Source organism: Podarcis muralis, chromosome 3 (genome assembly GCF_964188315.1).
Source record: "Podarcis muralis chromosome 3, rPodMur119.hap1.1, whole genome shotgun sequence".
NCBI classification, from domain to species: domain Eukaryota; kingdom Metazoa; phylum Chordata; class Lepidosauria; order Squamata; family Lacertidae; genus Podarcis; species Podarcis muralis.
Window position 1 is genome coordinate 65,542,827 of NC_135657.1, and position 144,179 is coordinate 65,687,005.

Here is a 144,179-nt window from a genome sequence, read left to right on the forward strand (position 1 = left end):
AGCCAGGACTGCATTTTCTATTTACTGACGGGCACTGGTTTCATCTTGCTGGCAACCAGGTGTCTATCAAGATTTCAACCCGGCTGCTTTCTGGTCCCAGGCTTTGACTCCTTTTCATAACCACTGTGAAAGAGAACTGCTTTCTTACCTATGAGTGTCTGTCATAGCAGGTGGTTAACTTATTTATTATAATTTATTAAATTTCTATCCAGCTCTTTATCTGAGGATCACAGGGTAGTTTACTTTTTTTATATAAAAAAAAACCCATAGTAACAAACAAAAGCAATACCCCTTCACAGTTTGAAAGGCCACAGATTACTTAATTAGGTAAAGATATGTAACAAAGGGGCCAGACCAGCTTCCCTGGGGAGAACGTTCCACAAATGGGGAGCCACCACAGAAAAGGCCCGTTCTCTTACTGCCACCACCCACCCACCCACTTCTCATGGAGGAGGCGCACGAAGAAGGGCCTCATTTCAAAGAGCTGCATCTCTGAGAGAAAGCAGGATCTAGCGCAGTGTCATAGATGGGGCTGGTCCACCTGCAAGGCACGGTACGGTGACTACTTCCTACAACAACATCCACAGGGGCAGCAAATCCCGATGTAAGTCTTTATGGGATGTCGCTCCCGTGGTTGTGCAGACAGTAGAGATCCACCTTGGTCATCTTGATCAGCAGGCAATCCCCCCCCCCCCCCGTTTTTGATGTAGACGTCAGTGGTTACAGCAGCAACGAGGCTCTGTGAAGGACCTCAGTATCTACAGGAGCGCTTCCATGTGGGACGATGACCTGGTAGAAGTTAACCAGTCCTTACAGTAAAGCGGGCACTGCATACACTTGTTCCCTGTTCCCCACCTACTGCTGTTCAGCCCTCCCCGTTCCCCTTCTGCTCAGTGCCCCTGTCCTCTGCCTCCTTGTGGGCATCTGCACCAGCGGCAAACGGGAGAAGGAGGAACAGCAGCAGCAAATATCCCAGAGTGTGTGAGAGAAGGAGGCTGAGCCACTTTTACTTCATCACCTCCTGCCTCTAGGTGAGGTTTGGGCCCAGACGGTAGAGAGAAGAAGCCAGAGGAAGGCACAGCAGTGTGATGTAGTGGTTAGAGTGCGGGTCTCCAGGACATGAGAGAGACCAGGGTTCAAATCCCCTCTGGGCTATGAAGCTCACTGGGGTGACCTTGGGGCGGGAACTGCCTCTCAGCCTATGCCTACCTCACAGGGCTGTTGTGGGGATTGAACCAGGAGAGGATCATGGAGCCACCTTGAGCTCCTTGGAGATGAAGGTGGGATATGTATGCAATAAATAATAACGAGAGGGGCGGGAGATAACACAAAGGGAAGAATTCTCTGGGAAAGCCAAGCCTCACCCTTGACAGCCCTAACTGCTGGCTGCCACCCCACATCCTCCGCACCCCACGTGCAAGGCCTTGCCTTGGGCTCTGCTGTTGACCAGCAGCAGGAGAGACAGACCGGATCAGGCAGCAGAGGCAGCCCAGTAGGGCCTCCAGGGAGGTGGTTTTTTTTTGGGGGGGGGGGGGCTCCAGGGAACAAAACGGGAGAAAACGGGGCTTCAAGGCAGCGCAGCACAGCTGACTGCTCCCCCTGTGGACATCGGTGGGGAAAAAACCACCGAGTCAAAAATGACTCAGTTGCTCCACTAGGCGGCAGCGGCAGGAAGGACTGGCAGCCAACACCTCCCCCCGGGGCTGGGCGATGGGTGGGTTGTTAAGGAGCTTTCCTGCATTTCAGAAAGGGTTGCACAGGTTTGGAGGGGATCCCAATTGGGGGCGGTGTTCGTAGTTAATCATCCTTTTCAGCATCAGATGTCGGTTGCATGGTAGTCCGGTTTTGCTGTAAGAACCGCAAACTTCTGGGCAGGTCGCGAACCCTACATGCACAAGTGCTAAGGACATCCTCCACACTCCCCTGCTTTTGCTGCAGTTATTGATGACTGTTTTTGCAGTTTGCTATCTTGTAAAAATGCAATGTAAAAATGCATCCGAACTCTCTGCATATTCGATTTTGTTCGTCAGGCTAAAATGCAAAAAAAAACAAAAAAAAGAAAGAAAGAAAGAAAGAAAGAAAGAAAGAAAGAAAGAAAGAAAGAAAGAAAGAAAGTACTAAGAGTGGTGTTGTGCGCTCAGGTAATTCCTAATTCACGTAATGCTACATACATTATTGTATGTGTATTTTAATGCACAGTAAGATTATGTTCTACCATGTTGCTGTTATTTGTTTGTAAGCCGCTTTGGGATCTTTTGAATGAAAAGTCGCATAGAAATAAAATCCATCTATCCAAACCCTTTGCATATTTTATATAGTCTTCTAAGCGTGCATTGGCTTACAACACGGGTGGGTGTGTTTTTTTAAAGGGGCTTGAATTGAGCTTGTTTCCTAATTAAATGTTCTTATACTTGGCGTGCTATTAACATTACTTTGCAAGAAGTTGGTGGGAAAAACTCGCTGAAGACAAAGGGACTTAAATATGCCACAGAACCAGCTTTTCTCGCGTAATACACTGTGGCTTCGTTGCAGTGCGCATGTAGTCGTCCATTTGCTAAGCAGAAACAGCTCCGGTCTGTATTTGGATGGGTGCCTACATGGGAGTGCAATGTGTCGCATAAATATTCTCCCTTTTGCGGCAACTTTTTCTTCCTCTTTTGTCTATTTTATACAATTGGCGTTTTAAACACAGCGCTGGCAATCCAATATTTATATCAGGCTAAAATGCAAAAATTAAAATACTTTTTCCTCTTTTTACCGAGAGTGTGACGTGGTGCCTTCGGGCAGTTCCTTTTTTAACACAGTAGGAGGCGCTGTGCCAATGTAAGAAATAATGACTAACGGTAAAAGTCCTTTTTTGTATGTCGTTACAGTATAGTGAAGCCTCCCTTCCCAGCTGAGGGCTCCCCGCCCCCTCCTGCTTGCAGGCAAGTATGAATGGGATTGGAGCTGTTCCGATGGGAAGGGAGGCATGCACCGCCCACTCTCGGCCCTTCTTCTCGCCTGACCCACCGCGCACCTCTTCCCCCCACCACCAAAGAACCAACAACTCAGGGGCTGCCCAGGCTCATGGAGATAAGACGCTTTGGAGGAAAGGAAACCGTGGCGGTTGAGGTCGAGGCTGCAGCCACCCCACTGCCATCGCTGCAGAATTAACGTCCGGAATGTGTAGCAATTAATTAAGTAATTAAAGCGTTCCCGGATTCATTGAAAAAAATCTGGTAACCTTAGTCAAAACAAAAAAAATTCCTTCCAGTAGCACCTTACAGACCAACTAAGTTAGTTCTTGGTATGAGCTTTCGTGTGCATGCACACTTCTTCAGATACATGAGTGTAGTGTATCTGAAGAAGTGTGCATGCACACGAAAGCTCATACCAAGAACTAACTTAGTTGGTCTTTAAGGTGCTACTGGAAGGATTTTTTTTTGTTTTGACTATGGCAGACCAACACGGCTACCTATCTGTAACTGGTAACCTTAGGTTATACGCGCCAAGAACCTTGGCCGAAACAACACGACTTTTCCCCCTCCAGAGCAGCTTCACCTGGAACTTCAGCAAACACTTCAATGGGTGTTTTGGCTGTGCACTCGCAAGGGTTTAGCCACGTGCTACGAAATATCTACAGAAACCAGGAGGAGGAGGAAGGAAAGTGGGGGCGGCTGCGTCGGACTCCGCTTTGCTTCCCACCCTCGAGAGGAAGGAGGGGAAGCGAAGCTCCTGCTTTTGAAAACAACGTCCTATATCCTTAGAGAGGAGAAGCCAAAGAGACCTCCGAAGGCTCGGGCTGGCAGAACCGGTGCAGAGGACGCCTCAGGCGCATCCCCACGACCAAGGCTTTCACGCGTGCGTGTCCATAGGCTAGCCGGCGTTCGGGGCCGTAATGCGTCGCCGACTTGCGCCGCTGGCCAATGAGCAGCCGCGTGGCGCAGGAACCGAGGAGCCGAGCCTGTGGTGTCGTCACTTCCTCCCCACCCGCTCTTGGGCAGGCAGGCGGGAGGCCGCAGCTCCTGCCGCTTCCAGGCTCCTGCGCTGGTAGCCAGCACCATGGGCAGCTTGCTGCAGTTTCTGAAGTTGGTGGGGCAGCTGAAGGTGAGCAGAGACCCTGACTGGCTGGTCGGGAGCAAATGTGGGGGAGGGGGGCGTCAATGCACCAGTTTTGCCCATCTTCGCAGTATGCGTCCCCAAAGGTGCTGCAGCACAAAACCCCCATGCATCTCCTCACCCTCCCTTTTTAGCATCGATTAAGACTGCAGTCCAAACCCCACTTACCTGGGAGTGAGCCCCATTGAATGCGGCGGGACCTACCTCTGAATAATAATAATAATAATAATTTATTTAAGACTGCAGTCCAAACCCCACTTACCTGGGAGTGAGCCCCATTGAATGCGGCGGGACCTACCTCTGAATAATAATAATAATAATAATTTATTTATTTATACCCCGCCCATCAGGCTGGGTTTCCCCAGCCACTCTGGGCTGCTTCCAACAAAATATTTAAAATACAGTAGAATATCAAACATTAAAAACTTCCCTAAACAGGGCTGCCTTCTGTTGTCTTCTAAAAGCCAGGTAGTATTTTATTTCCTTGACATCTGGTGGGAGGGTGTTCCGCAGGGAGGGCGCCACTACCGAGAAGGCCCTCTGCCTGGTTCCCTTAACTTCACTTCTCGCAGTGAGGGAACCAGGCAGAAGGCCCTCGGCGCTGGACCTCAGTGTCCAGGCTGAATGATGGGGGTGGAGACATACCTTCAGGTATACTGGGCCGAGGCAGGGTTAGGACTGCAGTTTGCAGATTTTTCCTGCGGCAAATCCTGTTGAGCTCAGTGGGATGTACAGTTAGACCTGCGTAGGATAAGGCTGCAATCCTAAACACGTGCTTCTGCTTAGATTAGACTTGCTTAGTACAAAGGTGCATACGATGCTTGCGCCTGGTCACCTTCTTATCCGGCTGAAGGACTTCTGTGTTCTGACTCTGCTTTAGGAACCTGGAGACCGGATAACGTAGAAATAATAAGGAATCTGTTGCAAAAGGGGATGGTGGTAAATCCAAGGGACACTGGAGGAAAAGTTGGCCGGCAATGAAAGTGAGGTAGTTTACAAGTAATAGAAGGCCGAAGAGCGGAGAGGGCTTATTAAGGAAGCAAGGGGAAATGGCAGTTTGTGGATTGCCTAATAAATTGCCTCTGTTGCCTTGCAGAACCTAAAGACTGCAGTTAGTAGTTCAGCTTTGCAGTAAGCTTAGTAAGATAGGATACAGGCAGGATTCTCAAAGTTCAACATTTCACACCCAGTATACAAAACTATCCACCTGGGGAACTAGGAAGTAAATATTTTATTTCTGGGGCACAGGTGCTTATAGGAATAATGTCTTGGAATTACTTGGGGTTTTTTTTTTTTTTTGTCTTTTAACAATATTTATAATCAGTAAGCATGACTAACAAACAGTCTGTTAAATATGGCAGCTTGCGTTTCTACATGGCTGGGTATAAAAAAAGAAGATGCATGCAAGCTCCCCCCCCTTTGACAGTATTGCTTAAACTCTTTTTGACTAGAGAGTCCCACGGACTGGCTGGGTATACAGAAATGTAGCAAATCCAGAGAGCGTTTCAGACCATATGTACAGGATGGCAATCATGGCTATGGTAACTGAAGATAAAGCACTTAATAAAGACAGGTATGTATACTGATTGCAGTGGGTATCTTTAATGGATGTGGGGGACTGCACATTGTGGGTTCACTTTAGTGAAAAGTAGCTGCACTGAAGTTCCATTCTTGATGGGATCAAGTTCGTTGCAACTGTCTTATTTTACTTTCATTAGATCCAGGTTTGTTTATTTATTTGCAACACGGAACCGTCAGTATTGTACACTGCCAAACCACACAATTAATAGAAAAATAGAAGTGCTGTTTTAATTCTGCTTGATTGCATCAACTCCTGTAACTATTATTTAGGTGCGTCAAAAAGGGTTGACAATATTTGATAATTGTGGCTTAATAGGAGGAATTCAGTGTTGTGATGTTAAAAATGCTCCATCATCACAAGTATATCTGATTGCTTGATGGAACAATCTCTTCTCCCTGACACACCCCCCCCCCCCGTTCTGGGGGTTCTGCAGATACACACACCTTGAGCCAATCTGAGGGCAGCACAGGGAGAAGAGGGAAGAAAAGCCCTTTTGCACTAGCAGAAGTCCTTGTGTGGGCTTCTGCTAGCTGGGCCAGCTAGCTGAATTCAGGCCAATGTTAAAATACCATAATGTGAAATTTAGGTCATTCTTTAATTTTCAAAAATGAATGTGTATGAATTTGAGTGCCTTGCCCAAGATAAAGGAGAGCTGTAGCCCAGGTCTAAGCCCAAGGGTGTATTCCTCTCCCCTCTCATTGTCAACTTTCCAATATGTGTTTCTTTCTTGGTGGAATGTGGAATTCACATTCACCAATATGATTGAAGAACTTCTGCTGGGTAAATTAATATGTAATGTAAAGCTGTGCAATATTGTGATTGTAACATCAAATAAGTAAATCCAGGCAGGTTTAAAAACAGAATAAAATCAAAAGTTAAATCTCGATTTAACTGGTGATAGCAATTATTTTGCCAGGCTTAGTACTGAAATTGTCAGGTTGGTATATTACTTACATTGAATACCTTTTTATCATGACCTATTAAAACATCAGAAAGTAGTGAGCAAGCTTTTGATTCAGATAACTCTTCTTCAGGCTAGACATTTTATTATTGTTGCTGTTGAAGGAAGTCAATAAAAATGTTTCAGAACCTGAACCTGATTAAAACATTTGTAGCTCTAAAACATCTTTTCCTCTTTATTTTGAACTACATCTAGCTTGAAGAGGTAAAGGTAAAGGGACCCCTGACAGTATTTGGAAGCTTTGTCCAATGGTTGCCATCAATTTGATTTGAATTAATTTTATAATGAAATGATTTTAGAATGTTGTATTATTTTATTGTTGTTAGCCGCCCTGAGCCCAGCTTCGCCTGGGGAGGGCGGGATATAAATAAAATTTATTATTATTATTATTGTCTTAAAGTGACATTTTAATTGATATTTGGTCCTAATAGGATGTTACACTGCTGTTATTTTTGATTTTTATTGGAACCAAACTTAAGGTTAACATAGATATTTAAGGAAATAAATATAATTGCACTAACCAAAATGAATTGCAGAATAAGTTGACAGGATGCAGAGATTGTTATACAATACTATCTTTTGTAGTTGCCTTTTAGTAATAACGTCTTTAAATATTTTCTGCTTCCCAGATGCATCCGCTTAGCTCTGGTTCATGATATGGCTGAATGCATAGTTGGTGACATTGCTCCTGCTGACAACGTTTCCAAAGAGGAGAAACACAGACGAGAGGAGGTCAGTATGGTGGCACATGTAGCTTGATGGTCTACTCCTAGAAAAGAAAGGACCAAGATTAGTCTGTAAAGTCTGAAAGATCCTCAGAACAAAAGAGTCTTGCGGAAACTTAAAGACTAACAAAAATATTAAGCCGTAAACTTCCATGGATAGCTTACAGCCCACTTCATCAGATGTATGAAGTGTTATCCTGCGTTGTAGGAATATCTATACTGTACAGGCAAGAGATTGTTAGCAGTGAGATCAGAAGGAAAGGAAATACAGAAAAGTACAGACGTCAGTTACATTATTAACAGAAGCTAGTCACAAAAAACACACATCACTGGTAAGTTAGTCAGCACACGTAGTGTTGTAAAAATCTGTCGTCCCAGTTCGGTCCACAAGTGATAACACTGAATTGCTTCATAATGGTAATTTGGCAGTTTCTGTTTGCTGTTTCCTTTTGAAGTTCCTTTGTTCCAGTATGACCACCTTAAGGTCAGTGATGGCACATCCAGGGAGGTTAAAATGTCCCCCGCTAACACTTAGATACTGCCATTTCTGTAATCTGAATTGTGGCGTCCGTTTTCTTGAAAAGAGGCTGGCTTGTAGAATGCAGTTGGAAAGACACACGGGGCTCAGCCTCATGATACAAAGCTTCCATGGGATTTCTGTTATTTGAATTTGCACCTTTTAAAACTTCATTGATGTTTCCTGTCAACCCAGTTGAAGACAAAATTGTTTTTGTGAAGAGGCTCTAATAATGAAATTGAACAGATTCAGGGTGAGTAGTGTAGAATACTAGAGGGCACAATCTTGTATTTTACAAGAAAAGATTTCTTACAGGAGAAGCAGTCTAGTTTGTGGGATTCCATAGTGCCTTTCTTTCTAGAAGGGAAGATTCAAACATAGAGGCTCTGTCATCAGCTGACATTCAGTTGTCTTCTCTATCAAGAGAAAAGTAGGTAGAAAGTGACTTATTTGAAAACTTCCTGCCTCTCATGAAAACTGATCAGCATTCTGTGCCAGTAGCTGACTTGTCAAAGGACAGTAAAGACTAGAAGGCTCTGAGATATAAACTTGTTATGTGTGAAATATTTAAAGGAAGGGGCACCACACACAATCTGTGGCAGTGCAATTCTGTGAAAATGGCAGGCGTTTCAATCATTTGCATAGTAGACCCCTCTCATTCATATCCATTGGGGCTTTTTGATGATCTCCAGAGGTCATCCTTTGCTCCTTCCTTTACCCCTTTATAAATTATACACAGGCTGAAAACAAGCAGTCTGCTGGGCAAGACTGTGTTCCTGTTTGCTATAGTGAGCAATGAGCATTGGAGAATGAACAAGGAGCCTGTAGTAGCTGCCTCCTCTCCCACTGCTTCAGGGCTTTTAAAGTAGGGCTGGGGGAATTCAGGCTGGGAAGGGGGCAAATGCAGTTCTTCAGGCCTCCCTGACTGGCCCTCTCCCCCAGGGCACCCCTACCTGGCCGTGCTCCCTCTCCCCCAAACACTTGAGTATTTTTGCCTGGCTGCAATGTGCCCTTGAATTCTGATCATGCCTATTGTTTGCCTGGATGGTGAGTAGGGAGGGGTGTGTGAATGGGTGTAGAAACCAGCCTACAGTGCAAAAATAAAATTCACATTTGGCTTTGGCCCAACACACCACCGGCATGTAGCTTTCATAAGAGTGTCTAGCCTGGGCTGAAAAGGGGACAGTCAGGATGTCCATGTTAGCAACCAACAACCTTATGGACTCTTTCCCAGGGGCGGTCTTTGGAAATCTTTCGTAATATGGCTTCCTGAGTGAGGCCAGAATTTGGCACCCATAAGTGGATATTCTCAATTTTGCACCCTCTCGGCTCTGCTCCCTGTACAGGGAAACCACCTGCACCACCCTAAATCTGATGCTGCTCTTCCCATATCAGCTTTGTTGTTGCGTAGGAGCTGCTGCAGCATCCCATCCCAAATTGCCAAGAAAACTTTGAGTCTATGTGGGAAGGGAGGGCTCCATTGTGTAGCTTATGCATCTACCAGTGTTAAGTTACATCAGTTTCCAAGAAAGGCAGTACTCACATGGGAACTTCTTCCACAGAACTGAAGCTTTTGATGTTCCTTTAGTTGCACAGGAAGAAGCTGACAAGAGGGTATCCTGCATAGTGCTTGGATTTCCAGATTATTGCTCTGAAACACATCTCACTTGCTTTATTGTGGGAAGCACCAGATTGCTTAATAGCTTGCATAATTTTCTTCTTTTGGTTAGTACTTAAGATGATGAGGGATGAACTGTGTTATGGAGGGAAGTTTGGGTGTGTGTGTGTGTGTGTGTGTGCGTGCGTGCATGTGCTCACATTCTTTTTACATTCGCCAAGACCATCTGGCCAATCCTTGCAGGTTTTCACTGCCAAGGTGTGTGAGAGCGCAAGAGGGCAGCTCATCTCTGCCAAAAGCAGGGAAACAATATTCGGAGTGACACCAAATAAAATGCAGGATTCTGTTTTTCTAGGAAGCTATGAAACATTTGACCCAGGTGCTGTCTGAAGAGCTGAGAAAAGAAATTTATGAACTCTGGGAAGTAAGTTTTAAAGATCTAAAATTGCTTAAATATTAAAATTCATTTTTCCCCTAAATAGGTATTTCTCTCTACTAAACATCAAGTATAGATCTAAATAATGACTGTTTTTTGGAAGCATTCATGGTGTAAAGCAGGCTACCAAGCTAAATATGGATATGTTACAGGGAGACTATCAGCTTTCTGAGTTTGCTGCCTGCCTGTCTTTATTAAATCCAGTGGGGCTGTCATGGAACTGAAGCTGCATTGGACTTGGGAGTGGTTTGGAGTAAGGTTTGCCTGAGGAGACTTAACATATTTTGTACTATTGCATTGACTTCTGCCATAGGATAAACTCTAAGCAACTGAGCTATCCAGGGTGTCAGTTGTTAGGAAAAAAAGGGTTGTAACCATGTAGTTTTGATTTCAAAGTAGAAACTGGTGTGTGCTTAACAGTAAAAACTCAAAACTGGAAGCGGATGGATCACCACAGGAAACCGGCATATTAGAAAGCAAGAACCGGTTTGAAAAAGAAAGTATTTGACAAGCATGTCTAACCAGTGGGAAACTCCTGTGTTCTGCAGCGAATGCATTTCATTATTCAGGTGTTATGAGATACCTGTTGGCAAGGTATTGGTTTGGTTGATGCTCTCTTCAGCAGCAACTGATGAGAATTGCTTCTGGTCTCATGAACATGTAGTACTGGTTCTCAATATTTGGCTAGAAATCCTTTACATGGGTTAGACCAGGGGGCCCAGAAATGAACTGCTTCCCTTGTACAGCAGTGCATACAGCTGCATTTTCTGTGATTTTTTCCTTCTCAGTAAAGTGGGTTACCACCTTGCACACCCCTATTAGGAATATGAACACCAGTCAACTGCAGAAGCAAAATTTGTAAAAGAGCTGGACCAGTGTGAGATGATACTTCAAGCCTTGGAGTATGAAGAGTTAGAGAAAAAACCCGGAAGACTTCAAGACTTCTATGATACAACGGCAGGTAAGACATCCCCCTCCTTTTTTTCTAAACACTCATTGTGTAGCTTGGTATTATTTTTATAATGGAACCTGCAACAAACATTTGCAGAGTAAATGGAAAATGGTGTTCCAAACAGCCAGACATGCCACCTTAATCCCTCCCCCCAACTAATCTTTTCAACCTTGGTGCTCTTTTTTCTAGTAGCACTGTTTTGGCTACATAGCTGCCTGAAGTCAGTACCCGAGTTTGCTATTAATATATATTAGGGGTGTGCAGTGACTCTGTATTAAGGGCTGAATAATGAGGCAAAGTGGGGTGATTTGGGATGCTTTCCCCCTCCCTGCATTGAAGCACAATGCTAGTAACTGCCCCCCCCCCCCAAAGTTGGATCAGGGTTCCCTCAAGGGCACCCTTGTTTTTGAGTATTGTAGCTCTGTGTTTTCCTGCATCTCTGTTTCTCTCGGCCAAAATGTTGCCTGTAGAGCACTGAAAAACGCCACGTTTTACTTTATTTCTATTAAAGCACAGCAGTGGAGGATTCTTAGAAACAAGTTAGAAGCTTCTTCTTCTTTTTTTTTTTTAATTCTACATTGCTCTGCTTTAGTGGGAAAATAAACACAGCTCTTCAGGGAACTAAACCGCCTCACATTGCAGGGCCTTATTGGAGGACATAAACAAGCACCAGAAAGGAAGGTGTGGAGTTCTTAACAAACGGAATATACAAGGAAGAACACATGCCAGTTGCCCTCCTCTTACTTACGTCTCTCAAAATTTTTCTACTTAGGAATTTTGGGCTTTTATCTGGCCTAATAAAGGTTTTCTTCAATTCTGATGAGCACCTCTGGGTTCTGGTTTTTGTGGGAAGAATTGCAGTTCAGTGGAGGAAATAAAATCCCTTTTGCTTCCCCAATGAAAAGCCTCTATACCTGTTTGTCTGCAATGTGGCAAACATAGTCTATCCTGGAGGCTTGCCTGTTGTCTGTACATTTCAACTGCTTTTTTCGAGACGGGGGAGTTAAGAGTCCTTTTTAGAGCATAGAGTGACTGAGTTAACAGACTGGAATTTTTAAAAAGATAGAGATGCAGTGCAAATTTAAGAGGCCAGTGCACACTCCTAACATATATAATGGTATATAACTATAATGGTAGAAAAGTTTTGAAGAGAGATCCAGTATAAAACAATACTAAGCCCTTGTTCTCAAACACCCTTTCATTTGCCACTTGCTTTGAAGATCACAATCATGCAAAGCACCCCAATATAATATGGTTTTGACTAGTATTGGCTTCACCGGCTTATTCACTTGGTGGGCAAGTGGGTTAAGCACGTATACTTCAGCTATGGTTGAATTACACCTTGTCCTTCTGGGAATGATGAAATTCCTCCTTGTGATGGACGCTCTCACACAGGGAACTGGCAGGTGCCACTTCTATGATGGCAGTTGGATGCATTCCATTGTTTTATTTGAGCTGCTTCGAGACTTGTGTTACAGGAGAGGCAGGAATAATTTGAGCATCTGAACCACCTTGGGACCTTATCAACACAATGAACTCAAAGTGTCTGTGAGCCAGAACAATGACTAGGAAGTTCCATTATTTCCCCCCAGTTATGACTCCTGGGGAAGTCCTCCATCAAAAAGCAGATTAGATAGAAATTGATATAGAATGAAACTTGGGGTGAGTCCATTTAGATAGTGAGCTTGCCCCTTCTCACTTGGAGTGCAGGTCCACATTAGAATCACTAACTGCTTTTGATTCTCTTGTAGGTTTTTGGTAATGCTCAGCCTACCTAACACTTTCACAGGACACCCCCCAAGTTTCCTGAACCATTGATGGTCCCCAAATCCTGCTTTGAAAGGCAGGAAGAATGTCACACACTGCTGCTTCATGCTGCCACCTGGTGATGCCCTGATGCTTCAAGGATTAAGGAAATCACAGGGCATGAGCATCAGGAATTTTCCATACTTTGAAATGTCCCTTCCTAAAACTATAATAGGGTAAGAGCAGCTCAGTATAAAACATGAGAGGCTATCCAACATAACAAGAACAAGCATTTCTTGTTGAGGAAGGTGCTTTTATCTCACTGCTATATTCTTGGTACATAGCAGAATGAGAAAACATGTTAACGGTGATCTCTTGATCTACAGGAAAATTTAGTCACCCTGAAATAGTCCAGCTTGTGTCTTCCATAAATACAGAAAGAAATACAAAAATAGATGCAGCAAACAAAGATCGTCCATCTTGAGTCACCTTTCAAATGTTTTCAGCTGTATCTATAATAAATTATTTTAAAATCTCTACTGTGTGTTTGGTTTTGCAGTATACTACCACTGGAATACTATTCGTTTACTAAATACATTATAGAAAAATAATAAAAAGTAGGGCTATATGATGTTGATAGTAGTTTTATAGGAGTCTGCTGGGCCCTTCACACTGTTCAGTAACATGTGTAAATTCAGGTAAGTAGCCATGTTGGTCTGACACAGTAGAAATATATAAGAATTTATTATTATTTTTAAAAATTGTCTAGTAGCACTAAGTTTGTTCTTGGTATGAGCTTTCGTGTGCATATCTGAAGAAGAAGCAAACTTAGTTGGTCTCTAATGTGCTACTAGACAATTTTTTATATATTCATATGTGTAAATTGGATACAAAAAGGTTTCTATGGTTGCTTCTGAGATAGGCCCAGTGTACATGCTAAAAGAGAGCTCCTTGTGAGAAGACAGTGCTGCCTTGCTAGATATTCACTGCACCTCCTAAAAAGTCAAGCAAGCTTGGACATGAAAACCCAAAATATCAAGATTTGATGTAGCTGTTCATGGGGTCTACTTTATTGAAACATGTACAAATCAAAAAAGCCTACAGCAATGTCCACCCTCCATTGAATCAAACACAGCAAATCTAGAATAAAAGGAGGAGGTTTTAGTAAATGAGGCAAACCAATACTAGACGTCCCCTCCCCCAATGTCCAGTTCATGGGTGTGAAAGCCAGAAAAAGCCCCAAGAGTTCAGACCAGAAATCACTGAATTTGGTTTAAGCATTACCTTTCACTATGCTGCGAACTGCCCTGAGATCTTTGGATGAAGGGTGGTATACAAATTTAAATAATACTAGAGGCTTAGCTATTGTGGCAGTTTGAAGAATATATAGCTTACATGATATTCTAGAATTAGGGTAAAATTTGAAAGTTGTCAAAAATTTGAAAGTCAAGAACAAAGTTAACTTATGCTGTAGTTCAAAGAAACCAGTTGATTTAGCTTACTTTTTCCTCTTAGGCACTTGTTTGTGCACGGGCCTGAGGTGCATGCGAGGTTTCCTGCACCAAGTAGTGGGGAGATTTCCAGCACCACCTCCCACTCTGCTCCAGAAAGTCTCCCAATCCCCTAAAAGAGCAGGAGAAGGGTAATTTTTGCCTCTTCATCTGTTCCTCCAAGAGTGGTATCCTGTGAATGGCATTCCACTCACAGCCACTGCTTTTCCCCACATACACAGTCCTCAAGGATGCAGCTGTCCTGTTATTGTGGAAGTCAGCAAAAAGTGTCATTGTACTTTTTGTAGACAGTAGCTAAGAGCTGCTTAATATATATAAATCCTCCAACTCTTTCACACCCATATATGCTTTTTGATGCTGAAAAATCAAGTTTGCAGACTCCTTAACTAGAGGAAAAGCAAACCATTTATTAGAAACATAAGTACTTTTGCTGTGGCAGTGAAAACAGATAGAAAGGGAAGAACAGTCTCTGTGGAACAGTGGTGGGTGGGTAGGCTGGTGCCTCGGGACAAAATGGCATGTCTCATGAAATAGCTGACCTTTAAAATAAAGCTAGCCGAAGACAGAAGCAGGTAGAAGGAAGAGAAACCATAAGATTTGAAGAGTATTTAAGCAATATATTATTTGAACAGAATGTTCAAAAATTCAGTATATAACATATATACACATATGGACAAATCTCTAAGAGTACAACATTGGTAGAAGCCATTTTCAAAAGTGACACAACTTTCTTATAGTAGCTGGATGTGTAAAAGCATTTATGAAGTTAAGACTCCAAGCTTGTTCCCCCAGAATAGGACTTGCTTATTTTTTCCCATGCAATCATGTATGTAGGCAAGTGACCACACAAAGAAGTGCTTAGAGTTAACTGGATAGTATATGGCAACAGATAGTGATCATTTCTGGCTTATCACAAGAATCACTGTGGTTCACTCTGGGTACTGCCTGCTTTATGCTAATGTTTCAGCATACAGTCATACTCAATCCTGAAGCAAAAATAAACAGGGCTTCATGTGTGAATTGGACCCAATACATGGGATGGAGAGAATGATTAGCAGCCCTTCAGTCTAGCATTGAAGCTCCTCTTCTGTTTCTGGGAGTCGAGTGCTCACAGCGGAACTCTGAGCACTGGCATGGGCAGCAGAATTGAGAACCTCCTCAAAACTTCCTCCGGTATGGCTTGCACCTCCAACTTTTGTCTGAAAGGAATGAGCAAGGGCAGTCAGTAACTAACATTCTGCTAAACAATTTGCCTCAATTTTCTTTTTCATTCTCAAGCCAAATAAATGCTTAGGACTATTATAACTCAAGGGGCTCTGTAACCTCAGTTGCAAAGAATGTTAATTCCATGTTGTCTTTTGTTTCCTCAGCTCTCGAGGTAGCAGATTATAACTACAGTGTTAACTAAAGGCAAGGGTGGTAATGAATGTTTAAAATGGTTCCCTTTGTACTAGATGCTAGAAGTCAGTGCCAGATTGAGAATAATGTATTGATATGTACTGACTTCCACAAAAAAGGTAAGAGGCAAGCTTAAAATAAAATGTTGAATATGAAACAGCAGCAATTTGCCCAAGGTTAACTTCCAAATATACATTCTGTTCTGTGTAATTTGACTCAAACCATAATAAATCTATATTGTTCTTTACATGTGGGAAATCGTTCAGTTTATGAGTAAACTAAATGCCATGCCAGTTTGGAATTATCAGTTATCAGTAACATGAGAGAAGACAGCAAAGCTAGTTGGTTAGGTGCTCAGATAAAATAAAAGTTAGTATATGACGCTGTGGTTTCCGAGCACGATTCAAAGTGTTGATGCTGACCTTTAAAGCCCTAAACGGCCTCGGTCCTGTATACCTGAAGGAGCGTCTCCACCCCCATCGTTCAGCCCGGACACTGAGATCCAGCGCTGAGGGCCTTCTGGCGGTTCCCTCATTGCGAGAAGTGAGGCTACAGGGAACCAGACAGAGGGCCTTCTCGGTAGTGGCGCCCGCCCTGTGGAACGCCCTCCCATCAGATGTCAAAGAGATAAATAATTACCTGACATTCAGAAGACATCTTAAGGCAGCCCTGTTCAGGGAAGTTTTTAGTATGTAACGCTGTACTGTTTTAACACTGATTGGGAGCCGCCCAGAGTGGCTGGGGAAACTCAGCCAGATGGGTGGGGTATAAATAAATTATTATTATTATTATTATTATTATTATTATTATTATTATTATTATGAGCACTATTAAGTATTTGATTCTGATAAAGGCCAGATGAACTCTTGACAGCTTGACAAGTTGTATTGAAAAAGCAAGGGGACTTCAGAGCATGAACTTAGTGCAGTCCATCTTGCCTTTGGCACAAGTGCTAGCGGTGATCAAGCTGGCATTTTTTTTTTTTATTCTCTTAGGCTGTATCTGCACCATATTTGTCACATTTAATTAGATTTAATCTTGTCCCCCTATCTCCCAGATGACATTTCATGATCACAGACACTTACTCTTAAATATGTTTAACTTCTCAACTCAGGCCAGTATCTTTTATAAGCCTGCTTAATTTTTAAAAGTTATTTTGCTTAAAATAATCTTTTCAATTAGGAAAAATATTTCCTGAGTAGAATCTTTATTTTTAGTAAGCATAAAATGTGGGTTATTAGCAAATGGCGACTGCTGTGGAAATTCCTTCATCTTCCTTGGTGGTCTTATCATTGTTTGGTTTTACACCTTTTTACAGATAAATAATCACAACTGACAAAGAACAAACATGCTCTACCAAGCCAATGCTCATATTATATGTGAACAAACTATGTTGAGAAGTATGGGAGGCCCAAGTATATATACTCATAGAAATTAGATTAATCTATGCCTCCTTAGCCTTGACTGATAAACATGAGCCCAAACAGGAAAGTCTTAGAGCTTCTGGAATGAGTTTTGGCTTGACCCTTCAGGAGAAGAGGGCTTCACAATGTGACACAGCTAACAATGATAGGTTTTGGCCGTGTTGCCGTGGTACAATCATGAAGCTGCTCTACTGATCTTAAAGCTCATGATGGAACAAAGAATAGGAAGTTATTTCTTAGGTACACAGGGCTTAAAGGGAACACTGGTTTCTGCTGCACTGATGATGTACAATGTGCACAGAAAATTCCTTGGAAGTGTAGGAACAATCACGGGTTCATTTTAGGATAAGGTTTGGACTACTCTGGCTTCAGTTATTTTCAGTGACACGCCACAAAAATTAGCTAGTCTGGTCATAACCCTTCCCTCAATTCTAATCCATACCTTAAGGCTTGTGACAGTGGTCTCAACCTTTTCTTCAAAGGATTTGAATGTAGGAGAATTCCTAGGATAAGGTATAACAAAGAATAACATGATAGTCTTACACTTGTCCTTAAATGCTTCTGGATGTTTGCAGGATTGGGTTCTGATAACAATGGCTTTTGTCCCCATCTCTGGCTTCTAATTACCACCAAGCTAAGGGTCAAACCAGCTGCAACATTATTTGGTCATGTGTGTTTAACGAATAGCCATTGTGTGGATACTTGAGCCATATTGGGGTCACAGTTTAAAGCTTCAAGTCTTAGGTCATGCTATGATCCAACGGAAATCAGGTACAAGAAGGCTTGATCCGGATTAGGATGCCTTGGGGGGAAAGGGTTAAAGCAACCCATGTTCTTAATCTGGTCAAAAAACAGCCAGGATAGGAGGCCTTAAACAGCCACCATACAAGACCATGTGACATTTGGCCCTAGGGAGGTGTTCTTTAAAACTACAGACAGTTGGGAATGGATCATATGCCCTTCATATTACTTCACATTAACTAATGTGACACCTGTTTACCTTTCTGATAAGCTACAAAGTCCTTTCTTTGACAGGGCTTTCTAGGGAGCACAACAATTACTCCAACTTGCCTCCCAGCCAAGGAGAAAGGACTCTGGTTAGGAAGGAGAAGGTAGACCTTGCCCTCCATTTCCTACCATCCAAGCAAAGTGGCTCATAGCCATAACTGTCTGCCAGCTGGGGCAATTCACAAATGAAAACGGTGGCAAAGCTTATTTTGAAATATATTTCAGTGAAATCTATGAGAATGTGGATTGGGAATCTGACTACACACACGTGAACAACAGAGAATGGTCATTGGAATTTCCTACTTTCTCTATGAAGAACACTTGAACTAGAAGGCTGATCCCAAAGGGTTACGACAATTTAAATTCAGTACTAAAAACAAATTACTGTCACAGTCATAGTGCGAAGCCTGAAAACACACATTCAAAGGTCAGGATAAGAAGGTGATGTGGAACTTTTACCTCATAGCAGGCATACTTATGGAATGGCGAATAGAGTAACTGCAATTGAAAAACATGGAAGAGAGAAAACATAAAACTTTATAAAATGACAAATACAAATAAAATCACAATTGCTGGCTAATTTAGTTTTTAAGTAAGAATTTCTGGCACTCTTACATCCTGGAAAAAAGCAATCCTGAAACTTACTAGGGGAAACTTAGGGGTCTTAGGGCAGTTCACAGATCAAACTTTGGGATTCAAACAATTGATGAAATTATTGTTCTATGATAATGCCCACTCTCAGAGAAACAATCAAAAAACAATTTTACTGAATGTTTAGTCCTTATGTTTCAATCTTGAGTGGTGAAGGGAGGATTGTTGTTTGGTAGAAATGCATTTTGAAAGCCTCCATTATGGGAAATTTGGTCTAATCTAATCAGGAGCGCATTAACAACATTCTGAATTCTATCCAAGGTTTTCTTCAGGATCTTCAGCAATTTTTTCACTGCCTAATTAAACTATAAAATCAAGATGTCCCAGTTGAAATAATTCAAGTTTCTAATCTTGGACCACAAATGGAGGAAATCATGCTGTGTCCTTTTCCATAAAACAGACTATGCCAAATGCAGCAGCAACATGCGTTTATCTTACCCAAGTGAATGTGACCTGGAACAGCAGCATAAGGAAAAAATTAAGAAGAGTTAAGCACTGGTATAATTACAGATCTCACCCCCACCCCCAAAATCCTGAACATGGAACACATTTTAAATGTTTAAATTTAGCTAAGTTGCTAACTGTTCATGCTCTCTTTGGAAACCTGTGAAGTTGTAAATGTTGAGCTTGCTTCCACAACAAGTCACCAGCTGCAATTTCAAATTGGTTTGAAGATAAGCACATAATCCAGTTTGAAAACTAGCCCACCAAAGAGCTGTGTCAATTAAGCATGAGATTCTAAGCAATCTGTGTTTGTTACTGAAGCCTTCGTTTCAGGCACAATGGCATTCAGGCAGAACAACATAACATGAATAGCCCTGACTCACAACTGCCTTAAGAGCACTGGATAGAATATCTATGTTTTATCCATTCAAACTAAATTAATACCAAAAGAAGAGTGGTCAGAAGGCCAAATAATTTTTTTTAAAATAAATAATGCAAGTGGGAAGAGGGAGTAGAAGCTTCAAATAATTACAACCCCTGGACTTCTGCATTTCAGCTCTATCAAATCAATTGTAACAGATGCAACTTAATGGTAGTGGGACCAGTTACTTGCAGCTGATAAAATCGGATTACAGAGCAAAATTAAACACAAGGGTCAGTTAGAAACACTGGGAATTGTTTATTGTATGAAGAGCAATTGATCAAGTACTGGTGCTGTGAAACAGATAAGAGAATCTCTCTTTTTTTGTAAATAATTTTTTATTAGTTTTCAATAAAATCCTCCAATTAAGGTAAGAGAATCTCAAGCAAACTCCATTTTAATAAACTGAAGTTCAGTAGCAGCCCCTGGTGGACCACAAGCCTGGCAAATGTAATACAACTGAATGTGCTAACTGGAGAAACACAACCCAAAAGGCAAAACCTTGCTAATTTAAATTAGATCAACTGAATTCTCTGATCATGCAAGCTTGGTCAAGTCCTGAACTTGCTACGTAAATATCGTGCCATAAAATCTTGTAAATTGTCTTCCACTTTTACTGTTGATTTTTTATATGTCATTAAAAAGCATATTCCTTTTCTAGACTACAACTTTATAGAGCTGTTCTCTTGATACCTTTATTCAGTACTGTAATGAAACAGAGACATGGAAGGTACAGATGACATTTGGCAAGTGGCAGCTTACCATGGCAAGCATAAAACTGGTTGGTCTTCATTAACCTGTCTAGTGATTAGAATTCTACCACACATCAGGGGCATTGTAAAATATAAACTATAACCACCCAATGAATTCTGCACTCCCATTTTTCAGCTGTAGTGGGAACTACACATGCAAAGAGGGACTGTGTAACTCCCAGTGCTGGAGCTCCGCATCTAGCACTCATAGTTGTATATGCTATTCCAGATACTGATTTTATAAAATTCTAGATACGGATTATTGCGAAGAGAAGGCGGCTGTTTTGGTTTTAATAATATATGTACTTCCTGAGCATTCAGATCTATGAGTTGCCATGTCCCAGGCCTGATTAGCACTCTTCATCAGGTTTTATAACAAGATGCTCCAATGGATGAAGACCCCAGCCTGAGGGCTTGGCATGAAATAAAATGTACACCCTGTATAATTCACATACACATAACTGCAATTCTGTGCACATTTGTTTGGCAGTAAGCCCCACTGAACTGAGTTAACATGCAGAGCACTGCACTACAGAATATTAAGCAATTGTTTGCTTCTACATTTTAAGTACTATAGATAGTATTTAGCACCTCTTTTTACTTCAAATATTAGTGAGCAATTATCTGAATGTTTGTACGTGTGGCACAGCCCAAACTTAAAGACACAGCATTGCTCTGTAGGACCACAGCATCTAAACACTTAACGAAGTTAAGAAAGTTAAGAAACACTAATCAATTCAACATAATAAGAAATAGCTTCTGCCCTGAATTTATCTTTTAATTCCCAGCCTGATAACCAAGCTGCAATCAGCCCTCCAGCTTTCCTGCAGAATGAGGCTGGCACACAAATTCCTTCCAAACTACTGTGGACATTTCCCTTACAGGAAACAGAAAATAATCCCCTTTAAAAAGCAAGTGTTATGCCTAAATCAGTAACTGTTACTGTCAAGAAGCTCTTCAGTGATCAAGCAACTTATTAATGCAGTACGCTTAGACAATACAACATTTCTGATCTAGCCGTGTTTGCAATTTCTTCCTATTTTATTACTGCAAGGGGTATTCAAACATGAAATAGAAGAAGAAGAAGAAGAAGAAGAAGAGGAGGAGGAGGAGGAGGAGGAGGAGGAGGAGGAGGAGGAGGAGGAGGAGTTTGGATTTGATATCCCGCCTTTCACTCCCTTTAAGGAGTCTCAAAGCGCCTAACATTCTCCTTTCCCTTCCTCCCCCACAACAAACACTCTGTGAGGTGAGTGGGGCTGAGAGACTTCAGAGAAGTGTGACTGGCCCAAGGTCACCCAGCAGCTGCATGTGGAGGAGCGGAGACGCGAACCTGGTTTCCCGGATTACGAGACTACCGCTCTTAACCACTACACCACACTGGCTCTTTAAGCTATTCGTACAAGAGAAAAATGATTCATATAAAAATGTTACACTCTAGCTTTTAGTCTATAGGGAAAAATAAATATCCTAACATCACATTCCTGGGTTTTTTGCTTATGTGCATGGGTGTGTGTTTGTGGTGGTATTGAATAGACAAAAGATTCTCTGTAGTACCTACCAAGTACCAAAGATTTGTGCTAACCAAAGTAAAACTTAAAATGACATGGAAGCAAAGGGTATTTCGTCAATGTACACACTGTGTACAAACAGCATCTCAGCATCTTATTCATTCATTATTTATATGGCAGCATCAGTACACATTATTATGCATTACAGCAGTAGTCTTCAACCTTGGGTCCTCAAATGAGTTTGGACTACAACTCCCATCATCTCCGACCACGGGCTAAGCTGGTCTATTGGGGATGATGGGAGTAAGTCCAATAACATCTAGGGACCCTATGTCGAAGAAGAGTATACACAGATAAATTATCTATACCCCAAAGAGCAAGCAGTCAGAAGAGAAAGGAGGAAAAGGGGACAAGGCTAGGACAAGGACAGCAAGGGACAACACAAGCAAATGTAGTTCATAACTGGTTTTCCTTCAGTTGAGGATGAAGGTGTTAGAAATGGCAACACACTATTCAATTAAATAGAAGACTCAGTCACTTGCACCTGTAATTACAGAAACCCTAGGAATGCTCTCCAAAATCCTTGAAAGTCACAACGAGGCTTTCCAGTGAAGTCAGTGAAAAGAGGCCAAACTAGATGTAACTTAAATCGGGATTAGAATTTGCTATTTTTTCTTTTCTTAGCTAATGACCCCAAGGCATTCAGAAGATTGGTGGTTCTGTGGAAAAATGTGTTTAACCTTTTATCCTGTACCCTCCTACCCTCTTTCCCAATGTAAATCCCTCTATACCACAGATTTGCTGTTAGTTCCAACAAGTGAGGAAGCAGACACAGTTGCCTTGCTCCCCTGCAAGCAGGGAGACCTTTGCTACCCTACAAAGGGAATAATCAGCAATTGCTTCTTCCTCCAGAAGATTACATTTTGGGAATGAATACTTTGAATCTCTGAACTAATCTACCTTTCCTTGTGTAGAGCAATCTTTTGAGTCAATGAAGGGAGATACGGATGGTTTTACAAAAGTCTTTATTAATGTTCCTTGGGAAATTGATAGAACAGTAAAGTTGCTTTATTTGTGTTTCAAGAATAGCTTCGAGGCATGCTTCACTCTTCAAAACAATTAGGGGGATGCAGTTGTTGTATCCCTGCTGATGTATTTTATGGCATTATTTAGAAGATGGAATTCCAACATGTAATCTCCCTGGTTTCTCTGGTAATGTGCCAGGATTTAAATCAGGAATACAGCTTAATAAGCTATCATTTAGTTCCTTTGTGATAAACAGGAAAAAGTCGCCTTAGCCAGGATTCAATGTAAATCTTGCAATGCTGGGAATTAAAGAACTGTGGGAGGATGGGATTTAATTTTCTCCCAGAAATTAAATCAAAACGTCTGTACCTCATATCTCCAAACTTCTTGCTGATGACTGTTCCAACATTGCTGAAAGCTGCTGTTGCCTTTTGACCTGCTTGACTCAGAGTCTCTTGTGTCTTCTTGTATCTAAGAATTAACAGTTATTACAGTGTAAGCAAGTACCCTTTAAGTTCAAGGCATTTGCTTCTCATACTGTTCAAATCAGAAATCCATTAGAACTGTGACTGCTGTACATTAAACTCATTTGCAGGAACAGCACAAGAGAAGGGAGCTCTACCTCTCCTTTAAATCAGAACCAGTGAAGGCAGTGAAGGTCCTGTGTGAGTGCCTGGAGGCGGTTGGAGGATGGATGGCGGCTAACAGATTGAGGCTGAATCCTGACAAGACAGAAGTACTGTTTTTGGGGGACAGGGGGCGGGCAGGTGTGGGGGATTCCCTGGTCCTGAATGGGGTAACTGTGCCCCTGAAGGACCAGGTGCGCAGCCTGGGAGTCATTTTGGACTCACAGCTGTCCATGGAGGCACAGGTTAATTCTGTGTCCAGGGCAGCTGTCTACCAGCTCCACCTGGTACGCAGGCTAAGACCCTACCTGCCCGCAGACTGTCTTGCCAGAGTGGTGCATGCTCTAGTTATCTCCCGCTTGGACTACTGCAACGCGCTCTACGTGGGGCTACCTTTGAAGGTGACCCGGAAACTGCAATTAATCCAGAATGCGGCCGCTAGACTGGTGACTGGGAGTGGCCGCCGGGACCACATAACACCAGTTCTGAGAGATCTGCATTGGCTCCCAGTACGTTTCCGAGCACAATTCAAAGTGTTGGTGCTGACCTTTAAAGCCCTAAACGGCCTCGGTCCAGTATATCTGAAGGAGCGTCTCCACCCCCATCGTTCAGCCCGGACACTGAGATCCAGCGCCGAGGGCCTTCTGGCGGTTCCCTCATTGCGAGAAGTAAGGTTACAGGGAACCAGGCAGAGGGCCTTCTCGGTAGTGGCTCCTGCCCTGTGGAACGCCCTCCCAGCAGATGTCAAAGCAATAAACAACTATTTTACTTTTAGAAGTCATCTGAAGGCAGCCCTCTTTAGGGAAGTTTTTAATGTTTGATGCTGTACTGTTTTTAATATTCAGTTGGAAGCCGCCCAGAGTGGCTGGGGAAACCCAGCCAGATGGGCGGGGTATAAATAATAAATTATTATTATTATTAAAATAGCTTACCAAATGCTAATATTCATATATGGGAGTTAACTGTATTTTATATGGGCCAAACACAAACTACTTTACCCATAGCAGAGAAATTGGTAGAAATAAAATAATAATGATGTCAGGATGTACCCAGAATTGCCAGGGCATATACAACAGGAAAAGACAAGTGTCCAACATTAAAAGTACTTTGCTGCATATTTCTCTCTAAAGTTTGTTCCTATTATAGTTAATACATTTTTATACTGTAAGCCACCCTGGGACCTTATGGTAAAGGGCAAGCAATAAATAATAATCATAATCGCTACTACTACTATTAAACCTGTATGTGAAGAAGCATTCAAAATATTTTTACCCTTCTACAGTCTGATGAGCAAGAATGTTGAGAAAAATTCTACTACTGCATTTTGCATAATATTTAGGATGGCTCCAAGATACACAAAACAGAAGTGAACAGCAAGGTGCATAACCGGGACAGAGTCCTTGGTCACCAAATTTCATGTTTTTTCTTCCTGGTTAGAACTGCAAAGCACACCAGTACAGGCATTGTCAAGCCAATGGCAGACCACCAGTGCTGGCTGGTGGGAGGCATTGAGCCTGATGGATCACAAGTTGTGCAGAGTGTTGGAATTTTGATCAAGGAAACCCGGTTCAAATCCTCACAAAGCCATTACACTCAATGGATGGTCACTGGCAAACTGCTATCTCACAGCCTTACCTACTTCAGAGTTGCAGGGATAAAATGTACCAGAGCTCCTTGGAGGAAGGTGGGGACACAACCGTAATATGTAGGCAAATAATGATAAGCCATTTCAGTAATTTTGCAACACTGCAATTATTATTCTAGGGTTCCTTGATAGTGTCTAGACCACAGGTGCATATCCAAAATGGTTTTGCTGCTTCTAACAGTCAGATAATGCAAAGAATGCTTCAACCACAATCCTCTTAAATATGCACATGGCTGATTTACGCAACATGCTTTGACTTGCTATGCTTGCATTCTTCATCAGGGTTGCTAAGCTTTTTAAAATTCAGAGGCTACCTATTCAGCTACTAATCTATTTGCTGAGTGTGCATTTTCACAGTTCACCTTCTTTTCTGCCTGGAGATATATATTTAAGGTACTAGCCTTTAAAAGATGCCATTAATAATATATTGCTCATATTTTCATTACTACTACGAAATAATAAATAAACAGAATGACATTCAAAAAATAACTATTCAGATTTGCACATGCAGCTGGTACAACCATCACAGTAGAAACCAATGAAAAAACGTTACTGCTTATTTTCTTTAAGCCAGTTTAGGAATTTTTTCTATTGTTAGAATGAAGATGACTGCAACTAAAGTTCTCTCTCTGTTGAGTTCTTTTCCTTGTGCAAAATAGTCAGCTGAATTTTATTCAGGTTAGATGCAATGAAATCAATGGACATAATTGTGTTCTTTAATTCCAATGGGTCCACACTGCATAAAACTTAGTTGAATGCTGTACCATGCATAGTTTACATCCTTGGAAGGGCTCCAGTGTGCTGTGACCAATATATATGTCTGTTGTGAATAGAAAGAATGCCAGCTCCATCATGTCAGCAGTGACCATCATTAACGCTGGATTTATGGTAGCATGGGCAGTTCCTCTGCATAGAGCACCCAACTGAGGAGACACTAATTGTTATAGTAACAACAACAACGTCATTTATGTGGTGTGTGTGCGCGCACCAAATTTTGTCCTCACTCAGGGTGCCATATTAGCAAAGTCTGCCCCTGCCATCATCCACACAAAGTAGTTCAACAACAATGGCCACCATGTTAACATGGTGGTGTCCTACTGTTTACATGCTGCTACTGCAGTTATTTTAGAAAAGAGCCACTTCCACTTGTCATAAGCATACAAAGCATGGTGGCTGCAGAGTCCATTGCACATCAGGATACCTTCACACAGCCCACTTCTCTGTGTTGACTGCAAAAAAAAAAAAAAAAAAAAAAAGGCACCTGAACCATTCATAAAAAAGCAAAGGAAGTCAGGTGGCAAGAAAATAAAAATCATGTATGCTACCTGTAGAATAAAGCATGCAAAGTGACCCCTTGAAGGTGCATTTAAATAGAGTTCAAATTACTGGAGACAGCAATGGCAGTAACAAAATGGCTTTTGACTAAATGTACTGAATTATTTGCCATGTGTGTATTCCATATCATCTCCAAAGAGTTCAGGGTGGCACATTAACTGGCTTTCAGTTTTATCTTCAGCAAGGATGGGGACAAAGGCAATGCAGTGAGCTTCAAAGCCCAATGGGAGTTGGAACATAGGTCACTTTAAACAAAGTCCAATACATTAGCCATTGCACCATGCTGCTTTCATAATGAGAGAAGTACAAAGGAAAAGGGTGTGCAGAAGGTTTTTACTTACGCAGTTGTAGTTTGCACATCATGCCAGCCCTTGCTGAAGTTCTGTTTCAGTTCATTCATCAGGTTGATGCCAAGCTTTTGTTTTATTTCCACAAGATGCTTCTCTTTTGCTGCCAACACTTGTCGCAAAGTTGCAATTTCATCTTCAAGCTTAATAGAATTAACAGACGAAAAGTCTGCATTATTCCTCTTCATGATAAACGTAAAATGGTTTTAGGTGAAACAACTTCTTCAAGTACAAAAATGCCATGGTATTTGAATCTTTAGACCTAATAAAGTGGCGTCAAAATAATCTCACATGTATTTCATTGCTTTTCTCATTGACCTATGGACTACCAAAATCGACAAATATAATAAAAGACAGAAATGGCCAGGCCAGAAAACAAGTTAGGAGCAATGTGTTTGCCTGCTCATTTCTGGATTTATTAGCCATAATGGCTCAAACTAAAAGTTTGTCAGGCAATGAGCTGCACAATGTCATGCACAAGGATCTGTATGTACATATGTACTGAACAGATGGTTAGGAAGTAATTTGTGCCTTTAAGGAGAGGCAGTGTATGTAAAATAAAAATGGCTCCCATCAGTATAACCCAGAAGAGACAGAAAAAGCAGCCTAGTTAAAAAACATGCTGGCAAAGAGAAAGCTATTTTCTTTGTGTCATTATAATAAAACCAATTAAGTTAAATATAGCCTTACATTTCATCTGATTATGTAAAGCAGAATAGTCAGGTTGTAAATTGGGAGGAGTACAACACAGATGGGCTTGGGTGGGTACAACAGTCACTTCACGTTGTTTTTACTGGACTTGGAAAAACTGATTAGTCCCAGTTTAAAGAAATAAACATCTTCAGCTACTTTTCTATTATTGCAAATGTCTCATTAAATGAAACATTGCGGTGGATTATACAACGTTTAGTTTCATTGTCAAATTGTAATTCTCCAAGGTAGTCTCTTCAGAGACATATTTATCTTATGATGTGAAAAATATTAATTCCATACACAGATAGGCCTTTCTGGACTGGGCTATTTTTAACAGAATTAAGATGAGCAACTTTGCTGTCATTTGGGCATTAAGTGCAATTTATACATATGAATATTAAGTTGCAGAACCTACGTTTTCATGGAGAACTAACTGCACAGAAGGTATCAGCTATATACACAGCAATAAGTTATAAATTATCTCCCCTCAGAAGCTACTACATTTTGAATTATATGAATTATATGTTGAATTATATGTTCCTTAACATCCATGAAAATCTTCACATTCACTGTACACTTTGTGGATTATTCAAGAAACAATACAATTGGGAAAATGCAGTTGGGAACTGCAATACAATTGGGAAGTGGGGAATCATGGCTTTGGGGAAAATCTTAAAATGGGAATGTGACAGTTCTAAGGCAATGATACAGGGAAATATTTTCAAAGGCACTGAAAACCAGTAGGCAAACTACTCCCATTGGAAGTACAGCAGCCACTCCAAATAGAATGATTTCATTAGAGCTCCAGAAACTTAGTAAATTCTGAAAAATTCCAAGCATTTCAAAATGCAAATCCCCAATGCATTTCCTTTGGACAATGTAATTATATACCATTTGAATGCTGTGAACAATTTAGGACAGTCTTGTGATCTGAGCTGACCTAGATTCCATTAACTGCTGTGACTACAAACAATACGTATTGTGGGATGTGCCTGGAGGATGAAGGCCTTAACCTCTGCTCACATCACTGAAAAGGAAAGACTGGGGGACAAAGACTTACAAAAGTGAAACACAAAATAATTTATGCCTGCTTTTATGACTCCAAAAGGGGTGGTGGAGACATAAAAATGAAAGAACAAATACATTATTTTCAAAGTATTACTGTATATTAATCAAAGAAACCTCATTTGTATATTTTTAACTGATGAGTTTAATGTTATTTTATTGATCACATTTATATCCAAGCTCTTTCTTCAAATAACTCGAGTGACATACGTGGAAACACGGAAACACTCCATTTTATTCTATTACACAAACTGTATGACAGAAAAAACTGATACATGAAAGTTGCCCAAAGCACTTCATGGCTGGACGGGGCACCCCAAATTTTGGCACACTATCCATTCTATTGCATTGGTTACGTTCTCAATGAATCCATATGCAAGAATGTTCCTGTTTAAGGTAAAGAACTACCTGGCTAGTTATTGCCCTGCCTCCAATTACATTTTATTAGAAAAAGTTTGAACTCTGCTCAATCCATGCAGGAACCACTTCACACATATGGTGGTAAGGCATACAGTCATGGTATTGGTAAGAAATTCATGCAATTGCTTTTATAGCAATGTGCCCAAGGAGAATTGCATGGGGAAAGATTGGCATCAGCTGTGATTTCCAAAACCAGCCCTTAGTTTAAGATGACAGATTCCGGAGACAAATAATGTTACCTTGACAAGTTCAGCTTTTAATTCTTCTTGCTCTTCTTCAGAAATCATGTTGGTAAAATCAACATCGGTGACCATGTCTTCATCTACTTCATGTAATACTTGCCTTTCCAACAGACCTTTGAAAGTAAGATGACAAGTTTCAGGGATTTTTTTTCCTAGATAGGAAATGCAAACTTGTTAAAACAAAACAAAACGCCTTATGCTTGTTCAAATCTCCTTTAAATCTTTTTTCTGAATTAGTAAGGATCTTAACAAGGAGGGACCATCATGTAGAAGAATAGCAAATGCTTTGTGTGCAGAATGAGTCAGATTTGATAGCTAATTAACAGGTGATTAGGTTCCAGAGGTGGAAAAGACCTCTCCTTGACAATTTGGAAATCCATTGCTAGCTTCAGCACCACTACTGCCATTTTCAGCAAGCGACTCAGCACCAAATCATAAAACAAAGCAAAAGAACAGAAGCAAAACAAACAAAAAACCCAGAGCAGCCAACGTCTAAATATTTAACAACCTGAAATAATGTATATGAGATACACACACACTCAAACAGCAACAAAAACATCAGTTTATGTCAATTGTACTGAAAAGATGTAAAATTAGGTCTGATTATCAAAATATCTTTGGGGACTTCTTTATTTGATCCACAATGACTCTTTATTCCCACTTTAGAATATGTACAAGGGAAAACAGTTATGTACATCAGATGACATATGAATGCCAAATCCCAACTTGCAGAATATGAGAGTGCAATTGCCCTCCTGTCCCACTTGCAGGCTTCTGCTAGGCATCTGTTAGGGCACTGTAAGAACAGAATGCTGGACTAGATAGGCTCTTCTTTTGAGCCAAGTGGATTATCACACATAGCTCACGGCATGTGCACACCAGTCTTTTGTTTCCAGAAAGGCCATTTCAAGTCACAGCACAATCCATTTGCACCCTGTCCTCCACGCTCCATGGACAAGACCTAAAAGCTGCAATCTATTTTCTTTTGTACATAAAATATACTTGAATGATGTACCTAGCCTCTTAGCTTCACGTGGCGTTTCCATTTACAACTTGTCATAAGAAGGAATATTCTCTTTAAACAGACCTGTGTAAACTGAACATAGAATTTGTTCTATACTCATATTCTTACTCTCCCTTCAAAATATGCTGCTAAGCAACAAGCAGCCCAGTTCCCAAATGTTGCCATCTGCGTGTATATTTATTGTCTTGACCTAACAGAAATAAGAGTGTCATAAGGACACCATAGCACCAATTTAGATGTATTGGTATTCCTAATATCCATAAAATGCAGTCCTAACACACAAAATATGATTCTTTTTATCCTTGTAGCAATCTATACCTTCCGTTTCCATTTAAGATTTCTGCAATTTCACCACCTTGAAAGTAAATACAGCCACTATTCCCTGTTGTTATTCTATCAGTACCAGCAAGCTGAAATCCATTTTCTGTCAAATGGACCAATGATCATGTCCAGCTGGAAACTGAGCCAAATATTTTTAGTTATTTGTTCCTTGTAAAAATGAACCAATAAGACAGATGAGGCGCATCCCCAACTGATTCACCCCTACAAATAAATAATCTCTAGACATTCCTATATAAACCCTTGAAAACTGCAGATGACATTTGTTCAAACCCAATGAAGGTGTATTATTATTATTCTTTGTGTACTGCCCTTCATCCATAGATCTTAGGGCAGTTGACAACATAAAAATGCAAGATAAAACATATGGAATACATAATAAAAACAAAAAACCAATTATCGCCTTCCCACAAATACATTTAAAAGGCCACAGAATGCAAATTAGTCAAAGGCCTGGTTATAGAGAAACATTTTTGCCTGGCGCCAAAATATATGCAATGAAGACACCAGATAAGCCTCCTTGGGGGCATTTCACAAATGGGGAGCTACTGCGGAAAACACTCATTCTCATGTTGCCACCCCCGGATCTCTCGTAGGAGAGGCACACGAGGAAGGGCATCAGATGATGATCACAGGGTCCAAATCAATTCATATGATGAAAGACAGTCCTTGAGGTATTGTGGCCCTGAGTCATTTAGGGCTTTATAGGTCAAAACCAGCACTTTGAACTGGGCCCAGAAAGTAATTGGCAGCCAGTGCAGTCGGGTCAGGATCGGTGAAACCGTCTTGCCTCGATGAGCAACCTGGCCACCAAATTCTGCACCAGCTGAAGTTTCCGAACTGGCTTCAAAGGGAGCCCCAAGCACAGTGCATTACAGCAATCTAACCTAGAGGTTACCAGAGCCTAGATGACAGAAGTTATGCTGTCCCTGTCCAGATATGAGCACAGCTGATGGAAGGCCATGGAGCCTCAAGTAACAACAAAGGATCCAGAAGTACTCCCAAGCTATGTACTGGCTTCTTCAGAGGGAGCTGTCCCATCAAGAACAACACTCTGGATATACCCTTGATAGCTCCCAGAAATCAAATGAGCCATAATACAATATTCCCCGAATTTGAAAGTCTTCTTTTATGAAGTCATCTTTTGTCCCCCAAATCCCCAGAATTGTCTTCAGTAGAACATAAATATGCTTCTCTGCAGCTTTATACCAAGGCAGCTCTTCTGTTGCTCAGTTTCAGAAAACTTAATAATAAAAGGCATCCATATGTCACACTGCAAACCTTTCTAACCTTCCTCTTGCAAGCAACAGATCAGAATACTATTCAAGCATTCTTTGAAATGCATGACATTATGCCTAAATAGCTTTTTATGCAGCTATTTATTTCATAATGATTAGATTCCAGTAGGAAGTACAATATGTAAATGGATGGCAAACAGGAAGCACTTAGTACAAAACACTACATTCATTTCACACTTACTAAGACATATGGTATTTACTGGAATCTAATGCTCACCTTTTTTGGCCAAATTATGTTGTGAAAATTAAGGTGCGCATTAGATTCAATGGCAAATTTACATTCGCCAGCAAATACATTTTTTGGTTTCAAGGTTCTGAAAATTGAGGTGTGCGTTAGATTTGATGGCGAATTAGACTCGAGTAAATACAGTATTTCTAGGATCTAGGACTGGCTACATGTTTCAAAGCCTAGATGCTAGGCCCAGATATCTATGCACCTGATCAATTGAGGGCTCAAGATTTTTCAAGTTCTACTGTTATGATATTGCTTCATTAATGTATTTTAATACAATGATGACATATGGATAACCAAATTGTCACTTCTCAAAGCCAGCCACTTTCAGACCAGCTGCCACTAGCCTTTTCCCCACTCCACACATCCACTTTTAAGACATAGAGCCACCAGGAAACCTGAACAGAAATTCAAAAGGGGTGGAGTTGAAATCAGCACACCCAAGTCACTTGAACTATTCGTTTCTATTGTACTAAACTGATCAGCACTGTGACTGCGTCAATAGCCTAGACCCTCTAGATCCGCTGCAGTGTTGATTCTAAAGAACATAGCTGCCACAGAAGGAAAGGAGATGCCTGGACTGAGTATAACAGATCATCATCAACATCATCATCATCATCCCTATGATGACAACAAAACTCCTTCTAAAGCCGACAACACTGTGAGGGGCAAAATAGAATCAATACCCTTGCTGATCACAGCAGACAGTGCCACAGTACTTCTAAAGCCAACATGGCTCCCATCAGGTGGAATGGATCTCTGAGTGGCACAATCCTTCTAAAAGGGTATCAGTACAGTTACAGCATTGTTTCAATGGTGCTGCTAATATTCCCCTTAACAGATGACCATATTCTAAATGGCACAAGACTTCAATCCTTTTAAATACCTTGGAGTATGACAATAGAGTTTACCCATTACCGTGACAATGTAATTGGAGGGGGGATCTCTCCAGAGCTCCAAAAATGCCAGCAAGAAAACCTGTCTAGGTTTGAAACAATATGTCAAGCACAAGTACTGTGCTGCCACTTTTCATTATCCAGTATTTTCAAGCCCATAAATAATTCTGTGCCTCCCAATAATCATGCCTGCACCAGCCGCAACTTGCAAGACCTCAGACTTGATCCCAATCTGAAGAAACTCAATTCATATCACCACATGTCAATCTTTTTATCTGGACTATTTGGGAAGGTAAACGAAACAACGAAACAGGCAGGCTCTTCCTTTCTCAGCAGCAAGCTAACTTTTGGAGAGTGTAGATATGGAGAAAAGATCCTCCTACCCCCCCTTAATCACATATACTGGAAAATAAGCAAGTGGAATAGATTCCTTCTTTGGTATGCCTTTTCGCAAACCACCATCATAACTGGAAGATGTGATAAGCAAAAATAGAAAATAAATTTCAGTGACTCAGCCTTGGAAACACCAATGAGAGTGGCAAGCCCACCTCCCAGGAAAAGAAATTGCACATGTGTGGAATCAGTGATTTATGGATTGTGACCCTCCTGATTACAGAAAACTGTTTGCTAGGAAATCCTTTATCGTTGAACTTATTTCTTGCTTTCCTATTTAGTTGTAACTGAGGGGGAAAGGACTGCCATCCAGCCTTTTACCTTGACATTTGTATTCTGTTCTTCTCCAAAGAGTTAAAGTTTGCATAGATCTAAGGTAATTTTTATCTTCACACCAACCCTGTGAGACAGGTGTGGCTGAGTGCATATTTAGCCCTAGGATTTCTACAGCTAAGCACCACACTGGCTTTCAACTCACATTAACTCATATTACTTTAGATTGATGAAACTATGGAAAGATATTTGCACAATTAATTAGTTATGCTAGAAATTTCCCTCTCTTGAATGTAGTCATAAAAAACAACAACTGGTCCAATGATCTTAACTGGTGCTTACAGGCATTGCCCAACTATGTCACAAACATAAAGGATTTTAATAGACATGTTGTATATATTTTAGAAAATACAGTGAGAAGTTCTGGGGTGCATGGGGTAGCTCAATTAGAGACATACTGTAAAATGTCAGGTTCAAATTATCCATGAAGTACAGCACATGCTGACCCAGCTAACATATGTTTCTCTGTTGCTGCCTGATCTACATTTCTATTTCTCTCCATCACATGTACAACCTTCTTTATCATCAGCTTGTGCACCTAATTAATTCAGACCTTATGACAACTTAAATGGCACATCAAGTGCGTTCAAAAGAAACAACACAGAAAGAAACTTTGGAAATTACAGGAGTTCTCTGCTTCCTCCCAAACAGCTGCTTGATTATGGGTAGTTGCCAAATGCTCTCACATTTGCTTAATTATTTTAGTTAAAATGCCACCCTTCAGCAATATGTACTCAAGCCAACTGAACAATATCATTTCTTTACAGGCAGTGCATAGACTTATTATACTTCTTTCCTGATGCTTAAACTAATATTTGAAGTCAATAGTTCTTTAAAAGCAAATTGCCATAGCTTTGTTGATTAACTGCTAGAGTGGTGTCGCGCAAATTGGGGGAAGTAATGCTACTGAAAATATTCTATTTCAGGACAACGCCATTAATCTAGGGCCCTGAATGATACAGAGGTTCTAGTCTGAACAATGGTTCCATTAGGCCTAGAGATGTTAACTGTACCGTAGTTAACAGACGTTAAGAGGAACAGATGAACTTAGAAAGGAATACTGGACTCATTGTCATAATTCACACTTTTTCAGAGATTGAGGACACTTTCCATTAGGCTGCTTCTGCTCTCACTTCTAGGATAGGGCCAATAAAATGTTAGCAAATGCGACATTCTCCCTGACAGTGGAAGAACTCTTACCCAAACCCGCAGATGAGAGGAAACATGAAAGTATCCATAAAACACAGGTACTGGAATCTTCACATCAACTCTATAAAAAGAGGAAAGAAAGGCCGATGGCAGAGAATGACAATCTTTATGACTCTCAATAAAGGAAAACAATTTTCTCCTTTTGGATTTGTCAAAACACTTGTTCAATTCTTGTCCTTTCCCTTTTTGGTTGCAGGGCTAACTGGCATTCCTAATACTTATCCAGTGTGCTTGATTCATATTTTGTGGTTTTACTATTCTATATTGTTTTGGTTGAGTTATTGTGTTTTATTATACCTTTTTATATACCGTATTTTTCGCTCTATAAAACGCACCAGACCATAAGACGAACCTAGTTTTTGGAGGAGGAAAACAAGGAAAAAAATATTCTGAATCTCAGAAGCCAGAACAACAAGAGGGATCGCTGCGCAGCGAAAGCAGCGATCCCTCTTGCTGTTCTGGATTCTGGGATAGCTGCGCAGCCTGCATTCGCTCCATAAGACGCACACACATTTCCCCTTACTTTTTAGGAGGGAAAAAGTGAGTCTTATAGAGCACAAAATACGGTAATTCTTTTGTATTAGGAAGTGCTGTTTGTTAATACTTATTGTTGAGCGACTTTGAGCTGAACTTGGCCGTTGGAAAAGCAGCATACAAATATTAACAACCATTACAATTAACTCTACTCTAAAAATTAAAAAAGAGCAGCAAGTCATAGACTACCCTGTCAACCAAGGGAAAAGTCAGCTCTCCAAGTTGAGAAAGGGAATGGAGATAGAGGGAAAGCTCCAGCTAAAACCTTACTACTTGATAAATGAGACTCACAAAGTGCTTTAAATATAAGCTGCATAACAACAAATACAAGAAAGCAAGTATCTAAACCCTCAAGGTTTTGTCCTACATTTGCTGGCATATCAGAATGCCTGGGAAATATTTCTATTCTCTATGTTATAGAAAATGTGGAACAAAGAACAAAACTCTTGGTTCAAACTGATTTTTAAGTAAAGTATATGCTGACATAATTAATAATGCACAAGGTGGTTCAACATTTCTTCCGCAAAATGACTGTTTGATTTGGGACAATCAAATTTTGGCTGAATAAACTAGGAAGTGCCCAAGCCGCATGCACCCGCACCACTTCACTCTGCATGCTCCTTTATCCTTCACTTCTTTTTTCATGCAAGTGACAAAATAAACTTGCAAGTACCAATTAAACAGAGCTTCCTGTTCATGTCCAAACTGTGAACTACAATTAACAGCTTCCAAACAAGCCTTAAAGTTGGCTTCTGATTTTAGCTTGTTTGGATGCAATTAATCAGGATTCCTGGCAGGGCCGTCTTAAGCACATCCAGCGCTGTGATGCAAAGATCCCTCTGGCGCCCCCCCCCCCCTTTCCAGGAGTTGTCGACCTTTTTTTAGGAGCAGAACTCCAAAGTTTTTGACTTTTTGATCATTGCAGTGGGCTGGACTAGATAAACCTTGGGTCCCTTTCAACTTTACAATTCTAAGATTTAATAAAAGGTCCTTACAGCATAATGCAGTTTAGTCCCATATGATTAAGCAATTAAAAATAAATGTGTCCCCCAACCCTGAAAATAATGCACTCAGATAAACTGTTTTGTGCAGATCTTTTTGGGTAAGATACTTCGGTCATAATAACAGGCTACATCCAGCTAAAACCTACTTAGGGCAGACCATTTGAAATTAATGTTTGGATTTTTAATTCATTTCAGTAAGTCTACTCTGAGTAGGACTAGCATCTGAGGCAAAAATATTATACAGTGGAACCTCAGGTTGCGAACATGATCCGTGTGGGAGGCATGTTCGCAACCCACAGTGCCGCGTATGCGCACACGCGGGTCATGACTTGGCGTTTCTGCGCATGTGCAAGTGCCGAAACCTGGAAGTAACCTGTTCTGGTACTTCTGGGTTTGGCGCGGTGCACAACCTGAAAACGCGTAACCTGAAGCATCTGTAACCCGAGGTACTACTGTATAACCAACAGAAGCATTCTCGGCACTGTAAAAATATATAAGCTTACAAATTGAGCACAGATTCTTCCCAAAGTTACATAAATGGTTAATGACCATGTTAAAAATAATCATAAGGGGATATATAGTATTGGGGGGGGGGGAATGACAGTTAGTCCAGCCAAGTCAATGGAGGGAGCCTCCCTCAGACTCTAGAGCTAGACAGTATGGCCACAGATGCAGATTGTTCTAGTTTGGGTCCAAGTACAACAGGCTTATCAAATATGACATGGCGATAACTAGGATATTTGTGAGATTGAGATATGAACGAATTCAAATTACATGCTGCAGCTCATCAGCTCTTAATATATTCCCAGTTGTCTTTTGTGGTGAAGAATTTAATTCTTCAGAATATTATTGATGAATTCCATTTGCAAAATGGGAAGCAAGCCAAAAATGGGGGGAAACGCATTATGCTGCAATCCAAGCTAGAATTATTAGACAAGCCAAGAACTGCAGTTCAAACCCTTTCATTTTGTTTAATCAGCTTCTTTAAACCACTAAACAAAGGGTTCAAGGAGCATGCCTGTTACTTGAAAATGCTTGTTCCCTGTGTGGGTACCAAACAATACACCAACCTTTTCCTCCCCTCATAACCTTTTCACAACAACAAAAAATTAAATACCCCTTTACAGGCCCCACAGAATAAATAATAATATGTAGAAAGCATGTAAGCAGCACAGGCACTACATGTATTCTGGGTAATCCCTCAAAATAAGGTTTAACTGCTAAGTCATTTCGCCAACACTATAAGGGAGGTGAACAGAGAGTGCTCTGGCCTTTGATGCCCATTTAGATCTACAATTAATAATTAAATGCCACACACTGAGTAAAACTGCAGATAAGAGTGTGCTGTGCGGTCAGTCAAAAGCTTCTCCCAGGCTCACATCTGTTAAATAGGAAAGCAAGTTATAGCACAGCATTTATACACTAATCTGACAATATTTGAGGGAAGGCTGTGCATGAAGCGATCACAGGGCAGGAATGTAGAAAATGGCTCTTGGGGCTAGGGGCTAAAGGGTTTGAACTGGTGCACGCAGTTACGGTTTTGTAGCGATCATCCGTAAGTTGCTGCCCATCTGCCACTTTTCTTATGTTTGAATTCCATCTTATGGTATGAAAGTGTGCGTGCTTAGGCTACAATCCTATGTACATAAAACTCACTTACTACACACAGGAAGGTGCTGGGGCAACGTTGTGCTTGTGTAGATGCACGTAACTGGGATTTACAATTGACGGTGGCTCTACGTGCTGACCATTTCTTCAACTATACATACATCTATACACCATGTACAGATTATTGCTCAATTCATTGTACTCAGCTGAGTGCAATGGAGCTTAGACAGCAATCCTAACCAGTGAAGATATGAAGGGACAACTCTCCTGTGTAAGACAAGTTGCAACCTAACTGCATCTAGTGGGGGTGGGGGAGTGACAATATAATTCATTTGCTGCCTGTCTTATGAGATGAATTTCGTTACTCCTGCATTTTTGATATTGTAAGTTTATTTTATGTATTTGTTGATGTATTACTTAACACCTTAGTCTCTAAGTGCTGCACAGTAACATTGAAATGACAACAACAAAAATCAGTTAAAAACAAAAACCATAAAATGCCTGCGGAAATAAAAAAGGTCTTCCTTAGGCATTACACCAAGATCTGTGGATGAAACTCACAAATGAGTTAGGATACAGTTTGCCCTCTATACCAGCATAACTTGCACTGGAGAGTTGCCCCCTAGCCAGCAGGAACAGATATGCCAGGGTGGCAAGGCAAATCAGACCTGTTTGACCTGAGCTGGCAGGGGTGTGTGTTAGAATGGCCAAAGCTGTACTGATGCCCAGCCCTGATGGCCTCCCACTGCCTACAGAATGATGCAAGCATCTCCCTGCTGGCACACATCCTTACTCTTCTGTCCACAAGTAGAGCCCAAAAGTGGGGGGGGGGCAGTGAAGGGACAGGGCTAAGCTAGCTTGGTATCTGAGCCGGGCCTGTTGGCTGAACCAGCTGCAAGCTAGTGCAACCATCTGTCTGTCCCTCCCCTTCTGCCTAGGCTGCTGTGAGCACAGGGTGAGAGATGCCAAGGCAGCCCCACCTCCACACTGTTTTAAAGTCATTTATACTGGGTTCAGGCCAACTGAGCTGTGGGGCGGTGGGGATTTGTCACATCCTGACCTAACCTATCCCAATTGGCCTATCTGGGAGTTAAGATTCCATCAATACTCCTAGAAAAATAAACATAGAATTGAGGTGTGGAACAGAGCCCAATTACATTCAGATCAGTGTTTGAAACTCCCATTGTTCTAGGCGCATTTTGCGACGGGGAATGTCATTAGTGCGGTCAGTTTCTGAATTCTGGGAGCAGTACAGTGGTACCTCGGGTTAAGAACTTAATTCATTCTGGAGGTCTGTTCTTAACCTGAAACTGTTCTTAACCTGAGGTACCACTTTAGCTAATGGGGCCTCCTGCCGCCACTGCACGATTTCTGTTCTCATCCTGAAGCAAAGTTCTTAACCCGAGGTACTATTTCTGGGTTAGCAGAGTCTGTAACCTGAAGCGTCTGTAACCCGAGGTACCACTGTACTTTAATTTCAGATTAAAACTGCAGAATGGAAGGAAAGTAGGACCATTTTCTGCCACCCCAATTCCAGCTACTCTGAAGATTGGAGAAGAGACCTTCTTAAGAATATTAGGGGAAGGACTAGACCATGTGAAAAATAAACATAATATTTTACAGTAGTTGCAGTTCATTCATTTCCAGCTTTGTATTCTTTTTATAAAAATGTGCACCTAGACATTCCGTTGTTGCGCCCATAATCTTAAATGGGTTATTATGCGCCCATAAATGGCTTAAGGTGCCATTTAGCTCCTAGCTTTCATAGCTCAGTTTCTAACACTGATTCAGATGATTAACAAAGACAAGTAATGGTCAATTTTAAAGAACACCACTTGCATTGTTCTTGAGACAAATTACTAGCATATATATTTAATCAACAAGGAGGCTCTAAAATTTTATTCCTGTGATAAAGCAGTTGGAAGAGGTTTATGCACATTTCTCCCTCAAGAAAATGAAATCAAACATTTTCAGATATGTTAATGAGATGGAAGAGTGCTTCTTTTCACTTAAAAATACAAGGTAGAGAACATTCTGCTGTGATTACTAGGCCTAGAAACAACTCAGCAGTGTGCATGCGACTGACCGAGTCATAAGAAGAGGATTATACTTTCCACTGTGAGGACAGAGGTCATTAAGAAGCAAATGCTGCATGGAAAAGCTCTAATTTTACTAGATATTCCTTTAATAGCAAACATTTTAATGCTACCCATATCGAGCTGAAATGCATGAAATCTGCCATAAATCTGATGTGTACATAGACACAGCAAACAGAGAAAACTATTGGTTAGGAATAAGGTTTATGGAGCAGTAGATATTTAGGCAGTATTACAACAGTATATTTGCTTTGAATTGCCAAGCTTGTTATGCTGCAATCCAAGCAAAACCCTAGGGAGATAATACTGCAATAACCCTCATGGAAAGATGGTTTATATATCAACCAGATGATCATTAGCAAAATAAAATTTCAGAAGGTATTGTGAAAGCTGTTTCATCCTCAAAGCCCATGAGAGCCTTTAATTAAACTAAATATTTATTGCTTTCACTACATTCGGAGTCAACAAAGAAACTTTCGTTCTGTGAGCGACAGGTAACCAGCACTCCTATCCCAGGAAGAGGACAAAAAAATGTTAGTGGAAAATGCAAGTGTGGAGTTGTTGCTGTTGTTGCTGTTTTAGTGTACAAAAAGGGTGCGTTTTAAAAACACATTACTGAAACATTATACACTAAGTGCAAGGAGGAGGAGAAAGAATGACAATAGAATTATTACTGGCTCAGGGTGGTGGCGAATGGATCTTGCTTGGAAAGTAACTGGGATGGCAGCTTAAACAATGCATGCTTACATGGGAATGTATTCTACTGAACACAATGGGACTCAACTTCAGGATTGTGCTCCACAGCTGTTACTATGCACACAACATGCAAGCATGTCACACACTAAAACACTCCAGTTATTTGGCTTATCAGATTGCACTTTATGAGAAAGAAGTGGAGTGGAGGGGGGCGGGCGATTTTACTGGTTTCTCTAAAGGTTCAAAAGTGGCAGTTTGTTAAGGGACAAGAAGAGAACCGGCCATTCAAGGTGGTCAGCTGTGTTTTGATTCTCAGGAAACAGCTCCGACTGCAGCGAATCACAGCAGAGCAAGACACCTTTGCTCGAAGCACTCAAAAATGTACCTTGAGAATATATATATATATAGCCATCCATAACTCTACCGATCCACAGGAAAGAAATAACAGTGGGCCTCCCACTTTCCACAGAAAATTCATCAAATTTTGCCATGCAGGTCTCTTCAAAACTTTTTCTACCTCCTATCATGCAGAATGAGGGTGGGGTGTGGATACTAAAACATTCCCCCCCCCCCACTCCAATATATAGATATAGATACAGTATAGATACATCACCGAGCGCGAAGCTGAGAGGAGAAAGGAGAGCGGCGTGCGCGCCTTTCCGAACCGCTTGGCCGCCGAAGGAACTGACCTTCCTCCGCCTGCGCTTCCATTTCCCCCTTCAGGGCCCTCTGGGATCCGCTTCTTCGGCTGGGGAGAGACTCGCTTCGGCCCCTCGAGCGCTGCGCCGCTTCCCGCGCTTCGCGACTGTTGCTCCCGCTAATCGCCAGCCGCTACCGGCTCGCGCTCGCTCGGCTCCCTTCCCTCTCGCTCGCGCGCGGGGAGGCGCTTCGATACAGCGCCACCTGCAGGCCCGCTTCCCGCCCAGCACCCACGCGCGCCCGCCCGCCCTCGGGGCCGCTTTTTATACACGTGACAAGCTGCGCGGTGGTCAACGTTTCTCTTCGCCGCGGCGGGCAGGTGGCGTGGAGGCGCGCGCGACCTTCAGCTGGGAGACGTACGTTTAAAATGCCTCAGATGTACTATCGCCTAATGGTTTTGCATGTAGTACCCACTACTGAAATGTGAAAAAGGACTCAACAGCCTGGCTCATAGATTCCCCATTTTTCTAGTTAAAGTGTTTTTTCTAAGAATGGCTTTTTAAAACCCAGGTCAAGGGAGAGATTGTTTTTGCTCCTGCAGGTCCTGCACTTCATACTCCCCTCCCCGCCTCAAGTTCTCTGAGGGAGTCCATGCTAGCAAGGAGCTGCAGTTCCTTTTCTGAAGAGGCACACCAAATCCCCTCAGTTTTTACTTTTAGAAAGTTAGTGAAGGTAATTTTGCTCCAGTAGATCTTCCTTCTTGATTAGTTCCGAGAGTCATTGTTGCTGCTTATGTCTGGAATCGGCTGGGCAGTTTCTTCTGTTTTCTACTGCTGCTTCAGTATGTTTTTATAACGATGTTGTTACTGTTAAGACTGCAAAGTGGCTGTGTTAGTTTAAATGCAAATACATAAGTGCACAGATGAGGAAACTTCAGTGATTGGTCTGTTTAGGGAAGTTTTTAATGTTTAACATGTTTTTAATATTCTATTGTGAGCTGCCCAGAGTGGCTGGGGAAAGCCAGATGGGCAGGGTGCAAATTGTTTGTTTCTTATTATTGTTGTTGTTGGTGGTGTGGCCAGAGAGCCGGGTTTGAATCTGGGACAGACTCAGCTGTGATCCTCACTTGCATGAGCAGCTATCCCTTTAACCACTCTGTCTCATTGTAAGGATAACTACAGCTTTGTGTTCCTTGTATTTTTATGCTGTGAAGTGCCCTGAGCTCTACAGATGAAGGACAGTATACAAATTTAATTAATAATAGTAATAATAATCCATGTAGTAAATCAGTAAAGGATAGCACACAACTTTTCTCATTCTCTGATTATTTCTGTAAATTCCCAAAGCCTAACCAAACCTTATCCATGTGTAAAGCAAACATATGAACATACATGTTATACCCATTTTTTCCTAACTGTTAAAGGACTCAACCAAATCCTAAATCAGCTTCAGGCGAACTGAGTACCGTATTTTTCGCCCTATAGGACGCACTTTTCCCCCTCCAAAAATGAAGGGGAAATGTGTGTGCGTCCTATGGGGCGAATGCAGGCTTTCGCTGAAGCCTGGAGAGCGAGAGGGGTCGGTGCGCACGGACCCCTCACGCTCTCCAGGCTTCGCACACCTCTCCGCAAGCAGCGGGAACCCAGCGCTGGGCTCCCGCTGCTTGCGGAGAGTTGCCTGCATGCCGAAGCCTGTGCGCGCTCAGCTCAGTGCGTCCAGGCTTCGCGGACCTCTCCGCAAGCAGCGGGAGCACTCCCACAGTTTGCAGAGAGCTGCCTGTTTGGGGGCTGGGGTCGGGGGAAGCTCGAGCTTCCCCTGCCCCAGCCCCGCGCCTGGGGGGAAAATAATTTGTTTCCCTTTATTTCCCCCCCAAAAAACTAGGTGCACCTTATGGGACGGTGCGTCCTATAGGGCGAAAAATACGGTAACTTTGAGCAAGCACATTCCAACTGTAATTTCTCATATATGATGAAATGGGAAAAATAACAATAAAGCTCAGAATATAATAACAATGAACCTGCTATGAAGAAAAGCAGAGAAAACTAGTATTATATCTCCAAAGGCTCACAACTAGTTTCACGTGTAAAGCTGGACTCTCCACTTGTGATAGTGGCATTTTAAAAACATGTTTTGTATTGTGTATGGTTTTTTTCCCCCCAAGGGAAACAAGCCATATGTCCCACTTAGGTTCATATCAAGTCACTGTCTGGATTGTGGCATTTACATGGACATACACATAAGAGGATGAATATCAATAGCATAACTGCAGATTCCCCTTGGGACAAATAGTTAAGACCTTTTCCTTGAAAGGGTTTAGACATGGGTAGGCAAACTAAGGCCTGGGGGCTGGATCTGGCCCAGTCACCTTCTAAATCCGGCTCGCGGGCGGTCCGGGAATCAGCATATTTTTACATGAGTAGAATGTGTCCTTTTATTTCAAATGCATCTCTGGGTTATTTGTGGGGCATAGGAATTCGTTCATCCCCCCCCCCCCCAATATAGTTCGGCCCCCACAAGGTCTGAGGGACAGTGTACCGGCCCCCTGCTGAAAAAGTTTGCTGACGCTTGGTGACATGAGTTTTCTTGATTTAAAGGAGGGAAAAGGCATAACATTACTTAGGTGGGGGGGGGGGTCTAAAATGAGCAACTGCCTAAAGCAGTCTGTAACACTGCACATTGCAAACTTCATATTGCATCTTAATTTTGTTTCTTACAGATAAAAGTGTGAAAGATCATATAGCTGCCTAGGGCATCCTTCAATTTATACATGTGTAATGATCTTCCTGAAATCTGCCTGTGAACTGGTTTTGAATCAGAATTATTGTGGAATATAAATTTTTAATTGCTTTCTTGGGCAAGTTGGCTCCTTTGCAATTTGCATTTCTACCTGGGATAAAGTAGAGATTTGTTATTTATGTGGGAATAGGAAGATGCATTTGAGAACCATAGATGTGGGGTTTTGGGGTTTTTTAACATATTTTTAAACAGACACATTTAAACATAAACATAGAAGGGTCATAGAAGCCAGTGGATTTTCATCTACAGATTACCAAAACTTTTTGCTGGCAAGGTATCAGTGCTTAAACTTTATATATAAATTATAAAGATCAATGTATTACCATATAAAACAACCAGCCAAGGAAATGCTTAAGTTGGACCATATCAACTAAGATATGCTAAGACTACCATCAGAAGGTGCTCTAATATGATGCACTGAAGAGCAAGTCACACACAACCACACACACACACTATATACATATAAGAGGACATACAAAATGTTCAATTATATGATGGTCTACAAAAACAGATGAAAAACCCTAAACATTGTAGGTGAAACCCAGGTGTGCCACTCTGCTTGTGGAAAGAACTTTTGATCCAGCAGACACCTCTAACAGTAGAAATGTAGGGGAGCCAATTTCTACTATTAATTGTCTAGGTCACATGACACCATATAAATGTTTTAAATTCATCAGTGTTCAAAATTCTAAGACATCAAAACCCATCTACAATACCAGATTCCTATTTTCCCATTTTGACTACAACATCTGTCATTGACTTGTTGAGTTTCTTCATGGAATTCGCCATTTTGGAGATTTTATCCCATTTTTCTGATTCAAGAGACTGATGTAACACATGCCTTGTTTTTAACGCTGATATTGCTTCATCCAGCTGCAGCATCTTATTGGAAGTATGTAGAAGACTGCTTTCTTTATCAATGAGCTAAAGAAAGAAAATTGTGAAAGAAAAGATGTTCCTTAGGAACAAATATTAAGCAAACATTTTTTAAAAAATACACTGAATACCTGTTTCTTCTCTTTCCTGACAAGGAAAAAGGAAGTGCTTGGGAAATGGCACAGTGAATCTGGGCTGCAGCAACTGGAGGATGCTTAACCCATTCCTCTTTCCTGAAAATCACCTCTCAAGCAACCTTTTGCCCAAAAGGTGCTGCAAACAGACATACTGTATCAGGTGGTGAATGGCTGCAGTGGTTTTTCGAATGGATGGTGTGACTAATATTGTGGGAAAGGCTTGTGAATAGTGAGCTTTATGTTGATTGGGAATTCGTACCATGCTGCCTAGAAATTTTCTCCAATTTTAGTTATATAGATATAGTTATTATAGATATGGATAGTGTGTCTATGTATTTGGATTTTTCAATGTAAATCATCTGAAATTGGGCTTATGGTACATCTGTATATTTTAATCATGTATCTGGGTTTTCCTTATTGTAAACTGCTTAGAAATTCATTAATAGTAAGAAGCCTACTTACAAAGAAAAAAGTAAGAGGTCTACAAATGGATGAAACTAATGGATAGCAAGGTCAGTTAAGTATATTGGGAAAATGTTAATTCCCTTACGTTGTGGTCGCAATCCAGACTGGGTTGCCTGCAGCTGCTTTTTTTAAAAGAGGAAAGACTGGTGCTAATCACATTTTTAAGCATCATGATATGCATAAGCATAATATGTAGTTTGGCCCTAGGCTTACAAGCAAAAGCAAATTAGGTTTGCAGTTATATTTGTGTTTTATAATAAGACTGCAAACCTATGCATGCTTTCTTGGGAATACTTCCACAGAATTCAATAGTATTTACTTCCAAATAAACATACATAAGAGTACAATGTAAGGATTACTCAGACTTCATAAAGTATGTACAAATTATATAAATGCATATTTCCCTCACTTACACCTGCTTCCACTTCCTTCCCTTCCCTTTGTTATTTTATTTATGTCAAGTATTACATTCTAAGCCACCTTGGGGGTATGGTCCTTTGGTACTCCATACACAATGATAGTGCTATATAAATAATGATGATGCATTGTCCACCACATACATCATCAAATAAAGTAGGGTTTGTCAAGGGAAGCTCATAATGGCAAATGTACCCAAATTATCAGTAAATAACATGTTTACATATTTGTCATGACTATATTACTTCTGGTAACAAGCAGTACACTTCTGAATACTAATCGCTGGGGATGTCAAGCAAGCATTAATATGTTCATGTTCTGTTTGTGGGATTCACAGAGGTATCTGCTTTTCTTATGTTCTTATATATACATAGCAATTATCTATTTGGGCTCCAACTGAGCCCAAAATGGCTTTGTTTGCAGATCCGCAGCTTCATTATAGACTGTATAAAAGAGTTTACCTGGTTCTGTAGATTAGATGCAAGATCGACCAGCAGAACTTTGTCTCTTTTTAGTTCAACATTGTCCTGCTCCTCTCTGTCCAACAAGGCTCTTGCTTCAGTTACTTGACTGCTCATTGTTGCAATGCTTAACTTAAAAGATGTGTTTCCTTTTTCCAAAATTCTAATCTGTTAGAAACCACAAACAATAAATAAACCAGAAAGTTTATTTCTAGACTAAAGTATCAAAATAAAAATGTTTCAGAAATGTTTTGTCTCTGAAACTAATGTCAGTGTACTGGAAAAAGAAAATGTCACCAGTGTTGAAGCAATGATTCTTTAACATCAACTTGGCTGGACTGGTCATGTGGTTCGGATGTCTGCCAAAGCAACTACTCTATTCCCAACTTAAGAATTGAAAGCAAAATACTGGTGGACAATAGGTAAAGGGGCCCCTGACCATTAGGTCCAGTCATGGAGGACTCTGAGGTTGCGGCACTCATCTCGCTTTACTGGCCAAGGGAGCTGGCGTTTGTCTGCAGACAGCTTCTGGGTTATGTGGCCAGCATGACTAAGCTGCTTCTGGCGAACCAGAGCAGTGCACGGAAATGCCGTTTACCTTCCCATCGGAGCAGTGCCTATTTATCTACTTGCACTTTGACATGCTTTTGAACTGCTAGGTTGGCAGGAGCAGGGACCAAGCAACGAGAGCTCACCCCGTTGTGGGGATTTGAACCGCCGACCTTCTGATCGGCAAGCCCTAGGTTCTGTGGTTTAGACCACAGCGCCACCGTAAAAGAGGTTTAAAGATGTTCTTGAGGCAAATCTTTTAAAATGCAGTATAAGCATAGATAATTGGGAAACACTGGCCTGCGAGCACTCCAATTGGATAATAGCCTTTACCAAAGGCGTAATAGAATTGAAGAAGCATGAACATGGGACAAAATGAGCTAAGAGGAAGGCACGTTTGGCAAATCCTCACCGTGATCAACTCCCGGCCAGAAACCTATATCTGCACTGTGAAAGAATGTGTGGATCCAGAATTGGCCACCACAGTCACTTAAGAACACACCGTTAAGACCATGTTTATGGAAGAAAATCTTACTTGGCCACAAGTGGTTCCCAAAGAAAGAAAGAAGAAGACAGTTTGACCCAGTCAGGAAAAATCCTTCAGTATCCCTTTATGCCTAGATTAGTGTTCTAATGAACCTGCTAAGAAATTAGTCCTATTGCTCATTTTCAGAATTATAAAGCACTAAGAGAATCTCTGGGACGCGGGTGGCGCTGTGGGTAAAACCTCAGCGCCTAGGACTTGCCGATCGCATGGTCGGCGGTTCGAATCCCCGCGGTGGGGTGCGCTCCCGTCGTTCGGTCCCAGCGCCTGCCAACCTAGCAGTTCGAAAGCACCCCCGGGTGCAAGTAGATAAATAGGGACCGCTTACCAGCGGGAAGGTAAACGGCATTTCCGTGTGCTGCGCTGGCTCGCCAGATGCAGCTTGTCACGCTGGCCACGTGACCCGGAAGTGTCTGCGGACAGCGCTGGCCCCTGGCCTCTTGAGTGAGATGAGCGCACAACCCTAGAGTCTGTCAAGACTGGCCCGTACGGGCAGGGGTACCTTTACCTTTAAGAGAATCTCTAGCATCATACAACCTTATCCTCAAAATCCTGGAAGATGTTATTTTCCTGTTTCAGGAGTTCTTGGTGCCTCTTGATCTCTTGATGCAGATGTTCTTCACGATCTTTCAAAGTAAGAAACTGAGCAATGCTGGCAGAGTGTGTATAGCTCTCCTCCTTGAGTGCTTTCTCCTGTAGCAAGTTATACAAGGAAGGGTGAACTAAGCATGAAATTACATATCTTGTACAGTTCTTGAAAGCACAGCAGTTGATCAATGGCATTTGGAGTAATAACCAAATAATTCAGTTGTGTAGCTGGACCCTTTCCTATGTCTGCCTACACAGGCTTTAACTTCCTACAGCTCCTAGTTAATTGGCCTCCTTAATGAAAGCTCCCAGCAAAAGGTTTGGAAAAGCATGCACTTATAACAAAGGACAGCTCAGGAGGCACATGCTTTTAGTACCTAACCAGTTGTACAAATGAAATTGGTTAAAACAGGTAATAGGAAAAATATAGAGCACAAGTCTTCTACATGACTGTTTTTTTGGCAAGCACAACTCACAATGGATACACATCCATATTTGTCTACTAGGAAGATAAATGAAGAATCAGTTTCAAATCCAAACAAGTTCTGTGTGTCTTTAATCTGTTTGGAATCGGGAGAATCAGGTGCAGTGAATAAATGTATCCAGCTCTTCCTATGCAATACCCTTGAAAACACACTCAGGTCACTCAGATTTTCTTTTCCTTGTTTCTTGGTGTCTGAATTGTCCTAACCTTATGCTTTTGCTCAACACTCAAGGGATATTATATAATTATTATTATTTTCCCAGAGTGTTATTTAAACACTGAAGGAAATTATTTATACCAAGATCTCACAATCTAATTTGCATGACATAGATGTATTTTAAAAGTAGTAACATTTTCACCCCTGGAGAGATAGAGGAAGAATGAATATTCAGTTGGCCTACTTCTATCAGTGGCTTTCAGGAATTTACAGATTCTTTATTCGTCAACTATTTACTGGTTTATGCAAATGAACTATAAAAAATAATTATTTGGCAACTTCCAAGCACAAATGTGTTGAAAAACAGGAACTCTCCTATGTACAATCCTCTGCAAATAGTTTATATCAGTTGGTTAGATTGTTTCTTTTCTTACAATGTTTGTTTGTCTGGTAAGTTCCAAGAGCCTGGACCGCAGTGCAGAATTTTCCTTGTTCAGTGCTGTATAATCACCCACCATTTTACTTCTTAAGAAACGATCCTGTTCTGCTAGTAGCTCTCTCTCACGTATTTGTTGATGAAGGAGAGATATCTCATTCCTAACCAGAAAATGTATGCACATTTTAATTATCCAATCATTTATATCCTGCTTTTTGATTCAAGGAACACCTAACTTCCTAAGACAGCTTCACAACAATTAAAACCCACAGTAAAATAAGTCGCCACAATAAAAAAAATAAAAAAATCAAATCAAAGAAACACTTGAACAGATAAAGGAATGGGTTATAATAGAAGAGCAATAATCAACTGATAAGCATGCTCTCCAAACACATGGATGAAGCCTGGTCCCTTGTGTGCTGGGGTACCCAATTCCAGGCTACGAAATGAAGTTCTGCAAAGACAAAACTTTCTCTTTCCTGCAGCAGAAACTGTATTACTAAATCACAGCAGTTTCAAAACTGTAAGGCAGGTCCTCCATATGGGAGACAATATGTTTCATGACTGGGTCAAGAGCTGGAAGTGAATTGGCTCTTATTTCTTTTAGGCTACTTGGATGCAACCGATTATGAATAAAGGCATGAGTGGGCAGATAGTCATGTAACTTTTGTGGATATTTGCTGAGTTTAAAACAATGCTACCTCTACTAGCCTTCACAATCTGCCAGATTCATTTGTTGATACCGTAGTTCGTGAGTGATTTGTTCTTGCATCGCTGCTGTTTTCTTAAAGATCTTATCTTCCATTTCATTCACAGCAGATTGAACTTTCAATAACTCCTGCCTCTTTTCAGAAAGCTGCAACTCCACCGCCTTCTGCTGTTCTGACCGTTGCTTAACCTTGATTTAATTTCAACAGGTGAAAGAAGGTAAGTATAGGTTATCACAGCTCAAACCTGGTTGCATGAATATGTGTCAATATTTGGGGCTTACAAATGGTTGCCATTCTGCAGTTTCCCAGATAACAACATCATGTGTGCAGATGAAGTTTCTGGATCCTTTCACCAAAAAGAGTCCAAAGATATAGCATGAGTAAAACACACACACAAGCAACTGAAGGCTTTATACAGGGGGATTCTTGCTTTATTGAGTTTGTATGAACACAGCCAAACAGATGGCCTGCTCTATCAACACCAGTCATCTGTTTTTATATGGTGATGACTAATTCTAGGCACCAACAACATCATAAGATGCCTAAGCTGGCCTTCTTTTCAGCAACGAGACTGAAATAGTATCTCCATAACTGTGGTGTAATATCCCCCAAACCAGATTGGGTAACAGTCTTGAGGCTTTGACCTCCCCTTGTAGCCGGTTGCTTGGTTGACTCATTTAAGACATTTTGGGTCACTTTTCCTAAACTCTGGTCTGAATCATATAGGCACCTCTGGTGTGAGATATCTAACTGCTGTCCTCCTCTGCCAGACTACAATGATAATCATATTGGTATTTGCAGTAATTGCTAGAAACAAAGTAATCAGATTACCTTTGCTTGTAGTACAAGGATAGTATGTTCTGTGTTACTCAGGTTCATCTGTTGCTGCTCTAGTTCCTGTTGAGCACGCAGTATCTCTACCTCTTTTGCAGACATCTGTCTGTCATTTTGTTCCTTCTTTCTCTTTGGTGCTATGATTTCTTCTACCAAAGCCTGTTTCTCTTTCGAATGACACTCTAAAGGAGGAAGGGAGGAGAATGTAAAATTCCAATTCCAATTGCTAGCATCAATAGGAATTTATTTCTAAAGCCTAAAATAGAACACTTAAAAAAAGAAGTCCAACTATTGTTCCATAGTCAAATTAATTGACACACCATTTGAGGAAGCACTAACTGAAATGTAACCAAATCAAAAAGTTTCATTGCTGCTTTCTTTTAAGCATATCATTAGAGCTGGATTTAGAAGAGCTCAGAATGAGAAGTGGGGACCCCCAATTTCTTTGCATGGCAAGGTCCCAAATCCTCCCGGGATGTTGGAATAAAGACACATGAAACAGTATTTTGGGTTAATGGATGAAAAAGGCCACAACTTTATTGGTTACAGAATATGAGTGATGTTGGCTTGGGCATTGGAAACCACACAACTATATCCGACTCCTGCCTTTTCACAGGAAGTCTTGGGAGGGTTAACCACCAGTAGGGTGAGCCCTGCTGACACACATCAACTAGGAACTCCCTCAGGGTCACCGCTAGGGGTCGTGCCATGGCCTTAGCCCCCTGTCTGGGGCTTCGGACAGAGACCATGCCCCCCGGATTCCTTTAACGGAATAACCTTGAATTAGGAGGGGTAGGTGATGGCCACTACCTCCCCTCCCCTTCAACCAAATACTCCAATGCCTAGCCGCCAAACCTTACAGAGTTGTGACAATTTGCTACGAGGTAGGCGAAAAACCAAATGGCTGGTTCCAATTTGCCAAGTGGAAAAAATTCCTACCAGACCCCTTCAACAGGCGACCAACCAAGGTCCATAGTAAAGTCAAGAGATAATGAGCCTAACCTTAGGGAGGGAGGGCGGGAGAACTGAGCGAGCAGGAAGAAAAGGGCGAGAGTCCTCAGTTGCGGGCAGTTTAAATAGCCCGCACCATGCCCCCAGGATGACATCATGGCCGAGGACCCCCCAGTGGCGCTGGGGCTATCCCGCCCTGTGCACATGGGTAGGGCTTGCTCCCAGCCCGCAACGTCATTTCCCCAGGAATGGGAAATGGCTTTCTCATGTGTTGTTTTTTATTTTTGTGAATAATCTGCCCGATCTACTCATGGCAAACATTCATTAAATGTATTGTGTGTTACCATATGTGCTCCTTAGGGAGACCTTAAAAGCTTCTCTTTCTGTCACAGAATGCAGATCTACATTACTATAATGTCCAGGGTAGAGATGGTTACGAAATTCATTAAAAGTGAGCAAAAAAGTGACATCTGTCGAAGCTTGCATGCTTGCACAAATTGAAGTTCAAAGCGTGATACAAAGCTTGCAGTCAAGTAACTATATTTTCATGAATCGTAACTTGTATAATTCTCGAGATACTGTTCCCAAAGCCCACATCATTGAAAAAAATCACACCACTCTATTCCTGCTCCCCTTTTTATTGGCCTACTTCTCAAAAAAGTCTTCATCATTGAACCATTATCATACAGATATTCCTTGTTAAAGAAAGGCTGAATGCATACAGGTGTGACCAGTATTACAAAAAAACAGAACAGAAGAGCAAAGGCAGCCAGCTAAAGCCAGCCACTGACACAGTTTAATAAAATATATTTTACAGAAATGATCCAAACTCAGGTAAATACAACAACAGTTAAGAGATTAAGTGAAGGGGTAGATGGTGTATCAGCAATGCACGGGGCTAGTAGTTTTGTCAAAGGAGAAAAAGCGAAGCTGGGAAAAAAATTAAGTTGTTTGTTTAGGTGTCTGCCCTGCAGGCAAAAAAAGAAAACAGGGCCAACAAGGGGGCTGCTTGGAAGCAGGAGACCAGTGGTGGAGGATTGTAAATAATAATACAGAATGTCAACTGCATATAATATTATAGATCGCAGAAATAAGTTAAAAAACCACACCATTCTTCTGTGTTACTTTTGTGTTTCCAGGGGGACGATAATTTGCATCAAAGTCAACATCAGTCATGACATTTTTGAGCTAGAGACCTACTTTTCCAGCTCAAAGATATAAATCTCAAAAGCAGAGGAATTTCAAGGTTGATATTCAAACTAAGGGCTGAATTGAATTACTGGACAGTTAGAACACAGCATTTTGCATTCATATTCTAAATGTGAGGCTTCAGAAAGAAAAGCCATTTATCCGAAACTGCCTTTGGATAGGGATGATTTCAAGAAAGGAGATACAATGAAGAAATGTATACATCACCAAAATAGTGTGACACTTAAAATCATACAAAGTGATGTGCTCAACTGGATAATGGATGTAAAGTGAAAAGGTCAAAAGAAGTGCCTTAGGCAGGAGGAGCTGCAGGAACCACTCAAACATGTATCAAAGTTAATAGTGCAGAAGGTGGGGAGAAGGGAAAGTAAACCAAAAGGAAAATGTAATAAATAAAACTATGGTTTTGAGCAGTGCTTTTTTTGGGGGGGGGGCGCAGGAGTATGCATACACCTAAACATTTTGTGAATCTAAGTTTGGCCTCATTGAGGGGCAGTATTTCAATATGAATAGGAAAATGAGAGTGCCCCTAACCATTTTTTAAGAAAAACACTAGTTTTGAGTGTGTAAAAAGATCTTTGAACAAGCAGTAAGATGATATTAAAACTAGAATATTAAACAGTATTAAAAATGGAAAACAAGAAGAAACCCCAAGACTTCTTGAGCAAAAGTAAAGATACATGCTGCTTTTTAGAAAGAGAAATAAAAAACAAAGATAGTATTTAAAAGGCAGATAAATTCAGAATTACACATTAAATTCAAGAATGCAAACATATCCTAGTTCATGAAATTCTTGTGTTTGTGGAGACTACTTGTTTCTCAATCAAGGCTTGAAATATAGTTTAACAGTAGTCAAAGCATGCTCATTGTAAGTCATGATGCTGTATGCTTATGGAGAGGCCTACAGCACTTCTGCAGGGACCAATGTTGTGCTTTTCTATGCTGCCAAGCTTATGCTGAAAATTAAGAAAATGCTCTTGTGTAATAGTTGATCTCGGATTTTGGAAATTTATACATTTTTTTACTGTATGATTTCATGTATAATTGTCGTAAACCACTCTGATTACACTTACACACACACACACACACACACACACCCCATATAGCCATATATAAATATGTTTTATAAATAAATAAACTTTACTATCTCAGTGAATTTGAGAAAGAGACAACTTTTAAAGCAAAATTGTCAAAGGGAAGGTAATATTCATGGAAACTGTAACTAGGGAAGGAAAGGCTACCTCTTCCCTCTCCAGCTGCATTCTTTACAAAGATCCCGTCCTCCAAGCTACAATTAGGCATGAAAACAGCCTTCCATTGGCAGCAATACAGAATTAAAGAAAGCAAAAATACAATTACATTACAGAAAGGATAATCAATAAACTCCATCACTGGAAACAAACTATACTTATCCTGAAGGCATAATTTGAAGTAGTGATACACACTTTCACCACGTGGTGGTGGTATTCTTTTTTAAAAGAATAGCACGGGGTGGGAGGGAGTCGGAACCCTGAACCTCACTCTTCAAAAATGCAGCATTTCTATCTATATTTACACATGCTCCCTATTAAATATTTTGCTTCTTTCACCTTCTGTGTAATGATTTATCAATATAAAGCACCACTTGGCTCTTCAGAACTAGTAAAGGTCCAGTGGTTTAAAAAGGTTTGGTTTAACAAGGAAATTATGTATCCAGCATAGTTCCAGATTACCCGAAACTCAGTCGGTTTTGTGTTTATGCCCATGTTCCATTCTTCCTCTGCCAAGGTAATAGTCATTTAAATAGGAAAAGTACTAGTTTGTCTTCATCAAAATTGCAACCTTTCTTCAATGATATTAGCTATTTGGATTATTTACGTTTTAACATCATATTTCTCTTTTATCTTAAATGTTACCTAAATAAATAATAAGAATAATAATTTTATTATTTATACCCCACCCATCTGGCTGGGTTTCCCATGCCACTCTGGGTGGCTTTCAGAATATATAAAATATCTGATACAGGGCTGCCTTCAGAGATGTCTTCGCTTCATGCAGTGAGGGAACCAGCGGAAGACCCTCAGAGGAGGACCTCAGTGTCTGGGCTGAGCGATGGGGGTGGAGACACTCCTTCAGGTATACTGGACCAAAGCCATTTAAGACTTGGTCAGCACCGACACTTTGAATTGTGTTCGGAAACGCACTGGGAGATGCTCTGGAAAATGAATTTAGGCTTGCTCTGTTTATAGAATATGTATCTAGGTGTTATGTCTACCAACAGACCTTTCTCCCACAATTGCCAACTCATTAAGCCAAGGGTTTTCCTTACTCATAGTGTTCAGAAGCTAAAAGCCTCCAGAATTTCCCACTGTTTACTGTATAAAAAATAAAAAATTTGAGGGCTGTGGTGAAAGAAGACAGCAAGACTGCATGTCAGACACAGGCAGTGTTTTTTTTTTTCTAGATAAAAGGGTGCCAGTACTCACCATGAAGTTCTTACAGTAAGTGCCACACTTTTAACCAGAGCTTTTTTTCTAGGAAAAAAGAGTGTTGGTACTGTGTACCCTTGAGTAACACCCCACCCACCCAGAAAAGCTCTGGTCACAGGAATAACACCAAATTAAATATTACCATCAGCCATGTTGATCTGGTTACTAAGTTGTTCCCTCTCTGTCTTCAGTATGTTCAAACCACTTTCTTTTCTCTTTAGCTCCAGCTGAAGGCCATCAGAATAAGACTGTAATTCCTGTGAACAATATTTATTATTATTATTACTACTACTACAGTACATTGATAGCCTAACTAAGGGAGCAAGATTTACATGTTCAACTGGAAAATACTGGTTATGCCACTAGAGAGATAATAAAGAAAAACCACCTGTAGCTTTTGCAGCATTTGTTCTTTTTCAGATGCAATGAGAGGTTGCAGTTTGGTGTGTTTTTTAGCCTGATCACGAGTGATGACAGCAAGTTAAGGATAAAATGCAATTTGAAATTAATGTTAAAAAAGAAAACTGTCGAATTTTAAAATAGAAAACTGTCAAGCTGCTTTCATTCAGCTACCATAAAAATGAAATAATTCATTCCAATGTTCCTTTTCAAGTATTTATTTTCAATACAGGCACCCCACCACGACTTATATGAATTCTGTACACCCGCAACTAGGTTTGTGTGTGTCACCACAAACTAAACAAATAAATGATTTGAAGCAGGAAATAGGCAAAAATGGCACAGAAAAAGTGAGAGAGTTGAAGAGTGGGCAAATACAGTTTGCATGGCTACTTCGAGTGTGTCGCTGCCCCAACTCACGTACGCTCCTTAGCTTTCTTCCTCTGGGCCAGCACCACTCTGCACCTCTACCCACCTGCCCTTCCCTCTCTCCCTTGTTTGTGTCAATTTTGTTCCTTGGGCAGGATCCAAGAGTTGCCTGTCCTCCAATCATCATCGCCGTCGCCCTCACCACCCCACAAGCAGGCAGCAACATTATTTCTTGGGGATGGGGGACAAAATAGATAAAAAGAAACCATCTCCAGCAACTTTCAAGACTAACAGGGAGAGCACCAACAGGCCCCACAGTGGCTCTGGGCACTTGGAGCCACCCAGTCACTGATTCCCAGCTCAACTTTCTGGTCACCAGAAGCAGGCAGGGCATGCATGTGCAAAGGCACATCGCCACCTGAGGAAGGCATGTGGGGACCTGCTGAGGGAGACCCGCTTTCCACCCTCTCTATATAGTGCCCTCCCTATTTTACATGATTTAATGTATTCATGTGGAGTCCAGGAACGTAACTCTTGTGTATGTGGTGGGGGGTGGGGACTCCTGTATTCCATTCCTGTGATTATTTAATAGATTGGCTTTTAGTTAATGGTACAGGATATAGAAAATTAGCTTCCAGTTCAAGGAAGTAAATTTGCTGTTGGAGGTTCTTGATGTATTCAGATTCTATGCTTGAAGATGAATTCTCCATTTCTAAAACCAAACAAAATAATTTTCATTTCGTAGAACATTTAATTATCAAGCAGAATAAAATCATTATTATGCATATTTTTTAAAAAATATTATTATGAAACAATCTGCTTTCAACAGTCATATTTAACATTTTATGCCTGACTTCTCCAACAACTACTTTGATGAAATGACGAACATGACCTATGATGCATTCTGCTAAGTTTCCCTTTTATTCCCTTTGACCTCTGTTTAAATCAATGAGAAAATTCTCACAAAGAGGAGAACTTTGTGCACATCAGAGCACACACTGCCTCAAGAAATTAACTGATCCACTTTTCCAACTCCTTCATCTCATACTATTGCAGTTCAAGTTATCAAGACTGAGAGATATGTCCTCATTGTTCAAAAACACTGTGCACTGTATGTAAAGGATATAAATGATACCTGACAGATTAACTAGACAGGTTCCAGTGGCAGTATTTCAAGAAAATATTTGAACTATTCTCCAAATATCCTGTAGTGTTCTACAATGAATATACTAACAAAGCCCAGCTAAATTAAGTTGAAGTATTTAGATGTAATCTGATTTTATTGCTTTGAATATAAATCATCTAAATATTTCACAAACAGGTTTTAAAGGAACCTAGCTACAAACTGAGAATGTGCACTACTGCATATCTTGACATAAGGCCCTGAGTGATCTAAAAGTGTATGATAATCCTCCTTATATTTCACTTCTACATGAAAAAATAATATAATCAATAAGCTTTACACCAATGTAGTGTTTATAGGTTCAAAGACACCAGCAAATATGTATGCTGATAGCTATCCTTCCATAGTTCTTTTTACCTCAAAGCTGGAAATGAAGCAGAACAGCACATTAGGGGTTAAGTCAGAATAAAGTCAATGCAGAGTATTAAACAACAAAGTGTTACAGAGGGAGTCTATAAAAGCATAGCTGTTCTATGGGTATATAAGGTACTCTTTGTTCAGGTTATTACAGAATTGGAGGGGAGGGAGGGAAAGGGAACAACAGAAATACTTTAATACGTTAGACAGTTGGCCTTATTGGAAAGCTGCACTGAATTAGTGGTTGTTTCAGAAAGCAGTTTCCAGCACCACCTGGCCTCCTTATTACTACAGATCCTCTCACCTCATAAAAGCAAGCTGAAATTAGTGTGAAGCCAACCACCCCCCAAATCATTTTAGTAATAATAATAAAAAAACAAAAACTGAAGAAAGAGTGAAACACCTTCCACATTATCTCAAATTATCTGAAAGTAGAAGGGAAGTACTCTCTGGCTTCTGCCACCAGCTAATGGACACAGAGCCACTAGAAAGTTGCACCAAGGCAAGGGGAAGATCAACCTGGTCCCATCTATTTGCCAGAGAAAGAGCAGCTGAAGGAAGATTGTTCTTTCAGGAAGGAAGGAATGTAGGAAGCAAGCAAGCACTTTGCTTCAGCTGACAGCTGCCCTGGGATGGCAGAAGCAAAGGAAATGACACTTTGGCTCCAACCATTGGCCAAGGAACAAGAGTCAATGGGCCAGATTCACCTAAGTTGTTGAGCTAGTGGAAGCCAGTCCCCCAAGTTCAACCTGACTCCCACACCTTGCCCAAATCTGCTCAGGAGAACCCCCAGAACAGCACAAGGGGGAAGGGGAAATGCTTGCATGATGATGAATTTCACCAGCTGTTCAGGCAAGTACACCAGCAAGGGGAGATCAGCCTGGCATGAACTGAGTATAAATGATTGTAGCTCACTGCTTCGTCCCTTGTCTTCCTTTTTCCACCACTCCTCTTTCCTTGGGTGTCTTGACTTTTTAAATTGTAAGTCCGATGACAGGGTCTGTTTCTCCTTTGTATTGATGAAAGCCACTATGGGAGGCAATAATGGTCTGAAAAGCAGGATAAAAATTCAGCAAATAATAAAATAAAAATTGCAACACCAAAAGCTTTTGATTCCCCAAAAATGTGTCTACATTAGCTGAAAAGGTATTAAGGAAAATAGCATAATTTATTATGACATCCTGGCCTCCTCTGAGCAGACTGGCAGGATATAAAATTACAATAATAATGAGTACATTTATAGCTCATCTTTCTACAAAGGAGCTAAAGGCAGTGTACACAACCCTTCTCAATTTTTATTCTCACACGGCCCAGTGACCATGGCTAAGTGGGGTTTTGAATCTGTCTCCCAGATTCTACTCAGTCACTCCTGCCAACCACGTTACATTAGCACAATGGTGTCATTTCTCAATGGAAAACAGAAAATACTATGATACCTTTAAACATGGTGGTTGAAACGAATCCATGCTAGCTAGCAAGGTACACTAAAAGACTTACAAGTGCAATCCTGTACAAGGCTACTGAGCAAGTTCCACTGGCTTACACCCAGGAAACTGATAACAGAATTGCGCAGTACATAGTTTTCCATTGGTCAAGTCCAGGGTGGGGAAATGACCCGACCTAGAGGCCACATTTCTTCATAGGCAACGTTCTGGGGGTCCAATGCTAGTGATAAAACTGTGCCCTTGTGGGATTTAGCCTGGGGATAGGAGCTGTGGTCTGAGAAGGGGTGTGGCTTGGGAAGAGTCCCAGGGACCAGATAAAGAGATCTGGAAGGCTGTATTTATTAGATCCCAGGTCCCAAAGTGCTGCTGATTGGATAAAAGTCTTCCCTTCCCTTCCCTATCGGTGTGTCTCTGAGTGTTCATCTCACAGCAAGTCTTCCATTAGTGGAGCAGGAAAGGCAGCGATTTTTTGAGAGTCACCCCTCGAAGTCCTCATCTTGTCTAGAGGGTTAAGATTCCCTCCAGAGCAAAGTGGGGCGGGGGTGCAGACGGAGATACAGTGGGGAGGGATAATCACTGAAAATTGCTTCCTTTTCCATTCTACATTTTAAAAACTAGCATACACATACACACACACGCGCGCGCGCTTTTTAAAACACTTTTATATTTTAATCATAATTACAGCAAGGATAATCACAAGGATGTATTTGGTGGGGTGGTGTAATTAAAAAAACACAGAGGAAAATATTAAGATTGCTAATATAACCGGGCAGTTTTATAACCGTTAGAAGCACAGTTGTATTTTACCATGGCGATTCCTGTCCTAAATATCCGTTACCCTTTTCAGGCAGGTGGCATCAAGGAGTTCACGGCGCAGCTGCTTATTCCAGCACTGCAAGAAGAGTAACAAGCGAGTTTGTGCAAAAGCGGGTTGCAACGTGAAACAAGAACTAAACAAAAAACCCACTTCCCTCGGCGCACCAAATTCCGGGTTTCAAGGGAGAGCAGAATCTGCCCCCGCCCCCACCGGCTGCCTATCAAACAGCGAAGGGCTTTTCCTTCCCTTCAGCCGAGGGCTCCCCATAGAGGAAAGCGCCCCGGGAGGAACCGCCTCGCCTCACCTCGCCGGAGCGGCGGTCCCGGTAGCCATGGCGACCCAAGCTCCGGAAACAGCTCCGCCAAGCGGCGCTTCCTAGGGGCGGGCTCGTATTTGGGAAGCAGCGGCGCTGATTGGAGGATTGCGACGCACCTGATTGGCGCGTCTTGCTCCGAGCAGCTGCGAGCCATGGGAACGCCAGCTGCGAGGCTTTTCCCTTTCGCTTCTTGCAGGCGATAGGCCAACTGGTGGGTTTGCTCCGAGCCTGCCTGGAAATCGCTCCCTTCCATCTGCAAGGCTTTCCAACGCCCAAGCCCTGCCTTAAGCGAAGCCCTGCTCCGAGTCCCAAGCTTTCCCTTTTCAGAGCAAACGTGGAAATTCTCCAAACGAAAAGGTTTCTTAGGAAAAGTTAAAGGAAGCTGGCCGCGGAAAAGCGAGGGCTGCACATCTCACCAAGTCATTCCTTCTATAGGTGGACAAGTGCAGATTGCAACGTGCCCTGGGGGGGTCTCCTGGCGGGATGGAAAATAACTAAGAATTATTATTAACCCGTAGGCGATGCTTACTTGGTGCTGCAGAAAAAGGATCAGAACAGTGCTTGGTTAAGGGCAGGAGATCTAAGCAGACCTGGGAATATTTACACCTGCCTTCGAGTACTACTTAGCTAGGATGACATTATAATTCTACAGCCAGGCTCATATTTATATGCTGTTTTTTTCCAGGCAAGTCCATCAGGTGGCTTACAATATATAGAGTAATACTGCTATAATAAAATAAACCCAATGAAAAGTCAAGGCAATATCTGTTTTTTCTTCAAAACTTTATTAGCTCAACGTTTTCTAGGAGATACCTTAATCCAATAGCGTGCAAATTAAAAAAAATCCACTATAAATATATTTGCAAACTCTAGACACTAAACACCCGGAAGATTACAGTTTTGGGGTCAAATTCATATTTATTTATTTTTACACAATTTCTAGTGTCATTATGGTCCCATTTCCTTTCATCTTTATCACAAACCACCGTTAATAAAAACAGTAAATGGAATGCATTCTCAAGCAATTGGATTATCAATCAGCAGATTCTGGTCTTCATGTGGCAACACTTTATTCTGAAACTGCTTATCATAAAGAGGTTTTCAGAGTGGAAATGTAGTACATAACAATCATAAATTATCAGCAGCAAAGTAACCAATTTTCAAAACAGTTGAAACTTTATTTAATTTCAAAAGGTCCTGTCCAGCAGGACATACGGCAAGAGAATGCTATTCCTTGTGTTCTAAGTTTTGTATACATGTGCACATACAACCCGTGTATTACCTAATGACGATATTAGATCCATGTGCCAGGACATATTTAAACAGTACTAGTACATTCTGCACCAACAAAAGACAACAAAAGACAGTGTTTAGGCCATCTTGAAACAAAAGGCACTCGCTTAACAAGGCCAGGCATATGTTACAAAGTGTTTTTGATGCAAGTTAAAGCCAACATGATGTACAAAATGAACATTAGCAGCCTAGTTGCTTAGGAAGTTGCTGGGAAAATATTGCCTTGAGTATGCTACTGGATTTTTTGTTGTTGTTTGCCAAGCTCCTACACAGATATAACGTGTATAAGAAACATATTGCTACTTAAGTACTTTGAAACTTTAATCTAAACCACCACAAACAAAACATTGTTTTCAAATGGCTGTTCCACTGATAGCAACCATAAATAGGTAAATGGAACCTCCATTTACAAATGTTGTATTACCTGGGACAACCAACAAGAAATGACCATGATGTTCAAGCCCTGCCTGTGAGCTTGCAAAGCTAAATGCTGTTGGAGACCAGACTAGATGGACCTATCATGCAATCCAGAAAGGTATTTCTTATGAAAATGGAGAGGAACCGAATATTTTTTTAAACTGAGCCGTGTATTATTATATACAGTGGCACCTCTGGTTACGTACTTAATTCGTTCCCGAGGTCCGTTCTTAACCTGAAACTGTTCTTAACCTGAAGCACCACTTTGGCTAATGGGGCCTCCTGCTGCCGCCGCGCCACCGGAGCACGATTTCTGTTCTCATCCTGAAGCCAAGTTCTTAACCCGAGGTAATATTTCTGGCTTAGCAGAGTCTGTAACCTGAAGCGTCTGTAACCTGAAGCGTATGTAACCCGAGGTACCACTGTAGGAAGAAGACTGCTAGTACAATGGTTCATGGCCACACCATTGCTACAAGGAGCAGTTTGTGTTTTGTAATGCCAGAATCCTCACTTTGGATTGTATGAACAATTGCCTCAGTGAAAGAAGCTTGGTGAGAGGACTGGTGTATACTTTGTACTAAAAAAATTAGATATCGAATACTAAGTTGTAGATCTGTTTGCTTGAAGTCTCATACAGAGGTAAAAAAATTAGTTTGGAATATTGAAATGGTTATTTAGGTAGAGGGAATGACTTTGCGTAACAGCTTTATGTTATGAAGTGTCATAGTGCTACAAGAATTACAGATCAATTGTATAAAAGTAAAAAAATAACAAGACTAAAGCAGTGCAGTAAAAAGCAGTTTTAAATCCATTCAATTGACTGTTTAATCTGAGAATGTACTTTTCAATTTAAAAGCTACATTTTAAAACTTAGTATCATATTCACATTGGAAATGAAATGTAGCTCTGGAAGGGAGGGGAATTAATATTTTATTTATCACAACCATCCCGTGCCATACCTTATTTTACTCTTCCCCTTTCTGAGCAAATAATTGCTTCCTATTTAAATGAGCAAAACTTATTTTCACATATTTAGTTTTGGTCCTTTACCAGGATGGATGGAAAAGTCAAATTAATACAAAATTCTACACAGATGCTCAATTGAGCTGATGTGCAAGGCATGAACATATTTTTTAATGTATGTGTGTCATGCTATAAAACATTTAATTGAAGTAGGAAGCAAACACTGACTAAGCAGGTGTACCCACTTATTTGGCTTTTTGTGGAGTGTTTTCAAGTAACAGCTACTGGCATAACCATTTAGCAACTTCTCTTTTTACTATATGGCTGGCTCACATCTCCTCTACATTGAAAACTGTCCCTGCCCACCATTCTTGAAAACCAAAATGCTAATGTGTGAAACAGCTATAATTCTTGGGAAAGTGCCCCCACAATGGCAAACCTGACATTCACACACGATGTTTCCACGTATTAACCAGGTCATATATGCCATTTACATACATAAACACAGGCATATGCATGTCAGAAGATTACTCACATGTAAGAGAAAAATATTTTTCAGCGGGCTTAAATTTTGAATTCTAATCAACTTGATTATTTAACTAACATGATTCTTCCGTTCATAACTTTATATGCACTCTAGCAGAGTTCTGTATTTGTGGATGGCTTTTCTGCAAATCTAAATCCAAGTTATATGTTTATTTTGAGAAGAATATTTACATTATGCCCCCCCAACAGGTTACTGGCTGAAGTGCATCAGGGTTTTCCTGCCTTCATACCTCAGAATAAGCTACTCCTGAGTTTGGGAACACTGCAGGAGAGCTTTTAAGGTAATACAAGGTGCTGCACTGTTGTAGGGAAAGGACAGGCTGCAGTCAGCCTCCACTGGTTTCTGTGCATTGAGCACTTTGGATCCAAGTCACTGAAATTAATTCTGTAACACAGAATTTCCAAACTGGTCTGCCACCCACAGGTGGTCCATGGCACATCTGTGAATTTGTGGTTGAATATGGGAGATGGTACATCCATCACATTAAATATTCCTATTGATTTCTAACTGCATTTTATTGCTTCTTTTGTTTTGTATACTGTATTACATTGTATTACAATTCTGTGGAATTCAAATTGTAAATACAATGCACAAGGAATAAAAATAATGGGAATACAAATAAAAACCATACAGCATCTAGCACAGTGCACGTGCAGAAAATTAAATTTTCAAATGGTGGAAAATGTTTGGGAACCACAGCTGTAATACAAGCTGATACAGGTGATAGCACAAGAAAAATGAAGGCATTGATGCCAAAACAAAGAAAAGCCAGTGTTTTTTATTTATTTAGCTTTTACCACAGGAATTATACCATTTGATCTTCATTTTTGCATCAATCAGTCTACCAAACTGAAAGACCAGTCTCTCAGAAGTAACTTCTATTGTCCTTATTCTATTATATAATCCAATAAATCCCATGGAAAACTCAAAAGTACAACAGTTGCAGCTGAAGTTTTACCATGTCCCAATATATTTTAATTTTAAAAAAAATCCTTCACACATAATCAAGGGTTATGTACAGTTTCTTTAAAAAATTTACAGAAACAGAAAACTGAGATTGTGAGGGCACCACATACAATTGGCAATACATTAAATCATTTTATGAAGGATGGCACACAAAATAGCACACAAGTTCACTTCTTTGTTCTCGAAACTTCTGGCTATGACTGCAATTGCAGGTTAACATTCAAGATTTTCAGTAAATATTAAGTATCCTACACTTTATGAAACTCTAGCCCTAGCTCTAGCCCTGAACCAAAGATCTCACTGCAACACAAAAAGGTGTCCTTCAAGATCTTCCCAGAGACATATAGTTAGCAATGACAGCTTCTAATCACCTGTTGTTATGAAAGGGTGTCCAGAATTAAATACATACAAAAACTTAAACAGTACTGGCTAACCTGCCAGAATGCACATGTGTGGTTTAATCCAGAACTTTGTCTCCACACACAGCATTTTTTGACAGTATGGGGTCCCATCCAGCCATAAATAGAAGCATTATTTCAGGCATGAATCTTCCTTGCTAGACTGGAATGTCTGGGATGCGAGGAAAAGTGGCCAACATAAAAGTATATCATTTAAAACAGAAGGTCACCTCACTTGTACTCACAGAATTACTTTAACAATTTTGGGGCAGCTTTGTGTAAAAATTGTTCTTTTAAAAAAGAAGATGAGAAATATTGGCTCAGCTAAGATGAGTTTTCTTTTGCCCTGGGATAGATATTGTATTATATTTCTTGTAAATAAATTCATGGCATGTCTTGGCAAAGATTTTACCACAGTGAGAAACAGCATTCTTAAAGTGATTACAACCACCCATTATTAAAGCAGCCAATGCATAAAAAAATATTACCCTGAAAGGATTTAGAAAAATTGCGCTAATAGTAAGAATCAATATCTAAGCATTTTTCCTGTGCCCATTTCCAAAAGGATTGCACAAATTTCTTACAACCAAAGAACCGCTACCTATTTACTGAAATTAATTCCAGGCTGAATGTCAGTAGTCAAGACCAAAATGGCAATCTATTGCAACCTATAGTTTACACCTACTTGCATTGCAAATACAACTATCTTTACTTGGCAATGTCTGAATACACTGAAAAATTGTCAACCTTCTGAAACTGGAATATGCAGTGTGCAGCAATCTGGATAATAAAATACTTTATAGATGCTCTACTTTAGAACAAATCATCCAGTCTTGTATTTACTGTTAAACTAATAAAAGCAATGGAGGTTCTGTCCCCCAAACAGACAATTTCAATTCTTTTTCATTCTGATAAGGTATATTATACTTTTTTTTCTTTTAAAGCATTGGAGAGAGAGAAAATAGGCAATATTCCCTTACTGTGAGTGAGCTATGGTCAGAGGCATAGGGACATATTTCACTGTAACTGAGATCAAGTTACTCCAATTTAAAAGCAACAGATAATAATCACAGAGCAGGATACAAATTGCATAAAAGAAATCAAAGAATGTCTTGAACAGTTTTACCACAGAAGTCTTTCTGAAACTGTTCAGCAAAACAGATTTTTAAACAATATGATTTCACCCAAGTTTTACGACATAGTGAATCAGCAGTCATTCCAATGGTTGCTAAATGAGTATGTTTGTTTATGTATTGTTAAAGGAAATTAAAAAATAACCCTTTGGGATAATTATTCAAGAAAATAGCCTTACAAAAGGGGTCAGCAAACCAGTATTTTGATGCCCCTCTTCCTTTCTTGTATGATAACTGCTAATGCTCCATTTTTGAAAAAGGCAAGTTAATATAGAACTGAATATAAAATCTACATCTTGATGTTACACTTAAATACTCAGTGAACTAAATCTGCATAACCATAGGGTTTTATTGATATACGTTTCATCTAAGTATTAAAATGTCATGCCTTTGTGTCCGTGAAGCTATTTTTGTATCTTTGTGGGAAAGAGTTGCTTCTATAAATAACTTTAAATTACCCTTATATAGATAACATATACACATGCCTTTCACTTTCACTTATCTTAGTATTATAAACCATTTCAAGACAAGATATATCAGCAGTGGAGGAGGAACTGCCTCCCTCCCCATTCTGCTGAAGCGTGCCTTCTGTCAATGGAACAACACCTATGGGATTACACCCACTTACAAAAGTAAGCTTTCATGAGCAAGAGTGCTTCAGAATGTGGTCCTATGTGGACACAAAAGTATTGTCTAGACAAGACAAGCACCCACCCAGAAATATCATGTGGCATTCCTGTATCCTTCACAAGCTAATGAAATAATAGTTGGCCAGGGTGGTTCAAATCCCTTGCTGATCACGTGTATGTATATATGTGTGTGAGAGAGACCAGTCATTTCCAAGCAAGTGACCATCTCTGTCAAGACTTGAGAGCACTTCCTGTCTCTAGAGCCAATAGTTGTAGCAGAAAGATTCTTGCACAGAACTTGCTGCTGCACATGAAAATTCCCGGATCATGTAAGGGCTATATTTCAAACGAGTAGAGAACAAAAATCAAACACAGAAGAAAGCTCAAGTAGTACATGAATTATGTTAAAATCAAACAGAGGCCTCAAGATTGCTTTAATGCATCCTCTACTACAAACACCAAATCTCATTATATAATTAATATGTTTGAATGTTTTCTAAATATTAGAAAAGCTTTTTTTCATAAGAGTATTTGACATTTTAATGAAGGACTGAAATCCCTGAGTAAACCAAAGAAAATGCACAAGTTTGGCCTGAGAAAATGCAATTTGGGGCTAGGTAAACATATACAATCTTTTAAAAAGTTTAAGGCAGCAGTCAACTCTGAGACAACACAAAAAAGGAGAAACATTAAGCAAGCTCAAAATATTTGAAACAGCATAGTGTATATTAATTTACCAAAAATAATTTCTCTTTGAAATGTTTGCATTCTAATTCATTTCTCTAGTAAGCCAGGTTTCATAATCCACTAAAATCAATCTAATTTTAGTGGATGAAAAGGTGGTAAATTTGGATATTGTTAAAGACTTTCAGTTGCAAGATGACTGATGCTAGCACATGAAAATGAAACATAAGGCAGAGACATATTGCCAGATAAGTAGCATCTACTACCAATTTCAGATGAGGCTTTATGGTCCAGCAATTAATACATATTCACTGGGTTGCATTTTGTACTATCACCAAACTCCTAAAGCAATGAAGTGCTGTAATATTTTAATGCACAATGTGCTCTAAATAACTGTATGTTGCCTTTTTATATATTTTGTGGAGTCTATTGCCCTTACAACAGAACATAGGACTTTCAAATACTTCACTACTCTGTTGAGTAACAGAACCTTGAAGATAACAAGAAACTTCAGCAGATTATAATTCTGTGTCTAGGTTGGATCCTAGGATTCTATAAGCAGCCTCCAGAACAGCATGGCAGATAGTGAGAGGGACTGCAGAGACAGGAAGGTAAAAGCAAAATTCACTTTCTCCCTCCTGTTAATGGGAACTTTTGCTGAATCAAAGCGCCCTTCCATTCCCCAAAGGACTTCTTCTGAGCTTAGAAAGGCACCTTACGATACAGTCCATCGTTATATAATGGATTGTTTGCATGGTTTTCCTTTCTCTGATATTCTCTTTTGCTAACGTAACAGGACAGTATAATTTCTTTAAGCCCTTCCTTAATTATCCTTATTCTCAACTTTAAAATCAATGGGCTGCACGTCCCTCACATGTTGAGTTCAACAAAAAGTATCAAGTTAAAAAAAAAAAAGAACATATAAATAAGACTGTCAGGTACCTGATCCTGAACTAAAAAAAAAAAAGCACTAGTTTTTACTGAATTTATTCATTGTTTAAAACACATAACACTTCACAGGTGACATTTTAATTTAACTGCTAATGTGCAATACAAATGGGACAATTCATAAATTCAGTAATGACCTTTCTCTTAGTAGGCAAGAAGGCCTGGACCTTTGGAAATATACATGTCGAACTCCACACAAATGATTTAATGTGTGGGTTGGATTAATACACCTACAAATTGGTGTGTGGTTCACCTAATATTGATAATACTCCCAAACCTTTGGGGAAGAACTATGGAAATCAGGCAAACCAGGACAGACATATAATTTACATTGGCGCACTGCTCCAGACCTGAGCCTAACAATAAGAAGGACACAAACAGATCCTGTGTCTTAAGTGACCTTGTGTTATGAAGCTGTCCTGAATGTATCTTCCTAGGAAAAACCTAGAAAATGCCTACTCACTTTAGGCATGTATTGGTGCAGGCTAGAAAAACAGTGTACTTCTGGACTGCTTCAGAACAAATTGCTATTTCCCCAGCTAGATAGTGCTAAGCATTCTGAAATATGCTCCAGTAGTTACATTTTTTGTTTCTTTTCTTGCATTTGCCTTGGTTTTGGCCACATTCTTAGTTGCTGTTGCATATTCAGATATGAACATGCTTCTGGTCTGTAGTGTGTATATGTGCCACAATGCCTTTAGTCAGACTCCAGAAACAACCATAAAAGGCAGGCTTTTACACCTAACTTAATTCAGTGTATTTGATGGAAGTTAATGGCGTGAACATTTTAAGCCTTGCTAAACAACTTGCACAGGTCAAAAACACTGAAAATGACACAATGCTCTCCCAAATAACCAAGACAAATCTCTCTGTTGTTTTACTTGGACTAGATACTGTTCCAATAATTCCCCACTAAATTCCCTATAAGGTTCTACAGTAGCTATTAGCACACACATGATTCAGTATTTAGGGCAAAGTTGCATATACAAAATAAGGAGCTACTGAATTCAGCACCTGTTATTATGCCAATGATGTTAGACAGAATAACCACTTCTACGTATGAAGCCAGCCTCTGAAACAAACAAGTCCACTGAAAACAGCATCTGGAAGGCCACCTGAGAGTTACGCCAGTGACTTGGGGTGGAGAAGAGGTTGCCAAATTAAATACTCTTTTCGTGGGCCAATCAGTAGATGTGTAGCTACAGTGCAGATGTAGGCTGTCCAACAAAGTAAACTTGATTTTTTGGGAGAGTGATTAAAAAAAACACCTTTAAAAATTGAGAGGCCTCCATTTTGTCTGAAGTAGCAGAGCAGGGAAGCAATCTGGTCTGTCTTTAGTAGTGTACAGTGCAGACAAAATATGGCAGTTGCCCCTGGATTTTCTGCCAGGATAGTTAACTAGCACAGCGTGCTGCACATGTTTTCCATAATTCTTGCAGGACTGCCTCCTTTCAGATATATAATGGCTCACTCATACCAGGGCATTTCTGTTCGTGGCCTTTTCCTCTTCTTTTTACAAAGGCAATAGATAGGGAACACAAATAAACCTGCCAAAACCAAAGGAAAATATAGAATGTTAATATATATATATATATATATATCAACTGTACACAGTTCACTGAATAGAAACAAATGCATCCTGGGTTTCTATCAGCCAAGTGGAGAGAAGAAGCCTACTGTAAGGCAGAAAACATAGAATTTGCCTTATTTCCAATGATATTGTTAGTGCTAACTTTTTTTCAGAATGCCCATTCAAATTGGATATAAGAAGCAGTCACTCTGCATCAAAAGCAGCCATATAATTTGAAGTAGTTGAGATTTTAGTTGGTTTATCAATAATAACAAAAATCGAATTAATTATGTTATACAAAATATGTGAAAATACAGTTCTGAAAAATATTTTAAAACAAAAGAGTTTGTGAATGTAAGCTAAAACTTTAATGTTCTAAGCTGTCTGGATGTTCCTGCATCTCACATAGTACTTGCTCTTTTCTTGCAAGCCTAACTCAAAGCAATTAAAAAAACCTAGCTGATCTTTTAATTCCAGCATATATGAAACTCTACAAACACAAAACATAAGGACACAGGAAGCTACCTTATGCTGACTCAGACTGTTTGGCTCACTGGTGTCTACATTTATTGGCGGCAGGTCTCCAGGCTCTCTGAAAGAAGATTTTCCACCCCTATCTCGAGATGCTGGGACTGAATCTAGGATGTTTTACATGAAAAACAGATGCTCTGTGACTAGATAACTTGTCCTAAAGCACTACAGTGGTGCCTCGCAAGACGAACGCCTCGCAAGACGGAAAACCCGCTAGACGAAAGGGTTTTCCGTTTTGGAGGCGCTTCGCAAAACGAATTTCCCTATGGGCTTGCTTCGCAAGACGACAGCCCATAGGGAAATCTCCGGGACAGCGGGGAAGCGCAGCGCGTCTTCCCCACTGTCCTCGGACCTCCTCCGAAGCCGGGCGGCGGGGAGGGAACACCTCCTCCCGCCACCCGGCTTCGGAACGATGCTCCGAAGCCGGGCGGCGGGGAGGGAACACCTTCTGAAGGCTGGCGGGGGGCGAAAGTCTTTGTTCCCCCCTGCCTGCCTTCCCGGGAGAGCGGAGAAACGCAGCTTTTGAAGGTCGGCGGGGGGGAGCAAAGACTTCAGAAGAGGTCTTCAGAAGAGAAGAAGTCTTTGTCCCCCCTGCCTGCCTTCCCAGGGGCTTTTAAATCGCCCCGGACAGCGGAGAAGTCCTCCGCTGTCCCGGGGCGATTTTAAAATGCCGCCCGCCATTTTTTAAAATGCTGGGGGTGGGAAGAAAAGCCCTTGTCCCCCCCCCCCCAGCCTTCAGAAGAGGTCGGGGGACAGACTGTCCCCGGACCTGGTCTGAAGGCGGTTTCCATAGGAACGCATTAATTGATTTTCAATGCATTCCTATGGGAAACCGTGCATTGCAAGACGAAAAACTCGCAAGACGAAGAGACTTGCAGAACGAATTAATTTCGTCTTGCGAGGCACCACTGTACTTCCCTCTGACTGGGAATAGAACATGGGCTGCAGCTGTGAGAGCAATGAATTCTTTTCACTAGACCACCAGGAAATCAAGAGGCTTAATATAATTTTATGCTTTCAGAGGCATAACACCACAGGCGTGTTTAGGGCAGCACGACCAGTTCTGCCACACTGGGTCACAACTATGATGCAGTGAAATGAGCAGAACCAAAAATGAGAGGCGGGGAGGCTGCTGAATTGTGGCCTCAAAAAGGTCAAAATTTGAAGGAGCAAATCTGCCTCTGATATCACACATGTCTACGTTATGTTACGCCAATCACTGGCAGAGGTACCTGGAAGGAAGTAGGATTGGATATTTTGGGGCACATCTGCACCACGGTTATTTAGGGAATTCCACTTTTGAAGTGGATTGTTGTAACCATAATTGTAAGGCATTGACTAGAGATGTGGGAGTAGTGTGCACATTTCAGGCATATTAAGGTATCTAATCAGCAAAACCTCACCCATCTGTCTATACTCAGTTAAATGTACGGAACCATTTGTTCTCACACAAACCTGCTTCAGGGCATGCTTACTGTTCTATCCATACATGAGGCAGGCAAGCACAAAACAGGGCCTTCTGCAGACCAGCCAGTTGTCTTCTGGTTTTCTGATGCTTAGTAAATAATAATAATGCTTGTTTTTGTTTGTAATTATGGTATGTATTTTTTATATTGTAAACTGCTCTGTTATCTTTGGATGGAGGGTGCTTTAATAAATAATAATAAATATCTTCTAAAATTCCTACCAGCTTTTAAAACTCTGTTATCTGTGGTGTGGAAATTTATTTTAAACATTATGCTCTTCTGAAATTTTTAGTTTGGATTGTTGCTGAATTGTTTTAACCGCTGCTGGTGGTTTCATTATGCACAATGTATTTAATTGTGATGGAACCAGAGATCTGCCTGCAGAAGGTGTTGGGTGGAGGGTGACTTCCTCACCCTCTTGTCTCCCTGATCTTCTCTCCAAAAAGGATCAGAGGTTTAGAGGTGAGCTATTTAATGAGGTGAGCTATGGTGGGAACGATGAGGTAAGAAGAAAAATATAAAAGTGGATCCTATGAGCGGGAGCTCCACGTACACAAGTTACCTGCAAACAGTTTTCCACAAATTGCCCCATTTCTGCTCATTGCCCCTCTGACAACAGTTATCATTGAAATGGATATATTCCTTACTTCAAAATGCTACCTCATACTATTTATAGCATTTTGTTCTTACCTATGATAACAGCTATGGCTCCTATTACCAGTCCCAGAACCAGTATCAGTGGTGCAATAAGCAACTTCCCACCTAAAAAGGAAAGAAAAAAAATTGTTAACATGAGATTTCAAGTAACATCACTCTGTTCCCTATAGGCACAAAATCAATGTATACAGCCTCTGATAGCATATTATGAGAACATTGGTTGGTTGGTTGGTTGGTTGGTTGGTTACTTACCTACATTGGTTACTAATGCTAAACGTTTGGTTTTGACTATCCAAAAGTTAAAGTGTCCCCAACCCCCCGAGTGACAGAGAACAATTTAAAATTTCCATTTATGAAAATATGCTGATGTTTATAACTGCTTCCAGTTTAAGAGCAAGGATATTGGTTCTTTAGAGGGGTTTACTTAGCCACTTACATGTGTTGTACTGAGACCATCTCATGAATGCCATTAAGTCCCCAACTGGCCCATTTGAGGCAGCCTCAGCATAGATATTGAAGGCATCTCTTTGCTCACTAAATATATAGTGATATACAGACGCCTATGAATCAGTCTCTCCAGAAAGACACACCTGGTGCCTTCTTTATGATCTTTTTGGTGCCCTGTTAAAACCTTTATATCCATCCAATCTTTATAGCTGGGTGTTGTTGTTGTTTTAAAAAAATCTGAATTGCTGCTTCTATGCAATTGTCTATTTTTAATTATTATTGCATATTGTGTTTTCAATTTTTTTTGTAAGCTACCCAGGAAATCTTTTTATCGATGGGCACCTTTGTGAATCTAATAAATAATAATACATTACAACTCTAGCCATGCTAAATCTCTTAGCAGTGAAAGCAACAGTTAAATTAGTTATATGCCAAGGGAGAAAAAATCCCTATAAATATGGGGAAATGTATTCCATGGCTTGTTATGAAGTGCACAATTAGTAATGCAGCATGTGAGTGATTACTTAATTCACTTAATTGGATTCAGATGCTGCTTTAACAACTTAATACAATTAAAAGAGCTGTATTTTGCCTGTTTCCAGGGAATCTATGGGATTTGCAATCCCTGCCAAAATGTCCAAATTTGGAACAGCCCCTTACCTCCCCAAGCAGCTGGGTAGATGCTGGCTAAATTAAGAGTTTTGCCCCACCATTTGTCTGATGCCTTTTGAAAACATTGTTTTCCTGTGTTGTGTTCACTGGTGACAGGGGATCATAGTTTACAGAAGAGGGACCACAGAGTAAAAATATTTTTTTTGTTTGATAACCTTCCAATAAACTCCTCTATTCCTACAAAAGGAGTAGCGTTGTGTCCATGAATGGTAGCTTCCATCAGTAATTTTGTTAACCTATCAGTAATTGTGTAATGCAGCAGTCAGTACACTCATTATATGTTTTATTGAGTTAACATTTCCAAGAGCTGCTGTGTCAGCTTATTGAAAAGCCAATGTAATTACCATTGCTGCAGCTACTAGTATTGTTATTTGCAAAGATAATCCAACCTCTACACACTGCACCCTAAAAAGCTTGCTGACTACATACAATGATGCTCTTGCTGTCTCATAATGACAGGGAGCATTCCCCGGTACCAGGAAAAACATACATGGTGGCCACAACACATATGCTTTTTTAAAAAAAGCAAAGTCATTATAACATTTTCACAATACACAACTCACTCACTTTCCTGTGCACATGTACACACTTCATGGCATACACCTTCCTCTGATAAGCCCTTTACACAGGGCAGCCTCTTAGCCTAGTGCAGCCACAAACTCCCTTCTTCTGACCTGCACCAGCAAAGTTAACATGCCAGAGTGAATAAATTAATATTCAGGCCTCAACTGTTCATTTGTCTTCAGCTTTCTCTGGGCTTTGCCTCATACCTTCCTCATCCAACTATTTTTAACTGCCCATTCTTCACTGACTTAGAACTCAAGTCAATTAGTCTTTTTCTTTCTGTGACCAATCACAATGAATTTACCTGATTCACATCCTGTTGATAAATATTAAACTCAATAGTTTCTCCCTCCCTTTTCTGCACCTCTCACCAAGCAGCAACAGGCGGGGACTATTTTGTGCACATCCAATGGACGTGCAACTGCTTATGGGTCCTTTGGGATTTGGAAGAGGGCAGAATGGGGGTGGAACAGGGTGGAGGAGGAACACACGTGCGAGCCAGGAACGTAAAACCCACACAATATGGTCGCCATCTGTACAAGCCTGCAACACAAGGCCTTTGAATCTTGACAGTTACACTCTGACATCAGCAGAGCTTGCATAAGTTTTCAAAGCAAAAATACAGACAGAAATATACACAGCATTTCTCCACACCTGAGTTATCCAGAGCAAGGATGGCATCCATCTGAATTTTTGAGGTGGGTGGAGGGAGAAGGAAGTAAAACAACGAAAGGATAGTTTGTCATCCCCATCTACCCCGAAGAAGACCACCTGCACAATTTGCTTCATATCTCAGGATCTACAAATTCTAGAAACTTACTGTTCCTAAAAAATGAAACCTTGGAATATGTGGATTGTAGTGCATGAGGAGGGAGAACTTCCTCCACAGCGGACACCCATGACGACACCTATTAAATTGTTTTCTAGCATCCAGAAGGGAAAAATGTTGTTTTGCAATATGGCTTCAAACAGCTGAGATTACTGTGAAAGGGTAGCGCAAAAAAACCCAATCCGGAATTTAAGGCTGTTTAAAAAAAAGCTTATAATCTCAGAAGTTTAGCAACCATGAACAAATTTTTTTCTGGTGCTCCGTAGGACTGCCAAGAGAAAAATATTTTGTTAATAATATCAAAGGAACAGTGCCTTCCTCTTCCCTCCCTCCCAATAGGTTTTCCTCCCCCATCACTTACGACAAACTAACCCCTATTTACAGTAAGTGTTGAAAGTAAGGTTTTACAGAACTGACATTTCCAGGTACCCATATCCTCTTATCTTGCAGAGATCGAAATCAGTATTTAGTATCAAGTAACAGAGTGACTTTGACATGGCTTAAATTGTAGACAAATGAAGATAAAAATAATCCTTAACACAAAACTTAGTCACCCAAAAACATTGTCCAGGAAAATGTGTTAAATGTGTTTTTAAAAAGGTTCAGAATTTTTATTACAGTAAATTAACGATCACATAAATACTTCAACAATAAATCCCTAGTAAGTCAAATAACTGCAATATATTGCAACATAAGCCAAACACATTCTGACACAGAGCTTATTCATGCTTACCCTAAGCTTTGATACCGTAGAAAGGTGGTTATATTTCTTGGCCTGGAAACATTGATGACTATTTTGATGAATAATTGTTTGTCCATGTTGATTGCTAATAAACTCAATTTGAAGTTAATTATCTCTGTCCTCCTCCTTTGAAGTCCCATATGCAAGAGCCAAGGTCTATTGGACTGTTATGCTTAGTTTCCCCCCGTTGTATTATGCCACTATTAAAGATATCTGTGTCAAAATCCATTTAGGATATGTTGTAATATATTGCAATAATTTGGCATGTTAAAGATTTATTTTTGAAAAACATCTTTATCTGATAATATTTGTAATATAATTAAACATTCTATACTTTCCCACATATTTTTCCATAACTGTGTTTTTGGTCGAGTACTTAATTTGTGCCAGGATGCAGTCTCTTCTCAGTACTAGAACTATGTAAAGAATGGTATTTTTAGAACTTGTGCAGAGAGCATTGCCAACAGAACAGAGTTAAGGATCGGGGTTAGCAGGACAGATAGCAGCCAGTCAGGTTAGCAACTTTTAGGAACCAAGCACAAGTCCCTGAGCATATGCAGGAAACTCTTCACACATCACAAAGTAATCCTAACCAATCCACATTATTCTGCAAATCGGTGGGAGGTTTTGCTTATTTTAAAAATCACTTTCTAAATATTGAGAGTTTAACTAAAAAACAGTGTCACACCCTTATCCAGATAAGAAATGCAGTCGAGAGATACAAGAAGTCACAAAGCTCAAAGGATGGCAAGCTAGCTAACTTGTGATTCCATTTAGATTAGGCACAATTCGAATTTGAGAAACAATATAGAGATTTTCCCACTCACTAAGGAAACTATGTAGTGCTTACAGTGATCTTAACTGAGCACGCTCAGTTCTGATGTTTCTTTTTTGATGTAATATACTTGCACAGAAAAACGAGATCCAAAACAGACTTGATTGCAGTTATTAGCATAGCACATTTCCTTGAAATCATTCCATGTACACTGCCTATCATGTATGAACACACTATATCGAAATCAGTCCATTTGCATGTAGTTAGCATGCCAGCCGTGCAACCACTGCAGCACCAGTCATTGGGCTGCTAATGCTACACATAAAACAATAAACAGGGTGGTGATACAATGGCTACTGCAATCGACACAAGGTAATATCACCATGGTAACTATCTGTAAACAAACAATAAACGGCCATAAAAATGGCAAAAATAGTTTCGCCCCCCAAATAGGTTTTATCTTAAACAACTGCAAACGCAGTACATAAAGAGTTCACTTGTAATATATCAGTGGTTCAGTGCTCATTTCTTCTCTTTCCACAATAGATTTTATCTGAACAATTGCAAATGCAGTAATAAATAGTCCACTTGTGCTATACCAGTGGTTCAGTGCTCGGACATCATTCCGGTAATCAGACGTTTCGTCACTAAAGAGCTTAGTCATTGAGCTTTGTAGTAAGTGATATACAAGAGAAGACAAGTCTGTAAACGACTTAAAACAGGGGTATGTCTGTCCCCATCTGCATGTTTCCATTGGGAGGAGCATAGAAAGAGGATGATATCCTTCAGTTTGATAAACCTCCTGCTACACATAAGCAGGACAATTCAATGTAATAGTCTACTTCAATAATAATGGACACCTGGTTTGCTCCCATTGTAAGCTAAGAGGCCTTGAAGCAAATTCTAGATACAAAGTACAAATCATCGTTACACAATTGACTGTGTGTGCTCTAGGTACAGAAAATTATGAAGTTTGTGAACAACAAATACATTTTGGTATGTAATTTTCACTGTTACAGATTTCACATGCTGTCTGCCACAATATACAATATTGTTTTCTATTTTTCTATTTTGTCTTCTCTAACAACTCAATTTCATCCCAAGAAGCTACACCACTCACTAGACTTCATTTGTTACATGTTTATTTTTTAAAAAGGATTTCTTACTGGTTTAGCCATATGTATTCATCAAGCATTTCTTTGCAAAGTGTCATCATCCACTCACCACAGACAGAGCCTCTCACTAATCTCCTTAAATGTGGTCGCTCGGGGAGGTAGCGGTATTTGCATCCAAATATACTGAGGTTTGATGTATGGTCTCCAAAGAAACGGAGTTGGCGGTATCTCTCCCCGCAGCGGTAACAGAAATTAGTGTTACACTGTGAGCAAGTCATATGGTCACACCCTTCTGTTCTCTGGATATGGATCTTTACAGGCAAAACACAAAAAGAAAGAGAGAAAAGGTTATAAAAAAAATATTAAACAAGTTGGTTCTTAGTCAATTCAATTGTCTTACGAAGAATCATACAAGGTGGAACTCTGAAAAAAAGTTTACTGCCTTATTGTTAACGGACTTAGTAGAACCTCTTCAAATTGCAAAACAGCCTGATTTTCAGAAACTGTGACAGTGGCATTTAAGAAGCTCAAGTAATCTGCTTTTAATACACAAACAAATACAACAATTTAAAAGAAACTAAATAACCTGAGACTACATTTGGTACTGTTAATCTTTGCTTCCATAATTTAAGAGTTGTTGGGATTCTTCAGGAGTTCTGTTATTTCCCAGAAAAACCCTACCCAAGTGAACAGGGTAGCTGCACCATTTTTCAAGAGAGGGACGCAGCTCACTGGAGAGCCTGGTTCAGTCCAAAGCATCTCCAGTAGAGAAGATCTGGTAGCATGTGTCTACTTCCTTGGAGAGTCACTGCCAGTAAGAGTAGACAAGACTGCTCAAGATGGACCATTGGCTAAGTAGAAGTAATCTTTGTGTGTTTATATTTGTATAACACCACTGATTTATCTTACAACATAACAACAAAAAGACGATCTCTGCCCTAAATTTGAACAGAATGGGAGACAAAGGAGATGTGAGGACAGACAGAGAAAACAGGAGAGGAATTTGTGTGGATTTTGCAGGGGGTTAGATATTATGAGTAAGAAATTGATGAGACTACACATTGGCAGGATCTGCCTTGAGGCTACAGGAATTAAGGGTACATTTTACAAATTCATTGTTTGTATGCTACAGTCTTTTGCATTGCTGTTCAAAATTAAGTCCCTTCAAGTTCCGTAGGATCTACTCTCTGTTAAGTGTAGGATTGCAGCAGAAAATGAGTAGCATTCTACAGCTTTAATTCCCTTCATGTTCATGAACCTACTTTAAGATCCATGTACATTTGCGTTCATCAATACATTTCCATTATACATTATATACTGCCTTTAAAATTCTATTCCATCATTCAACAGCATCAACAGAAGCCCATGGAATTTCTCTTAAAATTGTTTTCATTGCATCTTCAGCTCATATTACTGCATTTTTATTGTAGTGTTATCCAGTACTTAAAAACAATTCTCTGAATAAGTTTGAGAACATTGCAACACATTACTGTAATTTTTTTTAAAAAACCCCCTCGTACTGCATACTTCTTGTCTTATGCCCTGTGATCCAATACTATTTATATATGACATGCCTTCTCTCTACCTGCAAGCATTTGTTCTGTTACAAATGCATTAATAAACAGTCCATTTATTAGGGCACGAGTAGTGCTGTCACAAGGGCAAGCAGAGGGTACTATAAGAATGAGTCTTCCTTTCCACCAATTCTTTGTCACCTGGATGTTTTCTTAGTCCCAAGAGTCACCATGATATCTGGCTCACCTCCACAATAGTTTCACCAAAGTTATCACACCATGCATAAGACTGAATACATGAAAACTAAAGCTGCAAATATAATCTTGATTTATTTAAAAATGTGTATCATGCATTTCCATAAAATTAAAGACAGTGTATAGCAACACAAAACATATGCTACATTTTATATTTAACTTTTTTCTGTATTACATGTATGTCTTCCTAGTTTTTTTAACCTTCAGCAAATTCCATGTGTATCTCTAGTTCATATGCAGAAACTCTCAAGACTTTTCAGTATCCTCTGCATTTTATTTTTACTTTAATGAATATTCTGTGCATTTTATTTTTACTTTAATGAGTAGATCAAAAATCTGAAGCATGTATTTTTTTAATAAAAAAATCACAATCAATGTATCATGCACTATGGCAGGTTCTGTTTCGCTTGTGATGATTGGAAATGCTGAAAGCTAATGGAAGAACTCTTCATCTTTTCTGGGGTGCTTTCTGTCTTGTTTTGGTCCCCATGTGGTACAAGCCCAGCATCTTGCTGAAACTAAGCAAGTTTGGGTCTGGCCTGTGCTTGAAAGGCACTTTCTAGCCCATTTAGAAAATTGTTACTCTAGAGAAAAGCCCCAGAAGAACTGCCTGAGGTTTAGGGCAGGAGATCAGAAGATCACTTAAGTATTTATACAGGCAGCGATCGTTAGTCACATCTGATATGTGCATGATCGCGACAGTGCACATCACGCCAAATCCAGAAGTGACCCAAAAACATCCCAAAAAGGGGCAGAATGGGGCAGGGGTGGAATGGGGTGTTTGCAGGCTTTTTCAATTGTGTTTCAGATATATGCTATATCACTGAAACGTGTGGTGCCTTAGAATGTAACCCCCATGTAAATTGGGAGTGGCCTGTATAAGCTTCGATTTGCCTAATAAGATGAAAACTTGGGGACTGTTTCCCCCCCTCATTGATGTGAAAGAGCTGGACGTGACATAGAAGTGGGGGAAAGATAGTTTAAAATATGCCAACAATTAAAAAGATAGGAGCACAAAGAGAGCAACTGTCAGTTCCTAGGCCAAATCCAACTCTTAGGCATATTATCTGCAGCCCACCTCCAGTTGCTACTAAGAGATAAAAGGTTCACGTGGAAAGAACAGATTTGGACAATAAGGAACTTGCTGGAAATTTGAGTAAGGGGAGGCAGCCGCCACTTATCTCAGCTTTTCACACTGGCCTAATAAAGTTCATTGGCAACCAGAAAACATGACTCCAAAGAAGCAAGTAACCATAGTCCGTTTAGATGATACAATTAACAGCCTGATCCAGGAACATAACAACCATCTCTTTCTGCTCAAGTTAACAGATCCTTCGTTCCCTTGGGATAGCCACAAAATCTTAAGATCTCAAAAGTACTTTGTCAGAATCTGGTATTAAAATCTGAAGCAGAGTTGAGCAATCCACTGAACAGCAGGGTGTAGTAAAGATGCTTATTTGTCAGATCTCAAATGAAGAAACCACATAAAAACAGACACGGAATTCGTTTTGCCTCCTGCACTGCTTTGCATAGTGTGTGTTATGGTAGAAGAAAAAGAAGAGGAGGAGGAGTTTGGATTTGATATCCCGCTTTATCACTACCCGAAGGAGTCTCAAAGCGGCTAACATTCTCCTTTCCCTTCCTCCCCCACAACAAACACTCTGTGAGGTGAGTGGGGCTGAGAGACTTCAGAGAAGTGTGACTAACCCAAGGTCACCCAGCAGCTGCATGTGGAGGAGCGGGGAAGCGAACCCAGTTCCCCAGATTACGAGTCCATCACTCTTAACCACTACACCACACTGGCTCTCATAGAAGCTGGCTTCTCAAAGAAGAGCATCTTGGTAATAAAAAGGTAAAATTGCACTTGAGACTCACAGAACTGTATGAGCAGAATGAACAGTAAAAAGCAAATCAGCCAAGGCTAATATAATGAGGACAAGATTTACAGTTTGCATTAACGAACTAGATAATCGTCTGCCATAAATCATCCTGAACTTCCTTTGCCTCCCATTTAATATCCTACAATTCAGAAGTATGAAGCCAGGCCCTGAGATGGGGGTAAACCGCACAAAAGTTGCCTTGCAAATAAAAAAATATGTTCCCTTGGTATTATACAAGCACTAGGCAAGTAGTTAGCTAAGTAAATATAAGTGGTATAGTAATTTAGGACAGCTGTTCCCAAGGAGAGATTTATAATCTCTCATCTTTGGGAATCACAATAGCCTTGAAGATTTGCATACTCACAGTAAACACAAGGAATGTACATGAAAGCAATGCTGCAAATCCAAAACGTCAGTTTCATATCAGAACAAAGTGTTCCAAAACATACCCTACTTCCTTTTTGAACAGTGAGAATGCAGTTTTGTGAAAACAAGCAGAACCAGTTGGTAGAAATATTCACCATTCCTCACTACCCTAGCATTTTATAACCCTTAGTGTACAAGTCTGATATAAATTCATGTACTGCACATAAAGCTCAATTATTTAATGCAATTTACAGTGTTATTATATAAAATATTCCTCATTCCTCCAGAGGGATTCTGGACTCCATTCAAAGTGACTATCAACAGCCGTTTGACTCCTTTGCTTGCTTCTTCAGAGTGCGGAGCAATCAGGTGCTCACCATTTTAGTGCTATTATTTGGTTAAAAAGACATTTAAATCTATTTTCTCAATTAGCTGCTCCAAATACTATTCACATAGCCACCTCCTTTTCAAAATTATCTACCCTAACTTTAACAACATTAATTTAATAAACCTCTTAGCTTCAGGGATTTGCACAAATTCCTCAAAACAAACTAGAAGTGCGGCAATAAAACTACTAGCACATTTGCAAAGCTATGAAGGGAGTGGTATGAGTATTAACTCATTTTATTTTTTTATGTAAAGTATCCAGAAACAAAAATGTGGAGTGGTTGATCTATCAGCATGAAAATAATACAGTTGTTTCAGTTGACTAGTTTTGAAACATAGTTAATGAGATGCAACACAATTCCTCTTGTGGAAGTAGGGCATGATCCTGCTTTCTTTCCCATGCAGCCTCTGCACCTGCTCTTTAGGATTGGAGGGTCCTCTGGAGAAGACTGTGGCAAACAGGGAGCTGCAGAGCAGAGGAGATGAAGGGAGAATTCCTACTACATCTGCTGGCATGATGTTAGATCTCACCCAAAGAGAATTTGACAGCAAAGTAGATAAAGCTGTGATCAAACAAAAATTCCATTCACCATTATTGACTAGCACTTCGAAAGTCCTCAGTGCAGATTTTTCTCAGGCTTGCTATCAAGCTCTCTTAATCAGATATTTGCCACAAGCTTTTAAACACGAGAAATGAACTGGAAAATGTCTCACTGTAAACCATTATTCTTTTCTGTGTAAGTTGTCACAAGTTTACTATTTACTAAGTGGCAGGAAAAAATAAAGTTGTAAAAACAACACGCAGGCATCAGCACATGAAAGAGATTTGTGAACACCGATATGAAAAAGGTACTTCAAGATCTTTGCAGGCTATCCTTTTAGAGAAATACAATAATACTGTTTCAGCTGTTATGTCACATCATTTGCCATAATGCCACTGCTGAGCTATGCAACCTGTCTAATAGGAATCACATAGTACAAAGGAAGAGTTAATGCTGTAGCATTAACATAAAACAAAAGTTGGCATTTGTCCACAGCAGCTGTCATTCCTTTCTATGCGTATTCCACATTGTTCATATAGCTTCATCTACCACAGAATTGGAACTGCAAGGGACCAAAAGCCTTTCTATCTACTACAGGCATAATCCATCCAAGCACCCTTGTGCAGTTTCCATTCATTTCAACAGGGCTTACACAAGACAACTTCTAGATATCATCCTGCCCCATACCTTCAAGGGGCAAGCCAATTTGGTCTTTTTGCTTTCTCCTTAATATAGAAAAGTTCAGCCAAGTAAGGGCAAGGAGGTAAAGGAAATCTGTATTACTTAAAAACATGAGCACCAAGAGAAACAAACAAAAACCAACCCAAAACCAGTTACATCCTGTATGTCAATCTGCCAAATAAATTCTTATCTGAAATGTGTCAAAGGTAAATGAGATCTGGTTTAGAGTAATGACTAAGAGAAAGGCTTTATCAATCTTATACACCATGCATGCCATCAAAAGTGTAGCGTTCCCCCTCTGGCAGGCATATTAAGCTTTTCTCCAAACTTTAAAGCTCAAGAGATGTGTAGGAATCAAACTGGCAGTGATCCCTGACCCTTCCCCAACTCCAAGCTTGGGATGAAGGCTGTGGTCACAACCATTCAGCATCAGCTGAAGCCCATAGTAACACAAGGGCGGCCCTGCTGGATCAGACTAAAGGCCTAGCTAGTTCAATATTTGGTTCCCACACTGGCCAGCTAGATGCCTCTGGAAAAACCACCAACAGGACACAGGTCTAAGTGTACTCCAGGCTGTGCTCCCCAGCAACTGGAACATAGAGACATATTGCCTCCAATACCTGAGGCAATATAACCATCATGAGTAATAGCCACTGATAGCCTTTTTATTGTCTTGCCCTCTTTTAAAGTGGCCTGAATGGTTGGACATCACTACATCCTGTGGTAGTGAATTCTGTAGCTGCTGCTTGAAAAAGTACTTCCTTTTGTGTATCCTATCATTCACCTTCATTGGATGAGCCATTTTGGAAAAAAAGAAAACAAAACAAAACACTATTAACTATTTATTATTGCTTAAGGTAAAATGATAAGATGTTTAGAATTAAGAGTTGTACTATGATTAAATACTTCAGCCTGAAATGAAACATGAGGTAAAGCTGTACCTGATGAGGCCTGACTTAAACCTCTGCAAATGGAGGCCTGGCAGCTAACAAAAGCCTTGGTTACATTTGCTAAGGGTGGATGCATATTTGGCAGTTAGCAGAACTAGAAGTAATTGGTATCTATACTGATCAGGAGCATTAGAATGGTAATCTGAGGGTCACTTTAAAAACATACTCAATAGAAGGGAGTATCTGTGACCAGAAGACCAAAACACCAGGCAAAGAACTATCAAGAGGGTCAGTTGGAGCTCAAATCAGGCAGAAAAGAGCCTGAGAAAGGAAGCGCAAGCTAAAGAATGCAGGGAGAGCAGGCAGAGAAGAATCAATGTCGAAGGGGAAAAGGCTAAGCCTGAGAGGAAGATTCATAGCCTGAAGAAACTCTTGAAGGGGAAGTAACAGAAGACAGCAGCTGGTTATAGACAGTTTGAGAAGTTTTGTGCTTAAGGAATGTGAAAGACTTCAGCAAGCAAGCAAGCAACTGGCAACCTAAAGCCACAGTGGTGTTCCTGGCCCATAAATAAATCCTTATTGCAGCTGAAAATCCATCAAGTCAATAAGTAAAAGAGTGAGGGCTGGATCTGTGTGAAGACTTCAATCCAAAAAACAACACTTTTAAATGACAGAGATAACTAGACCCTGGATTTAAGCAGGGATTTATTTAACAAAAGTGAATCCTGGATTCCTTAGTAACAATATCAACAATATCAACTTTATGGCAGAAATAACATTCATACTTGTAACCTCACATTATATTGTGACGTTTAAATTAATCTCATTTGTACACATATTAATTCCTATAATAAATGTTATTATGTTACTTTTTAAAATGTTGTCTCAATTGTTGGTCAATCTCACACCTGCGCTATATCAAACAGGCTACTATGAAAGAAAGATACAAACTTTATTGATTTCATATTTTTAAGGTATATATATTGGCATTATATATTAGACCAGGTTTTATGTTAGAGATGGGATTTAAGAGTCTACTCACAACACTCCAGGTTCCAGTGTTATATAGAAGAGAGAGATTTCACCTTTTCTCCACACTGCATAATGTGACATACCTCTATCATGTCTCCCCTTACTTACATGCCTACCCCTTGACTCATTAAAAAGCCTCACACAATGTAATCTTTTCTCAAAGAAGAGCTGTTCCTTGATCACTTTGGTTGTCTTTTCCTGCACCTTTTGCAGCTGAAAAATATTCTTTCTTTCTTTCTTTTTTTGGTGCAGTGACCACAACTGTATTACAAATGTATTATTATATTGGCAGTTTTATTTTTAATTCCTTTCCTAATAATCCCAATAACAGCTTCATACCAGGTTGACATTTTCATTGAGCTATCCACCCCATCCCCAGGATCCCTTTCCAGGTCAGTCATTGCCAGGTTAAACTGCATCAGCATAATGTTCACTTGTTCCTTTTCTCCAATTCTGCACTATTAGTTCCTTGTGCAGAATGGTGCAACAGATTTCCTGGAATCTTGCTTCTTGTGAAAATGCCATTCCATAAATATCAAACACATTCATTAACTTGTATTGAAAGGCTTGAGTTCTTTCTTTCTTTTTCTGCAGACCAGCAATGTTAAGCGCTCCGAAACTCAGCAGTTCAGCTACCACAAACATAAATAGGGTGACAGATAAGCACTTTTGTAAAAGAGCAGCAATGTCAGCAGATGACAGGGATCAAGTTATTCTGAATCCAGCAGAACTGATGACACTTAACTTGACGAGCATGAATTTCACTAAGGCATCTCAGTTTGGAAAACTTCACAGAATATCCGTGCACCAAACAGAAACGTAACTTAGTATGCACTCTCTTACCTTGCACTTTGGACACTTCTGAGCATTTCTTTGCCCATGTTCAATTTCATTGGCCCAGTGACGTAACAGCTTGTCTCCCTTTTTATACTCTTTGCAGTTGACACCTTCATGCCAGGGAGAGTGGCACTTAAAACACCACACCAATTGGCAGGTTGGGCACTGTATCTGTAGAAATAAGAGCACAAAACAACGAAACAGTTTTGAAGATTGCCCAATAAATGTGATTAGGAAGCCACAGCTCAGATTGCACAAGCATTTTCCCAAAATAACCTATGTTAGTTGACTAAGTAATGGGGGATGGCGAAGAATGCCACACTAATGGCTTTGATAATTTTGCAGCTTCTAAGCCAAACCAGCAGTGCATTCATAGAGAAATGCAGCATAAGAGGCATCAACTGTTTGCTGGTTACTGAACTTATTGGGAGGCCAGTCTGCAGAAAAGGTTTGGAAACTAGGGTGTGGGCACTGCATGCTAAATTTCCAATATGGATGATTTACCCCCCCCCCCCCAATAATCCTGCTACATCCCTTTTACTTTCTTTGAAATGTCTCTAAACAACAGTAAGGCAACTATAAGGCACTTAGCTCAGGAAAGCTAGTCTAATACAAACTTAAGAAGGAAGCTGTGTTCAACTAACAGCGCCACATTAAAAAATAATAATAAACTAAAATCCCCAGCTGCTTATCGGGAGGGCCAGCATTTCAACATTCCTTACACTGGGCATTATCATGAAGCTCTGAATTTAAGATTAAGGGCAATAACAAGACATTGCAGATTCTCCCCACCTCATGAAAGGAAAAATATCATTTTCAAGGCTCCATCCTGAAACAGGATCCTTGGAGTTCTGTTGAGGCTTCATGGATGGAGAGAAGAGTTTTAGGAGCAGCGGAAGGACAGGAGGAACATTCCCCCCCCCCACCTGAATGAGGCCTTCCCATGCTGTGCTATATGGTACTGCATTGCACATTAAAAGCTGTAAAATGGGGAAAGGGACACTACTGAAATTTAGCTCTATTTCTCCATAATATCTGAATTGGGAGAAGCTGTACTGCTCCTGGACTAGAGCCTGGATGCAGTATTGGGATAAATGAGGGGAAACGAACTGAGCTTGAATCTTGTCAAAACAGAGGCTCTGTGGGTGAGTGGTTCTCATGTCTGGGAAGCTGAATGATTGCTACTGTAGACATGGTTGTGCTCCCTCTGAAAGAGCCACTATGACAACTGGGGTGCTGCTGGATCCAGCTTTGTCACTGAAGGTCCAAGTGGTTTTTGGTAGCTAGGATCACCTTTCACTGGCTCTGGCTGCTACAACAGCTGTGACTGTTCCTGGATTGGAATAGCATGAGCCCAGAACTCCCAAGCATTTGTAACCTGAAGACTGAATTACTTCAACACACTCTTATCTGGGGCTTCCCTTGCACTTGGTCCTGAAACTCCAGGTAGTGCAAAATTCTACAACGTGATTGCTAATAGGAGCAGAAGTCTGTCGGCATATTACATCTGTGCTCAAAAATGTGCACTGGCTGCCGATTCATTACTGGGCAAAGCACAAGCTGTTACTATTGGTATATAAAGTCCTTAATGGCTTAGGATCAGTTTGCTTATGGAACTACCTCACCCTGTATGTGCCTATTCAACCACCACAGTCTGTGGAGCTTGCATTCTTATAAGTGCTACACAATGTTTGTTGAACATTTGCAAGGAATTGCTCCTTTAGCGTGGCAGCCCCTGGGGCTCTGGAACTCCTTGCCTATTGACATCAGGTGAGGCGCCTTCACAACACTGTTTTAGACACTGTTTCTGTTTGAGCGGACTTATCAAGACACATGAGTTGGTTACATTTGTTGCAAATGTTTTACTGACGTTTATGTATGTTTTCAAATTATATTTATGCATATTTGTTTTTAACCAATTTGTGCATTTTAGTCTACTTTTAAATATAACTGTATACAACTAGGAGAACTTTTTTTTTAAGCAAATTGTTTATACATTTCCAAAACAAAATAAATAAATAAGATTATTTGGATGACTAAAGATGATTTGCCAACCTCTAATAAGTATTATAAAAGTACTGAATATATCTGATTCCATACATCTCCTTCCCGCTACAGTGGTGCCTCGGGTTACATACGCTTCAGGTTACATACGCTTCAGGTTACAGACTCTGCTAACCCAGAAATAGTGCTTCAGGTTAAGAACTTTGCTTCAGGATGAGAACAGAAATCGGGCTCCGGCGGCGCGGCAGCAGCAGGAGGCCCCATTAGCTAAAGTGGTGCTTCAGGTTAAGAACAGTTTCAGGTTAAGTACAGATCTCCGGAACGAATTAAGTACTTAACCCGAGATACCACTGTAATGCCGGGATGCGGGTGGCACTGTGGGTAAAAGCCTCAGCGCCTAGGGCTTGCCGATCGAAAGGTCGGCGGTTCGAATCCCCGCGGCGGGGTGCGCTCCTGTTGTTCGGTCCCAGCGCCTGCCAACCTAGCAGTTCGAAAGCACTCTTAAGTGCAAGTAGATAAATAGGGACCGCTTACTAGCGGGAAGGTAAATGGCGTTTCCGTGTGCGGCTCTGGCTTGCCAGAGCAGCGATGTCACGCTGGCCACGTGACCCGGAAGTGTCTCCGGACAGCGCTGGCCCCCGGCCTCTTGAGTGAGATGGGCGCACAACCCCAGAGTCTGTCAAGACTGGCCTGTACGGGCAGGGGTACCTTTACCTTTACCTTTACCACTGTAATATTATTTATTTGAGCCTCTGTAGCTAATGAGAAACAGATAATTTTTTCATTTCTCATCTACAGGATATACTTCCTACAATAATTCAGTGGCAGGCTTCAAGAAAAGAAGGAATCCGAGCTTCCATTGTTCAGCATCTACCAAGTACAATGAGAAAGTTCTCCCTGCCCTTCTATATTGACTTTTCCTCTGACGAAAGAGAATCCCACAGAGTTCATAACAGAGCCTGTCTGCTGGATACTTCAGCAGGCATCCTTGGTGTTCTATTTCTAAAAGCATGCAAGCACACCAAGCCTTCACTTCATCTGTCACCTGCCTTCGTGGTATAGGTTGCAAAAAGGCAGAAATGTACAAAGATAGAATACAAATAAGAATTAAAATTAAACTTATGGGCTAGGCAGAAACGGAATACACCCCCCCCCCAAATCTGCCTACACAAGAAATTACTGCAATACAAGTCCATTTTTAGTTTGTGCAGTATAATAAAATATGGAACGCGATTGTTGTTCCGACTCCCACTGTTGCTCTGCTGGTTTTATATATGGCAGGTAAAGGGTATATGCAGCCCTCCAGCATGACCAATGGCCAGGGATGATGGGCACATGTCCTACACTCTGCTGTCTGGGGACTTTTTGTCTTCTAGTTGCTACCAGCAGCTCTCATGCACTGTGGGACAAAGAGGGTTTCACTTGAGTTATGACTAAGAAAAATGCTCACCATAGTAAATACAGGGAATTCTCTAAGGCAAAACTGGATCAAAAGCAAGCCAGGATATTTACAACTTCTGAATCTTATTTTAGAAATAAATATGAACAGTGATATTACTACAGCAGACATTTAATCTAACTTTCTCATCACACCTCATCACAGCTTACCAGAGGACATGGGAGTCACAAAAAGCATGACATTCTGATTGTGGATGGAGAGCAATTTGAAAAAGCATTATCAGGATTCTGACACAGCACCTCCACTGTCTCCCAAAGGATACAGATAGTGCATACATTATTTAATGTTACAATTATATTTATATATAACGAAAAAGAAGACCATAACATATATCCTACCTAAAGACAGTTGCATAGTTCAGACTTCATAAAACAATCCTCTGAAAGATGGTTTCAAGGCTCAGGTACATAATGTGGCTCAATGTGCTCTCTCTTCCACTTTTGTTTGAGTGTTCTGTTCTCTACTTCCTGGTTTTCTTAAAACACAGTTCGTCATAATGTCCAAATTGGCAAACTCTAGCTTGTAAATGTGTATGCCCTGACAATCTGTGGCTAGAGAAAGTCAGGATATAGAGAAGGGAACCGTAAGCTGGGAGGAGGAGGAGAAAGCACACAAACCTTTGGCACACTTCCAAGTTCCTAAATTTAATTAACTCTCCAGGTTTGAGGGAAGACCTGCTACTTTATATTTAATTACTTTATTCAGATCCCCCTTTTCAATTTCCACAGCAGTCTCCAGATAATAAATTATAGTAATAAAGCACAAAGATAGACAGAACATAAAACAATTATAAAACACAGCAACCTTAAAAGCAGTCTTTTGAAATGGCACAAAATTGTCATAAAATGCCTTCAGGAGTCAAAAAATGTATGCAACACCCCCCATGAGAAATGGAAAGAGAGCAAGAGAGCTCCCTGGGGAGAAAATTCCACAGCTGTACTGCCTCTCACTTGAAGTCCAGTCCCTGGCAATCACCCAATCAAATATTTGTAAATGATAGGCCTATCATTTTTAAAGCTATAAATAGTTCTAACACAGCAACTGACTTCATTAATATCCACACAGAAATATGAACCCAAGACCCACACACAACCTGCAAGGTTGGGCGGCAATGTTTCCTGCCAGTCACACCTGAAAGCTCCAGACCAGGCACCCCCAACCTTCGGCCCTCCAGATGTTTTGGACTACAATTCCCATCATCCTTGACCACTGGTCCTGTTAACTAGGGCTCATGGGAGTTGTAGGCCAAAACATCTGGAAGGCCGAAGGTTGGGGATGTCTGCTCCAGACACACAGGCACATTGCTGCTATGCAAGATCTGGCAAGGCTAAGTACACTCCATTGCTAGTTGATCAAGCATTCTAGGTATCTATTCTATGTGCAGGTGTGTACAGAATGCAGATTCTAACTTCTAAGACTATGTATGCCATCTCCAGTCTGTGCTTGAAAGGGTAGAGTGTAAGTCATATAAATAAATGGAAAGAATGACTCACACATTGTTTCTGGTTTAAACCATACAAAAGTAAAGAAAGGGATGGATCCAGGCTTAGTTATGTTTTCCATTGAAATCAACCAGAGTTAAAATCAATGGGACACACGTTAAACAGTACTAAGTCACATTGGTATCAATGGGTCTGCTCTAATCATGATCAAATCTGGATTCAACCCATGGAAGATGGCAGCAATAAACACTGGAATGCATTTAGATACCTTTAAGCTATCCAGTTATACAATGCACTTTAATCTTATTACATCAGTCCCCAATCTCGCATTATGCTGCTCTTTACATTGACATAACTTAATGGAACAAGTAAAGCAGCAGAATGTAATTTGAAATAGGGACCAGGAGCAAAAATTCAAAAGGAGTTAGAATCGAATCACTGTCATTCACCAAATCAATATGGAAATGCAGAACTCAAATCTGCTCAGCCATGCATTTGTTGGGTGACTTACTGCAGCCTCAGTTCCCTATCTGCCAATGATAAGGAGAACAAAAGTGTTTTATATGAGCACCTTACAACAGCAACAACAAAAAGAAAGGTAAAGGACCCCTGGACAGCTAAGTCCAGTCAAAAGTGACTATGGGGTTGTGGCGCACATCTCGCTTTCAGGCCAAGGGAGCCGGTGTTTGTCCACAGACAGCTTTCCGGGTCATGTGGCCAACATGACCAAACCGCTTCTGGCATGACGGAACACTGTGACAAGTGCCAGAGAATATGGAAACACCGTTTACTTTCCTGCCACAGCAGTACCGATTTATCTACTTGCACTGGCATGCTTTCGAACTGCTATGCTGACAGGAGCTGGGACAGAGCAATGGGAGCTCACCCTGTCACAGGTATTTAAACCGCCAACCTTCTGATCAGTAAGCCCAAGAGACTCAGTGGTTTAGACCACAGCGCCACCCGCTAAAAGCATTTGCTAGGGTTTTACTTGCAAATAAAAACATTCCATATCATTGGAAAACCTTGGCAAAGAGCTTGCACGTATTCTTCTTAGCTTTATGGTACTTGTGCCACAAAGATTTTCTTACCAACTGCTTTCAAAGCCAAGCATTCTACAACATTTACTCACATTGTTCATGTAAAACTCACCTACATACCAGTAATCTGAACAGGATTTATGCAAATATTATTCTTGCCCAAGATTCTACACCAGTGATTCCCAAACTTTCCTCCTTACAGACCACTTGCAAATGCCTGAGGGTCTTTGTGGACCACTTAATAGTTTTTCTACCTGTTGTAGCCATTGTAATACACTTCAGTAGATGCAGTATGGTTTTTAATTGCATTTTAATTGCTTTTTTCATTTATTATATATTATATTTTATCATATTGCAATTGGAATTCATAGCAATAAAAATACAATCGAAAATCAATATGAGTATTTAATGTGATGGATGTGCCATCTCCCATCTTCAAACACAAATTGACAGACATGCCACAGACCACCTAAATGAAGCTCACCAACCACTGATGGTCTACAGGCCACAATTTGAACTCAACTATATAGCTGCAAATAAATAAATAAAAAAGTCCAGTAGCACCTTAGAGACCAACTAAATTTGTTCTAGGTATAAGCTTTCATTTTATTTTATTTTGTTTATTTCGAATGCGTCAGACCAACACGGCTACCTATCTGAAGCTGCAAATAAAAAGTTTTAAATGTGTTGTAAAGTGCAATATAAATATATGACACGAGATGGCGACAGTGAGCTATGCCAAATTCAATGTGTTTTTCAAAACTTTTTTTTTAAAAAGCATTTTCACATTTTTTATATGTTTGTAGATTCCACCTTTGAGAATCCCTGTTCTACACCAATGTCTACATATTAACGGGAGAAAGATGGGAATACAGACTAGCTATATAAACAGTAATAATAGGTAATATTCCATTGTGGAACCTGCACAGTAGACTTGCACTTGCACGAATGGGGCTTATCCTTCCTGTGTCCCCCAAATTTTCTCTGAAGGCGTGAGGAACCCTCTGGAAAAGATGGGGGCCTAGGGAACTACAACAAGAAGTAGATGAAGGGTGAGACCTCTTGTGTTCATTGGCATGACATTGGATCTCAACCAATACAACAGACTTTTGGTCAGTCAACAAAAGAGTTTTACAAGTCTTGAACACTGTATTTACACAGACAGGGCCCCTCAATACAGACTTATTTCAGTACTCCTATTTAATTACTGAGAACCAGGGCACATAAGAGAAGGTGGCCCATAATTAAGAGCCAATCAACAAGTGCTTGGCCTTAAGAATTTCTAAGTTAGCTTCCACTGCAGTTATCAAACGGCATAGCTAAAACCTACAGAAAGTTCAACCATGGATACATGTAACTTAATACTTACTGAAAAGTATGGTGGTATTCGCCTAATGCTTGGTGGAATGTAGGAACTGCCAGACTTCGTGAAATATTTCAGGCAGCATGGTTAATTCAAAATAAACAACAATGCGGTACAATAAAGAAAGGAATTAATAGGTTAACTGGCCAGCTACTCTGGAAAGCTGACTAGTAAGGGGTATGAAACTACAGATTTGTATTCTAAAAGCACATCTTACATTAGGTTCCAGTAAGAGAAGAAAGCCCATTTAATGCCCACCATATCCTGGCCTACTTTTGCGGCTCACAGCTGTGCCATCTAATCCATAGCTTTGGTGAGCATGCTCACTTTGTACTTGTTCTCCATTTTGGTAGGGGTTGGAATGTGGCCTCTCCTCCTGAAGGTTGTAAAGTGCTTGCATTGAGGGCATGGCTTGGTGCTCGAGCCAATACGGCCAAGTTCCAGGAAGTACTTATATTTGATGATGTCATCGTGTGGCAAGTTGTAGAGGACAGTTGTTTCATCCAGGTGTTCGCTACACTCTGTTATGGGACATTGGATGTCTGCTTGCCCCACCTGCACCTGCAAAGAAACACAAGAGCTGTGATCAAACAGGTGTGGACACACAAATAATAACTGGACACCCAATTCCACACCAAGTTCCAGTACTTAACTTGTAAATAGATAACAAACATGAATATAGCATGGCTTTACACTTAACTGCACACAATGCAGTTGTGAAATTACTTCATTTTTAACTTTTATAGGAAATATGAAAGCCCAAATAACAATTTTTATTTTGAAGAAAGAAACTGATGTTCTTATAATTCATCTGTTTTCAAGGGATTTTAAGTTAATACTGGTTCAGAGCAAATGTTCTCTCATCAATGCATACCAGCATTTTCAACCTATAACAGCACATCTTCATAAACACCTTTTAGGTTATCAGCTGATTAAGATCCAAGAGAAGGAAGCCTCTCTGTAGTTCAAGCGCTTTATCTTAAATGATCTCAGAATGAACTTTTTAGCTCCCTAAAAATTACCGTGTTTTTCGCTCTATAACACGCATCCGACCATAACACGCACGTAGTTTTTAGAGGAGGAAAATCCGTAGGCATGCCACCCGTAGGCATGTCCTCCATAACACGCACAGACATTTCCCCTTACTTTCTAGGAGGAAAAAAGTGAATGTTATGGTGCAAAAAATACAGTAATTAATTCTTAATCATACACAACTTCAAAGTATATGAAATCTAGAGTTTGATCCAATTTTCTTTTCTTTGGTGCTGTGTGGTGGATCAGCAGCTTAGCATTTCTCATTTGGCACAATCAGTAATAGTAATTTCCATAGCCTATAATGCCTCTTAGCAGCGCATCTGTGATTCTGTACTGCATCAGAACATCAAAGATACACCCCTGATACTGCTTGTTATGCTGCAGTTACACTGAACGAAGATGCAAATCTAAAGTAAATCCAGGAATTCAAAGTTTGTGAAATAAGGCTAATCTTCTGTACAACCTTTACTCTAACTGTAGTAGAATGAAGGCACAATGTGCATGAAGGTACAAGCATCTTATGAAAAAGCTGCTCATATACAAGTTGTTTAAGCACAGGAATTTAATTTCTGAAATGTGTATCTAAAATTAAACACCTACAGCTTTAGCACCTGTATGGTTGGGAATTCCCCCAAAAGCAAGTATTCATCCAACCACTTTAAGCAACTGCAGGCTGCTTGCCAAGCACAATATTTAAATCCTAAATGTTTATGCCAAGGGAAATTGTCTTCTACAGCCAATGCTTAACACAGGTACAGTCCCCCTTGTTAGGACTGCAATTTCCCTTTCAGTCGTCTTTCCATTTTGACGACACATTTCCACAACAACATTTGCTTCCCAGGACTTCCAAGTTCTTTCCACCTATAATCCAACTATACAGCCAGTCAGTAACTCTGGAAAAGAGCCAACAACTAGTGGGACACAATAAGACAACCAAATACAAAGCCATGCCAAATTCAAGCTGCAAACATTCCTTTGCAGCTATGGCTTGAATTCAGTGCAATTTGAAGCTTTTCCTGTCTCATGCCTGATGTCATATGGATGGACAGGTGAGCAGGGTTGGGTAAAATGAGCAAGCAGAACAAAGGTACACATAATTAGGCTGTGGGCCAGAGGTTCCCCACTGCTGCAAATGAGGATCCAGTCCCCCCACTGTATTAACGTCACAAGTTTCAAGCTCTATATAGAGATCTAACTATAACTAACGCACAAAATGCTCCCCTGTGTATCACTGTATACCTTGAGTGTTGGGCTTAGTAAGCTCGTTGCCTAGGAGTTGCTATCCTGCCCAAATAAATGACTAACTTCAATCCTGAAATAGTTTGCTCCTGTTATTTTTTTATACTCAAAGCCAGTGATTTTGAACACGAATCTTTGAATATGGCACTCAGTGCCAGTGGGAACTAGCACCCAACCTCTCTCAAACATGGAGAACAAGACCAACATGAAAATCACGAAACAGCTTATTTAAGGCAGCAGTCACATAATGCCCCAGAAGTGTTTCTAAATTTAGCAGTGTACCAATACACCAAACTGCACGGCACTTTGTTAGCACCTAAGACTATCATGGTCTCAGAACTTCATAAAATTTAAAAGTAGCTTATTTTCTATTATAACATCAGATATTATCTTTGAGTTAGACAGTCACTGTAGGTCCTTTTTCAGCTAGACTGCAATTGCACATTAACAGATGTCTAGCTAATAAATTGACAATATTTAGCCAAAATATTCCAACACAAAAGAATAACATCTGTAATATGGAACTCTGGTTATATCTGGGGAGTCTTTATGGAGATGTTGGAAGACTAACATGTTAAGGAAAGAAAGCAGACAACAGCGGGGGAGAGCAACAGGGGAAAATAGCATAATAACTTAGGATGATTTAACATTAATGTGTAGTAGATGGGTACAACCATAAATTAAGTGTAAATACTATTTACACCGCAGGTTTTTCCCCTAGCTAGCATGAAATCATATGGTAGAAATTGAAGTGAGTATTAAGCAACGACAGTACCTTGACCCTCGTGGTCAGAGGAGCTCTACCAGTTTTTCTGTTGTGGTGCCTAGCTATTTTTCTACCAGCTGATATTCACTAGACCCTCTTTATTGTTTCAGGAGACCAGTAAAAACATCACCCTATTAATTTCAGTGGGTCTACTCTAAGTGTGATTAAGTTGGCTACTTCTTTGGTTAGTTAAGAAGGCCTCTGGCTGAGCACTTTGTTTGACTGAAAGCTTTTGAGGTTTTTGTTATTGCTGTCACTAGTTGCTACTGTTGTTAACATCAACAAACTAATATGATGGCTTTTATTATACCTTTTAGCTTTTCTTGATTTGTCAGCATCATGGACTTTTAAAAGAAAGATAAGATAGATAGATAGATAGATAGATAGATAGATAGATAGATAGATGATAGATACAGTGGTACCTCGGGTTACATACACTTCAGGTTACATACACTTCAGGTACCTCGGGTTACATACGCTTCAGGTTACATACGCTCCACTAACCCAGAAATAGTACCTCGGATTAAGAACTTTGCTTCAGGATGAGAACAGAAATCGTGCTCTGGCGGCACGGCGGCAGCAGGAGGCCCCATTAGCTAAAGTGGTGCTTCAGGTTAAGAACAGTTTCAGGTTAAGAACGGACCTCCGGAACAAATTAAGTACGTAACCAGAGGTACCACTGTAGATAGATAGAATATATATATAGAGAGAGATAGACCCTTAATGTGTATCTGTATGTGGAAGACTGCCACCAGGAAAAACTGAAAACATAGAAGCACAGGATGCTAACTTTTACAGAGTCAGGCTATTGGCCCATCTAGATCAGCTCACCAGGATTTTGGGATGGGTTGTCTCCCAGTCCTACCCTGATATGAGAGGGATTGAACCTGGAACCTTCTGAATGCAAAGCAGATGCTATACCACTGAGCTATTGCCCTTCCCCAAAAGGGAAAGGCGGGGTGAACTCCTTTCATCAAACCACTTTCATAGGGAATCATAGAATCATAGAGTTGGAATAGACCACAAGGGCCATCGAGTCCAACCCCCTGCCAAGCAGGAAACACCATCAGAGCACTCCTGACATATGGTTGTCAAGCCTCTGCTTAAAGACCTCCAAAGAAGGAGACTCCACCACACTCCTTGGCAGCAAATTCCACTGTCGAACAGCTCTTACTGTCAGGAAGTTCTTCCTAATGTTTAGGTGGAATCTTCTTTCTTGTAGTTTGGATCCATTGCTCCATGTCCGCTTCTCTGGAGCAGCAGAAAACAACTTTCTCCCTCCTCTATATGACATCCTTTTATATATTTGAACATGGCTATCATATCACCCCTTAACCTCCTCTTCTCCAGGCTAAACATGCCCAGTTCCCTTAGTCGTTCCTCATAAGGCATCGTTTCCAGGCCTTTGACCATTTTGGTTGCCCTCCTCTGGACACGTTCCAGTTTGTCAGTGTCCTTCTTGAACTGTGGTGCCCAGAACTGGACACAGTACTCCAGGTGAGGTCTGACCAGAGCAGAATACAGTGGCACTATTACTTCCCTTGGTCTAGATCAGGGGTCTGCAACCCGCGGCTCTGGAGCTGCATGTGGCTCTTTTACACCTTTGCCGCGGCTCCGGGGCTGATACTAGCGAGGGGAGGAGGCGCATTGTGCGCCCCGACACTCCCCACTGTGGCGGGCGCGGTACTGGCTGTGACGTTGCATGGGGGCGGTGCGTGCGTTAGTCAAGCACCGTCCCGACGTCACCTTCCTGCCCGCTACATTGTAAGGGGCATGTACGCTGGTCACTGTTTTGAAGGGGAGTGAAGAACAAACACACACAAAAAGGTAACTTGTTAATTTAACGTTTATTTCTATGAGGAGGAGTAATTCTGAGGGGTCAAACAAAGAAATAATAAAAAAGTGACAAAAAAGTTATTTTTATAATGACGAATTTTGCGGCTCCCAGTTTTTTTTTTCCTTCGGAAACGGGTCCAAGTGGCTCTTTTTGTCTTAAAGGTTGCAGACCCCTGGTCTAGATGCTATATCTAGATCAAGAAATCCGACACCTTTTTCTGTGGAAGGAGTTCTCTCTAGTGGGGTAGGATTACCATCACCAAGGGAAAGAAACCCATATCCATGGTCATCTGTTGAGATTCCTGCATTGCTGGGAGTTGGATGAGATGACCCTCAGGGTCCCTTCCAAATCTACAATTCTATGATTCCACCTAAATCCTCATACTTGTCCAAACCCCTTCTCACTACACAGTACCTTCCTTCCTGGAGAGTTTCTAAGGTAACTTTGCTCCCTAGTTCTGAAAGGAACAGGGCTGCTAACAGCATGAAATCAGACAAGATAATGCAATACTATTCCAGTATACATCCTTGCGCTATTTCGGTCATCAAACTCCACATTAAAATATTCTGAAAATTGGTTGTGCATGTAGCAGGAAAACCCCAGCAAGTTAGATTTCTGTTAATAGCAATCCTTGAAAAGTACACGTTGCAAATACCATCTGGATGTGACTAAGACATATGAAATAGTATCCAGATCTACTCTCTACAGGAACAAGTGAATTTAGTGCACTAGACTGAGCTCTGGAAAAACAATCCTGAATCCAGTAAAGTCCCAAGCTGTGAGCCTGGATTAAAAACAAACAAAAAACCTCACACACTTCCAAAACAGCACTTATGCCTTATTTGGTTTAAGTAATTGCCCAAGAACGTGTAAAAAATAAGAGGTGTCAGGGAGGAAACAGAATATACAGACTAGATACAATGTTCATTTTTTTGTTATTGGAAAAACAATGTACTCCATAGGCACATAAAACCATATTGCTAAGTGCACTCTTTACACAATGATATTTTAGGCATCTGATCGTATACACAGAGGCAACTAATTCTTGACAAGTTGAGATGACATACAGAAGTTTTGTCTGGAGAGGCTGATAAGATTATTTGTTTTCCATCCCCAGTCACATGGATTCTAGACCTGAAGATTCCTGGGCAGGCAAACAAATTCCTCCAGATGTTCAACTGGAAAACAGTTCTTTCTGAATGCCAAAACAATGTATCTGATGTTGGAGAAATGTTTCCTGTGGTTTGGGTGTTCTGGTAAATAGGATTTGTCTGCGTTCATTGACATTTCCTAGGCCACTAGAAGGATGACACATATGGACATTACAAAACATTCTGTTGATGGAATTGTAGGAATGTTGTACCATCCAGGAAAGGAAAGCTGTTGTCTTAAAATAATATCTGTGTCCTCCACACAGTTTTTCTTTCCAACGCCTGCCTGAGATGAAAGATACTATATCACATCCTGCAAAGGCACGGAGGAAGAGAAGCAGGCCAGCCATATCGGCTGGAAGGGGTGAATGTACACAGAGGATAGGCAGATATTAAACCAGGGGTAGGCAACTTCTGGTACTCAACTAGCATGGCCAATGGTCAGGGACGATGAGGGTTATAGACCAGCAAAATCTGGAAGGCCAGAGGTTCCCCAACCCTGTACTAAAGTATCTCCCAGCTCCACTTTCAACCACAGCTAAAACACAATCAGTTCAGTTTACTATCAACTTCCTTGTGGTCATCAGTCAATCTGTAAGAAAAACCTTACATCAGATTCCTCATACAATGAGAATGAGATGGGGAGTAGGAATTACTTCACATGACGTATAACTGACATGAAATTCACTTGCATAATCTTTATGAACACAAATGTAGTTTAAGAAGACTTTCCTATGGTATCATGAGGCTTGCTATCAAATTGTGCCTTTCATGAAGCTTTAGTTTTGAGTTTTGGGTTTTTCTCTTCTTATATTAAAGTGGCGGGGGACGGACTTCCCATTGTGAGGAACAGAGAACACGAGGTTTTGGAGGCAAGCAGGATGCCACATGCATTCATTTCCTGACCCACGAGACCTCAGCAATTGCACAATCTGCACTACACATCCACTGTCAAAATGAAGCAATGTCTGAAGTTCTCGGGGATGGCATCTAAATTGTCTCCTGCAATTACTGCATCTGTCTGGGTGTCTATAGAAAGTCTGGTAGCTCTGATGTTATTAGTTTACATTACAGCAATTATCTTCTCAGCCACAAACTTCAAAAAAAATAATCAAAAACAATTCATGTAATTTTATAAAGGAAAAATCTGTCAGTGTAATACTGCTGCCAAGTTTTAGTTTTCCTTAGAAAGCTAGCACTGAGATTTCAAGGTATTAAAGCAAGACCTGGATCATGTGAAAACCAGGCAACCTATTTAACAGGAAACCTATTAAAAAGATATTTAGAATCCAAATATTTCTTACTGGGTTGGATCAAGACCTTAATTATTCTTAGAACAGACCCACGAAAATCAATGGGACTTGACTGACTAAAGCTCTACTGATTTCAGCACATCTACTCCAAGCATAGCCAAATACAGAGTCAGCCCACTACGTGTCTCCACGCACTCAAATATGTAGCATTCATACTCAGTGCTAGTGGCCCTCAGGAAAATGGACACATGCATAGTAAAAAGGTTCAGATGCTTCTGCAAGGAAAAGATTTTGGACAGTTTTTGAGTGGAAATATCACTGTTAGAACCACTCTTAGCAGAAGGCAACAGCACACTTGAGCTTTTCTCTCCCCCCTTGTGCAAATTAATTGAAACAAACAATGTAGTTTATTGTACAAAGCTCACATATACATGTAGAAAACTCACATATACGTACATTAGTAACAGATATGACCTCCACTATTTCTAAGCAGTATTTGAACACGGTTTGGCATGGAGTCTACTAGTTTCGAACAGTCACTGTTGATTTTCGAATCCCTGTACCACACTTGAATCAGTGCCTGAATGAGCTTCTCCATAGTTGTACAGTCTACAGCAGAGAGGCGACTTTTGCATACAGCTCACAAATTCTCAATGGGATTTATGTCCAGGGAATTCCCTGGCCAATCAAGTACCTGTATTTGCTGCTCTGTCATGAATTTCTTCACCACTTTCGATGTGTGACAGGAGGCTAGGTCCTGCTGCAATATCCCAGTACCGCCAGGACCCCTCTTTTCCAGCTCTGGAATAACTCTCTTTCATAGAACCTCAATATATTGTGGCGAGTGCATCATTCCTTCTATTGGCCGCAGGCTTCCGACACCATAACGATCAACTGACTTTTCGTGTTTGTTTTGAGTACAGGCTTACGAGTAAGATAGAAACCATGCTTTGCTTCAATTAATTTGCACATGTACTTTTGAATTCTGATGCCTGAGAAACTTTTCCTGTTCTACAAGATCCTTTAAAAACGCTTTATGTTGTTGTTGCTGCATTATGCATGTTTATGTAATTAATTATAAACTAGATGGTATAATTAATAAGAGCTGATTTAGTGTAGTGGCTGGAGTGCACAGGGAAGGCCCAGGTTCAAATTCACTCAGCCATGAACTCCTTAAAGAAGTGTGGGGTAATAACTGTGTCAATTATTAGACAGCCCTAGTGTAATAAACTCTAACATGTCCTTTGTCTAGCCTTGGGGTGTCACAAGTTTCAATACGGAAGCAATTGGAGATAATAGTAAAATACTATGCTATGTCACAGAGCAACATTACATCAATGAAACACACAAGGTGGTCAAACCAGAGTCAATTCAGTCATGTTACCTATGGGGTTCTAGTTTTGATAGGGGACAGGAAGCTAAAAGCAGCAAGATGGCACAGTAGCAAAGCTTCTTATCTGCAGATGAAAACTGCAAAAGCCTTCCACTAATCAGCTGCTGGGCATGTTCTCTCCCACCTACTGAGCCCAATGTGCATGCGGGTAGGAAAACAGGTCTGGCTAAAGAGGCTCTGCTGAAGCAGTGACTCAGCTTGTTATTTGCTCGGTGCTCAGAATCATGCCCAGCTGTACTTGATGAAGACGTGTACCTCTATCCCCAGCCCATGTCTGTTTTTCCTATGAATTTTCTCTATGACGCTGCCTGTCTCTCTCTGCACCATGAATCAAGTATCGCCTAGTAGCATTTTAGTATGTCAACAAATATGGCCAGATTCAACTAGCAAGTCGCAATAGTGGAAGCCAATGCAAGGCCTTCCCTTAATACAACAGGTTTGTTTTTTTTCATTCCCTCCTTTCCTTCTGGGAGTCCCCAGATTGGCTCTGATGTATGTGTGTTGGGGGAACCCCAGAACAGCTCATGTGGCAGGGGGTGCGGAGAGGGGAGACTGAATGTCTGGCAAGCTGAAATGCTTGCACTGATGGAACAATCTGCTTAGCACTACATTGAATTCCTCCCTGCAGACTATTTATTTCAAATGTTGATCTACTGCCTCTCATTAAAATCATACCGAGGCAGGGGATACTGTCAATACAAAACAGGAATTCAAAAACTATCCTATATGCCATAAAAACAATCCAATCCAACAAAATTCCATCCAGCACAGCCAACTCAGCTCTCTTGAGGAAGAGAGATGGAGGGAGGAAGTAGAGGAGCAACTTGGCACTGGGAAAAGGCAGCCCGAAAGAGGCGCCCAAACATTAAGCCCTAGCCTCTGCCAACACTATATGCCACCAACGGGAGCACAGTCTACAGCCCAAGAGCCATGCACACATATCAATAAAAATAGATATTTTGGGGGGAACAGGGCGTTTCTGGTGTATTATAAAAAGGTATTTTGTATTGGGTAAGAGCTTTTTGTATATCTTTGGACAGATATGGGAGGGGGGAGAAAAAGGAAAGTGGGAGGCATCTAAAGAAAACTAGTGAGGCTGCATAGGGAGCTTACTTTCCATTATGAAATGGAAGGCAGGAAAAATCATGAAGAAAAAGTATACATGAGTAGCCAACAGTTGCAGGGAGAAGGTCAGGTGAGCCAAAGCTCAGGATGAACTCAGGCTTCCAAGAGAGGTTATAAACAATGAAAAAGGGTTCTTTGGCTATGTTCGAAGCAAGAGGAAGAAGAAGCAAGTAGTGGGTGCCTTGCACGGAGAAATGTTATTGAGGACAGAGAGAAGGCAGAACTGCTCAACACCTACTTTGCCTGTGTTTTCACCCAAAAGGAAAGCAGTGCCCAACCGGCTGATAACAGAATAAATGATGCAAGGAGGGAAGTGCAGCCCAAGATAGGAAACAATGTGGTAAAGGAACACAAGCTTAACATGAGTCCACAGTGTGATGAAGCAGCAGAAAAAGCTAATGCTATTCTGTGTTTCAACAACAAAAGTATAGTGTCCCAATCAAGGGAAGTAAAAGTACCACTCTATTCTGCATTGGTCAGACCACACCTGCAGTACTATGTCCAGTTCTGAGCACCACAATTTAAGATATTAGGATATTGACAAACTGGAATGCATTTGGAGGAGGGTGACCAAGATTATAAAGGACCTGGAAACCAAGTCTTATGAGGAACAGTTGAAGGAGTTGGGTATGTTTTGTCTGGTACAGTGGAGACTGAGAGGAAAAATGATAACCATCTTCAAATGTCTAAAGGGCTGTCACATGAAAGGTGGAGCAAACCTGTTTTCTCCTACTCCGGAGGCTAGAACCTGAACCAATGGCTTCAAGTTACAAGAAGGCAGATTCCAACTAAGCATCAGTAAGAACTTTGACAATGGAACAGACTCCCTTGAGAAGTGGTGAACTGTCCTTCCTTGGCTGTTTTTAAGCAAAGGTTGGATGGCCACCTGTCATGTATGATTTGGTTGAAATTCCTGCATGGTAGGAGATTGGACTAGATAATCCTCAGGGTTGCTTCCAACTTTACAATTCTATTATTCTATTTTGTGAAAAAACAATGTATCATATATTTATTTATCAACCAGGGACGTAAAACAACTTCAGGTTATGTTAATGCACGAATAAACTTGCATTAAAGACTGGGTCTTTATTTTTATTCATTTAACAACATTTATATACCACTTACTCAAACAAAAAGACCTCTAAAACAATATCTTGCTAATCTTTTTATCTGTTTTGGATTGTAAGCTCCTCAAGAAGGGATCAGTCTCTAACTCTGCAAAGCTTTGTGCTGCATACTGATGGCATTATATAAGGTAAAAAGGTAAAGGTACCCCTGCCCGTACGGGCCAGTCTTGACAGACTCTAGGGTTGTGCGCTCATCTCACTCTATAGGCCGAGAGCCAGCGCTGTCCACAGACACTTCCGGGTCATGTGGCCAGCGTGACAAGCTGCATCTGGCGAGCCAGCGCAGCACACGGAACGCCGTTTACCTTCCCGCTAGTAAGCGGTCCCTATTTATCTACTTGCACCCAGGGGTGCTTTCGAACTGCTAGGTTGGCAGGCGCTGGGACCGAGCGACGGGAGCGCACCCCACCGCGGGGATTCAAACCGCCAACCTTTCGATCGGCAAGTCCTAGGTGCTGAGGCTTTAACCCACAGCGCCACCCGTGTCCCTTGATGGCATTATATAAATAATAATAAAAATAATGTGCAGCGCTCTGGTATATAAAGTTTTGCAGTGTAAATATTTACGCTTGTGCTAGCACTGCAGAACATCATGATGGAGGATACTGAAGAATATGCATCGTCAGAATAAATTGTGTCTATTTTAGAGCAAAAGCAGCTTCCCTCAGGCATTCAGTCTGAATGTGGAAAGGGGCAATCAGTAATATATAGGCAAGTCCCACTCCCGCATTGCTGCTGCCTGCACAAGCCACACTCCCCAGTCACTGTGTGATCAGCATCCATCGGAAGGGAGCTACTAACCATGCACTGATTAGGCCAGGGGTCAGCAACCTTTCTCAGCTGTGGGCCGGTCAACCATCCCTCAGCCCATGTGGTATCCCACAGTATCCCAACACGGAGTATATATACTGGTATTTTTTTTGGGGGGGTGAACGAATTCCTTTGCTCCACAAATAACCCAGAGATGCATTTTAAATAAAAGGACACATTCTACTCATGTAAAAACACGCTGATTCCCGGACCGTCCACGGGCTGGATTGAGAAGGCGATTGGGCCGCATCCGACCCCTGGGCCTTAGGTTTCCTACCTCTGGGTTAGGTAGTGTTCTGATGGCCCAAGGATCAACTCGCAAATTCCTACTTGTGTTCAAACTACAGAGAACGGGGGTATAAATTTAAGAGAGTTGTACATTCTGGGATATGAAACTAAAGAGAACACAGAAATCCTGTTTGTTTGCCTATCAATTCATTCTATACATACATCCATGAAGTTTCTACTCTTAATAACTGCATCCGTGATCTTGATTCAATAAGCTTACAACTACGTTTTTCAGTCCTGCCAGAAGCTTTCCTTCTTTCTTCCAGTGCTGAACTTGAGTGGCACAAACATGACTGTTTTTCAAGCAACTGCTAAGCCTTATAAGTGACTAAAAATACACCTATTCTATCTCAGTAAAGGTAAAGGTACCCCTGCCCGTATGGGCCAGTCTTGACAGACTCTAGGGTTGTGTGCTCATCTCACTCTAGAGGCCGGGAGCCAGCGCTGTCCGCAGACACTTCCGGGTCACGTGGCCAGCATGACGAAGCTGCTCTGGCGAGCCAGCGCAGCACACGGAAACACCATTTACCTTCCCGCTAGTAAGCGGTCCCTATTTATCTACTTGCACCCGGGGGTGCTTTCGAACTGCTAGGTTGGCAGGCGCTGGGACCGAGCAGCTGGAGCGCACCCCGCTGCGGGGATTTGAACTGCCGACCATGCGATCGGCAAGTCCTAGGTGCTGAGGTTTTACCCACAGCTCCACCCGCGTCCCGTATTCTATCTCAGTAGTCCATACTAAAGAATAACCTTGGTATAAATAACACCATTTATATAAAATAAAGCATTAGGCACAGATACCTATGTGGCTGGTTGTTTTTAAATCTCAACATGAAATTAAAATACATTTAACTTTTATTATTTATTTATTTATACGCCGCCCATCTGGCTGGGTTTCCCCACCCACTCTGGGCAGCTCCCAACAGAATATTGAAAACACAATAAAACATCAAACATTAAAAAAAAATCCCTAAAAAGGAATTTTAAAAGCAACTTTTAAATGACCTTAACAATCAATTAAAATTTGGTTTGAAACAATTTATCATAGTACTCGGATCCACTTTTTATTGTGCAACCGCTCTCTCCCTGTCCCTTAAACATTACCTTGCCATTTCAAGTTGCTGTAAATGTCACTTCTGATTTGGATATTGAATTCATGTGTTCACTTTATGCAAGCTATTTAGGCCTGAGAGGCAGAATGTAAAGGAAGGGGCTGGCACACAAGCCCCCCCTCTGAGGCATGCTGTAACTGTGTGTGGTAACCACACAATGGCAGGCAGTGGGGATGAGCATGCTAGTTCCATCTACCTCATCAACATTTTCATTGGCCCTCATGCAGGGTCCACCAAATACATTTTGCTGCCTCAGGGGAAGGACAATACTGTACTCCCCCATTTTGCAAATGAAAGCTGACCAGATTGGTTGGCAAATCTTACTTTGACACTGGCGGTGAGACCTCCACTGCACTCAAAGGCTGCAACTGTGGGGTGCAGAGCAGATCATATGGCACACCCATCTCTGTCCACTCCTTGCTCTTCTGCATTTGCCACCCGAGGTGGTTGCCTCACTCTGACTCATGGTAGAGCTGGCCCTGATTCTATGAGTTTAATGGCAACGGTCTGAAGCTGGGAGCCTCCTGTACTCAGAGTCCTGAATTTCTAAGGTTCTAAAATATACAGAGAGCCTGCCTGAGTACATAAGGCTCCCAGCTTCAAACAGCCTCAGGGAGTTGGAAGGTGACAAGAACAAATAGGTGGAGCTAGCATGCTTATCTCACTCCCCCCTTGTGTGTTTACTAAATGAAGCTACAGAACATCCAAAAAGGGCTAGAGTGAATCCAAGTATGCTCCCTCCATGAGGAATACCAGGCATTTATCCTTATTCAAACTTTATATCTTGGTGATGATGTGCCAAGCTCTACAGTAAACACATGAACAGTTTCTAATTTTCAAGCCCCCAGAATGTACTAGTCCTTTACTAGCACTGTAAAAACAATCCCTTTGCCATTCCTGGCCTGAACAACCAGTCTTTCCCTACCACCTGCTTCAAGCCAGCACATGACCAACACATGTTTTCAAGTATGACACTTATAGAATGATATCATGCAGAATATTTTCCCTGCTTCCTCACCAAGCGATTCTGCTTAGTGAGCACATGGTTGTGTAGTGAAGCTGCCACAATTCTGTGCTTTTGGTATGAATCGAAAGGGCACCCAGTTCCTTCATTCCTGCAAGCTCATCTCATTTCGTAAAGTGATATTACTCCTGCCTTTCACCAGCCACACAAAGCACATGCCATAGTCTATGGAATAACACCAACCAAAATAGGGTTTATGAAAAGTGAAGCAGGTGCTCTTAACAAATACTCACCTTTCCAACCAACTACCCCCGCCCCTGCCTTCATTTAGATGCACAGCATATTCTCAGCTAAATATTTGCTCAAGTCTTTGCAAGACTTGGACCTATGGACTTAGCTGTGCAAAAGATTCTGTGCTGATGTGGGTCACTTTGACCTCCATGCATCAGCCCTGCTTGCCAGCACCAGTCTGCAGAGTACAAGTTCTCCAGCAGGTCAAACATCTGAAATACCATTCAGTTCATTTCCATGCATCTGGGGAATGAGATGCAAACTGATTCATTAAAGCAGAGGTGAAGAACCTTGGGATGAGGGACCAAAGTGGTCTGTCAGGCCTTTCTATCTGGCTCTTGGGATTCTCACTAGACCACATCTATTTCCAGGCCACACTTCTTTACCAGGACTGCTCTGTGTCTCAATGGCTTCTGCCTGGCTGACACATGTCCATGAACTGTGACCTCTAGCTTGTCTGGCTGGAGATGTGTGTGTGCATGCAGAGACTATCATCTTTTGCATGGCTGAAATGTGGCCTCTGGTACAAAGGAAAACATCAAATCTATGCCCACCTTTGCCTCTGACCCCACCTGCCACTGGTATGTGGTCCATGGAAGGTTTCCCATTAGAGTATGTGGTCCTTGGGCTATAAAGGATTCCTTACTCACTTTGAGCCTTACACTGGGAAAAAGATGTTTGGCTCTAATCAGCATTTTGTTCCATGCACACACACTGATGCTGACTTCTACCAGACCCTCTGAAAAGAAAATGTTTCTAAAGCAGTGAAAATCAGAAATCCAGGAGAAGTTCCCATTCTGTTCAGTTAAGTTCCTCCTTCCTCAGTAAAGGTGGAAAAGGGAAATGACCTGTCCACAATTAAACAAGGAATGGAAACAAAGAGGTATTTTGGTTTTCCATTTTGGTTATTTGGGAAAAAGGAACTGTGGATCAGGTAAAAAAAAATTACACCCATTTTAGGACAGAGGCATAAAGTTGAAGATTCAGAACTTTAAATCCTGGAAAAGTCTTACAACAGCAGAAAGAGTTTTGCTGGGCCCTGGGTCTATACTGCTAAATTTAAATTTAACTAAAACATCACCATGTACAGGTACAGATGTGAAACTTTGTGGAAGAAAAAAACAGGTTTGTGGGGCGTGGTTTTTAAAAAACAACAAGGCTACTTTCCCCTTCAAATAAGTTCCTTTGGACAAGTTGCTTAAACCCTCTTCAGGTGTAGAAAAGGCTCCCCACTGCAGAGGTTCAGCTCCCAACACATGGAGGGCTGTGGGAAGAAGAATAGTGATGCTCCAGAGAGCCTGATGGTTTCTTGAAGGTGGGCTTTGAAAGATAGGATCAGCTTCCTAGCCATATATGCAGACTCTTCCTCCCTCACCTTGATGCTTCCTCTAAAAATTGCCACAAATACCCAGAGAACAGACTATTTATACTGCGCCCTCTCTTGGTCAAATAAAGCATGGAATGCTCAAAGTTGCAAGTGGTGTGCAGTGCAACACTAATCTAACACATCATCGTTGCAGGCTGGGATTATTGAGAGATCAAATATGAAATACTTCTGAAATTGCAACATACTCAGCACTATTATTGCTTATGACATACAACTTGAACAAATTAAATACCAGTACCTTACAATTAAATAACCAGCTTGCTTACATAGGTATGTGATCACTTGCTCCTATTGTTTTGCTGTAATCAGTCAGAAATACCACTAAGAAGTTGCAGCAACACATTTAACAAATCTGTTGAGAACCTGTCATTTTAAACAGGAAAACAGATGCAGAGTTGGATTTTTTTTAAAAAAAACTCTAGATAAAAGTACTCCTTTCTTCTGATTAAATACTTGGAAAAGTGACACAAGTCTTTCAAAGCTACAGGCCTCTCTAAGTTTTACCTTTGCCTCTGTGACACTTAGAAAGGGTGAAATCCCTGCAAGGACTGGGAAATTTTATACAACACAACGAGGAAGTGCACATATCAGTAGACACTATCAGCAAGTCCACATTCCGACAGTCTTGAAAGACCTGAATTTGTTATGAAGCTGAAAAATCACAAGATCAAGCTCAAAGGGGTGGGGTTCAAACAGAAATAATTTAGCCCCAGAACTGAGCATGGGAATTTCCTATGGATGCTGCTCAACTAATTCTATTCTAGTTAGAGAAGACCCACTGAAAATTATGAAAACACTCTAACCACACACACCACACCACATTGGTGGTTTATCAGTATAGACAAGATGAAGACTCCAAATTCACTCCATTCATTAAACATTCTGTATGACTAACATAAAAATGATCAACAGCATATTGGAAACAGCTGTTCTTTTTGAAATACATCTCATTACTTTATAGAATTGCAGTTGATCTTAGTAAGGTATTACCCTACTGTGATTTTTAATCCTCCCCCCCCCTTAATGATCAGTATGGTAATCCATGTCTTCTTGTATTGTTTTTTTGCAGAAACAGAAATGCAAGCAGCAGATCTTGCATGGAAATATGTACAGAGCTTGTGTACATGTACAAAAACACAAACACCAGCTAAGATTTCCTACAGCAGTGAGTAAAGTCGCAATAGACAGAAGGCAGTTAACCTCCTGAATAACAGATGCATTATCTAGTCTTTGTACTGCCTTCAATGGTCCATATGACCTTCCTCAGCGATAAGGAATCAGCTGATATTAAATCAACACACTCCCCCACAAAGGAGACATTAGGATCTGAGGCCAGGCTATTGTGTTTGTATCTCCTGGGGTGGGTGAAGGGAACAAACCTACACAGTGGATGGCTTTTTCCTCCTTACAGGGAAATGGAGATGGGTTTGTCCTCACAACTGAACAGGCCAAACACTGACATATGGGAAAGGAGCAGAAGATTTACCCCCCCCCCCCAACAACAACAAATCACAATAGTGATTTACAGCACCATCTTAACCATGTCTACTCATGAAACCTACTCAAAGGGGCTGGGTCCCAGGGTGAGTGTGGGGTTAAGCATTGCAGCCTCCATGGGAAAAGCCATTCACACAATCCTGGAAGTGGCAACTTGCTTCTTGGCGGCCTTGTACCCCCCACTCCAGACGCGTATGGGGAATGGCAAGCAGGCAAGGCTTAGGAAAGGCACTCTGCACATGTTCAGAGCCCTAACAGCTGTTCTAGAGCTGAGCTGGCTTGCTCCTATCTGAGGTGGGGAGAGGCCAGACTAGGGCATAACCTTGGAAGTTGCAACGGCAGGAGAACAGTGACGTTGACCTAGTATCCTTGGAGCAAGGCGGGAAGACCGCAGGCCTGCAGGCGAAAGGAGCTGAGGGGGGAAAGGCAGAGCCACGGCCGAAAGCGGGCGAGGTGGGAGCGCGCCATGCTTACTTGCGAGCTGAGATAGAACTTGAGGCACTCCTCGCAGACGGGCTTCTTGCAGCAGGGCAAGGGCTTGAGGGGCTTCTCCTCCAGACACACGCGGCAAGTCAGCACCAGCAAGGGCCCGAAGTCCCCGGAGATGAGCCCGGAGAACGGCTCGGGCAGCAGGTACAAGTCCACCTCGAGGCTGCCGTCCCCGCCGCCTTTTCCTCCTTCTCCTCCTGGCAGGGAAGGCGGCGGCGGCGGCGGCGGCGGCGAGAGGCCGGGGCCAGGGTCCCCTCCTGGGCGCGGAGACGCCGGCGGGGCGCTGGGCCGCCGGTCGCTCTCCACGCAGTAGACGGTGCAGTAGACGGGCCTCAGAGGAAGCCGGCGGCTGGGGCTGCTTCCCGCTTCCGAGCCGGAGCCCTCCTCCGGGCGAGCGACGGCGCTACCGTCCTCCGCCTCCGCCTCCCGGCCCAGCGGTTCAGCAGGAGGCGGAGGCGGCCCCGGGTCGCCCTCTGGACGGGGCGCCGCTGCCCTCCCGCTCCCCGCGGCCGAGAGAGGCGGCCCGGGGGCGCTGGCTGTAGCGGCGGCTGACTCCCGCGGGGCGCTGGCCGTGCTCAGCTGCTCCCCCATGCCCGCCGCCGCCGCCGCTGCAGCCGCCCTCGCCGCCGCTTCCCATCCGCACGCCTCCCCGGACGTGTGGCGCCCCAGCCGGATCCGCACGGCGTACAGCAGCGCCGCCGCCGCAGCCACCTGGCTCCGTCCCCCCGCGGGGATCCCTCCTGCGCCCGCCGGAGCCAGCTAAGGGAGCGCCCGCTCGCTGCCTCGCCAGCCCCGCGCACGTAGGGCCCGCCGCCCCGACAGGGACCGCCTCATCCTGCCTGGCGAGCCGAGTTCAAAGAGGAGGACCAGCCCCTCCCGGAGCCGCGCACACCTCTCGGCGCTACCTAGCGCCTCCGGCACGCGCGCTCCCACCGACGAGCTCCCTGCTCGTCGCTCCCCCCCGCCCGCCCTTTATATTATTATTACATTTTATGGTAATTATATCTCTCATATAGATTCCCCACCCACCACTTTCTTCTAAAGCGTTACGATTTTTATTTTTAAAAAATTAACATAGGGTGTCTCCCCTTCTCTTTGACGCCTAATGCGTAATCTGGTCTGTGCATGGTTATGGAGTTCAAGGGGTTCGATCTGAACTTACTTTGTTTTGGATTAAATCCTTAATGTCCCTTTCTCGCACACCCAAGGTCACGCCCAGTTACTCATTTCGTAAATCTGAAATAACTGTTAGCGTCTTCCTTTCACAGATTCCTAACTAGAGCATGAATCTGAAATCCGAAGCTGTGATATTTGCAAATTATATAATCCTCTTAATTTTAGATCTGATGTACGTTTAAAAACAATAGGTGTGGGGGGGGGGGAATGAGTTCATTCACTTCACTTCTTCCTTTTCTCCTTTACTTACAACCGCCATCACAAAGATCATGGCTCAGGAACCAGATGTTGCTGGACTACAACTCCTATCATCCCTGACCATTGGCCATGGTATCTGGGACTGATGACAGGTTCCCCATAGGTGACGGCAGTAATGCTCCCCCCTGACATTCTCTGCAGAAATACAATTGATTTCCTTTGTGTGTGCACAGACAAGTACCACACTGTTGTGTCTGCTTATCAGAAAAAGAAAAACTCGGAAAAGAGCTCATTTTAAGTCGCAACCAATTCATGTTATTGGTTATTTGATTTTTAATATTTATATCTTTGTATCCCACCCTTCAAATGTAAAGCATTCCCAGGCCACATTGTTGGACAATGGCAATATATAGATGGGTGGAGAATTTGGACATTGATTAAATACAGTGGTACCTCGGGTTAAGAACTTAATTCGTTCTGGAGATCTGTTCTTAACCTGAAAATGTTCTTAACCTGAAGCACCACTTTAGCTAATGGGGCCTCCCGCTGCCGCCGCACCGCCGAAACACGATTTCTGTTCTCATCCTGAAGCAAAGTTCTTAACCCGAGGTACTATTTCTGGGTTAGCGGAGTCTGTAACCTGAAGCGTTTGTAAGCTGAAGCGTATGTAACCCAAGGTACCACTGTAATAGATCAGTGGTTCCCGAACATTTCCCATACTGGCCACTTGAAAATTACGAGGCGGGTAGACTCCTTAATGATTTTTCTGCCTATTGTAACTGAGAACATAATGTTGGATTAGGCCAGTGGTCTATCTAGTCTAGCATCCTGTTCTCACAGTAGTTAACCAGTTGCCTATGGGAAACCAGCGAATGAAACATGAGCACAAGAGCACTCTTTCCTCCCTTGCTTTCCAGTAACTGGCATTTGGAAATATTGCTGTCTCCAATTGTGGAGGTAGAGCATAGCCATAATGGTTAGTAGCTGCTAATAGCCCTCTCCTCCATGAACAAGTGTCATGCACTGTGCTAGATGCAGTAGGATCATTGGGGGGTTTTTTGCTTATTTTATTTCTTATAAATTGCATTTATTCTCTTACAACTTGTATTCAATAGAATTCAAACTGTAACAAAATTATTGGTACCCTTCTGTCTTGGGAGACAATGGAGGAGTGTGCCATTGGGAGTGAAGTCAAACTGTTGAATTACATTGCCTGTGGTGGCTGTAGAGACTAATGTGGGAGAGACATGTTTTGTTGCAGCTGGGGCAGATGAAAGCATACAGTTGTGCTGCTGCAGATGCACTATGATGTTTATTCTCTCTGCGTTCCTCCCAGCAGTCATTCCTCCTCTGGATACATGACTGTCTGTCTCCAGACACTGTGGTCGTCTGCAAGGGATTCCTTCATGGCAGGGTTGATGTTGCCAACCTTCATGTATCATTTGCAGACATCTTTGTAACTCAGAGTAATAAAATGCAATAGAAGAAATAGAAGAAGCAATTAAAATACGGTTAAAATCCATATGAGCATTAATGCAAGGGATATGCTATCTGCCGTCTTAAAGCACAAACCTACATACACACCACAGATCACCTGAAGGAAGCTTGTGGCCCACAGGTGGTCCACCAGAGTGTAGGAGCCTTTATAATAGATGAACCCATCCTCCTTGCTTGTTGTCAGACAGCACCAACTCAATAACTGCAAGTTATGTTTTCAGGTAACATTTATATCTCCTTTGGCAGGCAGCAATGTTCCAAAGTCTCAAGTGGAGGTCTGCCCCAACCTTGCTGCTCAACCACCTTTCACCTGGACGGAGCCTAGGACTTTATGCATATAAAGCATATGCTCCAGCACTGATCTGGGATTTCTTCCCAAGTAATACAGAGAATAGCTAGCATGTGATGTGGTATTCTATATATGTATTCATTTCTATGTTTACCATAATGTTTCAAGAGATGAATTTTATTCAGTTGTACATATACCTTGCCCCTAAGGCACATTTTAATTTGAAATTCATTGAGCGAAATGATGCCATCTGTGCAGCACCTTGGCGTTCTCCTCCCCTTCATTTTTCCAGTAGCTGGTGGTAATGGCTATACCAATTGTTCCAAGCAGCAGCAAAATGTGGGGATGTTTGCCAATCATTAGCCTAAGCTGCCATGAAGAGGAGGAGGAAAGTATTGTGCCATGCTCGAGCGAAACATGATGTCTGCAGAAGCAAAAAACAACAACAAAACAAACAAAATTGACAAGGTCAACTCTTGGGCAGCAAAAACTCTTCGAGACAAGAAAACAACAAGACTGTGGATGTGTGTGTGACTACACACAAGAAAAGGGGTAGGAGTGGGGGGGGGGTGAAGAGCAGATTTGGAAGTTTTGATGAATGAAGCCACCTTTCCAGAGCATGAGCCAGATTTGAACCAAATGAGAGGAAATGCATGTGTTGCTTGGTGGAAGAAGAGAAAAAAAGGAAGGAGAAGGAAGAAAGCAGAAAATTGAGTGTGAATTGGCAAGGGGAAAAGGTGGAAGCACAGGTGAGCATAGAGGACATGAAGAAGTGAGAGGTTTGGGACACAAAATAACAATTAAACAACACCCCTAAGTCAGGGGTAGGATGCATGTTTTCCTTTCCCTGTGTCTGTCTGCCCCCCCATTTCCCCCTTCATGCTATCAAGAGCCACCAGAATTAAGCAAAGAACTACCATATTTTTTGCTCTATAAGACTCACTTTTTCCCTCCTAAAAAGTAAGGGGAAATGTGTGTGCATCTTATGGAGCGAATGCAGGCTGTGCAGCTATCCCAGAAGCCAGAACAGCAAGAGAGATTGCTGCTTTGACTGCGCAGCGATCCCTCTTGCTCTTCTGGCTTCTGAGATTCAGAATATTTTTTTTCTTGTTTTCCTCCTCCAAAACTAGGTGTGTCTTGTGGTCTGGTGCATCTTATAGGGCTGTAAGATTCCCACCTGTGCTGTAAGGGGACAAGCAAACAAAAACTGCATGGCCAAATGAGAACTGATTATGCTCAGTAGCCTCAAGAGTGTTGCCAGCCAGTTGAAAATGAGAAATGGGAAACTACCGTATTTTTCTCTCTATTACACACAGATTTTTTCTCCTAAAAAGGAAGGGGAAATGTCTGTGCGTGTTATTGAGCGAATGTGGGGGGTCCCTGGAGCCGATTAGGGGAGCGCAGGAACAAAAATCAGCAAAAATCAAATCGTGCGTTGCGTCGGAGAGGGAAACCTGAAAAGGGGAAGTTGCTGCTTTCCTGCATTCTGCCTCAGGGTCTTACTGCCCACTCGCTTGTGTTTCATTGCTGTGTTTGCTCAAACGGAACAAAGAGCAGGCAAATCCCCTCCCCTCCAGGCAAGCAGAGGGGAAAGCAGAGGTCTTTCCTTCTAATTCCTCTCCGTGCTCCTCGCAGGCAGCCAGAAAACATGCAGGAGAGAGAGAGCTGGCTTCGGTTTGGGGAAACTTTTGCCTTTCTTTCCTCCCTTCCGTTAAATCCCTCTCCTGCATTCTTAGCCAGCTGCTTCTCTGCACACCCCTCTCATGTCCCTTCTTTGTTTTTCCTTCACTCCCCACTTAAAATGTGGTTAAAAAAGCATGGATCCACATGGATCCTCAGGATCTTTGGATTGGGCCACCCCAAATTCACCATCAGATCACATAGCAGCCTGCCCCCCAAAAATCACACACCCACTGTTGCCTGGGGCTGCAATGGTGCAAAAATGTGGTTAAAAAGCATGGATCCACATGGATCCTCAGGATCTTTGGATTGGGCCACCCCAAATTCACCATCAGATCACATAGCAGCCTGCCCCCCAAAAATCACACACACACTGTTGCCTGGGGCTGCAATGGTGCAAAAATGTGGTTAAAAAGCATGGATCCTCAGGATCTTTGCATTGAGCTACCCCAAATTCACCATCAGATCACATGTCTGTGGCCACAGCATGAAGCACAAAAATGATACATCCACTGTTTCATTCAGAATTTTTTTCCTTGTTTTCCTCCTCTAAAAATGATGTGCGTGTTATGGTCAGGTGCGTGTTATAGAGCGAAAAATACGGTATGTTGTATGTGGAATGGAGTATCCTATCTAATCTGAATGTGGTGGGGTGGATTAACAGCTAAATAGTGCTCAAATATGGACAAACTCAGGAGTTGTCAGCTTTTTATCTGGTTTCTCTTCTGCGTCCCTAACATGCAGGAATTTTGGCATGCACAGCTGTCCCTGGGATTAGGATGTAGCAAGGGTTGCAGGCAGAAGCTTTGCTCTCTTAAATTCTGCAGTTGTCAGACTACTGATAAACTACCTAAAAAAGATTGGCAGTTTTATGCAGGCATCACTCTTCAGGAAATTTGTTATTATATATCGCCCATCGATGAAGAAACCACTCTTTCATTATCAAGTACCGTATTTTTCGCTCTATAACACGCACCCGACCATAACACGCACATAGTTTTTAGAGGAGGAAAATCCGTAGGCATGCCACCTGTAGGCATTCCCTCCATAACACGCACAGACATTTCCCCTTACTTTGTAGGAGGAAAAAAGTGAGTGTTATGGTGCAAAAAATACGGTATTCTGTGCATATGGCCATATAGATGGGGAATTTATTGTCAATTAACAGAGCAAATTATGGATAGAGCCCCAGTGGTACATACTTGGCAATACAGAACGCTTGTGAATTACTTGTGAAATTCAAATGTATAACAGATGCAAGTTAATTATGTATGAACTGCACTTCAGCATTCTATTATGGATGTAGACTGAGTATGGAAGGCCCTACTACTTTGGTATGTTAAGATGCCATCCATTTATGATCCTACTATAAAATATAACACTTTATGATCTATGGCTGCTAGCCATGATGGCTGTGTTCTGCCTCTACTTTCTTGAATGCCAGCTGTTTTACAAGTGTGGAAAGTGTTGTTGTATTTAGGTCCTTCTTGTAGGCTTCCCATAAGTCATCTAGTTGGCCACAGGATGTTGGATGAAGATGAGCCTTTGGTGTGATTCAGCAGGTCTGCTCTTATGATCCACCAGGGCAATATGTACTCAAGTACCCAAGGATAGGCTTGGGACAGGAGGTGATGGCAAAGCTGCCCCTCTTTCTTCCCCCATCCCCTTCTCCAAAGCCCCCCTAGCTGAAGCAGCAGATCACAATAAGCAGAGGGGAGAAGGAAAGCTGCACACTTCCAGTTTTTGATTTTATATATTGTGATTTTTTTTGTGAACCACCCTGAGACCTCCGGGTATGGGGTGGTATATAATTTCAATAAATAATAATAATAAGAGCAAGTGGTGTATAGGCCTGCTTTTGATGCCAAGGCACCCTCTTCATCCACAGACTACTTCAGCATGGAGTTCCTGCCAAAGAGAATGGAAGGGGTTTACTTCACAGCCACTCAGAGTGGAAGGGGCTGGGCCTTATACCAAGCTATTAACATTTTAACTCTTTAATATGGCTAACGATCAACAAACATTTTTTTTTCTAACCAAAGAACATCTTTTATTTGTTTTAAAGTGCCAATAATGCATGTCACATTTCAGCTTGATGTGCATAAAAAGAAGTTGCAAAACTTTCCAAACACACACACAAAAAATCAAGTGGCTAAATGTTGGGACTATGAGCCAAATGGACCTCCTGTTCCCCCTCCCACCATAGGATTTAGAATCATAGAATTGTGGAGTTGGAAGGAAGCCTTAGGATAATCTAGTCCAATGCCCTACAATGCAGGAATATGCAACTGTCCCATACAGGGATTGAACCTGCAACCTTAGCATTATCAGCACCATGCCCTAACCAGTTGGAGCTATGCTTGAACCTGAATGGTTTACTGCAGGGGTCGGCAAAATATTTTAGCCACTGTCCCTCAGATCTTGTGGTGGGCCGGAGAAGTGGCACCGGGGGGTGGGTGGAGCTGAAAGAAGAGGTGAGGGGGGCAAGTAGCCCTCCTTCCCACCCCCAGCCGCAGCTGCTGCATTTACCTTCCCAGGGGCTGCCACCACCACTGCTGCCACTGCTTCTCGTGGGTAGGCAGAGGGAGCTCGTCCGCTCTGCTCTCTGGCCCACAGGAGCACCAGGGCGGTTGGGGGGGGGGGGAGGAAGATGAGCGGCATGAAGGGGCTGGCTCTGGAGAGGGGCTGTTTAAAATTGTGCTCAGCCAGCTCAGCCCAGCCCCCTTCCTCTTCTAGGCAGGGCAGCGAGAAGCCAGGAGGGAGGGAGGGAGGGGGTGTTGCCACGGTGTGTGTGCATGTGTGGAGGGGAAATGGTGCAGCCTGAACGAACAGAATCCCCACGCCGATCCACTGACAGTCCATGGGCCGGATCCTGAAGGCAATTGGGCCTGATCCGGCCCCTGGGCCTTAGTTTGCCGACCCCTGGTTTACTGGCTAGTCTAAACCACCCAACCCAGGAGGGTAAGCGTGATCCCGATCCTCAGATCCTGGGAAAACATTTAGGGTTGCCAAGCACTGGTTTTGATTAAGAGCACCTGTAAAATATATTTACCACAGCCCTGCATACAGTTAGGCTACTTAAATCCCCAGAGATTTTAGTGGGATTTTTGCAGTCTGTCTCAAATGTGTTTACAACTATAGTATTTGTTTAAAATTGAAATGTATGGGTAGTTGATGAGAGATGCAGTTTTATCACATCACTAAAAATGCAATTGGGTCTGTGAAAAGCAATATAAATAATTAAAATCAGACAGGTTAATCAATAAGGCCAGCATTTGTCTGGTTCTTTAGGCCACTTGCAAATAAGCGGATTATTAGAGAAACATTTTCCCTCCCAGATTTAAGCTGCTTAGCCTTACACAGCCTGCCAAAAGAGCCAGATGTTGTTTCAGAGTGAAAAATGTTTTTCAGAGTGTTTTGTTTTTATATTAGATAGATAAGATAAATGTCAGGTATCAATAATAGACCATTATAAGGACAAAACATTTTTCTCTTTATGAGAAATCATGGCCCTGCATTCACTTGCATAATCTGATTTCTAGTCAACCAGCTTGGTGAAACTTCCCTTATCCAAAAGTCTCTCTTGTTATCTAGACTTGATTTATATCCACAGTGTTGGTTAGCTTCTGTATGTGTTTCCCTTTATCCTCGCCCATCTCTGACCCAAATCCGGCTGACAAATGACATATTCTCCAGAAAGTTTGCCAGATATTGCAATTTCTACTGTTTCTGACAACAATAACTCAAGACAGTAGTGTTATGTTGAAATGTTTCAAGCACTGGAAAAAAAAATACCTTACAACTTTAAAACCCAATATTCTCAGCTCTGCCTCAGGCTTCAGAAGCATCATTGTGACCCTTGTTACAGCTTTCATCAAGGAGCAACTGAAGGCACAGAGGGGACAAAGTGTGTTTGGGCTGTATTAATTTCCCCTTCATACACTGGAATAATCTCCCCCCTCCTTTGGAGGAGGGGGCTCTGCAGTAGCAACCAGGAAAATAAATCTAAACATGAAAAAACCTAGTTGTTGTTGTTGTTTTTTAAATTGGTGCACAGGTTGCATTGTTGCATTTTTCAAATTTATTCTTTGTTTTTTAGATCATGCAATACCACTTTATACATACATACATACATACTGTTCTGAGTTTCCAGGGGAGGAAGTAGGCTGTATGTGAAATCTTCCTAACCCTTGTATCCTGCAATGTTAAAATGTAAGGCAGGCTAGCTTCCTGTGTTGCGGTGATCACCTGGGTGATGGACCATTAAGAGAACAAAGGAAAGGGGAGAAAGTTAGAAGGACATAGCCCAAGTTTAGAGTTGAAAAGTGGCAGTGACCTAAAGGTAAATCAGCAAGATGGAGAGGGGAGGGAGGGGAAGAGAGAGAGTCAGAGCAACATTTGAGAGCAATATTTTATTTCTGTTTGAATCCCAAGGCTATGACTATGGGAGAAACAAGACTCTTTTGGGGTGTTAATGCTGTGAACCCCTCCATCAGAGACTCAGGTTGTATATACATGTGAATAAACCATATATCATAAAGACACAACCACAGTCCAAAAGAAAATACAACCCCTGGCCTACCTGGCAGCACGTCAGTATGCCAAGTCCCAAGTCTGAGGTTCAGTCCACACAAGCAAAGTCCAAAGACACAGTCCAGGGTCAATCCAAGTAGCCAGGTCTCAAGTCCAGCAGTCAGGATACAATCCAGAGTCCAACCCAAAGCACAGTTCTGTGGAGGTGCAGGAGCATCCAAGTCAAGGTCCATCAACATGGGCAGTTGAGCAGACACAGCACCCTCAGCTCTGCTTCCCTTCTGTACTTTGCATGCTGACTGCAGCATCTGGGCTTGATGAGGCATGTGACCCTCACCTGCTCCAAGCCCACTCCAGCTGAGGAATCACACACTTCCTCCCAGGGCTAACGAGCCCCACCTGGCCAGCCAGGGAGCTGGCTTGTGGGCCCTTGCCTGCCTCAGCCTTCTAAAGCACCACTCCTACTGCTCCCTATGCCTCAGAGCCCACTGTGTTTGTGGAGACAGGGGCCCCTCTGGCTCTGGGTCCTGCTGCCTTGGTTCCTGTGCGCTGATCCCATCCCTTGCCATTCTCCATCGCCCTGTGAATACTTCCTTCCCCATCCCCTGCTTGCCTCTGTGTGCCCCAGTCCCGGCTACACCCCTCACCAGAATCCTCTTCCTTGTCCCCGTCATCGTGCCAGTTCATGACAGGTAACTGCCTGGAACTCCAGGAATCTCATACTACTTGGACGTTGGGGTGGTGTGCAACAATATTACATTTATAGCCCACCTTTCCTCAAAAGAGCTCAAGGTGGGATGCACAGTTCTCCCTGTCTCTCTCCCCCCCCCCCCCCGCCGCCGCCATTTTATGCTCACAAACAACCCTGCGCGTTAGGTGAAGCTGAGAGGTGGTGGCTGGCCCAAGGTCATCCAGTGAGCTTCATGGCTGAGTAGAGAATTTGAACCCTGGTCTCTCAGGTCTCAGTCCAGCACTGTAATCTCCACAGTGTACCACACTGGCTCAAGCATAAGTGGTTTGGGGAATATTAAGTGGTTTATCAATGTTTTTTTTAAAAAAGTAAATGGGTACCGTATATTCCATCTGGCAAAATGAGATAAGTGAATTCTGAATGTGACATAGGGAGCCTGTAGCTCCTTTGGAAATGACCACAATTGTCTCGACTAGTATAGATTCAGACATAAGGAATTGTAGATGCTAATGTGCTAACATGTGTATGCAATTCTGGAAGCTATGTTCTCCAATACTATTCGTAGATAAAGGAGGAGTGCAAATAAATAACAGCACCTTGTCATTAGTAATCTTCCTCCTCTTCCTGACTAAAGTGCTGTTTCTGTCTCAAGCTCCTGATCTCTGTTTTGGCTTCTCTTTCAAGTAAGAAAGAGGAAATTATTCCTGCTACTGAACCAAAGAGTTCCTTGTGATGGAAGAAGGAAATCCTGTTGAGAAGCATGAAGAAGGAAAACAAGAATGTGGCTATTTACTCATTTTTCAAGATGCCCACCCCTAAAAAGCCCATTTCCTGAAATGCTATTTCTCTTGAGGTAGGTGTCAATACAGATGTATTTGGCTGTGGGATTTCCTCTTGAAACCAGAGACTCTCTATTATTCTCACTCCTGAACCCATGCAATACATTAGTTCACTAAGTTGTGGTCTGCTGCACATTCCTCGTTTCCTGAATTTACTTGTGGTGGCCCACACATTAAGCTTACCTTGCTGCTGATCTTATTTAATCTGTGTATCAACAGAAAGAATTGACATAGTCTCTTTGATCCCCGTTCAGAAAAGAAAGCTTTGCTGTAGACAGGAGGGCATTGTTATTGTGGAGTCTAGAGAAATTTGAGCAGTTTCAGCTGCTGCCTTAGGGAAACCAAATCTAGGAGAGTATAGGGTTTACATGCTTGGAATGCACAGGACTGTTGACAGTGTTTAGATTTTGTTGCTACATTATCTAAAGAGCTAGTTTTGAAGTAAGCAGTATGCTGTCTCTCAGGACCGCCCTGTTTGGCGAAGAGCCTTATTCAGGCAATAAAAATTGAGTTAATTTCAATTTGGCTCTGGATTAACCACTTCTGGTTCAGAATACTTAATCGGCGGTTTAAAAAAATCATCTGGGGAGTTCTGAGAGCATTAGAAAACCAGCAGAGATTCCTCAAGGAGATGATCAAGAATAGCAGATAAGCTTCCCTGATAAACAACCTAACCACCTACACTAATCAGTGTACAAACCCATGGTAGTTTTGGGTATGTTCTAGGTTGCACTTGTTTACATGTGGCTTCAGTAAGTTGTCAGACAGGACCCACATCCTGAGACTCATCCGGGAGTTAAGACAGAGGTGGCAGCTGGGCTTAAGGGAGGCAGCAGCGGCAGATGGGTCTGGAAACAGCGGCTGCACTGGTGGGTAGCCATGGAGGAGGCCAGATCTGATGCCTGAGGTGGCTGCCTCATCTCCTCGCCTCATGGGAGGGCAGGACCTGTTCATGGGTTAGATAGTGGAGTCAGATGAGAAAGGGGACATAGCCTGACTGCTAAGGCAGATCTTGATGTAGAAAGGACAAAATTAAAAGCAATATGCTCTCAATTCCATTCCCTTGATTCTGTGCACTCAGCCTGAGATTTTTAGTTCTTCCCCAGAAGAACCTGAGAAGGCAGCTAAGCTAACACTTCAGGTTGAAGACAGACTTGGCAACCCTAGAACATGATGCTGCAGTCCTCTGAATATGCAGAGTGGTGGTTCCTCAGCAGATAAGTCAGTATGAAGAGTTTGAAAGCTGCAGCCATTGGGCTGTCCCTACAATTATGCAATAACTTTAGCCAATACAGGCATCCCCCCACTTATGTGGGGGGTTATGCTCCGCTCCCTGCGCATAGGCGAAATTGCTTGACGTGGGGATTATACTCTAAGCACCCCTTAAACACCCTCTCTGCTGCTATACTACTTAGTCAAAATAATATTACACAAAGTATGAAATATGCAGAAACCACAGCGTTTACTCTTGCGGCAAGTCTAGTTCCATCACCTATGTCATGATGCTCCAGGCTGTTCAGATTCTTTCACTGATTAAAGGAAACAGTTCTGAGGAATTAAATAATCACTTTCCTCCAAACTTGCTTTGGTTGGCCAGCTGCATGGAATGTGGTTACTGGTGACATCAGTCGCAGACACTGCAGGTGCAGGTTGGGGTGGGACACTAGAAGCTGCCTTTAAAGTGAGTCAGAACACTGTTTCTTCTGGCTCAGTGCTGCCTCCACTGACTGGTAGCAGCTCTCCAGAACTTCAGGCAGGGATTTCCCCCAGCCTTAACTGAAGAGGTCAGTAACCGACCTGAGACCTTCTGAATGCCCAGTATGTGCTCTGCAGCCCTTCCCTGAAGGAAGTTGCTAGTTTTGATTCAACCGGTGGCCTCAGGTTGGGGCAATGCATGCTTGCCATAGCATCTTGCTTCACTCTGAGCTTGTGTTCTGGGCTAGGGGCTCATCCTGATGCCACTGCCTGTTGCAATAACTGAACCCATTTCTTCCTTCTCAGACTAGACATTTACAAACTGCTCGTCACACAGATTGTCACAAACACACAATCCTGCACAACAGCTTATAAACCTATGTGGCTTTTTAAAGCTCTCAGATAAGTCTTTTTCAGTTTGGGAGGGTCACTAATCTATGCTGTTCTGAAAGAGTTGCCTGGGGCAGGGGTTCCCAATTAGCTAAGTAATCCGGACCCTGTGCCTTTCAAAAGCCAAGCCATGGACCCTCTACTTTTTAAATTTTTTATTTTTCTATGGTAGTTTTTGTTATGTGAATGGTCCCATGTACCCCCTGGTTGGATCTGTGGACTCTCAATTGGGAACCACTGGCTTAGGGGAAGCCTTTTACTGGCTTTTGCAAGACCATCTAAATTGGACGCCCTGAGCCAGCAACCACGCAGAGTGAAAAAGCAACTGAAGGGGGGAAAGCGAATGTAGACAGTACTAGCACAGAGTCTGAATTGTTGGGCACTTGCCAAGGACCACCCCCTAACAGGGGTCCTGCCCCTGCATTTCCTTCTCCTTGAAGTCACTGCATCTTCACTTGTCCCCTCTACCTAAGCGACAAGTGAGTATTGATAGGAGCAAGAAGGAAGAGCATCTTCTGTCCACCTTGCTCTCTCCCTCTGAGCAGAGGGGTGCACTGAGGACAAGTGACTGGGCAGCAGTGATTGCAGCAAAGAAGTTCCTCTGAACAAACAGAAGTTCAGAGGAATTTCTATTTTCACAGAAACTTTATTCACATAGGCTTCTATTTGTGAGATACACACCACATGGATAAAGGCTCCATGGACAGCTTACACATGTGTAGAGCTTCCACGAGTTCTGTACAGAGTTCAGCTCAATTTACAGAGGTTGGGGATGGGGCCAGTGGGGGGGGGGGGGAGAGAATCGCATCAGTTCCTGTGGTGTTATTGTTCTCCCTGGAGACACTTTCCCAAGCATGGTGCCCTGCAGATGGACTACTACTTTCATGAGCCCTGACCTACAGGCCATGCTGCCTGGCATTGATGGGAGTCGCAGCCCACGACATCTGGAAGGCACCAGCCTGAAGCAGGCTACCCTAGTGACAACTACACCAGGGTACGAGTGGCTCTTTTTAACCATATATTGAGTGGTGTTCGCTATAGTGTAAGAACAGCATGGGAAGTAGCAAAGGGAAGGGAAACCCAGAATCTAAGAAGATGTTCAGTGAACCCTTAAAATGAAAGGGTGCTGAAGGTGCTTCCTGGTTTTGATTTCCAAATTCAGGTTAGCACTGGAACTTTCATGGCACGCAATGTGTCACTTCTCCTCCATCTCCTCTGCTAAAGAAATGTCCGCTAGTGGGGGGGGGGGGGAAGCATTGCAACACACTACTGTAAACCTTTAAAAGTTCCATTAATGTTATGGAATCTCCTGGGGAGTGTGTGTGCAGCAAGATATATTTTAATAGCAAGCAAAGGTCATGTCAATTTATGATTCTAGCTAGTCACAGCATGCAATGAGAAAACTGCAGGGTACACAGGAGAAAATAGCCCATATGAAGCTGCTTCAAGATCTGCACTCTGTTTCTGAGAACCTTCTCATTGTCTCTTCATCATCAGAAATTTAGCTCAAGGGCACAAGGATGAGTTCCGACACCTAAACTATTAAATAACCTCCAAATAGTTGGTTTTCTTCCTGCAAGAATGTGTTAGTTTAATCTTTGACATTCTTACACATACAAATTTATTTGCACACCACAACACCACAATAATGTCCACATGGTTTTTATTATGCTGTTTTATTTGCAAGTTTGGTTTATTTGTAAGTTTGTGGCATACATGGCCCTTCCCATCTGTTTTACCCTTACAAAAAAGCAACCCTGTGAGGTAGCTTAGACTAGGAGGTGGCAACCGGCCCAAAGTCACTCAGTGACTGAGCAGAGATTTGAACTTTTATCTCCAAGTTCCTAGCCTGACACTCTAACCACTAAGCCACTCTTACAAACGATCTTAAATTTGTTAGAAGCCAGAATCATCATGACATTGCTGGGCTAGCCAAAATTAACTTTAATCTAGTTAACCTAATAGCCCACCACAGACCTTCTTTGTTCTCAGAGCAACCAAAGCAGGTGGCCAGCCTGGGAGCATGAATAGGTGAAAATAAAGATCGCTTTGATCTGAATGCCCATGCTTGGTGAAGATTCTTGTATGGTTCAGAAGCTTATGAAGCATTTATAAAGAACCCTTTTCTTTATTCTCTATGGTAAACAACATATAGGTTTTTACATAAAGGGCATACTCAGACATACCATTGGGGTGGGTGCTTAATTCCCCCCCCCCCCCATCCCATGTGACCTCATCTCTTAAGACGTAAATCTGCTCATATCTGCATAGACATGTGTGGACTTGGTCATGCTGGAGTGTGATGGAATGTTGGGATCTGGCTTTTGGTTATGTAGGTATATGGCTGCAGAAAGCTGGAATGTAAGCAGAGTATATGTTCTCTAAGTTTCCATAACAGAACATGAACTTGCCAATGAGAACTGCTGGCACAAGAACTCCTGGGTGGGGAAAAAAAAAGGAACCCAGAAATATGTCAATATTTAATTTCCTTTCCGATAAGTCTGTTAAATGTTCCTGAATGCAAAACAAGGAAAAAGATGACTAAAAAAAGATGATAAAACAGGCTCAAATATAGCTGTACGTTTTTGGAAAGCATCTAGACAAGAGCATCCTGGTCAAAAATAATCTTGCGTGTCATTTTAATGACTAAATCTGCGTTGCTTTCCTGAGTTACCTTTCTGTAGTGTTCCCATGGTGATAGATAAATAACAAAATAAAAAATGAAATAACAAGGATATATCAACACCTGGAAATCCCGTTAATGCAACCCTGTACCACTTAGAATTACAACGAAGTTGAAAATATGTGCCCTTGCCCTTCTGAAATGTATTATTTCCTGCACCTAAAAGATGTGCCCAAATGTGCTTTTTATTTCCTGAATCAAGCCATCAACTAAACAATTTGCCTAAATAGTTGACTTGGAATAAACACAGTTGCTTTCTCTTACAATTTCTTTAAACAAAGGCTAGTTAATAAGCATTTTTATTATCAGTTTTACTCCAGCTTACTTCAACCGTGTAGGCTCTTGAAACAAAGACACGGTCATAAGAAAGTTACAAATATGTTTCAAAGACAGCTGCAAAGGTTGGCCTTTCATCAAACCAATAATATATAATCCTCAATCTGCCTTTCCCTACCCATTCTCATTCCATGTATTTTGTATTGCCCTTAACGTTTTCCAGGTGGGGAAAAATGAAGTGCGGGTTATTTTGTTCAGATTTAAAATCCAGTTTGATTCAGTGAAGTTCTCATCAGTCCTGGAGCTCCCTCTTGTGTATGCTTGTTAGTATAAGAAATGCTACAATAATGAAGTCTCTTCCGTAACATTAGCTTATTTCATAAATGCACCTGCTTGATTCTTTTTTTGATCACATGAACTATCTCTCTAAGAGTGAATACAAGTGCTGAGCACCAACAGAAATGGGACTGAAATGGGACCACAGAAAACAAAGAGGGAAGTAGTGGCATGTTGCAGGGAGCCTGAGTTCTGCAGAAGTAGGAACATAAGCAGAGCGTGCTGGATGTAGCCAGTGGTCCATCTAGGCCAGCATCCTGTTCTTACAGTGGCCAACAAAGCAACAATGATAACAATCTGGATGTGCCAGTCCACTGCTCTTCCTCCCATGAGACATGAGCATATTTAGTACATAAGAAAGCCCTGTTGGATCAGACCAAAAGCTCATCCTGTTCCCACAGTGGCCAACCAGTTGCCTATGGGAAGCCCATGAGCAGGACCCAAACGCAACCACATACTCTCCCCACTTGTGATTCCCAGTAACTGGCACACTGTCTCCAACAGTGAAGGCAGAACATAGTCATCGTGGCTAGGAGCCTTACCCTTCAGGAATTTCCCTAACTCTTTTCTAAAGCTATCCAAGTTGGGAGCGAATTCCATGGTTTAACTCTGTAGTGTGTGAAAAAAACACGTTATTTTGTCCGTCCTGGGTATTCTAACACTCATCTTCATGGGTGGCCTAAGGAGAGAATGAGGAAAATGACTTTCTATTCACTTTCTCTCCACCATGAGTAATTTATACCTCTATCATGTCCCATCCCCCCACTACTCATCATTCTGGCTGTGGTCATCCTCATCCCAATGATTTTTTTAATTTTAAAAATACTTACTTTAAATATTATTGTTTTATTATTAACATATGTATAGAAATTATATTACAGGGTGCCATCAGACTGGCTCTTTACAGAGTACAAGGGGATGGGCCACCTGCTCTGAGGCACCCATAATCTATAGTTTGACACAGCCAAGTGATAGAAAGGGAGAAGGAAGAGGAGGGGGCTGCCTAAAGAGGCAAGCAAAGTGTGGTTGATTGAAAGCAATGGCTTTTAAATACATTTCAAAGGCCTCTTGGAGAGTGGGGAGGTTTTCGGGGCCATTCTAAAAGGACTGGCTGAACAGATCTGGTATAGAACAAGGACCAACAGTGTATATCTGGATATAATCTGTAACCTGTACAGATGTACTTTGGTAAGGAAACTCTTAAGAGGAACTCCCTTTTTAATGTTATATTTTGCCAATAGGTGGTGCTGGTAAATCACAAAGAGTTATGTGCTCCATTTTATTTATTTCAAAAGGTACTGAACTACCTCACTAACATCCAGGTGCTTTGAATTCTGCTAAAATTAATAGTGTTGATGCCTTCTAGCATGTTTCCTTGTTTGCAGGTATACTTTGTAGCAGACTATCACTAATAAAAAGGCTTGTGTGCCTTCTCTTAGGGGATATATGTATATGAAACTATTAATCCATCAAAATTGGAGTTGTTAATATGCACACTCTTTTACCCAGTCCTGACTGTGTATTTTGTAATTTATTAAAATGTATATCCAATTTTTCAGCAACAATGCTCTCAGGGTGGGTAGAGGAGAGCCAATAAAAACAACAACAATTAGAACAATACCTCCAAAAAATAGCAAAATATATAAAAGCAGCAGAAGCAAGAGCATAAAAACACTACAGCAGAAGAATAAAAGCAATTATATGGCATTTTAAAAGGCCTGGGAACATAAAAATGCATTCAGCTGGTACTGAAAGGACATTTATTTCTAAAATGTAGGTCCCACTCTTCAATTGCCCTTACATACTCTCAGATTAGATTTGGCACCTGATGAACACTCGGTCTGTGAGCGTTTAGAAAAGGATGCTGCGATCCAGCATGGGTTTCTTAAAAACAAGTCATGCCAGATGAATCTCATGTCTTTTTTTGATAGAGTTACAAGCTTGGTGGATCAGGGGAATGCTGCGGATGTAGTGTATATTGATTTCAGTAAGGCTTTTGACAAAGTCCCCCATGATATTCTTGTGGAGAAGCTGATTAAAAAGTGGGAGGGGTGAGATAATGGCTAGGTGGATTTGTAGCTGGTTGGCTGACCGAACCCAAAGAGTGCTTGCTAACGGTTCCTTGTCATCCTGGAAAAAAGTGACAAGTGAGGTGCTCCAGGGTTCTGTCCTGAGCCCATTGTTGTTCATCGTCTTTATAAACCTGGGCTCAAACTAACAGAATGAATTTCAATAGGGACAAATGTAAGGTTATTCACTTAGGCAGAAAAAACCAGCTGCACAAATATAAGACAGGGGACATGTGGTTTGCTAGTAGTATATGTGAAAAGGATCTTGGGGTCTTAGTAAATCACAAGCTTAACATGAGTCAACAGTGTGATGCAGCAGTAAAAAAGCTAATGCTATTCTAGGCTGCATCAACACAAGTATAGTGTCTAGATCAATGGAAATCATAGTTGTCCTCTAGCCTGCCTTGATCAAACCACATCTGGAGTACAGAGTCCAATTCTGGGCACCACAATTTAAGAAGGATATTGATAAGCTGGAACACATGCCGAGGAGGGAGACCAAGATGATCAAGGGTCTGGAAACCAAACCTGCAACCTTGGTATTATCAGCACCACACTCTAACCAACTGAGCTACCCAAACTGTCATGTATGATTTGGTTGAAATTCCTGCATGTCAGGAGTTTGGTCTAGATGACCCTCGGAGCTCCTTCTAACTCTATGATTCTGTGATCCTCTTTGAAGAGACAGTGTTTTGCAAATGTGGCATCACAGTCAAGAACACCTTTGCTCTGTTGCCACCAGTCTAACCTCTAAAGCTGAGAGCATCTCCAGAAACGCTTCCAATGTGAGGCAGTTAATGGTAGCCTGTGAAGTTGCCCCAAGACTAGGAAGAGGTGTTCCGTTGAACTGCTCCCAGATAGTTAGCTTGCTGCTGTATTTTGGATTAACTGAAGCTTTGGAGTAGTCTTCAAAGACAGTCCTACATATAACACACGGCAGTAACCTAAGCTGGAGGCTACCCAAACATGGATGCCTAGACACTCTCTTCTCAGGAAAGCATCACCATGGGGGCACCAGTCTCAGTTCAAACTGTGCTATAATTCAAAATTTTGGGAAAAGGCTAATGACCGTTGACCATTTTGGCTGGGGCTGTTGAGAGGTGTGGTCCAATCTCATCTGGTTGGCTACTCCTGTTTTATATGGATAATCATGAATGTATAAAGTCTTGGTCCTGAGAAGAAATTTTGGGCAATGTAGGGTGATGGGCCAGCACCCTTGCTTTAATCCCATAAATGGGTGTGCTCTTAGGCTCCCATTTGAATGGCATTTGTTTGAAAAAAAAAAAAGATCTGCTGAACAGATTATGAAATAGTTCAAGCAGGGCTTGAGTTCTGTGTCACAAGATTTGAAGAACCCAGAGGTGTTCTTTGGTGGTGGGGATGCTTCATTTATGAGTTAAAATGTTTCATCTTCTGATATCCGGTACTGTAGCAAAGCAATCCTTTATTGCTCTTCCACAGTGTGGTTTTTTTTTTACTCTCCTGCTACCTGTGTGTGCTGAAGAAAGGCAGAAGGAAGACAGATAAGGTACTTCTAGCTTTTATGCAAACCCTCTGTAGACCAGGATTAAGGTCTTTTGATGGGATCAAGATAGGAATTCATCAAAAAATTCAGACAGTGTACACAGGTACTGATAGAAACAGATTTTCAGTCTTCTGTGATATAAAGTGAAGTATATCTCTTAAGTGTGGACACAATTGTTGATGTTGACACAATAAAGCACAATATGATCATTTCCCAGTGCTTGAAAGAGCCCACGGGTGACATATGCAGCCTATAGTTATGGACAAGACAACTTTTAAATTACTTATTCTAGCATCTTCCAGTCTTTTCAGGATTTTTCTTGAATACTAGTGGCAAAGATGTTTCCTTCTTGCTCAGGCTAGAACACTTGCTTCTTGCTTTAAGACAGGCATAGAGAACCTTTTTGGCTCCATGGGATTGTGGCCTTGGAGGCCAAATTTGACAAGTAGGTGGGGCTGTCAATTACATGGTGTCACATGATTGGCAGGTGGGTAGGGTCGCTCATTTATCAAAACCCCTTGCATGGCTTTGCAAGTCTCCCCCTCCCCCTTTAAATTTACCATCTTTGTGGATTAAAAGGGGAGACTGGGGAGACTTGCAAAGGCTTCAAGGCAGTCCCCTTGCTCCTCTTCGGGCCTCTGGCAGGCTGTTTTAAGGCCCTTTGCAAAACTTCTATTTGAAGCAGCCACCCCCTTTATTTTTTAAACCTTGGGGAGAAAGAGAAAGCAGGGGGCAAGAGGATGGGGGAGTCCCCTCTCTCTTTGGCGCCATCTGTCTTCTTGCTCTGATGTTTAAAGGAGAATGGGGTAGCTGATTCAAAGAATGCTTCTGCAAAGCGCTTGTAGTATTTCAAGGGGATTCTAATCCCCACCAAAGGCCAAAAACACTGTCACATGCAGAGAATTTCCACAGCAAGCCAGGAGGTGGAAGACAGAGGAGGGAATTGATTTATATATATTTATATCATATCCTCCCATATTTTTTTTAAGAACTCAAGGCAACAGACATGGTCCTATTCCACATTTTATCCTCAAAATAACATTGTGAGGTAGGTGAGGCTGAAAGCTGATTCCTGACCTACGGTCAGGCTAAACGGGGGTTTGCACTCCCCTGCCCTAGTCCAACACACGGACCACTACGCCACATAGACACCACACAGTATACCACATGTGGAAGCATTTGCCAAAGAATAATACTGGAACCTACAGCAGGAGAGGCTGGCCAGTGGAGCAGAGCTGCTATGCTAGCTCACTGGAAGGTGGGGCGCTGTTGCATACTGAGAGGAGGAGGGGAAGGTGGCAGGAGGAAGGCTGGCACACTAGAAACACACTGGCAGCAGTGCCAGATTGGCTCTCCTGGTGCCATCTCCCTCACCATCTTGTCTCTCTCCATCCTGATAAGCCACAGTGGCCCACCTGTCAGGAAGCTCGTGAAGAAGCTCCACCCCATTAGGCAAGTAAAAGGTGCAGCTGCTGCAGGTGCAAATGATTTTCTTGATGGGGAGTAACCTTAATGCTCCACATGCAGAAGGTCCCAGATACAATCCTTGGAATCTCTTGTGGCAAGACTAGGAAACATTCCATCCTGAAACTTGGAGAATTGCACTAGACTGTACTGCTGAGAGTAAACGCTCCTGGGGGAACAGCAGACCCCCAATACCTCCAAGCATCTCCCAGTAGGCACGTCTCTGGAATGGCATGCCCCTTCACTCCAGAGTGCCCCTCTGCGACACTTCTCAAATGAAAAGTGCACACAGGTCTTCTGGCATCACGCAGCAAGAAGATAGAAACATCTGTAGATCTAGACTACGTTTTATTCACGATACATACAGAGAGTCCATAATCACGTCTGTGTTCTCCAAACTTTGGCAGAAAAATAATACAGCAAAAGCGAAACTACAGTCCAATAACATTCTCAGACAGAAGAGATAAGACAGTCTTCCGTTCCCACACTCTTCTCAGCCATCTCATGTGATTTATACTAATCACACTAGCCAGCATCGGCTTACGTAAAATCCTAGCATGTACTTGGCTTGATGGACCAATGTCAGTGCACCCGCTCCTCATGGGCAATGAGAGGTCTGTACGCACTTTCCTTAACCTGTCGAAGCTTCTGCATTCTGATCAGTCAAGGAAAATGAACTCTGAGTGGCAGCTCATTGAATAGATGGAGCAAGCTAGGTGCAGATATTAGCAGTGTGTGCTTAGCACCCACAGTGTTTAAGGGCATAGTCCTGGTCCAGTGTCTGCATACAATGGCTGGAGCGGATGTGGAAAATGAACCTTCTACACCCTATGAGGATTCCTTCCTATACAGAATTCTTAGTGCTTCTATTTTCCCCTTTATAGAACCTAAGAAATAACCATCGAGGCTGCAGGAAAGTGTTTGAGCAGAATAGATACTTTGGGTTATTTGTAGCTAAAACTGCTTTTGCTGAGGACAACTATAGACAATGAAATCTAATGTTTACACAAGGATCAAGCTCCACACAGCTGAATAATAAAGACACAATAAAAACTGAAATAATGTGACTGTATTGTGTCTCTGGGGAATTAATGGCATTTACCTGAGATGCAGGTTTTAAAGTGGTTATTTACAGGGCTTTGAGTAGGGTAGTAAAAATTGTGTTAAGATTTATATTGCAAATAGCAACGTAATAGGACTTTGCACATACTCTGAATTCTAATTCCCCAATTAGATTGCTTCAGCTGTAGGAAAACATTTAGCTTTCTGATGTAACTACACTTCCCAAGGATCAGTCTGAATATTTAAAACTCAGCAATGTGGGTTTCCCCTCCCCCCCCCACTTTTGAACAAATGACATTAATCAGGTCATTCTTGTATTTTCATCCTTTCCTGTAGTTCTCTAAGAAATTAGCTACTGACTCTAGTGCAGCAAGTTCAATGTGGAATAGGAACGCATATCAGTTATAGAAGCTCTGAATCCGTGCCTGAAAACTGTAGTAACTGAGAAAGCACTGGCTGTTGGTTCTGGTGCAACAGCAACACCACAAGGCTTCCATTTTCTTTACTTGTTTATACCCCAACATTTTGGTAGGATTTGTGAAAAGTGTGTTGTGGATATAGAACTATATTAGTGTTGCCATTTATTTCTCTTTTCAGGAGCTACCAAACACATTTTTAAAACATAGAGGTCTGGGAGTGAAATCATCATTTGAAAGGGCAAAAATGGCAGCCTTCGTCTTGCAGATTGAATGATGCCTGAAGGCAGCCAGTTGGCTGTTCCTGCACTAGACCAATGGGCATTTGTCTCTCTCTGTAGCATTTCTCCCGTGGGATTCTTAAACATGCAAGCAGCATATGTGACCTTGCTTCCTTGCTCCTTTGATCTGTTCCTCCTGGGACTGAGATGAGACAAGCACCATCAAATAAAGTGTCTGTCATTGTTTTGCTTGGACACATGCAGGCAGCTGTAGCATGAATTAGGAGCATGGGAAGCCAGCTCATGGGCAAGGATCACATCTAGGCTTGCAAACTGAATAAAACAGCAGGAGGCAGACCAGCAGGAAACCACTGGGGGCTGTGAGACACACGCCACATACCTAAACTACAGGAAGCTGATGCGCCTGAGCTCAACAATCGGGATTGTCCGGACAAGCCCTTAATTACAATTAGGGAGGCCCAAACAGAACTGATATATTAGTTTGAGAACCCCTGAGGTGTGGAGAATAACTCTCACTTTTCGCAAATAGGATTCTACCATAATTAAAGCACAATTTGCTCTCACAAAAGCACCACCGTTTCCCTTTAAAAACAAGAGATGTAATTATGCCAGTTAATTGGCATTCCTGCACTTAACTCCTCTAATCAGCCATTTGTGCCGGAAATACCTTCATGGCATCACAGATGGGTTTAATTTAGATTTTGTTTTTCATTTTTAACCGCAAGTCATAGCCGACACTGGTATCATCTAATTTTTACATTTGAAGGTCTGCAAAATGTTTGCCGAAGCCTGCTTTATGCATTACAAGGAGTGGCGAAACATCCACAAATTCCTCATTTCCACTTTATACTAGAAGAATGGCGGTAGAAGCAGAAGTCATTTGCACATCTCCTTTTCACCACCTTCTAAGGGGCACATTCAAAATAATGTCAAATATTCCCACATGTGAGCAAGACCTCTTCTTTTGATGGGGCAGGAGGGAGAGTGTTTGTGGCTGCTTCTGTTTCACATTGTAATCATGGCTTGGAGTAGTTCAGGCATCCATTTTGCCCCCAGAGAGAGAAGAATGGAGGCAGAAAGACAATTTACAAATTGGGACATGAAACCATAAAGAGAATACATTACAGAATTGTTTTTTTTTACTGCCATTGTAGCTCTAAATTATAGCATAATGAACACTACTTAAATGGCTTCTTTTTCCTCTTCTCTTTTCATTAATTTAATTTATTTTTGTGTTGCAATTCTCCCCCCCCACCCCATTTCCCCCACTTCCTCTCTCCTCATTAGTCTTTTTCTTTTTGTAATGCTCTTGTTAGGTACTTACAATCCAGTTGTAATCAGTTGCTGCAGCATTTGTAGAGCTGAAAGGAAAACATTACTGAGTTGTCAGCATGTTTTCAACTTCATTTAAAATGACAACGTGGTAATCAGCCATACATGCTGCATGAGAGCAGTTACGATGGTGAGAGGGGAAGAAGAATCGGTGTTAGTTCTTTGCCATTAAATCTTCCCAACAGCGACCCACGTATTTGTTTTCTAAGCAGTTTGAGGGCTCTGATTGTCATTCACTGGTTCTCTCTCTCGTTATGTTTGTGGAATGATCCATTCATTCCAGACTTGGCAAAGGATATTCACTGGGAATCTTTTAAGTTGGAGGTGACCCAAAAGTAATAATGAAAAATGCAATTGCCTGTACTTCCATGTGCTGCTATTAGTTGTGGTACATTGGCTTCACTTTCTCTTCACTTTTTTATGGTCAAAGTGGCTGCGAGTCAGTAGGGAAGGTTTGATAAAGATACAGCCTTAATTGAGGAACATGAACCTTAAGTGTTATATTGATGAAATTGGCACCACATACGAGTCTCCTGCTTGGCATCTTTTGAACATTACCATGATATGCAGGCCTAGTATATTGTCATTTCCCCCCATAATCTCCTTTTTACACTTGGAGAGGAGCTGTAGCTCAGTTGTAGAGCACATGGTTGGGCCCAAACCAGCTGCTGCTGTAGCTTTTAATGAGTGAATGCAGGGAAGTGGTTGATATAGTACAGAGTTTGTTGCAACACATACACAAGGTCCACCATTTCTCTTCCTAATTCCCCAATTCAGAAGAAAATAAAGGCAAAACGATTAAATAAAAGTAGATACTTATCACAGAAAGAGATTCACACAGTGTCCATTGCTGCTTGCGTGCAATCTCTCTCTCTCAGTCACAAAACAAATACAATGAAACAACAAAAGCTCCTCAAGATAAGAAACATACCCTGTTGCTTCTCTGATTACCAGAACATGAGATGTGGACTTCAAGGAAAGAACTCTGAGCGTGCTCAGAACAGATGTATGATTCGGATGACCCTATTAGAGACCAGGAGGGCTATTCTTCAAGCAGTCGTACCTAGTCTGATGTTGTGGCTGGCAGGTCTATGCAGAGCTTGTCTGAGGACCAGGTTGGGAGTTTTTTTTTAAAAAAAATAAAGTTATACACTCAAACAAAAAAGCAGCTGGTCTCTGGCAGGTCCCCCAGCCAGTTTAGCCCTCTGTGACCCAGGGCAAGTGTCCTTGGCTGCCCCACATCCTGCACGGGCCTGCTGGCTGGATGGCTGTTATAACAACAACAGGGAGAAGTGGGAAACTGCAGAACATGGGCAGAATAGGCAGCCATCCTAATATTCAAATTTCACATGGCTTTTCTGCCCAGAGAGACACATGGGAAGGACCTTGTTACCATAGTAATACTTTTGGATTAGGATCAGCTGACTGGTGCAGGGAGCTGATTACCCAGAGAACAGACAATTGGGATAAATGTCTCCAGGAGTTTTTCTCTCAGTTCAAAAAGAGGTATTAAATGGGGGCAGGGACAGAAAAGAGTAGGCAGCTTTGAGATTTTTTGGGATTTTAAAATATATTATTTTTTATTTTAAAAAACTCCTGGCACTTTCCATGGGAGCACTGTGTCCCTGTAGCCTCAGTGCATAAGCATCAACTGACAGTAAAGTACACTCAGCTGTTGAACACTGTTGGCAGGGAAGGAGACAAACATGCCAGCTGGTGTGTGTATATGTGTGTGTTTGCAAGAGCTATGAGCTGAATGACCTGAGAACTTAGAATTTCAGCAGGAATATTTCCACAGCCATCCTCAAATGGCCACACAATGCTGGTTCCCAGATGGAAACAGAACGGGAGGGCAGTTGAATTATGAGCCAATATAGGTGTGAAGAACTGGGTAGTTATGGCACCGCACAAACATTAAAATACAACTGTTAAGCTTCTTGTCAGTTTCTTTTCTTTTGTAAAATGGGCTTGCTCCCCCCCACTTTTTCTTCCCTTCCCATTAATCTTAGTTACCTTTGCTTCTGTGGTAAGGTTGCCTTTTCCCCAAGTGGTAGAAAGATTTAAGAGCCTTCTGAAGACTCAGCTCTCTTTTGTGGGGCAAGAATTGGACACTTGGGCTTTTCCATAAACCTGTTTATGCATCAATTTACAGGTTAAATAGAAGAACTTGCCAGCTAAGGCAGGTTGCAATTCCTCTGATATATAGTCATTACTGTTGAAGATGCCATGAACGTCTGTAAAGAAATAATTTCAACTGAAGCTGATCAACATTTTGCAGCTTGTTCAATTAACTTTGCTGGCCTCTGTTGAGGCTTAGGGAGCAGTAGTGATATACAAGATTATTTCATTCCTTTTTATTATTAAAAACTTCATTCATTTCATTGCTCATTTGTAAGGGGGCTTCATTTTGGTTCCTTATACATTAACGAATGTACGGTAGTACATTCATTTCACTACATACATGCACTTTTGTTCCATTTGTTTCTTTTTCTCTTTCCTAGTATTATTTTTTTAGTTTTAATGCACCAGAGCAAGTGCAATGTCTAGGGCATCTGGAAAAATAACATGGCTGCTGTCAGGGAGCTACCACTGAAATTAGCTCCACTACAACTAAAACAAAGCAGAGACCCCAGCTTGAAATAAGCACTGCATGGTATAACGAAAACAAACAGCATTGGTGCCCATTTGTTATTGATACAATTAATTGAGTAATGAATAGAAAATGAACTGAATGGGGCCCATTGGTTTCAAGTTTTAATTCATTATGAAATAAATACACAAGCTGATTTCACACCTACCCACCCCTTGCTAACCCACATTTTCAATCTATTGTTTAAGTAAAATGAACATCGATTCAGATAGTTTGTAAATTTCATTATTGCTTTATGCTTCTCCTTTGCTTTGTTTCTCCCAGTTATTAAGGAGCTAAAACAGTGCAGAGACAAGAGGAACTGGATATACTTTATTTATCTTATAAAAGTACTGTACTGTATACCCGGTTTTCTTTATAAACGTGGTATACTCAACATAGTATATAAAGAAGTTTAAAATAATTTGCTAAAATCGATTTCTTAAATTAAAACCAAGAACAAGGTAAAACAAGTAAGCATAAAAACAAGGAGACAAAAGGTTAAATGACACTAAAGCTGAGTGGGAACAGTAGCATTAGCTGCTCAAACATTAAAATGATGAGGGTCAATCAAACCTTTCTAGGGAGGGGGTTCCATAGCACTGATGCTGCAGTGGACAAGATGCAATGCAGGGCCAGTTTGGGATGGGGGGGGGGGCACTCATCCTAGATCTCTAGTTCATGGATAGGCAGACTAAGGCCCGGGGGCTGGATCTGGCCCAATTGCCTTCTAAATCCAGCCCACAGACAGTCCGAGAATCAGTGTGTTTTTACATGAGTAGAATGTGCCCTTTTATTTAAAATGCATCTCTGAGTTATTTGCGGGGCATAGGAATTCGTTCATTCCCCCCCCCCAAAAAAAACATAGTCCACAAGGTCTGAGGGACAGTTTGCTGAAAAAGTTTGCTGACCTCCTGCTCTAGTTGATTCCAAAAGATGCTGCCAGGGGACTTCTGGTGATCCAGAGTGACACTCAGTATACTATCTTGTTCCTCATGCTGTTTAACATATAAACACACTGCTAGGAGAGTTTATCCTGGGTTTTGGGAGTTAGCTGTCTTCAAAATATGGATGGCATGCAGTTCTAACTTTCCCATTTAACTGATGCCAAGGAAGTAGTGGAAGTTTTGAGCCAGTATGTGAATGCATAATACCTTGGATGAAGGCTAACAAGCTCAGTAAGTTCTCTTGCAAATAACAGAGTAGCACATCAGTCTCTCCCTTAGGTAGACCAGTCTGGATGTAAAAAGGAAAGAGAAAAAAAGGAAATGAAAGGGGGGGGGGAGGAGCAGAAAGAACTTGGATTTGTTTGGGACTTTCTTGGGATCTAATTGACATTAAAACACTTTCCCATTGCATACGATGAGGGAATTGTTTTATACTCATTCCCCAAGCGAAAGAACCCAAATGAATAGAGAGCAGTTTCTTCTCCCATTGTCTAAAACCTTTCACTTGCTCCAAATATGTCAAAAAATCTGTCAGCAGTAGCATTATTATCCTGATGCGAATGTGCCTGCAACTAGACAGCCGCTGGTCTGTGACATATTTCCCATGCGGAGTCTCTCCCCCCACCCACTTTCTGGCATTTCAGCAATACACTCATGTGTTTTGATACAACACTAAGCTTGCAGTTGATGGTGGTGTGCTTGAAAGGGAATTTTTAATTTCTTGCTGATGGCAACTGCCTTATTAATGTATTTGCCCTGTGTTTTTTAAGCTTCACAAATTAATGGCTATTAATTCGGGGGGGGGGGGGGACCTCCCAAAGAAGTTCAGAGTTACCTCCAGTCTTGGAGGCCCACCAGGAAAAAAATAGTTGGAGATAACAGGAGGGAGGAATATATGCGTGTTTTAGTACTCTCTCCTGCTATGCCCATGTTATGCTTTAAACTGCCTCATTCCCTCACTTTATTAGAATTCAGTGACAACTCTGTTCTAACACAGGGGTAGGCTAATCTATATATGGAAGATCCATTTATAGTTCAAAACAGTTGCAGGGCTGCTAATCTCTTTGGGCTCAACTGTTTCCCACTAAGTCATTTCCCTAATCAAGATTATTCTACAATGCTGCTATTAGCTGCTGTACTAGGAAAATATGATATAAATTGTATTGATTGTATTCCAGATGTATTTTGTCTGGCCCAAAAAGCCTGACTTCAGATACTCTGAATCACATTGTTCCAGTTTACTCCTCATAGAACCATTTCTGCCTTGTAATAACAATCTGTTCATGTATCAGCCTACATGTTAACAGTCTAACATTTTGCTACTCAAATGAGGAACACACAACTAGCAGAGTCCTTCTACTTGTCATCTGTATCATATTTTTTTTTTTATAATTATGAAGTAAGGAACAAGTTTATATATCGGTTACAGATCCTGAGAAATGAGGCTTTAAAAATAGCCATAATATTTAAATTCAATTTGATTCTCCCCCCGCCCACACAAGCTGGGCTTGTTTGTATGACACTCCAATTGAATTTTATGGTTTTAATATATTTTTGTATGTTTCTAATTTGTTGTCAACTTGTTTGGAATTTTTGTAAACTGCAAATTTTATTGAAAGTGAATGCAAACCCTTTAAAACCAAATAATAAATAAATAATTTGCTGGGCCTGGACCAGAAAGGGAGCCGGTAATCCAGTTTTAAAGTCCTGACATTTATCTGTTTAATGCAAGATCCTGACCCTAGTACAAGAGGAATGCCGCCATCTATTGTTTTGCTAACTTTGATGCAGAAAAATCCTGGTGTTTATGGTCCCTATACAGTGGTACCTCTGGTTGCGAACGGGATCCGTTCCGGAGGCTCGTTCGCAACATGAAAAGAGCACAACCCACAGCGGCGCATCTGCACACGTGTGGGTTGCGATTCAGTGCTTCTGCGCATGCACGTGGTGTCATTTTTGCGCTTCTGCGCATGCGTGAGTTGCGAAACCCGGAAGTAACCCTTTCCAGTACTTCCGGGTCACCGCGGGACATAACCTGAAGGAACATAACATGAAGCAAACGTAGCATGAGGTATGACTGTACTTTGGAGGAAGCCATGACTGTTCAAAGTGGCACCCTCGTGTTTTAAATGCATGGTGTGAATGTGGCCTTAGTATTAAGAAGCTGGTAATTTGAGGACTTGCCCTAAGGTCACAAGATCAAGACCTAGAAACTGAAGCACAAGTTTGTCTTGGAGGCACTGGAAAGCACAGCTGTTTCAAGCCCTTCCTCTTGTTTTGTGTTGTGTACCCAGAGCCATTACATGGGTCAGAAGTGCACTGAATCCACTGGAAGCAGTTTTCTGAACAAACAACTAGAAGCTGTCGGAGTCACGCCCAGAGGAAGCAATAAGGCCTTTGTAAGTGCTGCTTTTTATATTCTTATAAACATGGGCATGTTACAACCACCATCAAGCCTGTAGCCGCCAGGGGATATTGCAGATAACTTGAAAATGTTTATTTAGACTTCCTTGGGAGGAAGGGTAGGATATAACGTTAATAGATATATAAAATAAATAATAACCTTTGTCTGGCAGCAGAGGGGCTGGCTGAAAAATAGGGAATCATTTGCAAGGTAGTCCGGATTGTGCAGTTTGGTTTCAGCCGAACTGCTTTCTGGTCTCCCAAGTTAGTTGCGGTTCTCAAACTATACTTGGAAGTCACAGAGTGCTGCCCCACTGCCAGACAGACGCAGTCAGCCTGCAGAGAGGAGTTTCTGATATGTTCCTTCTACATCCCTCCTAAAAACAATGCTATTGAGAGTAAAATAGAGAGCCTGGTAAGGGCATTCCCTAGAATTGTCAATCACAAAGCAGCATCCACTCTCTGCGGCCTATATCTCCTCCTTTTTGGCCTGAAATGCACAACCGTTAGCATATGTATGAAGGAGTAATATTTATTTATTTCGCCAATTAATTTTTATTAAGTTTTCAATTTAAAAAAAAACAAATGAACAAATTTGAGAAATCTCAGATTAGCAATTTAAAAATTGCAAATTAATTTCCAGTTTAATATATCCTTAGAGACTGACTTACCACCCGTACCTCCATGGTGTTTATATTTCGCACTCTTTCCTACTGCGTTATACAAAGAGATCTTATCTATTCGTATGAAGGAGTAAATGTAACCACATAGAGAGCTTGAGGGAGGTACAAAAATGTATGAAATTGGGCCATAAAAAAATAAAATACCCTTCTGAGGCGGTTCTGGAGTTTGGGGACTAGCTTGTTTTGCCTTGGATTCAAGTTGCGTCAGATTCTGAGGAAGTTCTCAGAAGTGGGCATATTCTTCTCGAACCTCTGCTTCGTGCAAGGTGCAAAGCAGCACTGTAGCAAATGAGAAGCAGATTTGCGCAGACTCTGCTATCCTCTGAGAAGAGGATGTTTTCCAACTGGACTCCTTGGCTGGCTTTGAATAAACATTCACAAACTTTTTATTGATAGTAATCAGCTAAATAGTTTGAGGATCTATACAACTTTGTAACATGCAGAAAACAGCATTCTCAGAGAAATCAAAGACTGGAACTGAGGGAAGCGGGGGTGGGGTGGGGTGGGGTTGTGTGGGAGGGTGGGGGAGGGAGGAAAAATGGGGGGAAAAATAAGGATGATATGTTTCTGGATAATATGTTTTGTTTTAATTTTGAATTAAAAAAAAAATTAAAAAGAGAAGAGGATGTTTTCCAAAGGTTTATTAATGAAACTGTAAGAATAATGAAGCAGAATGACAGAATGCAAACTCTTGAAGAGAGACTAAGCTGTGTATGGCCTTAGTAAGTAACTCCCAGCAGCACTCTTAAAATGACTTATTGGTTAATTGAATCAGTCTATCATCTTTTGGTGACAGCATCAATTTGCAGACTTTTTGGTGTGTGCGGCGCCGTCAGAGTTACCAGTATAAAAGCACATCAGGGTAAAATGAAGTATGGAATGCATTAATCTGAAAGTACACATGTGTATAATTTCTTTTATGTTAGATAGTGTGGGATTCAATTATGTAACTAAAAAGCACTGTTGGCTATATTGCCGTTTTCCCCAGTTTTTAGTGTTTAGGATTTTGAAGTGAGCTGACAGAAGGAAGTGCACTCTGGGGTTAAGAGTCAGAAATCAGGCTGCCAACATTTTTTTCTGGCCCATAATAAGTTGCAATTTAGCAAGAGCGTGCAGACAGAATGATGTAGAAAGCTTGTTGTTTTCCCATCCTACAGAAAGAGCCTAGCAGCCAAGTCTGAGGTTTATTTTGCTTCCCATGGTTATGAATTGTGTTGTTCAGTTTGGGAAATTGATCTCCTTGCTTCTTTCCTTTTCGATATAAATGTTTCTTTATGCCAGGATTTGCCCTGATGCCAACAGGTTCCCTTCTGCCTGCTGTAATAAGGCTCAAAAGAAGCCTTCTATTGTAGCCAATGACATTGGTTATACCCATGACAGTTTCTCCAGTTAGCAAATGTGCACACAGCCCCAAAAAGGTTGTCAACCCCTACGTTATTATAAAGATTATACTTTCTCAATACAGACCTTGATGCCTAGTTTTCACTAAGGCCATAAACCTGGTTTTTACGAACACCACTTTGGGCAGAGAAGGGTCCACGTGGCTAAATGCTCTGTCATGCAACAACGAAATTATGAACATGGAAGACTAGTTATCAGAGAAATGTCTAGGCTAGCATCCTTTATTACCCAGGACTCTAGTTATCTGCCACAATTTCTCTGCCTGCCTAAAATGTACCACTTCCCCTGACCTTAGATCTCTTGTGAGTTTTTTCTACATTTCCCCCTGATTGGCCCTTCTTTCTTCAACTCATCTTCTTTTTCATTCCTGTCTTTATTTTATTTATAAGAATATTTGAAATCTGTCAACTCATAAAGAAACAAATATCATGGTAGTGTTTTCTTAGGTCTCAACCTCTTCCACCTTGCTCTCTCAAATGGCCCAGCTGCCTGTGATGTTGC

General features: G+C 41.5%; 4 protein-coding genes and 1 long non-coding RNA gene across 18 annotated transcripts; 2 read left to right on the forward strand and 3 right to left on the reverse strand.

Annotated features, from left to right (window-relative positions):
• The first annotated feature begins 3,930 nt into the window (after window positions 1-3,930).
• On the forward strand, window positions 3,931-15,794 carry HDDC2 (HD domain containing 2). Of its 5 annotated transcripts, none has more exons than XM_028723330.2 (6): window positions 3,931-4,089; window positions 5,553-5,674; window positions 7,274-7,376; window positions 9,860-9,928; window positions 10,763-10,901; window positions 15,520-15,794. In XM_028723330.2, exons 1-6 carry the CDS (start codon window positions 4,045-4,047, stop codon window positions 15,555-15,557), a joined length of 516 nt encoding a protein of 171 aa, XP_028579163.2. In that variant the 5' UTR covers window positions 3,931-4,044; the 3' UTR covers window positions 15,558-15,794. The 5 variants fall into 5 exon arrangements, with proteins under 5 accessions (XP_028579163.2, XP_028579162.1, XP_028579165.1 ...); XM_028723329.2 differs by lacking the exon at window positions 15,520-15,794 and adding an exon at window positions 13,076-13,175; XM_028723332.2 differs by lacking the exon at window positions 15,520-15,794 and adding an exon at window positions 12,644-13,015.
• TPD52L1 (TPD52 like 1) lies at window positions 14,537-41,896 on the reverse strand. 5 transcript variants are annotated; one of them, XM_028723327.2, is made up of 8 exons: window positions 41,876-41,896; window positions 29,152-29,267; window positions 26,729-26,877; window positions 23,151-23,252; window positions 19,069-19,083; window positions 18,439-18,477; window positions 17,414-17,474; window positions 14,537-15,348 (listed from the first exon to the last, which is right to left on the reverse strand). In XM_028723327.2, the coding sequence occupies exons 2-8, from the start codon at window positions 29,224-29,226 to the stop codon at window positions 15,217-15,219; spliced, it is 573 nt and encodes a 190-aa protein (XP_028579160.1). In that variant the 5' UTR covers window positions 29,227-29,267; window positions 41,876-41,896; the 3' UTR covers window positions 14,537-15,216. The 5 variants fall into 5 exon arrangements, with proteins under 5 accessions (XP_028579160.1, XP_028579155.1, XP_028579158.1 ...); XM_028723322.2 differs by lacking the exon at window positions 41,876-41,896 and adding an exon at window positions 41,506-41,678; XM_028723325.2 differs by lacking the exon at window positions 41,876-41,896 and adding an exon at window positions 41,430-41,529.
• LOC114594119 (uncharacterized) lies at window positions 41,760-53,479 on the forward strand. 5 transcript variants are annotated; one of them, XR_013392252.1, is made up of 3 exons: window positions 41,760-41,834; window positions 50,182-50,292; window positions 53,000-53,479. It is a non-coding gene; the product is annotated as an uncharacterized LOC114594119 (long non-coding RNA). The 5 variants fall into 5 exon arrangements; XR_013392254.1 differs by having other exon boundaries at window positions 50,185-50,292; XR_013392253.1 differs by lacking the exon at window positions 41,760-41,834 and adding an exon at window positions 45,205-45,397.
• On the reverse strand, window positions 43,611-60,516 carry LOC114594115 (uncharacterized). Of its 2 annotated transcripts, XM_028723319.2 has the most exons (12): window positions 60,412-60,516; window positions 60,098-60,182; window positions 58,761-58,894; window positions 56,927-57,017; window positions 55,926-56,004; window positions 55,680-55,794; window positions 50,907-51,091; window positions 50,109-50,263; window positions 49,364-49,526; window positions 48,238-48,393; window positions 46,608-46,775; window positions 43,611-45,175 (listed from the first exon to the last, which is right to left on the reverse strand). In XM_028723319.2, exons 4-12 carry the CDS (start codon window positions 57,013-57,015, stop codon window positions 44,975-44,977), a joined length of 1,311 nt encoding a protein of 436 aa, XP_028579152.2. In that variant the 5' UTR covers window positions 57,016-57,017; window positions 58,761-58,894; window positions 60,098-60,182; window positions 60,412-60,516; the 3' UTR covers window positions 43,611-44,974. The 2 variants fall into 2 exon arrangements, with proteins under 2 accessions (XP_028579152.2, XP_077782148.1); XM_077926022.1 differs by lacking the exon at window positions 60,412-60,516 and having other exon boundaries at window positions 60,098-60,405.
• Window positions 60,517-64,393: 3,877 nt separating this feature from the next.
• RNF217 (ring finger protein 217) lies at window positions 64,394-112,152 on the reverse strand. Its single transcript, XM_028723313.2, has 6 exons — window positions 111,208-112,152; window positions 93,789-94,022; window positions 86,160-86,324; window positions 77,879-78,080; window positions 72,659-72,730; window positions 64,394-69,948 (listed from the first exon to the last, which is right to left on the reverse strand). The coding sequence occupies exons 1-6, from the start codon at window positions 111,811-111,813 to the stop codon at window positions 69,869-69,871; spliced, it is 1,359 nt and encodes a 452-aa protein (XP_028579146.2). The 5' UTR covers window positions 111,814-112,152; the 3' UTR covers window positions 64,394-69,868.
• Between the last annotated feature and the right edge of the window lie 32,027 nt (window positions 112,153-144,179).

Coding starts and splice junctions, on each gene's coding strand:
- HDDC2 (XM_028723328.2), top strand. CDS start 4,045: ATGGGCAGCTTGCTGCAGTTTCTGAAGTTGGTGGGGCAGCTGAAG. Junction 5,675..7,273: donor AAAGCACTTAATAAAGACAG/GTATGTATACTG, acceptor TCTGCTTCCCAG/ATGCATCCGCTTAGCTCTGG. Junction 10,902..13,024: donor CTTCTATGATACAACGGCAG/GTAAGACATCCC, acceptor CTTGATCTACAG/GAAAATTTAGTCACCCTGAA.
- TPD52L1 (XM_028723322.2), bottom strand. CDS start 41,527: ATGGAAGCGCAGGCGGAGGAAG. Junction 17,475..18,438: donor ATAAGTATGCCTGCTATGAG/GTAAAAGTTCCA, acceptor ACCTTATCCTAG/GAATTCTCCTACATTCAAAT. Junction 15,349..17,413: donor CCACTGTCACAAGCCTTAAG/GTATGGATTAGA, acceptor CATTCCTTTCAG/ACAAAAGTTGGAGGTGCAAG.
- LOC114594115 (XM_028723319.2), bottom strand. CDS start 57,015: ATGGAGAATTCATCTTCAAGCATAGAATCTGAATACATCAAGAACCTC. Junction 48,394..49,363: donor TTACCAGACAAACAAACATT/GTAAGAAAAGAA, acceptor AACTTGCTACAG/GAGAAAGCACTCAAGGAGGA. Junction 45,176..46,607: donor CATCTAATCTACAGAACCAG/GTAAACTCTTTT, acceptor TTCTTTCTTTAG/CTCATTGATAAAGAAAGCAG.
- RNF217 (XM_028723313.2), bottom strand. CDS start 111,813: ATGGGGGAGCAGCTGAGCACGGCCAGCGCCCCGCGGGAGTCAGCCGCC. Junction 86,325..93,788: donor AAATGGAGAACAAGTACAAA/GTGAGCATGCTC, acceptor TTATTTCTACAG/ATACAGTGCCCAACCTGCCA. Junction 78,081..86,159: donor AGAAGTGTCCAAAGTGCAAG/GTAAGAGAGTGC, acceptor TTGCCTGTAAAG/ATCCATATCCAGAGAACAGA.